The following is a 144,179-nucleotide window of genomic DNA, read 5'->3' on the forward strand; positions in this document are numbered from 1 at the left end:
AATAAAGGCCCAAGGCCCATTGCGCTAGAGCATAAACATAACGTATCGTCTTTCTTCTTCGTTGAGACAACAGAACAGCAGTTGGAGCGCCTCCAATGGCTGAATTCAGGGTACCAATGCTCACACATATACCTGGAGAGGGGGCCCCTTGGCTTGGGGGGCCCAGGGCGGCCGCCCCCCCTGCCCTCCTCAGGGCCGGCCCTGTGGGGTGTGCACGATCCGGGAGGAGGAAGCGTGTGTGCCGCGGGTTCATGTCCAACTTGCTCAGGACCTTCTCCTCGATGTAGCTCAGCGGTAGGTTCCTGCGTAGGTGGTGTATGTTTTGGAGCTCGCCGCTCACCGTGCGCCGCTGCTTGCCCAGGGGAGCAACGGGAGCCCCACGCTAGGCGGCACCTGCTGCAGGGGGAGGTGGCAGAACGCCAGCACGATGGAGTCGGCGCTACCGCCCGGGGCGATCTCCTTGGCCTCGACGTGCTCGTCGTGCAGCATGGACAAAACCCCGACTTCAGTGAACGACGTCCACGCCGGCCGAAACGATCTGCCCGACCTCGATGTGCTTGTCGTGCATCGTGGCCAAAACCATGACGTCGGTGACCATGCCGTCCCCGCCCACTGGGCCCTCATGGATGACAATGGCCCCCATCTCCATGTCCGCCGCAACACTCTCTGTCATGTGGGCGGCACCAGCTTGTCGGCCCCGCCCACCGCCACCTGGCCCTCGTACACGACGAGGGCAAAATTCTCCACCGAGATTGGCCGGCAAAGAGCACGAGGTCGACGTTGAGGTCGAGATCGAACGCGGTCCGCATGGACAGCAGACCGAGGTGCAGCTCGAGGTCAAGCCCCTAGGCCACCGTCCACGCAGATACCTGCCCCTTGGCCATCCTTCCTCGATTGTTATGAAACTACCCTAGCACCGTTACTTGAGGTCGAAGCTAGCTAGTAAGCGTCGTCGCACGGGGAAAATGCTTTTTGGAGGAAATAACCTGGCAATACGACGGTATATGTACTCCCTCCAGTTCTTTTTAGTCTGAAGATAAGTTATCTTCGAAATTAATGTATCTCTACTTTGAGCAAACTTATAGATAAAAGTTTCTATATTCACAATGCCAAATCTATATTGTTTGATTTGTTATGAAATGTAGTTTCATAGTTCATATATTTAATATTATAGGTGTTGATATTTTTAAAAATAAATTTGGTCAAACTTTGCAAAGTTTGATTTGACCCAAATCATTATACGCGGAGTAAAAAGGACCAGAGGGAGTATATACATACGGCGTGTGCAGGACGGACGGTGGAGGACAATGTATCTAGGTCTTCGGTTTCGCAACGTAGTGGGGCACACACGGCTAGGCTACCTTCGGACGAACAGAGCACGAGCGGATCAGGCCAGAATATTTTCATGCCTTGCAAAAATATGTTTTTGGCATTTTATAAAAAATGTTTGTCTAATTTAGCAAAAAAAATCATAGCATTCAAACAAAATGTACATTACATTTATAACTATGTTCATGCATTTCAAAATTATTTTTGTGACATTTTATAAAAAATGTTTATACAATATAAAAAATGTTCACATAGTTTCAAAAATGTTTTGTATCATTTCAAAAGTTAATTTAATGTGTATTCAGAAAGTATTTAACACGTACTCCAAAAAATGTTCAAAAATATGTTAATCATGTCGGAGTATTTGACAAATGTTAATCATGTTAAAAAATGTTTTAGATATATACAAAACATACACAATTGTGTATGAAAAAAGTAGGCAGCACACAAATATTTAAAAAACATGTATTTGAAAAATGTTAAACATGTACAATTATGCACGCCATTCCTTGCTACGAATGTAAAAATGAAGGGTGTCTCACCTACAAGTGTAAGTACAATGTTATAGAAAAGATTGCATTCGTAATCAGAATTGTACGTGCAACATAATTAAGGAGAGCTACCTAGCTGATCACTAAGATACAACAACTTGACCAAAGACCAAGGGACCGCTCTAGGCTATAGCTCACTACGACCGGAGAGTAACCATCTGTCGGACACAGTTGACATGCAATATGAGATCCCAGCGAGAGGATCTACGGGTTTCGGGCGGGACAGACGACGTCCTTGGCGATCAGAAGACACGGACGGATTCCACGCGGCCACCGGAATGCCCACACTTCGACGCCGTCGCCGGCCTCCAGGCTGCAGTCCACCATGAAGCTCTTGTACCCCTTACCGTTGGTGACGATGGTGTCGTTGCGGTTTTTTTTGTTGAGCAAAAGAGAGCCGTTACCCTCTCCGATTTCATATAAAGAAACCAAGGTGTAGCGGTAGCAAGGTTCATGTCTGACCAACATCCAACAGGTGTTCGAATTACATCCCAGCCGAAACGACAATAAGAACGAGAGGTCTACTGACAACCCAGAAGAACACACCCACTAGAATAGCGCATAAGGCAAAAGATACTAAAAACTAGAAAAAAGGGCATCTAGCATGCAGCCGGTGAGTCTTCCATCGTCAGTTAGGTTTCGTCATCATTTCTCCAGTCTTGGAGCCCCTAAACGGGTGGCGTCATTGTGGTGGAATTAGTTCAGCTTCAGATGGTCAGACATGCACTGGCCACGACCCCGGCGCATTGGCCACTGCTGACGGAGTCGACCAGGACATGTCCAGGTATGTCGTCGGCCTGGCCCTCACCCCGGGGATCCTAATCGGCTTGGGATCGGTGGTGTTGAATCCCCACGCTGTGATGTTGGCGGGGTAGAGGAAGGTGCGGAGGCCGGCGCGTGTGCGGGCCGGGAGGAGGAAGCGGGCACGCCAAGCGTTCATGTCGGACTGGCACGGGACCCTCCCCCCGATGTAGCATAGCGGCAGGTCCCTGGGCAGGCGGTGCTTGTTCTGGAGCTGGTCGCGCACGCACGCACGCACCATGTCGGCCATCCGCCTCGACTGGCATGCGCCGATGCCTGCCCATGGGAGCAACTGGACCTCGTCGCCGGGCGGCAGCTGCTATAGGGAGAGGCGGCACATCACCGGTTGGGCCAGCACGGTGCAGTCGGCACTGCCGGCCGGGACAACCTGCCCGGCCTCGACGGGCTCGTCTTCTAGCGTGGCCAAAACCCCGACTTGAGTCACCGTGCCGTCCCCGGCCACGGGGCCCTTGCAGACAACGACGGATCCCATCTTCACGCCGGTGACCGCAACGCCGTCGGTCACCGCGGGCGGCACCGGCATGTCGTCCCCGCCTGCCGCCGCCGGGCCCTCGTACACCTGAGTTTTCCTTTTACCTTTCTCCGATACCCAATAATAGTTCCAAACCATACGTATTCAGGTCATCACAAACACCAAATGGGAACTTGAACAGATTTACAATAAAGGTAGGGATTGACTCAGCAACTCCCTTAATCAAAACTTCTTTGCCAGCCTGTGTAGGATGCCCATCAAAACAAAACAAGCACTTACTCAACTTAACTTGCAAACTTTGAAGCTTACCCTTAGTCGACCATCCGGTGTCGGCAGACCCACGTATTTCTCCTCGAAATCAGAAGATGTGACACCCAATACATTTTTTATCACTTCTATTGCATCCTCCGAGCAGGATCCCCAAATAGAATGTATGATTTGAAGGGTTCGATAGCTGACCCGTGGACATAGAGTGTACGTGACACTTTTCAAAAATGTTATACAATGTAACAAAATGTTCGTGTAATTCAAAATAAAGAAATCATAGCATTCAAAGAAAATGTACATTACATTTAAAGCTATGCTCAAGCGCCTCAAAAATATGTTTGTGACATTTTAGAAAAAATAATTATACAATATAAAAAAGGTTCGCATTATTTAAATATTTTGTATCATTTCAAAAAATAATTCCATGTGTATTCGAAAACTATGTTACACGTAGTCCAAGAATGTTCTAAAACAGGTTAATCGTGTAGACAAATGTTAAAAGTGCCGAGTGCCTCGGCCGCCGTCGTCGCGGATCCACGACGCCCCTCGGCCATTCTCCTCCTCGGACGACACTGTGGTGGCACCGGCCGTTAGTACTCGAGGTGGAAGCTAGATAGGTGGTGAGCGCCGCGGCACGGAGGGAATTGTTTCGGGGTGGAATGACCTGGCAATACGCCGTATGTATATACATACGGCACATGCAGCGCAGGACGGACGATGGCTAGGGTTTCGCGACGGAGCGGCGCGCGGCGCACACGGCGACCTCCACACGAACCTAATGCACGCGGATCAGCCGAGGAGAGCGAACGGACGGAGAAGCTTCCAACATGCCAGCGCTAGCTATCCGGACGCACGGCGCCGCGAGCCAATCAATCGCTCGTTTCACCGTCCCAGAGATCGACCTGCCTGTGCCGGATCCCAGCCGTTCCTCCCCGATCAGATGCTCGAGCCCACCCCTCCATCGCCGCCTCATTTGTTACCCGTACCCGCTCGCTCACCCACCCAACGGATGGATGTGTTGGATTTGGATGGCTTTCTAGCCCGTGGATTGAATGAGTAGACTTTGTTGTTTCTGCAGTATACGTAGTACACTTTGCTATATCTGAATAAGTATGTTGCTGAACATCCGTTCACATGATTCCTAGCTGTGATTGTTTGAAGAGTGCAACCAGAATTGATCTTCTGTATTGACTCAAATTTCGGTCCCTTCTCTTGGGTCAACTCTAACTGTCGACCCCAAACGGACGCTCGTTTTGATCGGATTAATTCTCCTAAGCCAACTCCAACCATCGAACCCAAACATACCTTCTCTTCGCCTGGCGAAAAGGGAGAGGTCGACGTTGAGGTTCAGGTCGAACGCAATCCGCGCGGACGGGAGGCCGTGGTGCATCTCGAGGTCGAGCCCCTCGGCGGCCATCCCAGCGGTTCCACGACACCCCTCGGCCATTCTCCGACTCGATCGACACGAACGAAACTACTTGAGGTCAAAGGTAGCTGGTGAGCGCCGCGGCACTGGTGGCTCACACACGGCAAGGCTACCTTCAGACGAACTGAGCGAGCGAGTCACTTCGCTCCTCTCCCATCTCATGGAGCCCTCATATCCAATCGAACGAAAGCAAACCCAACGGATGTGTCCGCTCAGCATTTAGAAAATTTTAGATAGTATCATTCGAAAAATGAATGTGACATTTAGAAAATGTTTATGATTTTTTCTAAATGTCCGTGACATTTTTTTTGTGAAATAACTATTTATTACTCCGAATTAGGGATTAGAATCTCCTAAGATAATATCTAAGACCTCATTTGGGCCTGAACCAAGCCGAACAATGTTACGACCTTGGCCTCTACCAAAGTTTGCCATAGCATGACTAGCACCATTGCCAATACAACCGATATGTGTAATACTCCCACCATTCCACAATGTAGTGCGCCCGCGCTTCCCGAGATCGAAATTCGACCGTAAATTTAACCCAGCGAGACTGACTACAGCCGGAGCAAAAATTATATCACCGAATTCGTATTTTCGATATGAATTTAGTGATATAATTTTTGCTCCAGCCGCAGTCGGTCTCGTTGGTTTAATTTATGATGAAACTTGAATTTCGGGAAGCGCGGGGGCACTACATTGTGGAATGAAGGGAATAGAACAGTCATGTTCCCCCATACTATATTTTATCTCTCTGTTCAAGAAAGTGTATTTGGATAAATTGCTTCCACCTTTCAACACCATGGAAACCGCCTCCAAGCAGTCGGACTCAACCTCAATGGGTAGAGTACTCCACTGCAATGCCAAGTTAAACCTTTCTCAAATAGCAAGAAATTCAGATTCCAACACATCATCACAAGTTGTCAAGATATATGCAAACACTAAATATTATGCTTCCCAGATGGTCCCGGACGACCATGCCAACTCCGCCTTTCCACACGGGATGGTGCCATCCTTGTTTAGCTTAACTCGCCCTTGACATGGAGGTAGCCAAGGGTTGCTTGAAATTGTACTATTATCACATGGGGCATGCATCATTGGGAAACCATGGTTAACCAGCTTCTTACCCTTGACAATTTCTGCATTAGTATCAAGCTTAAGACAGGCAAGCGAGTCCAGGTTACTAGCCAAAATCGCGAGCTCCCCCACCGCGGGTGGCGTGTCGTCCCCACCCACCTGGCCCTCGTCGACCACGATGGCGGGATCTCTCGCCTTGTCGGCGACGCTCTCGGTCACCGCGGGCGGCACGTCGTCCCCGCGCACCGAGCTATTGTAGACCACGATGGTGAGATCGCTCTCCTTCTCCACCGCCGCGGCCGCGGCGCTCTCCACTGGGCCCACAATGCCGAGATCGCTCGCCCTCTCCGCCTCCACAACGGCGACGCTCTCCACCGGGATCTGGCCGGCGAAGAGCGCGAGATCGATGTCGTACCCAATCGGCGGGGAGGGCGGGCCAAGACGCAGCTCGAGGTCGAGTCCATCTGCCGCCGTCGAGACCGATCCACGCGCATCCGCCATCTTGCTACGACCCACCGCCGTCACTCCTCACTCGCGAGCTATACAAGCGTCGTCGGCTGTCGGCTGGAGAAAATGGAAAAAGGGAAAGAGAAAATGACTTTTTGTATATACGAGGAAATGTGTATGTAGCCCTAGGTTCTATACCCCGTACCTAGGGTTCCGTGATGCTCACACCCATAGGGCTATTACAGATGAACAGCGTGCACGCGAACAACGCCCTACAGGCCTACGAGCTCACACGGGGGCACCCAGCCCAGCCCACGAGCGGGCGGATGGCCGCCATGCCAGCTATCTGGCCTCACCATTTTGTTTCTTTCCTCTAATCTAAAATCGATCTTCTTTGAAATGTCTCTGCCTTACACTTTGCTATCTAAATTTAAAATGTCTCTGCATTACACTTTGCTATCTGAATTATGTTGTTGAACATCTGTTGACATTTTTTTTCCAACCGAGCACTCCCTTTTCATTAATTGCTTAACTGAAATACAAAGTTCATCGAGCCAATATACAAACACCAATTAGGAAAGGAGAAGGAAAAGTCAGGGAGGCGAGTTGGTGCATTGCAAGGAAACCCCACTATGAATGCTCGATTCGAATCCGCTACGGGGCGGAAACCTGACAACACATCTACAGATGATAGTATGAATCCCAAAGACAGATGACAACAGCCTGTCTGTCGACACTACTGACCAGGAGACCCTAACAAAAGACAACCAACCGACCATCACCCTGGAGAACCTACCAAGTGCACAAGCCATCATCAGTTCATATTAGATTAGAGATCAACAACGAAACATCACACTCCCGTAGGCTGCCCCGTGCCCAATGCAGCTATTATGGGCTTCAACCATGCCTTTATATGGATTCTTTCATCAGCACACAGACACCTTCCTAGAACACATCTTTATCAACATTCTTAAGAAGACCTGCTCAATACAACATAAACGAGCACACGGTGAAAACAGCCTCAAAAAGAGAGCGAATAACATGTCCATCAAAGGTTACTTTGTTTCTCAGGGTCCAAATGCTCGAGCACACAACAAGAATGCACATCAAGTAATACTTATGCCTCCGACTCCCCCCCCCCCCCCCCCCGCCTCCCGGTAAGAAGGCATAAAGCCATGCAAAGCTTCAAGGAAATATGCCTTAGAGGCAATAATAAAGTTGTTATTTATATTTTCTTGATACATGTGTGGATACATAGACAAAACACAGTGTCCCTAGTATGCCTCTACTAGATTAGCGCGTTAATCAAAGATAGTTAAGTTTCCTAACCATAGACATGTGTTGTCATTTGATGAACGAGATCACGTCATTAGGAGAATGAAGTGATGGACAAGATCCAGCCGTCAGCTTAGCATAATGATCGTTAAGTTTGATTGCTATAGCTTTCTTCATGACTTATACATATTCCTTTGACTATGAGATTATGCAACTCCCGGATACCGGAGGAATGCCTGCTGAGCTATCAAACGTCACAATGTAACTGGGTGATTATAAAGATGCTCTACAGGTATCTCCGAAGGTGTTTGTTGGGTTGGCATAGATCGAGATTAGCATTTGTCACTCCGAGTATTGGAGAGGTATCTCTGGGCCCTCTCGATAATGCACATCACTATAAGCCTTGCAAGCAATGTGACTAATGAGTTAGTTACGGGATGAAGCATTACGGCAGAAGTAATAAGACTTGCCGGTAACGAGATTGAACTAGGTATGATGATACGGACGATCGAATCTCGGGCAAGTAACATACTGATGACAAAGGGAATGACGTATGTTGTTATGCGATTTGACCGATAAAGATCTTCGTAGATTATGTAGGAGCCAATATGAGCATCCCGGTTCCGCTATTGGTTATTGACCGAAGATATGTCTCGGTCATGTCTACATAGTTCTTGAACCCATAGGGTCCTCACGCTTAGGCTGCGTTTGGCTGCATATTATTTGTGGAGTTTTAGGAGAATACCATGGTTTTGTAGAAACCTCGGTTTTAAATATTTTGACGTGTTTGGCTTCGACAAATACTTTAGTTTGACAGACCGTAATATATCTAAAACCATGTTTTTTGCTGTATCTAGAAAAGAGGTGCCAACCTCTTTTTTATAAACTGAGAAACACTTGCTTGAGTCCATGTTCTTCTTGTCCTCATCACCCATCTTTCCTCCATCTTTTCTGCAGCCATGAAATCAAGATTACCACATGGGAAGCTCGACGATCGGTCTATCAGATAGTGCATGTACACATACGAATGAATTAGCACCGGCTGGGAACACAATCACATGTGCGGAGGCTTAGATTGTGGAGTAGATCGATTGATGCTTGGAGCAGAGTTATACACAACAAGCTAAGTTAGCTAGCCGACCGATTCCACGTGGCCAGAGATACCAGATGAAAGAGTGTTCATTATTAGCACAAGCTGATGTACTCCACAATCGGTTGATACTTGAAAGCAACTACATATCCTAGAATCTAGAGGATGTGCGCGTGCATGACAAGGCTGTAGGCACAAGCTGATTACGTCATAGTACAACTCCTTGATGTAGCTAAATTTGGTTCAGCTAGCCATATCTAGGATAATCAATGCAACAAGTAGTCAAAACGAAAAAACTATGAAAACTGCACTTGCCAAACACCTCATAGTTTTGCTAAAACTGAGAAAAATTATAGTTTTCAGAAATCGGAGTATTCACTGCCCACACATTAGAATACTGAGGTTTTCTATTACTATGGTTTTGGGAAAATGTGTTGCCAAACTAGGCCTTAACGTTTGATGACGATTTTTATTATGAGTTATGTGTTTTGGTGACTGGAGTTTGTTTGGAGTCCCCGATGAGATCACGGACATGACGAGGAGTTTCGGAATGGTCGAGAGGTAAAGATTCATATATTGGAAGGTTGTATTCAGACATCGGAATGGTTCCGAGTGATTCAGGTATTTTTCCGAAGTACCGAGGGGTTACCGGAACCCCCAGGGAGAATATTGGGCCAACATGGCCATAGGGGAGAGGGGAGGCAGCCCACAAGGAATACCCGCGCCCCCTCACTATAGGGAGTCCGAATTGGACTAGGGAGGGTGGCGCACCCCCCTTTCCTTCTGCTCTTCCTCTCCCTTCCCTCTTTCCCCCTCCGGAAAAGGAAAGGGAGTCCAACTAGGATTGGGAATCCTAGTTGGACTCCCCCCTTTGGCGCGCCACTAGGCCGACCGCCGCCTCCCCTCCTCTTTATATACGGGGGCAGGGGGCACCCAAAAACACATCAATTGTTCCTCAGCTGGGTGCGGTGCCCCCCTCCATAGTTTACCACCTCGGTCATATTGTCGTAGTGCTTAGGCGAAGCCCTACGCGGATCACATCACCAACACCGTCGCCGCGCCGTCATGCTAACGGAACTCTCCCTCGACCATCTACTGGATCAAGAGCTTGAGGGACGTCATCGTGCTGAACGTGTGCTGAACATGGAGGTGCCATACGTTCGGTACTTGGATCGGTTGGATCGTGAAGACGTTCAAGTACATCAATCGTGTTACTAAACACTTCCGCTTTCGGTCTACGAGGGTACGTGGATACACTCTCCCGTCTCATTGTTATGCCTCTCCTAGATAGATCTTGTGTGATCGTAGGAATTTTTTTGAATTGCTACGTTCCCCCACAATATTTACACTCTAAATCTCTTGCTCGGGTTACCATGAGACCTAATGACTCGCCATTCTGGAGGGGCTTATGAGGATAAAAGATATCTTCTTTCATAGAGCAAAATTTGTTGTTGGTAGTGATACCACAACACGATTTTGGGAGGACACATGGTTCGGGGAGACGCCTCTAGTCTTACAATATCCTACCTTGTACAATATTGCACAACGTAAGGGTGACTATGTGGCAACAGTATTACAAGTGGCCTTATTAAATATCTAGTTCAGGAGGTCCTTAGTTGGGGAGCGTTGGAACTCCTGGCTACACCTCGTGCGGGGATTGATGGATGTTCAACTCTTTGACCAGCCCGACTCTTTCAAGAGGAAATTATCTGCATGTGTGGTGTTTACGATCAAATCGTTTTACATGGATCTAATCAAATCTGGCCCAATTCCAAAATTGATTCATATTTGAAGATCAAGGTTCCCTTGCGAATTAAAATTTTTATGTGATTTGTCCACAAGCAAGTGATCCTTAGCAAAGACAATTTGCATAGGCGAAGATGGGTAGGAAGTGCACGTTGTTGTTTTTGCGATCGAGATGAAACGAAACAACACCTTTTCATTGAGTGCCCTCTAGCGAAGTTGCTTTGGCGCACCATTCATATAGCCTTCAATATTACTCCTCCAGATAGCATTGAAATGTTATTTGCGATGTGGTTAACTGGAATAGACTCAGCTAGTCCGACATAGATTCGGATAGGAATATGTGCTTTATTGTGGGCTATATGGAACTGTAGGAATGATATGATCTTTAACAGACAAAATATTTTAAATTTCTTGGAGGCATCTTCAGAGCTATGGCATGGATCCGTACGTGGCCGTTACACACTCCTACAGACTCCAAGGAGCCTTTTGTTACTTGGTGCAACCGTTGGGAGATGGTAGCGCGGGGTATCTTCAACCAGTTTGGATGGCGACCCATTAATAGGATAGGTGTTTAGTCACCGTATCCTGTTTTTATGCCAGTTATGGCTTTGTGATTTCAGACATTTTCTTTTATTTTGCTCTGTTCGCGAGCTGAATTTTTTCCAGACTTTTTATTTCTTTGGCACTTTCTAATATTAAGGCCGTATGCATCTGTCCGCGCAGCCGGCGCCAAAACCCCGATCTCCCCCACCCCGGTCACCACGTCGTACCCACCCACCGGGCCCTCGTACACGATGATGGCGAGAACGTTCTCGTTACCCTCCTCCACTGATACGTCCATTTTGCATCATGCTTTTATATCGATAGTTATTGCATTATGGGCTGTTATTACGCATTATGTCACAATACTTATGCCTATTCTCTCTTATTTTAGAAGGTTTACATAAAGAGGGAGAATGCCGGCAGCTGAGATTCTGGGCTGGAAAAGGAGAAAATATAAGAGACATATTCTGCACAGCTCCAAAAGTCCTGAAACTTCACGAAAGACGTTTTCAGAATATATAAAAAATACTCAGTGCAAGGAGTTCACCAGGGGGGGCTCACCCTGCCCACGAGGGTGGGGGCGCCGTACCCCCTGGGCGCGCCCCCCTGCCTCGTGGGCCCCCTGGTGGTCCTCCGATTTCCATCTTCTGCTATATGAAGTCTTTCGATGAGGAAAAAATCATAAGCCATCTTCTCGGACGAAACTCCGCCGCCACGAGGCGAAACCTTGGCGAAACCAATCTAGGGCTCTGGTGGAGCTATTCTGCCGGGGAAACTTCCTTCCGGGAGGGGGAAATCATCGCCATTGTCATCACCAATGCTCCTCTCATCGGGAGAGGGCAATCTCCATCAACATCTTCATCAGCACCATCTCCTCTCAAAACCCTAGTTCATCTCTTGTATCCAATTCTTGTCTCCAAGTCCGGGATTGGTGCTAGTAGGTTGCTAGTAGTGTTAATTACTCCTTGTAGTTGATGTTAGCTGGTTTAATTGGTGGAAGATCATATGTTCAGATCCTATATGCATATTAATACCCCTCTGATTATGAACATGAATATGCTTTGTGAGTAGTTACGTTTGTTCCTGAGGACATGGGAGAAGTCTTTCTATTAGTAGTCATGTGAATTTGGTATTCGTTCGGTATTTTGATGAGATGTATGTTGTCATACCTCTAGTGGTGTCATTTGAACGTCGACTACATGACACTTCACCATTATTTGGGCCCAGAGGAAGGCATTGGGAAGTAATAAGTAGATGATGGGTTGCTAAAGTGACAGAAGCTTAAACTCTAGTTTATGCGTTGCTTCGTAAGGGGCTGATTTGGATCCATATGTTTCATGCCATGGTTAGGTTTACCTTAACACTTTTGTGGTAGTTGAGGATGCTTGCAATAGAGGTTAATCATAAGTGGGATGCTTGTCCAAGTAAGGAGAGGACCCAAGCACCGGTCCACCCACATACCAAATTATCAAAGTACCGAACGCGAATCATACGAACGTGATGAAAACTAGCTTGACGATATTCCCATGTGTCCTCGGGAGCGCTTTTCTCTATATAAGAGTTTGTCCAGGCTTGTCCTTTGCTACAAAAAGGATTGGGCCACCTTGCTACACTTTATTTACTTTTGTTACTTGTTGCTCGTTACAAATTATCCTATCACAAAACTATCTGTTACCACTTATTTCAGTAGTTGCAGAGCATACCTTGCTGGAAACCGCTTATCATTTCCTTCTGCTCCTCGTTGGGTTCGACACTCTTACTTATCGAAAGGACTACGATAGATACCCTATACTTGTGGGTCATCAAGACTCTTTTGTGGCACCGTTGCCGGGGAGTGAAGCGCCTTTGGTAGGTGGAATTTGGTAAGAAAAAATTTATGTAGTGTGCTGAAATTTACTGTCACTTGTTACTATGGAAAGTAATCCTCTGAGGGCCTTGTTCGGGGTATCTTCACCCCGACCAGTAGAGCAAAGAGTTGCTCCTCAACCTACTGAACCTACTGAAAATGAAAATGTGTGCTTTGAAATTCCTTCGGGTATGATAGAAAAACTGCTAGCTAATCCTTTTGTAGGAGATGGAACAAAGCATCCTGATGAGCACTTAATATATGTGGATGAAGTTTGTGGATTATTTAAGCTTACAGGTGTACCCGGAGATGTTGTTAAGAAGAAGGTCTTCCCTTTATCTTTGAAGGGAGATGCATCGACATGGTATAGGCTATGTGATGATACGGGGTCATGGAACTACAAACGATTGAAATTGGAATTTCATCAGAAGTTTTATCCTATGCATCTTGTTCATCGTGATCGCAATTATATATATAATTTTTGGCCTCGCGAAGGAGAAAGCATTGCTCAAGCTTGCGGGAGGCTTAAATCAATGTTATATTCATGCCCCAATCATGAGCTCTCAAGAGAAATGATTATTCAAAAAATTTATGCTCGGCTTTCTGATAGCAATCACACCATGCTTGATACTTCTTGTGCTGGCTCTTTTATGATGAAGACTATTGAAGTCAAATGGGATTTATTGGAAAGAATTAAACACAACTCTGAAGATTGGGACCTCGACAAAGGTAAGGAGTCAGGTATGACACCTAGGTTTGATTGTGTTGAATCTTTTATGGATACCAATGTTTTCCGTAAATTTAGCACTAAATATGGACTTGACTCTGAGATAGTAGCCTCTTTCTGTGAATCTTTTGCTACTTATGTTGATCTCCCCAAGGAGAAGTGGTTTAAATATCATCCTCCCATAGAAGTAAAAGTAGCTGCACCTATTAAAGTTGAAGAAAAGACTATCACTTATAATGATCCTATTGTTCCTACTTCTTATGTTGAGAAACCACCTTTCCCTGTCAGGATAAAGGATCATGCTAAAGCTTCAACTATGGTTCGTAAAAGCAATATCAAACCTTATACACCTTCTGAGCAAATTAAAGTTGAACCTGATATTGCTATTGTTAAAGATCTCTTGGCTGATAATATTGATGGGCATGTTATTTATTTCTGTGATGAAACTGCTAGAATTGCTAAACCTTGTGCTAAAGATAAACTGTACCTAGACCTGTGGTAGGCATGCCTGTTATTTCTGTTAAAATAGGAGATCATTGTTATCATGGCTTATGTGATATGGGTGCCAGTGCTAGTGCAATACCTATTAGCCTATATAGAGAAATTATGCATGATATTGCACCTATTGAGTTAGAATATATTGATGTCACAATTAAACTTGCCAATAGAGATACTATTTCACCAATGGGAATTGTTAGAGATGTTGAAGTCTTTTGTGGGAAAGCTAAATATCCTACTGATTTTCTTGTTCTTGGTTCCCCACAAGATAGCTTTTGTCCCATTATATTTGGTAGACCCTTCTTAAACACTGTTAATGCTAAGATAGATTGCAAAAAGGATGTTGTTACTATCGGTTTAGATGATATGTCTCATGAATTTAATTTCTCTAAATTTAGTAGACAACACCATGAAGAAGAATTACCTAGTAAGGATGAAATTATTGGTCTTGCTTCTATTGTCGTACCTCCTAGTGATCCTTTAGAACAATATTTGCTAGACCATGAAATGATATGTTTATGAATGAAAGAAGGGAAATAGATGAAGTATTCTTTAAACAGGAACCTATTCTGAAACACAATTTGCCTGTTGAAATCCTAGGGGATCCTCCTCCACCCAAGGGTGATCCCGTGTTTGAGCTTAAACTGTTGCCTGATACTCTTAAATATGCTTATCTTGATGAGAAAAAGATATATCCTGTTATTATTAGTGCTAACCTTTCAGAGCATGAGGAAGAGATATTATTGAAAACTTTGAAGAAGCACCGTGCTGCTATTGGGTATACTCTTGATGATCTTAAGGGCATTAGTCCCACTCTATGTCAACATAAAATAAATTTGGAAGAAGATGCTAAACCAGTTCGTGATCATCAACGATGGCTGAATCCTAAAATGAAAGAAGTGGTAAGAAAGGAAATACTAAAGCTCCTTGAGGCAGGTATAATCTATCCTATTGCTGATAGTCAGTGGGTAAGTCCTGTCCATTGTGACCCTAAGAAGGGAGGTATTACTGTCGTTCCTAATGATAAAGATGAATTGATTCCTTAAAGAATTATTACAGGTTATAGGATGGTAATTGATTTCCCCAAATTAAATAAGGCCACTAAAAAGGATCATTACCACTTACGTTTTATCGATCAAATTCTAGAAAGATTATCCAAACATACACATTTTTGCTTTCTAGATGGTTACTCTGGTTTCTCTCAAATACCTGTGTCAGCCAAGGATCAATCAAAGACTACTTTTACTTACCCTTTTGGTACTTTTGCTTATAGACGTATGCCTTTTGGCTTATGTAATGCACCTGCTACCTTTCAAAGATGCATGATGGCTATATTCTCTAATTTTTGTGAAAAGATTTGTGAGGTTTTCATGGATGATTTCTCCATCTATGGATCTTCTTTTGATGATTGCTTGAGCAACATTGATCGAGTTTTGCAGAGATGTGAAGAAACTAATCTTGTCTTGAATTGAGAAAAGTGTCACTTTATGGGTAATGAAGGTATTGTCTTGGGGCATAAAGTGTCTGAAAGAGATATTGAGGTTGATAAAGCCAAGGTTGATGCCATTGAAAAGATGCCATGTCCCAAGGACATCAAAGGTATAAGAAGTTTCCTTGGTCATGCCGGATTTTATAAGAGGTTCATTAAGGACTTCTCAAAAATTTCTTGGCCTCTGACTAATTTATTACAAAAAGATATACCATTTGTCTTTGATGATGATTGTGTAGAAGCATTTGAAATACTTAAGAATGCATTGATCTCTGCACCTATTGTTCAGCCACCTGATTGGAATTTACCCTTTGAAATTATGTGTGATGCTAGTGGTTATGCTGTAGGTGCTGCTCTAGGGCAAAGAGTTGATAAGAAATTAAACGTTATTCAATATGCTAGTAAAACCCTAGACAATGCTCAAAGAAATTATGCTACTACTGAAAAAGAATTCTTAGCAGTTGTATTTGCTTGTGATAAGTTCAGACCTTATATTGTTGATTCTAAAGTAACTATTCACACTGATCATGCTGCTATTAAATATCTTATGGAAAAGAAAGATGCTAAACCTAGACTTATTAGATGGGTTCTCTTGCTACAAGAATTTAACTTACATATTGTTGATAGAAAGGGAGCTGAGAACCCCATTGCAGACAACTTGTCTAGGTTAGAAAATGTGCTTGATGACCCACTACCTATTGATGATAGCTTTCCTGATGAGCAGCTAAATGTCATAAATGATTCTCATACTGCTCCATGGTATGCTGATTATGCTAATTACATTGTTGCCAAGTTTATACCACCTAGTTTCACATACCAGCAAAAGAAAAAGTTCTTCTATGATTTGAGGCATTACTTTTGGGATGACCCACATCTTTATAAAGGAGTAGATGGTGTTATTAGACGTTGTGTACCTGAGCATGAACAGGAATAGATCCTACGCAAGTGTCAATCCGAAGCTTATGGAGGACACCATGCTGGAGATAGAACTGCACATAAGGTATTGCAATCTGGTTTTTATTGGCCTACTCACTTCAAAGATGCATCCATTTTTTGATTTTGGCTTTCGCTTGAGGACAAGTGAGGTCTAAGCTTGGGGGAGTTGATACGTCCATTTTGCATCATGCTTTTATATCGATATTTATTGCATTATGGGTTGTTATTACATGTTATGTCACAATACTTATGCCTATTCTCTCTTATTTTACAAGGTTTACATAAAGAGGGAGAATGTCGGCAGCTAGGATTTTGGGCTGGAAAAGGAGCAAATATTAGAGACCTATTCTGCACAGCTCCAAAAGTCCTGAAACTTCACGGAAGACGTTTTCAGAATATATAAAAAATACTCAGCACAAGAAGTTCACCAGGGGGAGCACACCCTGCCCACGAGGGTGGGGGCGCGCCGTACCCCCTGGGCGCGCCCCACTACCTCATGGCCCCCCTGGTGGCCCTCCGATGTCCATCTTCTTCTATATGAAGTCTTTCGATGAGGAAAAAATCATAAGCCATCTTCTCGGACGAAACTCCGCCGCCACGAGGCGGAACCTTGGCGGAACCAATCTAGGGCTCTCACGGAGCTGTTCTGCCAGGGAAACTTCCCTTCGGGAGGGGGAAATCATCACCATCGTCATCACCAAAGCTCCTCTCATCGGGAGACGGGCAATCTCCATCAACATCTTCATTAGCACCATCTCCTCTCAAAACCCTAGTTCATCTCTTGTATCCAATTCTTGTCTCCAAGTCCGGGATTGGTGCTAGTAGGTTGCTAGTAGTGTTAATTACTCCTTGTAGTTGATGCTAGTTGGTTTAATTGGTGGAAGATCATATGTTCAGATCCTATATGCATATTAATACCCCTCTGATTATGAACATGCATATACTTTGTGAGTAGTTACGTTTGTTCCTGAGGACATGGGAAAAGTCTTGCTATTAGTAGTCATGTGAATTTGGTATTCGTTCAATATTTTGATGAGATGTATGTTGTCATCCCTCTAGTGGTGTCATGTGAACATCGACTACATGACACTTCACCATTATTTGGGCCTAGAGGAAGGCATTGGGAAGTAATAATTAGATGATGGGTTGCTAGAGTGACAGAAGCTTAAACCTTAGTTTATGCGTTGCTTCGTAAGGGGCTGATTTGGATCCATATGTTTCATGCTATGGTTAGGTTTACCTTAATACTTTTTTTGTAGTTGCGGATGCTTGCAATAGAGGTTAATCATAAGTGGGATGCTTGTCCAAGTAAGGACAGTACCCAAGCACCAGTCCACCCACATACCAAATTATCAAAGTACCGAACGCGAATCATACGAACATGATGAAAACTAGCTTGACGATAGTCCCATGTGCCCTCAGAGCGCTTTTCTCTATATAAGAGTTTGTCCAGGCTTGTCCTTTGCTACAAAAAGGATTGGGCCACCTTGCTACACTTTATTTACTTTTGTTACATGTTGCTCGTTACAAATTATCCTATCACAAAACTATCTGTTACCACTTATTTCAGTACTTGCAGAGAATACCTTGCTGGAAACCGCTTATCATTTCCTTCTGCTCCTCGTTGGGTTCGACACTCTTACTTATCAAAAGGACTACGATAGACCCCCTATACTTGTGGGTCATCATCCACCTCCGCGACCGCGAAGTTCTCCACTGGGATCAGGTCGGCAAAGACCGTGATGGCCTCCATCGGGATCGGGTCGGTGAACACTGTGAGGTCGACGTTCTGGTCGAAGTCATAGGCAATCTACGCGGATGGCATGCTGAAATGCAGCTCGAGGTCGAGGCCCCCTGTTACCGTCCCCGCGGATCCACGCGTCCCTCAGCCATCCTTGACATGAAACTGCCCTACCTAAACTAGTGTTGTTGCTCAAGAGAAGCTAAGGGTCGTGGGCTACTTGAGTGAAAAATGACTTTGGGGGAATGCTTTTGGGATGGAAAAAGGAATATGGTTTGTATATACATACGGCGCAGCAGGCACGGATGGTCGAGAGGTGCCGTATGCAGCCCTGCCCTAGGTCTTTATATGTTGCATCTTAGGTTTTCGTGACACGGCTACATGCAAACGGAAAGCAAGCCCACGCGGATCAGGCACCCCTCAACTGGCCCACGGCCCACGTGGCGGCACACGCTACGGATGAAGCAGCTTCCGGGCACCCACTATGGATGAAGCAGCATATGATAAAGAGACCCAGGGGCCGTAGGTTTCACTAGTGGCTTGTCTCGAGCAAAATAGAAAATGGTGGGTGAACAAATTACTGTTGGGCAATTGATAGAAATTCAAATACTCATGACGATATCCAGGCAATGATCATTACATAGGCAATACGTCCAAGATTAGTAGACCGACTCCTGCCTGCATCTACTACTATTACTCCACACATCGACCGCTATCTAGCATGCATCTAGTGTATTAAGTTCATGGAGAAATGGAGTAATGCAATAAGAACAATGACATGATGTAGACAAGATCTATCTATGTAGAGATAGACCCCATCGTTTTATCCTTAGTAGCAACGACACATACGTATCGGTTCCCCTTCTGTCACCGGGATCAAGCACCATAAGATCTAACCCACTACAAAGCACCTCTTCCCATTGAAAGATAAATAGATCAAGTTGGCCAAACAAAACCCAAATATCGAAGAAGAAATACGAGGCTATAAGCAACCATGCATAAAAGAGATCAAAGAAACTCAAATACTTTCATGGATATAAAAAGATAGATCTGATCATAAACTCAAAGTTCATCGGATCCCAACAAACACACCGCAAAAGAGTTATATCATATGGATCTTCAAGATCCCATTGTATTGAGAATCAAGAGAGAGGGGAAGACATCTAGCTACTAACTACAGACCCGAAGGTCTACAAAGAACTACTCATGCATCATCGAAGAGGCACCAATGGAGGTGGTGAACCCCATCCGAGATGGTGTCTAGATTGGATCTGGTGGTTCTGGACTCTGCGGCGGCTGGATCAATATTTCGTCGACTCCCCTAGGGTTTCTGGAATATTGGGGTATTTATAGAGCAAAGATGCGGTCCAGGGGGCACGCACACCTAGGCCTCCTGGCGTGCCCTGGTTGGTTGTGCTCTCCTTGGAGACCCCTGCTACGTCTTGAGCTTGCGTTGGTTTTCCCTTGAAGATTAAAGGGTGATCCAACACAGTAGCGTAAGTATTTCCCTCGGTTTTGAGAACCAAGGTATCAATTAGTAGGAGACTACACGCAAGTCCCTCGTACCTACACAAACAAACAGGAACCTTGCAACCAACGCGATAAAGGGGTTGTCAATCCCTTCTCGGTCACTTACGAAAGTGAGATCTGAAAAAAAAAAGATAAATATTTTTGGTGTTTTTGTTGTATAGATTGGAAAATAAAGATTGAAAAAATTGAAATAGCAAATTGATAGGAAAATAATATGATGGAAGATAGACATGGGGGCCATAGGTTTCACTAGTGGCTTCTCTCAAGATAGCAAATTCTATGGTGGGTGAACAAATTATTGTCGAGCAATTGATAGAAAAGCGCATAGTTATGAGAATATCTAGGCATGATCATGTATATAGGCATCACGTCCGCGACAAGTAGACCGAGAAATTCTGCATCTACTACTATTACTCCACACATCGACTGCTATCCAGCATGCTTCTAGAGTATTAAGTTAATAAGAACATAGTAATGCATTAGGCAAGATGACATGATGTAGAGGGATAAACTCAAGCTATATGATATAAACCCCATCCTTTTATCCTCGATGGCAACAATACAATACGTGCCTTGCTGCCCCTGCTGTCACTGGGAAAGGACACTGCAAGATTGAACCCAAAGCTAAGCACTTCTCCCATTGCAAGAAAGATCAATCTAGTAGGCCAAACCAAACTGATAATTCGAAGAGACTTGCAAATGTATTTAAATCATGCATAAAAGATTTCAGAGAAGAATCAAATAATGTTCATAGATAATCTTGATAATAAACCCACAATTCATCGGATCTCGACAAACACACCGCAAAAAGAATTACATCGAATAGATCTCCAAGAGAATCAAGGAGAACTTTGTATTGAGATCCAAAGAGAGAGAAGAAGCCATCTAGCGAATAACTATGGACCCGAAGGTGTGTGGTAAAGTACTCACACATCATCGGAGAGGCTATGGTGTTGATGTAGAAGCCCTCCATGATCGATTCCCCCTCCGGCAGAGCGCTGGAAAAGGCCCCAAGATGGGATCTCACGGATACAGAAGGTTGCGGCGGTGGAAATAGGGTTTTGTGGTTCTCCTGGATGTTTTTGGGGTATATGGGTATATATAGGAGGAAGAAGTACGGCGGTGGAGCTACGAGGGGGCCACGAGGGTGGGGCACGCACCTACCCACCTGGGCGCGCCCTCCTGCCTCGTGGCCTCCTCGCTTCTTTCTTGGCGTCCACTCCAAGTCTCCTGGATCACGTTTGTTCCAAAAATAACTCTCCCAAAGGTTTCATTCCATTTGGATTCTGTTTGATATTCCTTTTCTACGAAACACTAAATAGGCAAAAAAAACCAGCAATTTGTACTGGGCATTTGGTTAGTAGGTTAGTCCCAAAAATAATATAAAAAGGTGTATTAAAGCCCATTAAACAACCAAAACAGATAATATAATAGCATAGGACAATCAAAAATTATAGATACGTTGGAGACGTATCAAGCATCCCCAAGCTTAATTCCTGCTCGTCCTCGAGTAGGTAAATGACAAAAACATAATTTTTGATGTGGAATGCTACCTAGCATAATTCTTCATGTAATTTTCTTTATTGTGGCATTAATTTTCAGATCCGAAAGATTCAAGACAAAAGTTTAATATTGACATAAAAATAATAATACTTCAAGCATACTAGCAAAGCAATCATGTCTTCTCAAAATAACATGGCCAAAGAGAGTTATCCCTACAAAATCATATAGTCTGGCTATGCTCCATCTTGACCACACAAAATATTTAAAGCATGCACAACCCCGATGACAAGCCAAGCAATTGTTTCATACTTTTGATGTTCTCAAACTTTTTCAATCTTCACGCAATACATGAGCGTGAGCCATGGACATAGCACTATTGGTGGAATAGAATAGTGGTTGTGGAGAAGACAAAAAGGAGAAGATAGTCTCACATCAACTAGGCATATCAACGGGCTATGGAGATGCCCATCAATAGATATCAATGTGAGTGAGTAGGGACTGCCATGCAACGGATGCACTAGAGCTACAAGTGTATGAAAGCTCAACAAAAGAACTAAGTGTGTGTGCATCCAACTTGCTTGCTCACGAAGACCTAGGGCATTTTGAGGAAGCCCATCATTGGAATATACAAGCCAGGTTCTATAGTGTAAAATTCCCACTAGTATATGAAAGTGACAACATAGGAGACTCTCTATTATGAAGATCATGGTGCTACTTTGAAGCACAAGTGTGGTAAAAGGATAGTAACATTGTCCCTTCTCTCTTTTTCTCTCATTTTTTTCTTTGTCTTTTTTTTGTCCGGAGTCTCATTCCGACTTGTGGGAGAATCATAGGCTCCATCATCCTTTCCTCACTTGGGACAATGCTCTAATAATGATGATCATCACACTTTTATTTACTTAGAACTCGAAAAATTTACAACTCGATACTTAGAACAAAATATGACTCTATGTGAATGCCTCCGGCGGTGTACCGGGATGTGCAACGACTCATGCGTGACATGTATGAAAGAATTATAACCATGTCGACATCGGGTGTCCTTGCATCACTCTCCGTGTCGTCATCTCCGAGCTCATCATTTTGGTTCCTCTCCTAGCTGACATAGTGTAACACCCCGGATGTAACTTTCCCAATATGTATTCCAACTCTTGCCGTTTTCGGCATTAAGTTATTTTATTTTTCTCGGGTTCGGGTTTTGTCTCCATGTGTTGTTATCGTTGTCATGCATCTCATATCATGTCATCATGTGCATTGCATTTGCATACGTGTTCATCTCATGCATTCGAGCATTTTCCCCGTTGTTCGTTTTGCATTTCGACGCTTCGTTCTCCTCCGGTGGTCATTTCTAGCTTTCTTTCGTGTGTGGGGATTAAACATTTCCGAATTGGAACGAGACTTGCCAAGCGGCCTTGGTTTACTACCGGTAGACCGCCTGTCAAGTTTCGTATCATTTGGACTTCGTTTGATACTCCAACGGTTAACCGAGGGACCAAAAAGGCCTCGTGTGTGTTGCAGCCCAACACCCCTCAAATTTGGCCCAAAACCCACCTAACCCTTCTCCATCACCTAGAGCGTTCGACCACGATCGCGTGGCTGAAAACCGCACCTCATTTGGACTCTCCTAGCTCCCTCTACCTCTATTTTAAGGCCCTCCCGAAATTTTGCGGATCCCCTCTCTTCCTAACCCTAAAAATCCCCTCCGCACGCCGGACATTGTCCGGACCGCGCCGGACATCGCCGCCGCCCCAACTGCCTGCCGCCACGTGGCGCCGCCGCGCTGCTCCCGCCGCCGGCCCGGGGAGCCCGCTTCAGGCCCCCGCGGCCCGAAGATCTCCGCCGCCCGCGCCCGTCTCCGCCTCCGGCGACTGGACCCCGCCGGCCGCCGCGCGACGCCGCCTCGCCACCCGGCAGCCTCGTCGCCTCTCCTTCGCCAGCGCCGCGCCGCGCCCCACGCCGGCCGGCCGCGCCTTCCCCGCCGCCTCTCCGGCCCCCGCCGGCCGGATCCGGTGAGGTCCGGCCCGAGAGCACCTCGCCGCCGCCTCCCCGTGAAGCTCCGGCCACCACTCCTCCATCTCCGACCATCCTCGAAAAACGTGCATGAGCTGGATCTAGATCTGAAAACTTTGCCTCGGTTGACTTTTCCCCTAACCCTAATCCATGTGCTCATGTTCATAGCATCGTATCTCCGCATCCGTAGCTCCGTTTTTGGCATATAGCATATCAAAATGTTCATCTCAGAGAGTACATCATTTCATCCCATTGCATCATTTTCATTTGAGTTCATCTTGATGCCCGAAATGCTGTTAGAAGAGGGCTACTTGAGTTAATTGTCAGATCTACTACTCCATTTAGACTTTTGTCATTTTTGCCATGGTTATTGTGTGCATGATATGCCCTGATGCTCTACATATGTTTTGTTAATGGTTTTGTCATCTTTCCAGAGGTGCAACCCATGTATTTTTGTGAGGTGTGTGGTGACTAGCACAAGCTTTCCAAGTGAGGCACTTGGTAATTCTGATTTCAGGGACTTAGCAATTCCACTAAGTCCTTAAGCTGTTTATCTCATATTGCCATATGTTCATGTTGTTTCCTAGTGATCCGTGCCTCTTTTGAGGATGATCAGTAAGGATGTTTTTATTAATCTTGCAGTGCTATATCCATCCATGTCTTTGTTTGCAATTATGGAGCACCCTAGCTTGAGTCAATCGAGCTCTACTTTTGCTACTTCGTGAATCTGGGCAGATTGTCAACTTGTTTGCAATTTTGCCGATGATGTTGTAGTTGATACGTGCATGCTATGTTATTGTTCTTGCCATGTCTAGCTTGCATTTTGTGTGTTCTTGATAGATGTATGCTTAGCTTTTCATGACTTGGTCCGTAGTGAGTGCATCGAGCTCGTAAACAAGCCTACTTGAGATATGTTTCAGCATGTGCCAGTTTTCACTAAGTCTGAAAACTGATTATGCTTTTGCTATGTTCACATGCTTGCTAATATGTTTTCTGACCCCTTTTGGCTCAAGGTCACTAAGGGACTTTTGTTAAGCTTTTTGAGTATCTCCATGCCATGTCTTACTTTGTCATGTTCAGATCCTGTAGCAGGTAGTTTTGCTGCTCCAAAGAGTGCTACCTGATCTGAAATTTCAGACAAGTGTTAATTTCACTAAGTCTGAGATCTGTTTACCATATGCATTTGTGTCATGCTTGTTTAAACCTGTTAATGGATGAATTGGCCGTAGCTCAGTGCTAGACTTTTGTTCAGCATCTTGAATGCATCCCTGCCATGTATTTTGATGCCATGTTTTAGTGCTGTAGCATGTTCATCTCATTGCATTTAGATGACTACTTGCTGTAAGTCGCAGATCGTGGTCATATTTGAATCGCTTGCCATTTCCAAACCGTAACTCCGATTACGGCGTTCTTTATATAGTTTTCAAGCGATTTCATCTCATCTTTCCAGTGGCACACTTGGATTCCCATGTTGAGGCCAGGTTCATGCATTCCCTGTCACATCTTGCATATGCATCCCGCGTCGCATCCCGCATAGCATACCATCTTTGCATCATATTGTTTGATCCTTGCACGTGGTTGATTGTGTTCCATTTGTTTGTTTTTCTTATTTGGGTAGAGCCGGGAGACGAGTTCGCTAACGAGGAGCCCGTTGAGTTTGCTTTCGAGGATCCAGTCAACTCTGAAAACTTTGCAGGCAAGATGATCATACCCTCGAAATCACTACTATCTTTGCTATGCTAGTTTGCTCGCTCTTTTGCCATGCCAATGCTACGATGCCTACCATTTGCTTTCAAGCCTCCCAAATTTCCATGTCAAACCTCTAACCCAGCATGTCCTAGCAAACCGTTGATTGGCTACGTTACCGCTTTGCTCAGCCCCTCCTATAGCATTGCTAGTTGCAGGTGAAGATTGGAGACCGTTCCTTGTTGGAACATTATTTACTTGTTGGGATATCATTAAATTGCCATGTTATCTTAATGCATCTATATACTTGGTAAAGGGTGGAAGGCTCGGCCTCTCGCCTAGTGTTTTGTTCCACTCTTGCCACCCTAGTTTCCATCATATCAGTGTTATGTTCCCGGAATTTGCGTTCCTTACGCGGTTGGGTTATAATGGGAACCCCTTGGTAGTTCGCCTTGATTAAAGCTTTTCCAGCAATGCCCAACCTTGGTTTTACCATTTGCCACCTAGCCTCTTTTTCCCTTGGGTTTCCGGAGCCCGAGGGTCATCTTATTTAAACCCCCCCCCCTCCCCGGGCCAGTGCTCCTCTGAGTGTTGGTCCAACTCGTCAGCCGCCGGTGGCTACCAGGGGCAACTCTGGGCTGGCCTACCGGAAGTTTGGACAATCTGAGTGTGCCCTGAGAACGAGATATGTGCAGCTCCTATCGGGATTTGTCGGCACATTCGAGTGGTGTTGTTGGTCTTGTTTTAACCTATCGAAGTGTCTTGAAGAACCAAGATACCGAGTCTGATCGGAACGTCTCAGGAGGAGGTCTATTCCTTCGTTGACCGTGAGAGCTTGTCATGGGCTAAGTTGGGACTCCCCTGCAGGGATTTGAACTTTCGAAAGCCGTGCCCGCGGTTATGGGCAGATGGGAATTTGTTAATGTCCGGCTGTAGATAACTTGAACCTTAACGTAATTAAAATGAATCAACAGTGTGAGTTACCGTGATTGCCTCTTCTCGGCGGAGTCCGGGAAGTGGACACGGTGTTGGAGTAATGCTTGCGTAGGTTGCTCTCTAGTTTCTCGCTCGCGCTTTGCCTCCTCTTCTCGCTCTCTTGTGCGAATAGGTTAGCCACCTTACATGCTAGTCGCTTGCTGCAGCTCCACATATATTTACCTTACCCTACCTATTAAGCTTAAATAGTCTTGATCGCGAGGGTGCGAGATTGCTGAGTCCCTGTGGCTCACAGATTACTATTACACCAGATGCAGGTCCAGATGATTCCGCTCCAGGTGACGCGCTCGAGCTCAAGTGGGAGTTCGACGAGGACTCTCAGCGATACTATGTTTCTTTTCCTGATGATCAGTAGTGGTGCCCAGTTGGGGGTGATCGGGACCATGTCGCATGTTGGGTTATCTTTCATTTTGGTACCGTAGTCGGGCCGTGAGTGTTTGGATGATGTATGTTATTTATGTACTTGATTGACGTGGCGAGTGTAAGCCAACTATGTTATCCCTTTTATTTATCTATATTACATGGGATGTTTGTGATGATTGCCCGACTTGCGACATATGCCTTCAATGCGATTATGCCTCTAAGTCGTGCCTCGACACGTGGGAGATATAGTCGCATCGAGGGTGTTACAAGTTGGTATCAGAGCCTTCACCGACCTTAGGAGCCCCATTGCTTGATCGTTTTTAGCAGCCGAGTTGTGTCTAGAAAAATGTTTTGAGTCATTTAGGAATTATATATCAGAGAGTTTAGGAATTCTTTTTACTTCCCAGTCTCCTCATCGCTCTGGTAAGGCATCCTGACGTAGAGTTTTGACTCTTCTCTTCTCAAATTTCACTAAAAAAATTTAGGATCACGCGGGTATCTTGGAATCGTTCCGATGGTTTTATGATGAGAACATTGTCTTGGTGCCTCCTGTCAGGGGTTTTGTGGAAGTGTCCCGGGGAGTTGAGCTCTGAGGTGTTGTCATCATAATTTTATCGTTGCAATTCTGGAATACCTGAGTTTAGTATGCCGACATCGAAAATCTCCTTTATGCAGTTTGTTGGTGAGATAACCTCGACGCCACCCAGTACTGGGGCGGGAGTTCGGGAGAATCGCCATAACTTGTATAACGGATGTTTTTTTCGAAGGTTGAGGTAGATGGTTTCCGAAGTTTTTCTCGGTTATGTGTTGAAGGATGGATACAGCTGGATGTAGGATTTGCTAGATTTGGGTGAGATATTATGCTTCCCCTGTATCCCCAACACCTGATTGCATAACCGAAAAGGTTCGGGAGTTTCATCGATGGGAATTCTCGTAGCTCTAGTTCTTCTTCCACGGATATTGGTTTGAGATTGGGATTTCTTACCGGTTATTCGTTCTTGATCCGTACCTTGTTGATTTATTTCTCTACCTTAATTCTACGTGGCTTCTCAATTTATGGATATGTGACCATTTCAAGAGGAATGCATTCGTTCATTTTGTTCGGATGTGAAGACTATTTGTTGCAATTTTCATTCTGTTGGATTCATATTCATTTTATCTGTCTATGTGCTAACGGTGGTCAACCTCTTCAAGATGGCTCCTGCTAAGAGCACCAATCAGAATCAGAATCAAGATCCGCCACCACCTCCACCTCCTCCGGAGGCATGGCAAGCTGTGATGGCCACAACCAATGCAAACACACAGTTGATCATGCAAATTCTCCAAGAGCGCAATCAAGGCAACCAAGGGAATCAAGGCAACAATCAGAATCACTTTGCTACACTCAACCAGTTCCTTGCTAATGGGCCAAAGACTTTCAGCAATTGTGTTGAGGCAACCGATGCTGACGATTGGCTCGTGGATCTGTGCAAGCATTTTGAGTGCAGTAACGTCAGGCCTGAGGATTTCATCAAGTTTGCTTCCTTCCAACTCAAAGATCAAGCTGTAGAATGGTTCCAGCAGTACAAGGATTCCAGAGGTGGACGTGTTATCACTTGGGATGAATTCCGTCAAGATATCAGAGCTCACCACATCCCTCAGAGCGTGGTTGAAAGTAAGCGTGAGGAATTCCGCAACCTGAAGCAAGGCTCTTTGTCTGTCTATGACTACAACAAGTTGTTCCAGAAGCTCGCCCGCTTTGCCAAGCAGGACGTACCTGATGAGAAGAGCATGATATACCAGTTCAGGGGTGGTCTCAGAGAAGAAATTCAGCTAGCTCTTGTTCTCTTTGAGCCCTTGAGGTACGATGAGTTCTACAACATGGCACTGAAGCAAGAGGCCGCTCAGTTGAGGTGTGATGCTTCCAAGAAGCGAGTCAGAGATGTTACTCCTTCTTCCTCTACTCAAGTGGCCAAGCAGCAGAAGTATTGGCTTCCTCCTCCTCCGTTCCGTCAGCCGTATCAGCAGAAGAGCAAAGGTGGAAGTGGTTCTTCCCACCCACCCAACCCTGGCTTTCAAAACAAGACTTCGTCTCAAGCTCCAAGATCAAGTGCTCCGTACCACCGTCCGCTTTCAGAGTTTATGTGCAACAAGTTCCAACAGAAGGGTCACTATGCCAACAAGTGTTTCAATCAGAGGCGTCTTCCTCCTCCTCCTATCAGATCGGCAAGTAGAGCTGTGGTCAAGCATAACCCCAAGTACGCCAAGGTCAATATGGTGAATGCAGCTCAGGCAGAGGATTCGTGAGATGTCATCATGGGTAACCTTCCTGTTAACGATGTTCCTGCTAAAGTACTTTTTGATACCGGTGCATCGCATTGTTACATCTCGAAGCCTTTTGCATCTAAGCATGAGTTGACTTCCCAAGTTATGCATAATCCGTTAGTAGTTGTCTCTCTGGGTAAATGTTTGCTTGCTAACCACGAGATTCCGGATATTTCTATCATGATGGGTGATTTCAAGTTTCTGGCTTCTCCAATGGTTCTTGGTAACTCGGATATTGATCTTATTCTCGGGATGGATTGGCTTTCTAAGCACAAGGCTCAGCTTGATTGTGCAGCCAGGCAGATTCAGTTGACTCATTCGTCTGAGGATGTAATTGTCTTTGCCGCTCGGGATAATACCATTCGTCTGTTTTCTCTCAATGAGAAGGGTGAACTCGATGCTATCTCGCAGACTCCAGTCGTTTGCGAATATCAAGACGTCTTTCCAGAAGAGCTTCCAGGAATGCCTCCGCACCGGCCAGTTGAATTTGTTATTGATCTTGAGCCCGGTACGAAACCTGTATGCAAGCGTCCTTACAAGCTCGGACCTGAAGAGTTGAAGGAGCTGAAGAAGCAACTCGATATTCAAGAAAGAATGGGTCTCATCCAGCCTAGTTCTTCTCCGTGGGGTTGTGGTGTTCTTTTTGTGAAGAAGAAGGATGGAACGGACCGACTTTGTGTTGATTACCATCCATTGAACAAGAAGACCATCAAGAACAAACACCCACTTCCCAACATCAACAAGTTGTTTGAACAACTCAAAGGTGCCCAAGTATTCTCCAAGCTTGATCTCCGTATGGGTTATCATCAGATTCGAATCCATGAGCAAGATATCCCCAAGACGGCTTTCAGGACAACCTATGGTTCATATGAATACACTGTCATGTCTTTTGGCCTCGTCAACGCTCCTCTGACGTTCTCTCGCATGATGAATTTCATCTTCAACGCCTACACCAATGACTTCGTTTTGGTCTATCTCGACGACATTCTAGTTTTCTCGAGGAACAAGGAAGATCATGCCAAGCACTTGCGTTTGGTGCTTGATAAGCTCAGAGAACATCAGTTCTACACCAAGTTCTCCAAGTGCGAATTTTGGCTCGATGAGGTTTTTTATCTTGGTCATATCATCTCCGCCAAGGGCATTGCCGTGAATCCTGAGAAGGTGTCTGCAATTGTGAATTGGGAACCTCCTCAGAACGTGAAGCAACTCCGTAGCTTCCTCGGTCTCGCAAGCTACTGTTGAAGATTCGTTGCAAACTTTTCTAAGATCGCGAAGCCTCTCTGTAATCTTCTCCAGAAGCACGTCAAGTACGTTTGGTCTCCGGAGTGTGATATTGCTTTCAACACTTTGAAAGAGAAATTGATCACTGCTCCAGTTCTGACTCCGCCTGATGAATCCAAATCGTATGAGGTCTTTTGTGATGCCTCTCTCCAAGGTCTTGGCGCAATTTTGATGCAAGAGAAGAAAGTTGTTGCTTACACATCTCGCCAGTTGAAGCCTAATGAGAAGAACCACCCCACTCATGATCTTGAGTTGGCGGCAGTTGTGCATGCTCTTTTGACTTGGAGATATCTCTTATTGGGAAGAAAAGTGGACATTTTCACTGATCACAAGAGTCTCAAGTACATCTTCACTCAGCCTAATCTCAACCTCAGGCAAACTCGATGGGTCGAAATGATTCAAGAGTATAATCCGAGTATCGAGTATACTCCAGGCAAGGCCAATATGATTGCTGACGCATTGAGCAGGAAGGCTTATTGCAACAGTCTTATTCTCAAGCCTTATCAACCCGAGCTTTGTGAAGCTTTCCGCAAACTTAATCTGCAAGTTGTTCCTCAAGGTTTCCTCGCCAACCTTCAAGTCTCTCCTACCTTGGAAGACCAGATTCGCCAAGCCCAGCTTCTTGATGCGATGGTGAAAAAGGTGAAGATTGGGATTGCCAAGAGTCAACCCAAGTACAAGTGCTACCGCCTTGATGACAAGGACACTCTCTTCTTCGAGGATCGTATTGTCGTGCCCAAAGGTGAACTTCGTAAAGTGATCATGAAGGAGGCTCACAATTCTCTCCTCTCCATCCACCCTGGGAGTACGAAGATGTATCAGGACCTCAAGCAGGCTTATTGGTGGACTCGAATGAAGCGCGAGATTGCTCAATTCGTGAATGGATGTGATGTCTGCAGAAGAGTGAAGGCAGAACACCAAAGGCCAGCAGGTCTCCTCTAACCTCTTGCCATTCCAGAATGGAAGTTTGACCACATTGAAATGGATTTCGTGACTGGGTTTCCTAAGTCCAAGCGTGGCAATGATGCTATATTCGTTGTCATCGACAAACTCACCAAAGTGGCTCACTTTCTGCCTATCAAAGAGTCGATCACTTCAGCTCAATTGGCGGAACTCTATACCTCTCGTATTGTCTCTCTGCACGGTGTTCCACAAGTGATCTCGTCAGACCATGGCAACATCTTTACCTCCAAGTTTTGGGATTCTTTTCAGAAGGCCATGGGCACCAACATCCGTTTCAGCACAGCTTTCCATCCTCAAACTAGCGGTCAAGTCGAGCGTGTCATCCAGATTCTTGAAGATATGCTCAGGGCTTGTGTGATATCCTTCGGCATGAAGTGGGAGGATTGTCTTCCTTATGCTGAATTCTCCTACAATAACAGTTTTCAAGCAAGTTCGGGCAAGGCCCCATTTGAAATTCTGTATGGCAGGAAGTGTCGTACCCCTCTCAACTGGTCTGAAACCGGTGAACGTCAGCTTCTTGGAAATGACTTAATCACAGAGGCAGAAGAAATGTGCAAAGTCATTCGAGATAACCTCAAAGCAGCCCAATCCCGCCAGAAGAGCTACTATGATAGTAAGCACCGTGATTTGGCTTTCGAGATCGGAGATCATGTTTACCTCCGCATCTCTCCTATGAAAGGTACTCGTCGCTTCGGTATCAAAGGGAAGCTTGCCCCTAGATATGTGGGACCTTCAAGATTGTCAGCAAGAGAGGCGATCTCGCCTATCAACTCGAGCTTCCTTCAAACTTTGAAAATGTTCATGATGTGTTCCATGTCTCTCAGCTCCGAAAGTGCTTCAAGACTCCTGACCGCACCGTCAACTTCAAGGACATTGAGCTCCAAGAAGATCTCTCCTATCGTGAGCACCCAGTTGCTATTCTTGAAGAGACGGAACGCAAGACTCGCAACAAGTCAATCAAATTTCTCAAAGTCAAGTGGTCACACCATTCCGACCGTGAAGCTACCTGGGAACGCGAGGATCACCTCCGTTCTGAGTACCCGGCGTTCTTTCAGTCCTAGATCTCGGGATGAGATCCTTTCGTAGTGGTGGAGTGTTGTAACACCCCGGATGTAACTTTCCCAATATGTATTCCAACTCTTGCCGTTTCCGGCGTTAAGTTATTTTATTTTTCTCGGGTTCGGGTTTTGTCTCCGTGTGTTGTTATCGTTGTCATGCATCTCATATCATGTCATCATGTGCATTGCATTTCCATACGTGTTCATCTCATGCATTCGAGCATTTTCCTCGTTGTCCGTTTTGCATTCCGACGCTTCGTTCTCCTTCGGTGGTCATTTCTAGCTTTGTTTCATGTGTGGGGATTAAACATTTCCGGATTGGACCGAGACTTGCCAAGCGGCCTTGGTTTACTACCGGTAGACCGCCTGTCAAGTTTCGTATCCTTTGGACTTCGTTTGATACTCCAATGGTTAACCGAGGGACCGAAAAGGCCTCGTGTGTGTTGCAGCCCAACACCCCTCCAATTTGGCCCAAAACCCACCTAACCCTTCTCCATCGCCTAGAGCGTTCAATCACGGTCGCGTGGCCGAAAACCGCACCTCATTTGGACTCTCCTAGCTCCCTCTACCTCTATTTCAAGGCCCTCCCAAAATTTCGCGGATCCCCTCTCTTCCTAACCCTAAAAATCCCCTCCGCGCGCCGGACATCGCCGCCGCCCCAACCGCCTGCCGCCATGTGGCGCCGCCGCGCTGCTCCCGCCATCGGCCCGGGGAGCCCGCTTCAGGCCCCTGCGGCCCGAAGATCTCCGCCCCCGCGCCCGTCTCCGCCTCCAGCGATCGGACCCCGCCGGCCGCCGCGCCGCCGCCCGCCGCCGCCTCGCCACCCGGCAGCCTCGCCGCCTCTTCTTCGCTGGTGCCACGTCGCGCCCCGCGCCGGCCGGCTGCGCCTTCCCCGCCGCCTCTCCGGCCCCCCGCCGGCCGGATCCGGTGAGGTCCGGACCGGGAGCACCTCGCCGCCACCTGCACGTGAAGCTCCGCCACCACTCCTCCATCTCCGGCCATCCTCGAAAAACATGCACGAGCTGGATCTGGATCTGAGAACTTTGCCTCGGTTGACTTTTTCCCTAACCCTAATCCATGTGCTCATGTTCATAGCATCGTATCTCCGCATCCGTAATTCTGATTTCAGGGACTTAGCAATTCCACTAAGTCCTTGAGCTGTTTATCTCATGTTGCCATATGTTCATGTTGTTTCCTAGTGATCCATGCCTCTTTTGAGGATGATCAGTAAGGATGTTTTATTAATCTTGTAGTGCTATATCCATCCATGTCTTTGTTTGCAATTATGGATCACCCTATCTTGAGTCAATCGAGCTCTACTTTTGCTACTTCATGAATCTGGGCAGATTGTCAACTTGTTTGCAATTTTGCCGATGATGTTGTAGTTGATACGTGCATGCTATGTTATTGTTCTTGCCATGTCTATCTTGCATTTTGTGTGTTCTTGATAGATGTATGCTTAGATTTTCATGACTTGGTCTGTAGTAAGTGCATCGAGCTCGTAAACATGCCTACTTGAGATATGTTTCAGCATGTGCCAGTTTTCACTAAGTCAGAAAACTGATTATGCTTTTGCTATGTTCACATGCTTGCTAATATGTTTTCTAATCCCTTTTGGCTCAAGGTCACTAAGGGACTTTTGTTAAGCTTTTTGAGTAGCTCCATGCCATGTCTTACTTTGTCATGTTCAGATCCTGTAGCAGGTAGTTTTGCTGCTCCGAAGAGTGCTACCTGATCTGAAATTTCAGACAAGTGTTAATTTCACTAAGTCTGAGATCTGTTTACCATATGCATTTTTGCCATGCTTGTTTGAACATGTTAATGGATGAATTGGCCGTAGCTCAGTGCTAGACTTTTGTTAAGAATCTTGAATGCATCCCTACCATGTATTTTGATGCCATGTTTGCGTGCTGTAGCATGTTCATCTCATTGCATTTAGATGACTACTTGCTGTATATCGCAGATCGTGGTCATATTTGAATCGCTTGCCATTTCCAAACCGTAACTCCGATTCCGGCGTTCTTTATATCGCTTTCAAGCGATTTCATCTCATCTTTCCAGTGGCATACTTGGATTCCCAAGTTGAGGCCAGGTTCATGCATTTCCTGTCACATCTTGCATATGCATCCCGCATCGCATCCCGCATAGCATACCATCTTTGCATCATATTGTTTGATCCTTGCACGTGGTTGATTGTGTTCCGTTTGTTTGTTTGTCTTGTTTGGTAGAGCCAGGAGACGAGTTCGCTAACGAGGAGCCCGTTGAGTTTGCTTTCGAGGATCCAGTCAACTCTGACAACTTTGCAGGCAAGATGATCATACCCTCGAAATCACTACTATCTTTGCTATGCTAGTTTGCTCACTCTTTTGCCATGCCAATGCTACGATGCCTACCATTTGCTTTCAAGCCTCCCAAATTGCCATGTCAAACCTCTAACCCACCATGTCCTAGCAAACCGTTGATTGGCCACATTACCACTTTGCTCAGCCCCTCTTATAGCGTTGCTAGTTGCAGGTGAAGATTGGAGACCGTTCCTTGTTGGAACATTATTTACTTGTTGGGATATTATTAAATTGCCATGTTATCTTAATGCATCTATATACTTGGTAAAGGGTGGAAGGCTCGGCCTCTCGCCTAGTGTTTTGTTCCACTCTTGCCACCCTAGTTTCCGTCATATCGGTGTTATGTTTCCGGATTTTGCGTTCCTTACGCGGTTGGGTTATAATGGGAACCCCTTGGTAGTTCGCCTTGATTAAAGCTTTTCCAGCAATGCCCAACCTTGGTTTTACCATTTTGCCACCTAGCCTCTTTTTCCCTTGGGTTTCCAGAGCCCGAGGGTCATCTTGTTTACCCCCCCCCCCCCGGGCCAGTGCTCCTCTGAGTGTTGGTCCAACTCGTCAGCCGCCGGTGGCTACCAGGGGCAACTCTGGGCTGGCCTACCGGAAGTTTGGAAAATCTGAGTGTGCCCTAAGAACGAGATATGTGCAGCTCCTATCGGGATTTGTCGGCACATTCGGGCGGTGTTGCTGGTCTTGTTTTAACCTGTCGAAGTGTCTTGAAGAACCAAGATACCGAGTCTGATCGGAACGTCTCAGGAGGAGGTCTATTCCTTCGTTGACCGTGAGAGCTTGTCATGGGCTAAGTTGGGACTCCCCTGCAGGGATTTGAACTTTCGAAAGTCGTGCCCGCGGTTATGGGCAGATGGGAATTTGTTAATGTCCGGTTGTAGATAACTTGAACCTTAACGAAATTAAAATGAATCAACAGTGTGAGTTACCGTGATGGCCTCTTCTCGGCGGAGTCCGGGAAGTGGACACGGTGTTGGAGTAATGCTTGCGCAGGTTGCTCTCTAGTTTCTCGCTCGCGCTTTGCCTCCTCTTCTTGCTCTCTTGTGCGAATAGGTTAGCCACCTTACATGCTAGTCGCTTGCTGCAGCTCCACATATATTTACCTTACCCTACCTATTAAGCTTAAATAGTCTTGATCGTGAGGGTGCGAGATTGCTGAGTCCCTGTGGCTCACAGATTACTATTACACCAGATGCAGGTCCAGATGATTCCGCTCCAGGTGACGCGCTCGAGCTCAAGTTGGAGTTCGACGAGGACTCTCAGCGATACTATGTTTCTTTTCCTGATGATCAGTAGTGGTGCCCAGTTGGGGGTGATCGGGACCATGTCGCATGTTGGGTTATCTTTCATTTTGGCGCCGTAGTCGGGCCATGAGTATTTGGATGATGTATGTTATTTATGTACTTGATTGACGTGGCGAGTGTAAGCCAACTATGTTATCCCTTTTATTTATCTATATTACATGGGATGTTTGTGATGATTGCCTGACTTGCGACATATGCCTTCAATGCGATTATGCCTCTAAGTCGTGCCTCGACACATGGGAGATATAGTCGCATCGAGGGTGTTACACATAGGCACCATATGAGTGATCCTCCAGGATGTTTTCTCCCTCATCTAGCTTCTCCTCGGCCTCCTCAAGCTCAAGCTTCAGGTCATCAATCTTCTCCTGTAGTGCGTCTAGCTCTCCCTCTTGCTCGATGTGAGCGTCCTGGAGCTCCTCCTCTAGCTCGGCCTTACGGGTCATGAGGTTCTTGATGACGATCATGTTGTCGGACAGCTCCAGCTCCATCATGCGAATGTGCTCCTCCATGTCCTGGATATGGGATGCTATCGTCTCGTCCTCCAGGGTACACACCACATCTCCATTTGCGTCGCGACGTCCGTACATCACAAAGGATGTCCTCTTGAGTTCTTCGTCATACACCTCTCGAATGCGTCCGAGAGCAATGTGAGCAGTGATACCCCTGCCCAAGCCCCATGTTGCGGTATCCACATGGAAATCAATGGGCTTGGTGCGTTTTCCGAGGATGCGTCCGGGGATATGAGCATCAATTCTCCAATGTGTCTCCTCAGGCAGGGTGGCTGTGAAGGTTCCAGTAAATGTGGAAAGCCCAATCTTCAGGTGCTTCGTGATCTTCACGAGCTGCCGTCCAAAGGTTATGGTCTCATTGGGCTGCTCGAACTCAACAAGGGCGGACGACATCTACCTTTTGAAAGAGAGAAGAAATTAGTATTGAAGCAGAGAAGGTACGAGACCACAGGATATATAGGGAAAATGAAAAATATAGGTTTTATCCTATGGCTTTTTTTTAATTTCTAGGGGTCGCGTCGTACAGTCAACATGTGCTCTGATACCATCTTGTAGCGACCCGACTCGGTAAGAGTCGAAGTCTCTGTGCTTAACGTGCTAGTCCCTGGATAGTCTTGCTAGCACACACAGTACTCGATGAAATAACGGAAATAGCACACATCTCTTTATTACATCGATAGTCCAGGAGCAATACATTTATTACAAAATAGGGCATAGAGCCAATAATCAAATACTGCGGAAGCAAAGTAGTAAATGAGTTCAGGTCGTCCAGAAGTAAATGCCCTATTTTGTAATAAATGTATTGCTCCTGGACTATCGATGTAATAAAGAGATGTGTGTTATTTCTGTTATTTCATCGAGTAATGTGTGTGCTAGCAAGTCGATCCAGGGACTAGCACGGTAAGCACAGAGACTTCGACTCTTACCGAGTCGGGTCGCTACATTATTCTTGTTTCATCTTTTATAATGTCAATATTGATGCCACACCTATAATTGTTCTTTCCGTTTTTAGGAAAAAGCACGTCAAGAGGTTGAAAACAAAGAAACTCAAACTCATGGTCCATTTTCAAGTGAGCAGAGAAACAATACTTTCCATACTACATACAAAGACACTCCGTAATGCAAGTCATCGCAGCCTCGTTGGTATGGATACATGGCCAAACCTTCAACTAGTTCTGAAAGGTTTCGAATCTAGATTGAAGAGCAAGCTAGTGCTACAGCAGCAAAACTCTAGGCTCAACCAGCAGGTCAAACGAATTACAAGATCAAGTACAAGCTGAACGTGAAAACACACAAGAGAGGATTAACTTGGAGCGTGATGAGAGAGAACAACTTGAGGAGCGGCTAAAAGAAGAGTGTGTTGAAAGCGAAAGATTATTGGAAGAGGAGCGAACATCAAGACTGAAATTTGAAAAAAAAAGACATGATGGAAAAGTTTGCAAAATTGAGCCAGTGGATGGGAACCCAAAAGGTGATTACAGTCATATGCTTGTGACCTTGTAAGATTTATGTTGCTTACTTACATTGCTAAAAGTGCACTTCTATTTGAAGGTTCCTACGAAGAGGATTGGCAAAGAAAATAGTAGTCCAAACTTGGAAAAGACTCTTTTACAGAGATCTAGTCCTAATAAGACTCCACATGCAAGGCTAACTATTATTTCTTCAAATGTGCTCATACAAGCTGCAACAAGGAATTCACAAATGTTTAAAGCAATGGAAAGTCACAACCTTGCTTTCTCTTCATCTTCACCTGCATTTTATACGTGCGTCATTGGCCTTCATAATTAGCTAGATGCTTCTTCTCTTTCACCATGTGTTGTTGCTGCATCGAGTCACAACTTAAAAATGAATATGTGCTAGCTAGGGACATGAACTTAACTAAAACTATAGATTGAATCACAACTTAAATCAATAACGGAAACTTTTAGTACATGTACTTGTGGTTATGCTTTAGACATTTACACTTGTAAAACTGTTCTGAACCCTTAGTTACATGCTTGCTGACAAATTATTACTCCAGTTAGTCTGGCGATATGTCACACCCTAGCTAGTTCAAGCATTAGAGTGTGCATCATGTTTAAATTTCTCTTAAATTTGAAATGGGGAAAGCAGAAACCCCCAACACCCCCATGGAAACAACTAGGGTTTACTAAAATTATTTTCAATGAACCTGAAATGCCCTTCTAAAAAGTCCACCCTCTTTGTCTTAGGTTAGAACCTCTGGCAAAATTGGTGCACAATTTTCTAAGTCAACAGAAGGTCATTGAATTAAATCATAAGTATTTGAATTTGGGCATTTAAATGCTATAAAATAATTTAAATGCTCAAATAATTCTGGAAATAAATGTTTAATGTTAGGAATAATCCCAACAGAGCCCACAATTATTTTCAGGATTTTAGTAAGTGCCTAAGTATTTTTAATAAAGCCCTAAAGCTACAGAAAAAATAGAAAAAGAAAACAAAACAGGAAAGAGAGAAAGGGGAAAGGCTTACGTGGCGCCACCCACCAGGCCCACCTGCCGGCCCAGCCCAGCTACCGCTCCAGCGAGCTGCTTGGCTCGGCCAGGCAGGCAGGCATGTGCTCGACGGCGGCACCAGCGCGCGCCACGCAGCTGGCTGCCGCCCTACTTCCTCCCCTCGCCGCCCTGCTGGCCTGGACAGGCTCCACGTCGCCGCCTCGACCCCCTGGACACGCTCATTCGCCCCCTGCCTCACTCCCTCGCTCCCCTTCGCCATGGCCGACGCAGCCGTCGCCGTCCCACCACCGTAGTCACGTCCACCGCCGTCCCCGTGCTGCACCACCGTGTCCACTCGCTCCGCCGTCGTCGACTACTTCAAACAGACCGAGCCCCGAGCGCTCACACGCTCTGCAACACCTCCACCGACCCCACCTTCGTCAGCCACCGCCGGAGATCCCTTTCGAGTCGCCGCCGCATCAGCTCGTCCCTGACCGCGCCGTCTGTCTCTGCGTGACCGCTGTGAGCCCAGCTACCTCCCCATCCTCTCCGTTCTCCTCCTCGTGCACCACAGAGAGCATACGAAGCTCACCCGCACGCACCGCCACGGAGCTCGTCGCCGACGTGTCTCCGGTCAACCACCGGCCAAGCCATCTAGTCTACTAACCTCACCGCATCCCCAGGAGCACAACGCCCCACTCCACGCACCTCGCCGTGCCCCACAGCCCCGGGTTCGTCCTCACCCGACTCCGGTGACCGCCAAGCTCGTCGCCGGCGACGTTTCCGGCTACCCCGAGCCCAACCACCACCACCAAATGTTGCGGCTCGTTCCCAGCTACCCGTAGATGATCTCCGCCGTCGTTTTGGTCGCTTGAGGGCGTTTTCCGAAGCCCTCCGCCGTCTCGGCCTCGCCGGCGACTCAACGCCGGCGGGATTAGCCCTGTTGACTGGTGGATTTGACCACTGACATGGACTGGGTGGGCCTAGTTGACTCCCCTGAGTCAATGACAAGTGGGCCCCTCTGTTAACTAAATCAGATTAGTTTTAATTAAAGATAATTAGCTTAATTAACTACTGACACGCGGGACCCACCAGTCAGGTTTGACCTGGACGTCCCCGTTGACCACTGACATCACCCTGACGCAATGTTGACGCAGTAATGCATTTTCTGGATTTATTTTTATTCAGGAAATTCCAGAAAATGTTTAAAACTTATAAAAATCATAGAAATTCAACCGTAACTCCAAATGAAATAATTTATATATGAAAAATTATCAGAAAAATTCAATCTACCCATCTGTAATGGTTTCATGCATGACAAAACAAGTTTACCTTGCTGTTTAAGCAGAATAAGGAAATGCACTATTAAGGCCATGTTTAATGAGCTAATATTTGAATCTTTGATTCAAATGAGTTCATTCCTTTCTGTTATAGCTTGCATTAGGCCAAGACACATTCATATTTCCATGTCATAGCATGCATCATATTGTTGCATATCGTCATGTGATGATTGTGTTCCGATGTGTTCTTCGTGGTAGGTTCTGCCTCCGAGGATATTCACGAGTATCCAACTGAAGGGCAGTATCCCGCAACCACTCCATCAGGCAAGCAACCCATTGATCATTCCGATACAAACCCATGTTCTCGCTTCTGCTCTTGTTTACTTCATTAAGGCAACGCGATTCAAACTGTTGTGTGCTACAGTAGTTGAACCCTTATCCTCTGCATGACCTGTCATTGCCACAGTAACTAGATGAAACCCACTAGCATGTGTAGGAGTTGATTGAGCCATGTATGTGATTCCTACCTTGCTATGCCTGCTATGCTTAGAGTTGTGTCAGGTCTGGTTCATCTGGGTGATGGGCTAGAGTGGAATGCTTATGTCGGTAATATGAGGGATGTGTTGAACATGTTTGGTAAAGGTATCGATGAGAGGCCATGTAGGAGTACATGGTGGGTTGTTTCATTGAGGCCGTCCCTAAGAACTGAGATCTGTATGCGTGATTTAAGATTCAGCTACTACCACACATTGGGCCCTGAAATATGACCCCGCTCGACTTACTGACCCCTCTCGCCTCTGTCCAGGAGTTGCAACTAGTTTCTGGTGTTTGTAGGACATGTGTTGGCGGCCGTGCGTAGCGCTGACCCTAGGGGTGGGCTATGATGTGGTAGATACACTGTGGCCGGGTATGCCGGGCGCCCGTTTGGCGTCTCGGGACCCTGTACACATCATTTGGGGCCGTTGAGGACACCCCGGCCGGATTTCCTTGCGTATGGAACCTGAATAGGCGATAAACCTGGACTAGAGACTTGTGAGGTTAGTCAGGTCGTGGTCTACACCCACGTCGGTTTTCGCTTGAAGTCTGCCGAGCACATGTCGTGTGCAGACGCTAAGTGGTGGAAACATGTGTGATGAAGTACACCCCTGCAGGGTATAAAACTATTCGAAAAGCTGTGTCCGCGGTAAAGGACTACTTGGTTGCCTATACAGTTCATAGACAAGTTAATGGATACTACTAAAAGACTCAAGATAAGTGTGAGTACCGAGGATGGCCCTCTCGTAGGATGACGAGGGAGGATCCACGGTGGAGTATTGTGTTGGTGAGTAGTGGACTCATGTGCGAAAACTATTTACTAGAGAAGTTCCGTAAGATAGCTTAGCCAAGAGTCAAAGCTGGCTTGCTGCATCAACCCCACCACCTTCTTGAGAATAAGCATGTATAGTAGGTTCTGATGTAAGACTTGCTGAGTACCTTTGTACTCATGTTTGCTTAATTACTGTTTCAGACGACAACACCGCCCCCTCCGATGGGTTCTACGTAGACCTTGAAGTCGACAAGTGACTAGCCACCCAGGTGGTGATCCTGGCCATGGAGGGCCCTATGTAGATAGACAGGCTTCGAGAAGCCTTCTTTCTTTCTAGAGTCTGTACTCAGACTAGTTGCTTCCGCATGTGCTTGTATGATTGTATGATTTGAGTGTCGGGTCATGTGATCCCTATCTGTATGACATGTTATGTATGGCTCTCTGGAGCCTTTAAATAAAGTACTTGAGTTGTAGAGTCTTGTTGTGATGCCATGTTGTATATACTCATATCGGGCATATTGTGTGTATGATTGAAATGCTTGGTATGAGTGGGATCCGACAATCTAGTTGTTTATCCTTGGCAGCCTTACTTATGGGGAAATGTAGTCTAGTGTTCCTCGAGCCATAGTAGTCCGCTACAGCCCGGTTCACCGGAGTCCTGCTAGCCCAGCACTACTGTTCAGGACACTTGACTGGCCGGCATGTGTTTCACTTTGTTCCTATGTCTGTCCCTTCGGGGAAATGTCACGCGGTGACTTCCGGAGTCCTGCCTAGCCTGCTACAGCCCGGGTTCCCCGGAGTCCTGTTAGCCCAGTGGTACAGCCCGGAATCACTCGCTGATGACCGACATGCTCGATGTGATTCATGTATGCCTGTCTCCATAGGTCTGTGCCGCTTTGGGTTCACGACTAGCCATGTCGGCCCGGGTTCTCTGTCATATGGATGCTAGCGACACTATCATATACGTGAGCCAAAAGGCGCAAACGGTCCCGGGCCATGGTAAGGCGACACCCGTGGGATACCATGTGTGAGGCCGCAAAGTGATATGAGGTGTTACCGGCTAGATCGATGTGGCTTGGATTCAGGGTTCTGACATGATAGTTATTTTTAACAATGGGGCTGGAATAATTGTATGGCGTATGTTATGTTGGACTAATTAACTAGAACTAATTTTTGTTTGATTTCTTGATTGCAGGATCCAAAGAACTAACTCAACTGGACTCTAGACATGGAAGTTTAGTCTTGGCAATTAATTAGGATGTCTAAATTACATTTGAGTTTCATTAGATGGATATTTGTTATGAGAATTATGAATTTTATGAATCTACATGTTATATGTATGGTTTTGAATATTGTAATTGAATGTCTGTATTTTTTTTACTGTTGCAATAGGCTATTACCACAACCCACTTTCGGTTGCCACATGTTAGCCCACAAAAAGTTTAAATTGTCGCAATAGTTTCTCGCTACAAACATTTCACCCGTTGTGATACCTATTTATCACCACGAAAACTAGTATGTTGCAATTTCCTGTTACGACGACTAGAATATTTGTTGCCATAAGTTAATGCCACAAGTGTAGTGGTTCGTGGCAAAATGCCTAATGCCGCGAAAACAAGGATTGTTGCCATAGTTTATTGCCACAATTGACTATTGCCACGGAAGAGTATGTGCCACGAAACGAGTGGCGTTGGTATAGGTTGTTGCCACGAATGTCTATCACCACGAGCTATCAGTCACCATGATTCGTTACATTTTGCATTAAAGCTATCTCCACAAAGAAATATCATGGAATCAGATGAGTGTTGCCATGGTAAAAACATGTGGCAATTTCCCACACGGTTGTTGCAATAGCACACTTTATTGCCATGGTTGGTTTTATGTGGCAATAACCTATTACCAGGCGTCCAGTCGCAATGACTGCCAATGAATGTTGTTTTGTGGCAATAGGTACTTATTGCCACAAATCAGCATGTATTGTGAGGAACAATTTTGTTGCAATAGACTCGGATCCTTATAGTGAGAATTCACGGTAGGTCTGTCAGGGCAGACACGGTTCAGTCGGCCCATAGCCCGAGATTGCCTCCGCGGCGTGAAGATCACGGTTACCACCAGGATTAGTATATGGATCAAGGCCGCGATCAGTTTGCTCATCGGCATCACTGTGACGACCGCCAACGAGTGCCCCCCCCCCACCCCACCGAGGGGTGGTTCTTACACGCCCTAGCGGTACGTTGACAGGCGCCCATACGGTGATGAGCAGACGGAGCCAGTCCATCCTCAAGATCCAGGGTTCAATGCAAGGTTAATCCTCACGAAGAATCTAGTCGAGAGAGCAAAGCTCACCGAGAGAGCTTGGACAAAGAACGTCCGAGTGGAAGTGGTGCGTACATCTCGGGGCCCGAGTGTTTGAGCAGAGCCATACGAGCTGTAGAGATACCACCCAAATTCAGGTTAGCCGCGGGAGTAAACAAGTTCACTGGCGAGTCAAAGCCAGAGACATGGTTGGAAGATTACCGAATGGCGGTGCAGATTGGCGGTGGCAATGATTATGTCGCCATGAAACATTTACCCTTGATGTTGGAGGGGTCTGCCCGGGCGTGGTTGAACCAGTTGGCTCATGCTAGGATATACTGGTGGGAAGACCTAGCTCGAGTGTTCATCAAAACATTCGAAGGCACGTGCAAGCGTCCCGCCGGGCTGACTGAATTGCAGCACTGTGTTCAAAAGCCGAATGAAACTCTGAGGGATTATATGCACTCTCACCCTTCCACCATTGCTAGCCTCTCTAGTACCGCGCAACTTTTGCCGGTACCATACACCCAACATATACCTTCCTCAAAACATCCACCCTACCTACATATTATGGCATTTCCATAGCCATTCCGAGATATATTGCCATGCAACTTTCCACCGTTCCATTTATTATGACACGCTTCATCATTGTCATATTGCTTTGCATGATCATGTAGTTGACATTGTATTTGTGGCAAAGCCACCATTCATAATACTTTCATACATGTCACTCTTGATTCATTGCACATCCCGATACACCGCCGGAGGCATTCATATAGAGTCATATTTTGTTCTAAGTATCGAGTTGTAATTCTTGAGTTGTAAGTAAATAAAAGTGTGATGATCTTCATTATTAGAGCATTGTCCCATGTGAGGAAAGGATGATGAAAGCTATGGTTCCCCCACAAGTCGGGAAGAGTCTCCGTACTTTACAAAAAATAAAAGATGCCAAAGAAGCCCACAAAAAAGAGAAAAAGAGAGAAGGGGCAATGTTACTATCCTTTTATCACACTTGTGCTTCAAAGTAGCACCATGATCTTCATGATAGAGAGTCTCATATGTTGTCACTTTCATATACTAGTGGGAACTTTTCATTATAGAACTTGGCTTGTATATTCCAATGATGGGCTTCCTCAAATTGCCCTAGGTTTTCGTCAGCAAGCGAGTTGGATGCACACCCACTTAGTTTTGTTTTGACCTTTCATAAACTTATAGCTCTAGTGCATCCGTTGCATGGCAATCCCTACTCACTCACATTGATATCTATTGATGGGCATCTCCATAGCCCGTTGATATGCCTAGTTGATGTGAGACTATCTCCTTCTCCTTGTCTTCTCCACAACCATCGTATTCTATTCCACCTATAGTGTTATGTCCATGGCTCACACTCATGTATTGCGTGAAAGTTGAAAAAGTTTGAGAACATCAAAAGTATGAAACAATTGCTTGGCTTGTCATCAGGGTTGTGCATGATTTGAATATTTTGTGTGATGAAGATGGAGCATAGCCAGACTATAAGATTTTGTAGGGATAAGCTTTCTTTGGCCATGTTATTTTGAGAAGGCATAATTGCCTTGTTAGTATGCTTGAAGTATTATTGTTTTTATATCAATATTAAACTTTTGTTTTGAATCTTATGGATCTGAACATTCATGCCACAATAAATAAACATTACATGGATAAATATGTTAGGTAGCATTCCACATCAAAAATTCTGTTTTTATCATTTACCTACTCGAGGATGAGCAGGAATTAAGCTTGGAGATGCTTGATACGTCTCCAACGCATCTATAATTTTTTATTGTTCCATGCTATTATATTATCTGTTTTAGATGTTTTATAAGCATTAATATGCTATTTTATATTATTTTGGGACTAACCTATTAACCTAGATCCTAGTGCCAGTTTCTATTTTTCCTTGTTTTTGAGTTTCACAGAAAAGGAATACCAAATAGAGTCCAAATGGAATAAAACCTTCGCGATGATTTATCTCAGACCAGAAGACACCCAGGAGACTTGGAGTGCAAGTCAGAAGAGCCATGAGGTGGCCACAAGGGTGGAGGGCGCGCCCAGGGGTAGGGCGCGCCCCCCTACCTTGTGGGCCCCTCAGTGAGCCCCTGACCTAGATCTTCCTCCTATATATTCACATATATTCCCAACCCACCAGCAGCATCCACGAAAACACTTTTCCAGCGCCGCAACCTTCTATTCTCGTGAGATCCCATCTAGGGGCCTTTTTTGGCATCCTGCCGGAGGGGGATTCCATCACAGAGGGCTTCTACATCAACTCTATTGCCCTTCCGATGAAGCGTGGAGTAGTTTACCTCAGACCTACGGGTCCATAGCTAGTAGCTAGATGGATTCTTCTCTCTCTTTGATTCTCAATACCATGTTCTCTTCCATGTTCTTGGAGATCTACCTGATCTAATCTTCTTTTGCGGTGTGTTTGTCGAGATCCGATGAATTGTGGATTTATGATCAGCTTATCTATGAATATTATTTGAATCTTCTCTGAATTCTTTTATGCATGATTTGATATCTTTGTAATTCTCTTCGAACTATCAGATTAGTTTGGCCAACTAGAGTGGTTTTTCTTACAATGGGAGAAGTGCTTAGCTTTGGGTTCAATCTTGCGGTGTCCTTTCCCAGTGACAATAGGGGCAGCAAGGCATGTATTGTATTTGTTGCCATCGAGGATAAAAGGATGGGGTTAAAATCATATTGTTTGAGTTTATTCCTCTACATCATGTCATCTTACTTAATGTGTTAATCTGTTCTTCATTAACTTAATACTCTAGATGCAGGGAGGAGTCGGTTGATGTGTGGAGTAATAGTAGTAGATGCAGGCAGGAGTCGGTCTACTTGACACGGACGTGATGCCCTGTTGGGGAACGTAGTAATTCAAAAAAATCCTATGATAACGCAAGATCTAACTAGGAGATGCATAGCAACGAGAGGGGAGAGTGTGTCCATGTACCCTCGTAGACCGAAAGCAGAAGTATTTAGTAACGCGGTTGATGTAGTCGAATGTCTTCACGATCCAACTGATTCAAGTACCGAACGTACGGCACCTCCGTGTTCAGCACACGTTCAGCATGATGACGTCCCTCGAGCTCTTGATCCAGTAGAGGGTTGAGGGAGAGTTTCGTCAGCACGATGGTGTGGTGACGGTGTTGATGATGTGATCCGCGCAGGGCTTCTCCTAAGCACTACGACAATATGACCGAGGTGGTAAACTGTGGAGGGGGGCACTGCACACGGCTAAGACAATTGATGTTGTGCCATTGGGGTGCCCTCTGCCCACATATATAAAGGAGGGGGAGGAGGAGGCCGGCCAAGGGGGAGGCGCGCCAAGGGGGGAGTCCTACTAGGACTCCAAACCTAGTAGGATTCCCCCCCCCCTTCCTTCCAACGGAGAGGGGGAATGGGGAAAGGAGGGAGAGGGAGAAGGAAAGAGGGGGCCGCTCCCCCTCCCCTTGTCCAATTCGGATTGGGGAAAAGGGGCGCGCCCCACCTCCTGTGGCCTGCCTCCTTTCCTCCACTATGGCCCATTAGGCCCAATAACTTTCCCAGGTGGGGGGGTCTGGTAACCTCCCGGTACTCTGGAAAATCCTCGATCATCTTCGGAACCATTCCGGTGTCCATATATAACCTTCCAATATATCAATCTTTACCTCTTGACCATTTTGAGACTCCTCGTCATGTTCGTGATCTCATCCGGGACTCTGAACAAACTTCAGTCATCAAAAACACATAACTCAGAATATAAATCGTCATCGAACGTTAAGCGTGCGGACCCGACGGGTTCGAGAACTATGTAAACATGACCGAGACACATCTCCGGTCAATAACCAATAGCGGAACTTGGATGCTCATATTGGCTCCTACATATTCTATGAAGATCTTTATCGGTCAAACCGCATAACAACATACGTCATTCCCTTTGTCATCGGTATGTTACTTGCCCGAGATTCGATCGTCGGTATCATCATACCTAGTTCAATATCGTTACTGGCAAGTCTCTTTACTCGTTCCGTAATGCATCGTCCCGCAACTAACTCATTAGTCACATTGTTTTCAAGGCTTATAGTGATGTGCATTACCGAGAGGGCCCAGAGATACCTCTCCGATACACGAAGTGACAAATCCTAATCTCGATCTATGCCAACTCAACAAACACCTTTGGAGACACCTGTAGAGCATCTTTATAATCACCTAGTTACGTTGTGATGTTTGATAGCACACAAGGTGTTCCTCCGGTATTCGGGAGTTGCATAATCTCATAGTCAAAGAAATATGTATAAGTCATGAAGAAAGCAATAGCAATAAAACTAGAAGATCATAGTGCTAAGCTAACGGATGGGTCTTGTCCATCACATCATTCTCTAATGATGTGATCCCGTTCATCAAATGACAACACATGTCTATGGTTAGGAAACTTAACCATCTTTGATTAACGACCTAGTCAAGTAGAGGCATACTAGGGACACTCTGTTTTGTCTATGTATTCACACATGTACTAAGTTTCCGGTTAATACAATTCTATCATGAATAATAAACATTTATCATGATATAAGGAAATATAAATACCAACTTTATTATTGCCTCTAGGCCATATTTCCTTCAATTTCATAATCATTGCCTTGGATATCGTCATAACTTTGCGCTTTTCTATCAATTGCTCGACGGTAATTTCTTCACCCACTGTATTATTTGCTATCTTGAGAGAAGCCTCCAGTGAAACCTATGTCCCCCGGGTCTATTTTCCATCATATATGTTTCCGATCTACTATTTTCCATCATATTAGTTTCCGATATACTATTTTGCAATCTTTTACTTTCTGATCTATAAACCAAAAAACCCAAAAATATTTACTTTATCTTTTGTTTAGTTTCACCTATCTCTATCAGATCTCATTTTGCAAGTGACCATGAAGGGATTGACAACCCCTTTATCATGTTGGGTGCAAGTTGTTTGATTGTTTGTCCAAGTATTGGTGATTTGTGTGTTGTCTCCTACTGGATTGATACTTTCGCTTTATAACTGAGGGAAATACTTATCTCTACTTTGCTGCATCGCCCTTTCCTCTTAAAGGGAAAAACCAACGCAAGCTCAAGAAGTAGAAGACCGTAAGCGGAAGCGTTTAGCAACGCGGTTGATGTAGTCGAACTACTTCGCAATCCAACCGATCAAGTACCGAATGTACGACACCTCCGCGTTCAGCACACGTTCATCTTGGTGACATCCTCGCCTTCTTGATCTAGCAAGATGGTGATGTAGTAGATGAGTTCCGGCAGCACGACGGCGTGATGGCAGTGGTGGTGATGCTGTCTCCGTAGGGCTTCGCCTAAGCACTCCGAAAATATGACCGAGGGACGAAACTGTGGAGAGGGGCGCCGCACACGGCTAAGAGATTGTCGTGGACTATGTGTGGAACTCCCTCCCACATATATATAGGTGGGGGAGGGTGCTGGAATTTTGTCTATTTTGGGCCAAGCCCAATAGCAGTTTCAGAAATTCCTAATAAATCCTAGAGGCCCACGATGCCCATTCGTGCAAGGCAAGAGATGGAACTAAAGTTTAGTCCCACATTGCTAGTTTAGTGGGAGTTTGACCTTATAAGGGAGGATGTTTCCCCACATGTATGAGCATGAGAACAAGAGGGACATTCACGCGCACTCCTCCTCCGCCGCCCGCCTCGCCACACCACGCCTCGCCTTGCCTCGTCATGACGCACTGCCGGTTGCGGGAATGAGCCGAGCCAATTTCTAAATTTTTGCCACGCACTATGGGTATACGAAAGTGTCGGCGTCCTGGGAACTGGGGTACCCAGACTTGCCTGCCTGCGGCCCGTGGCGTGGCTCCATCAACGGCCCTGTACGTCCCATCTTCAGCAGCAGCAACTCAAGACCCTCGCGACGGGCCGAGCCTCGCGAGGCAGACGACACCAAGACCTCCCTGGGGGCAGCCTCACTAGGCTGGCTCCCGAGGGGCGGAGATATCTATGCAAGGCGTAGTGTACCAGTTTCCTCTTTGGTGCTAAGGAGGCCAGCGCAGGCATGGGGTCCCAAGGAATCAGGCAAAGGTTTCCATATCTGTGCAACAAGACCAAGACCAGCAGGATGGCAAGATGGAGACCACAGCAGCGTCACCACCAGAGCCTTTGGCAGGCGAAGACTGCTTTTGTCAGGATAGCTTGTACTAGTTGTCCCCCTTCAAACTTGGCCGTTGTGGGATCCCTTCCCACCTAAAATTTGGTAAGAGGACCAAGGCCACTATAAATAGGACCTAGCCACCACCATAGAAGGGACGGATCATTGAGATCACCCTCTCAACCACCAGATCATCGAGCTCGAGAACACCTCACCTCCTGAGGCTGCCCATCCACTGTACTAGTTCATCCTCAGCCCCTCGAGGCAATCCACCCACAAACTGGAGTAGGGTATTACACCGCAAGGTGGCCCGAACCAGTATAAACCCCCGTATCTCTTGTTCTTTGGGTTCGTCGAGCTAGGCCGTGGAATCATTGAGCGAGCGAGTCGGGGAGAGAGTGTTCTACGTGCAAACCCTAGAGTTTGAACCTCTCAAGGGTTTGCCGGAACCCGTAATCTGACATTTGGCGCGCCAAGTAGGGGTGTGCCGGAGCTCCGCCTCTCTGCTTGTTTCGCCCCTCCGCCCGCTTCATCTCTCCGTTCAGCCCTCATGGCAGGAATCACCCCACCGGCTGGATCGACGGGCGCGCGTGGAGGCGCCATGGGCCTTTGGGCCTTCACCACCACCTTATGACAGGTGCAGTGGCCGCACAAGTTCAAGCCGAATATGACACCTCACTACGATGGCGCGGCGGATCCAGCAGCCTTCCTGCTGGTGTACGAGGAGGCCGTTCAGGAAGCTGGAGGAGATGACAGGGCCATGACCAACTGGTTTCCAATTGCCCTAGCCGGCGTGACGTGTGCATGGCTGCTCAGCCTGCCAAGATCCTCGGTGGCCTCCTGGGACGAGCTGCGCGGTCTCTTCGTCGCGCGCTTTGCAGCACCAGTGCACCTCGCCGTTGCAGCCATCCTCGGCGGCTCGTAGGCACCGCCCTCAGATCGCCATGTCAAGCAGTTCTTCTGCCAAATGGGTGCCGCCTCTGTGTAGCAGGGACCTTCCCTGGGATGGGCGGCACCCAAGGCCGACCTCACCTTCGACTCAGGGGACCATCCGGTGATCGCCGCCGGCTCGGGCGCGTTCCCAATGCTTTGCACACCCACCATCTACAACGTGGAGGTAACCAAGACCCTCATGAACGGTGGGGCTGGCCTCAACGTGCTGTCTGTGGAAGCTTTCGGCTTGCTCCATGTACCGCACGGCCGGCTCCGTCACACCAAGCCCTTCTCCGGAGTTGGCGGCGGTTCCACCAGCCCCCTAGGGCAGATCCGCCTCCCAGTCACCTTCGATACTTGCGACAACTACCGCGCCGAGCTTATCGACTTCAACATCACTCGCATCGGCCTCCTGTACAACGCCATCCTCAGGTACCCAGCCTTGGCTCAGTTCATGGCAGCAACCCACCCTGCATACAACCTCATGAAGATGCCGGGGAGCAACGGCATCCTCACCGTGGCTGGGGACACCAAGGAGGCCCTGATGGCCCTCAAGCTCGCCTTCAGGGTCGCGGCGGCGGCGCACCCTGCAGGTGAAGCAGCACCTGGGACCCAAGGGGTTGCGCCGGCAAAGAAGAAGCAATTGTTCTCCCAAGATCAGGCCAAGACGAAGCAGGTGCCGGTTGACGGGGCCTTAGGAGCCACCTTCACCATAGGTGCCGACCTTGCCCCGAACCAAGAAGAGGTGTTGGTGAACTTCCTGCACGCGAATAAGGAGGTATTCGCCTGGGAGCCCAAGCAGCTGGTTGGGGTACCGAGGGGGATAATTGAACATCACCTAAGGGTGTGCCCGAATGTGCGCCTGGTGAAGTAGAAGGCGCGCGATAGTCCGTAGAGAAGGAAACCTTTATCGTCCAGGAGACCCGCAAATTGTAAGATGCAAGTGGGAATGATCCGCCCGGGGATCCGGGTTTTTTCCTTCCTACGATGAAGGTGCCTTAAACCAAATGAATATCTCAAGCACTCAAGTAAGCTGTGGACGCACATTGAGGACGAAGGGAACGCGCTTCTGTCCTTCTGTCATTGGACATCTGCGAGGTTCGGTACCTAGAGTGGTTGGCGAACCCGGTGGTCATGCCCAAGAAAGGCGGGAAGGAACGCATGTGTGTTGACTTCACTAACCTCAACAAGGCCTGTCCTCAAGACCTGTTCCCGCTCCCGCGCATTGATCAGATCATTGACTCCTCCACCGAGTGCGACTTGATGTGTTTCCTAGATGCTTTCTCAGGTTACCACCAGATCAAGATGGCGGTGGAGGACATAGAGAAGATGGCATTCTTAAACCCGTGTAGGGTGTACTACTACACATGCATGTAGTTCGGGCTGTGTAACACTGGAGCGGCTGATGCACATCGCTCTAGGCTAGCAGCTCGGGAGGAACGCTGAGGCCTACGTCGACGACATTGTGGTGAAATCTCGGGAGGCAAGGACCCTCATTCAGGATCTGGAGGAGACTTTCGCCAGCCTGCGCAAGGTAGACCTGCGGCTCAACCCAGAGAAATGCGTGTTTGGCATCCCCTCCGGCAAGCTGTTGGGTTTCCTCGTGTCGCACAAGAGGATCGAGGCGAACCCGGAGAAGGTCAAAGCAATAGAAGACCTGAGCCCGCCGCAGACTCTTAAGGAAATGCAAAAACTCGCGGGTTGCGTAACCTCACTGGGTCGATTCATCTCCAAGCTGGGGGAGCGCGCCCTCCCGTTCTTCAAGCTGATGAAGAAGAAGGGCCTGTTCGAGTGGACTCCGGAGGCCGACATGGTGTTTCAAGACCTCGGGAGATACCTAACCAACCCACCGGTGATGGTGGCGCCTCGTCCTCTCGAGCCCCTGGCGCTTTACCTGGCTGTCACACCTCATTCCGCTAGCGCAGCTCTGGTCGCCCTCCTGGAGGAGCGCCAGGCCAAGAGCCTGCCACCCGAAACCACGCATTCGGTCAGGATGGTGCAGCACCAAGTCGGCACCCCTGAAGCCACAGCAGAGCCAGCAGATGACCGGGCACCACAAGACGGCGCGGTAGCCCCGATAGGCGACCAAACTCCAGAGGTCCCGCAGCCTCAGGGAGCGCCCCAGCCTCAGGAGATCCCGGACTCCACCAACACTTCTCCCTCGTCGAACACCCAGTGTACTTCGTAAGCACAGTGTTGTGAGACACGCGGGCACGCTACCCCATGCCATAGAAGCTTCTGTTCGTGCTCCTCGTGGCCTCGCGCAAGTTACGCCACTACTTCCAAGGCCACCCCATCAAGGTCATCTCAGCCTACCCACTGGAGAGGGTACTCCGGAGCCCCAATGCAGCGGGAAGGGTCGCTGAGTGGAACATCGAGCTGCAGGCGTTCCGGCTGGAGTTTAGCACCACCAGGGTCATCAAGGGAGTCGTGCTTGCCGACTTCGTGGCGGAGTGGACTGACGCCCTGGGGGCCGAAGTGGGGAGGTCTAGTCTCTCTTGCCAGGGAGCGAAGCACCAGACGGCTGGGTCATGTACTTTGACGGCGCCTTCACACACTAGGGCGCGGGGGCTGGGGTTGTGCTCATTCCGCCCACCCAGGACAAGCTCTACTATGTTGTGCAACTCTGCTTCCAGTGGGGCGAGAAGGTCTCCAACAACATCACGAAATACGAAGGGTTGATCGCCGGCCTTAAGGCTGCGGCGGCCCTGGGGTGAAGCACCTCACCATCATGAAGGAAATAAGCCCTAGAGGCAATAATAAAGTTGTTATTTATATTTCCTTATATCATGATGAATGTTTATTATTCAAGAATTATATTAACCAAAAAGTTGGTACATGTGTGAATACATAGACAAACAGAGTGTCACTAGTATGCCTCTACTTGACTAGCTCGTTAATCAAAGATGGTTAAGTTTCCTAGCCATAGACATGAGTTGTCATTTGATGAACGGGATCACATCATTAGAGAATCATGTGATTGACTTGACCCATCCATTAGCTTAGCACTATGATCATTTAGTTTATTGCTACTGCTTTCTCCATAACTTATACATGTTCCTATGACTATGAGATTATGCAACTCCCGAATACCGGAGGAACACTTAGTGTGCTATCAAATGTCACAACATAACTGGGTGATTATAAAGATGCTCTACAGGTGTCTCCGATTGTGTTTGTTGAGTTGGCATAGATCAAGATTAGGATTTGTCACTCCGATTGTCGGAGAGGTATCTCTGGGCCCTCTCGGTAATGCACATCACTATAAGCCTTGCAAGCAATGTGAATAATGATTTAGTTGCGGGATGTTGCATTATGGAATGAGTAAAGAGAATTGCCGGTAACAAGATCGAACTAGGTATGATGATACCGACGATCGAATCTTGGGCAAGTAACATACCGATGACAAAGGGAACAACGTATGTTGTTATGCGGTTTGACCGATAAAGATCTTCGTAGAATATGTATGAACCAATATGAGCATCCAGGTTCCGCTATTGGTTATTTACCGATGAGTCTCGGTCATGTCTACATAGTTCTCGAACCCTTTGGGTCCGCACGCTTAACGTTCGATGATGATCTGTATTATGAGTTTATGGATTTTGATGTACCGAATGTAGTTCGGAGTCTCGGATGTGATCACAGACATGACAAGGAGTCTCTAAATGGTCGATACATGAAGATTGATATATTGGAAGTTTATGTTTGGACACCGGAATGGTTTCGGATGAGTTCGGGCATATACCGGAGTACTGGGGGGTTACCGGAACCCCCCCGAGGGCTTAATGGGCCTACATGGGCTTTAGTGGAAGAGAGAGGAGGCGGCCAAGAGGTGGGGGCGTCCCCCAAGCCCAATCTTCTCCTCTTCCCCTTCCTTCCCCCTCCTATTAGGACTAGGAAAGGGGGGAAACCTACACCTAGTAGGAGTAGGAATCCCCCTTGGGGGCAAACCATGAGGCCGGCTGGCCCCCGCCTCCCCTCCTTTATATACGGGGGAAGGGGGCATCCCATAGACAGCCCTGCGTTGGTAACTTCATCATCATCATCAATACGCCGTCGTGCTGACGAAACTCTCCCTCGGCCTCAGCTGGATCTAGTGTTCGAGGGACGTCACCGAGCTGAACGTATGTATATCGTGGAGGTGCCGTGCATTCGGTACTTGATCGGTTGGATCGCGAAGACGTTCGACTACATCAACCGCGTTACTTAAACGCTTTCGCTTTCGGTCTACGAGGGTACGTAGACACACTCTCCCCTCTCGTTGCTATGCATCCCTAGATAGATCTTGCGTGATCATAGGAATTTTTTTGAAATAGTGCGTTCCCGAATAGTGGTATCCGAGCCAGGTCTATGCGTAGATGTTATATGCACGAGTAGAACACAAAGGATTTGTGGGCGTGGGTATATACATATTGCTTGCCATCACTAGTTGTTTCTTGATTCGGTGGTATTGTTGGATGAAGCGGCCCAGACCGACATTACATGACCGCGTTCATGAGACTGGTTCTACCGACGTGCTTTGCACACAGATGGCTGGCAGGTGTCAGTTTCTCCAACTTTAGTTGAATAGGATTCAATGAACAACGTTCTTTCTGAAAAACAAAAAGCAATCGCTATACCGCGTTGTAGTTTTTGATGCGTAGGTAAGAATGGTTCTTGCAACAACAAAGTAGAGGACATCTAATTTGTTTTTGCAGGGCATGTTGTGATGTGATATGGTCAAGACATAATTATATAAATTGTTGTATGAGATGATCATGTTTTGTAACACAGTTATCGGCAACTAGCAGGAGCCATATGATTGTCGCTTTATTGTATGAAATGCAATCGCCATGTAATTGCTTTACTTTATCACTAAGCGGTAGCGATAGTCATAGAAGCAATAGTTGGCGAGACAACAACGATGCTACGATGGAGATCAGGGTGTCAAGCCAGTGACGATGGTGATCATGACGGTGCTTTGGAGATGGAGATCAAAGGCACAAGATGATGATGGCCATATCATATCACTTATATTGATTGCATTTGATGTTTATCCTTTATGAATCTTATTTTGTTCAGTACGGCGGTAGCATTATAAGATGATCTCTCACTAAATTTCAAGGTATAAGTGTTCTCCCTGAGTATGCACCGTTGCTACAGTTCGTCGTGCTAAGACACCATGTGATGATCGGGTGTGATAAGCTCTACGTTCACATACAATGGGTGCAAGCCAGTTTTGCACAAGAAGAATACTCGGGTTAAACTTGATGAGCCTAGCATATGCAAATATGGCCTCAGAACACCGAGACCGAAAGGTCGAGCATGAATCATATAGTAGATATGATCAACATAGCGATGTTCACCATTGAAAACTACTCCATCTCACATGATGATCGGACATGGTTTGGTTGATATGGATCACGTGATCACTTAGATGATTAGGGGGATGTCTATCTAAGTGGGAGTTCTTCAGTAATATGATTAAATTCAACTTTAATTTATCATGACCTTAGTACCTGATAGTATTTTGCATGTCTATGTTATCGTAGATAAATGGCCCGTGTTGTTGTTCCGTTGAATTTTAATGCGTTCCTAGAGAAAGCTAAGTTGAAAAATGATGGTAGCAACTACACGGACAGGGTCCGTAACTTGAGGATTATCCTCATTGCTGCACAGAAGAATTACGTCCTAGAAGCACCGCTAGGTGCCAAACGCGCTGCAGGAGCAACGTCAGATGTTATGAACACCTGGCAGAGCAAAGTTGATGACTACTCGATAGTTCAGGGTGCCATTGCTACCTCTTGAGAATGCGTTGGTTTTCCCTTGAAGAGGAAAGGGTGATGCAACAAAGTAGCATAAGTTTTTGAGAACCAAGGTATCAATCCAGTAGGAGACTACATGCAAGTCGCCTAGTACCTACACAAACAATCAAGAACCTTGCAACCAACGCGATAAAGGGGTTGTCAATCCCTTCCCGGCCACTTGCAAAAGTGAGATCTGATAAAGATAATAAGATCAATATTTTTGGTATTTTTATGTAGATTGGAAAATAAAGATTGCAAAATAAATAGTAAACTAGAATTATAGATCGGAAACTTATACGATGTAAAGTAGACCCGGGGGCCATAGGTTTCACTAGTGGCTTCTCTCATGATACATATATTACGGTGGGTGAACAAATTACTGCCGAGCAATTTATAGAAAAGCGCGTAGTTATGATGATATCTAAGGCAATGATCATGAATATAGGCATCGCGTCTGTGTCAAGTAGACCGAAACGATTCTGCATCTACTACTATTACTCCACACATCGACCGCTATCCAGCATGCATCTAGAGTATTAAGTTCATAAGAACAGAGTAACGCATTAGGCAAGATGACATGATGTAGAGGGATAAACTCAAGCAATATGATATAAATCCCATATTTTTATCCTCGATGGCAACAATACAATATGTGCCTTGCTGCCCCTGCTGTCACTGGGAAAGGACACCGCAAGATTGAACCCAAAGCTAAGCATGTCTCCCATTGCAAGAAAGATCAATCTAGTGGGCCAAACTAAACTGATAATTCGAAGAGACTTGCAACGATATCAAATCATGCATATAAGAATTCAGAGAAGAACCAAATAATATTCATAGATAATCAAATTCATAAACCCACAATTCATTAGATCTCGGCAAACACACCGCAAAAGAGTATTACATCGAATAGATCTCCAAGAACATCGAAGAGAACTTTGTATTGAGAACCAAAGAGAGAGAAGAAGCCATCTAGCTAATAACTATGGACCCGAAGGTCTGTGGTAAACTACACACACATCATCGAAGAGGCTATGGTGTTGATGTAGAAGCCCTCCGTGATTGAATACCCCTCCAGCAGATCGCCAAAAAAGGCCCCAAGATGGGATCTCACGGGTACAGAAGATTGCGGAGGTGGAAAAGTGGTTTCGTGGCTCTCCTGGATGTTTTCAGGGTATAAGAGTATATATAGGCGAAAGAAGTAGGTCGGTGGAGCTCCGTGGGGCCAATGAGGGTGGGGGCGCGCCTACCCCCCCCCCCCCCCGGGCGCGCCCTCCTGCCTCGTGGAAGCTTTGCGGAGTTCCATACTTCAACTCCAAGCCTCTTGGTTTGTGTTTGTTCCAAGAAAGATCCTCGCGAAGATTTAGTTCTGTTTGGATTCCGTTTGATATTCCTTTTCTGCGAAACACTAAAATAGGCAAAAAAACAAAAACTGGCACTCGGCCTCCGGTTAATAGGTTAGTCCCAAAAATAATATAAAAGTGCATATTAAAGCCCATTAAACATCCAAAACAGATAATATAATAGCATGGAACAATCAAAAATTATAGATACATTGGAGACGTATCAGCCATGCTTTACGGCTTAGAACCGGGACTTCAACGATCTTTTTAACGTCATGGAACATATGAGATGTTCCAGGAGTTGAAGTTAATATTTCAAGCAAATGCCCGGATTGAGAGATATGAAGTCTCCAATAAGTTCTACAACTGCAAAATTTAGGAGAATAGTTCTGTCAGTGAATATATACTCAGAATGTCTGGGTACCACAATCACTTGACTCGGTTGGGAGTTAATCTTCCAGTTGATAGTGTCATTGACAGAGTTCTTCAATCACTGCCACCAAGCTACAAAATCTTCATGATGAACTATAATATGAAAGGGATGGATAAGACAATTCCCAAGCTCTTCGCGATGCTAAAGGCTGCGGAGGTAGAAATCAAGAAGGAGCATCAAGTGTTGATGGTCAACAAGACCACTAGTTTCAAGAAGAAGGGCAAAGTGAAGAAGGGGAACTTCAAGAAGAACAGCAAACAAGTTGCTGCTCAAGTGAAGAAGCCCAAGTCTGGACCTAAGCCTGAGACTGGGTGCTTCTACTGCAAAGGGACTGGTCACTGGAAGCGGAACTACCCCAAGTATTTGGTGGATAAGAAGGATGGCAAAGTGAAAGGTATATTTGATATACATGTTATTGATGTCTACCTTACTAATGCTCGCAGTAGTGCCTGGGTATTTGATACTGGTTTTGTTGCTAATATTTGCAACTCGAAACAAGGGCTACGGATTAAGCGAAGATTGGCTAAGGACGAGGTGACGATTCGCGTGGGAAATGGTTCCAAAGTCGATGTGATCATCGTCGGCATGCTACCTCTACATCTACCTTTGGGGTTAGTTTTAGACCTGAATAATTGTTATTTGGTGCTAGCGTTAAGCATGAACATTATATCTGGATCTTGTTTGATGTGAGACGGTTATTCATTTAAATCAGAGAATAATGGTTGTTCTATTTATATGAGTAATATCTTTTATGGTCATGCACCCTTGATGAGTGGTCTATTTTTACTAAATCTTAATAGTAGTGATACACATATTCATAGTATTGAAGCCAAAAGATATAAGTTTAATAATGATAGTGCAACTTATTTGTGGCACTGCCGTTTAGGTCATATTGGGGTAAAGCGCATGAAGAAACTCCATGATGATGGGCTTTTGGAATCACTTGATTATGAATCACTTGATGCTTGCGAACCATGCCTCATGGGCAAGATGACTAAGACTCCTTTCTTCGGAACAATGGAACGACCAACAGACTTATTGGAAATAATACATATTGATGTATCCGGTCCAATGAGTGTTGATGCTTGTGCCGGATATCGTTATTTTCTGACCTTCACAGATGATTTGAGCAGATATGGGTATATCTAATTGGTGAAACATAAGTCTGAAACATTTGAAAAGTTCAAAGAATTTCGGAGTGAAGTGTAAAAACATCGTAACAAGAAAATAAAGTTTCTACGATCTGATCATGGAGGAGAATATTTGAGTTATGAGTTTGGCCTTCATTTGAAACAATGCGAAATAGTTTCGAAACTCACGCCACCTGGAACACCACAGCGTAATGGTGTGTCTGAACATCGTAACTGCACTTTATTAGATATGGTGTGATCTATGATGTCTCTTACTGATTTACCGCTATTGTTTTCGGGTTATGCTTTAGAGACGGTTGCATTCACGTTAAATAGGGCACCATCGAAATCCGTTGAGACGACACCATATGAACTGTGGTTTGGCAAGAAACCCAAGTTGTCGTTTCTTAAAGTTTGGGGTTGCGATGCTTATGTGGAAAAGCTTCAACCTGATAAGCTCGAACCCAAATTGGAGAAATGTGTCTTCATAGGATACCCAAAGGAGACTGTTGGGTACACCTTCTATCACAGATCCGAAGGCAAGATATTCGTTGCTAAGAATGGATCCTTTCTAGAGAAGGAGTTTCTCTCGAAAGAAGAGAGTGGGAGGAAAGTAGAACTTGATGAGGTAATTGTACCTGCTCCCTTATTGGAAAGTAGTCCATCAAAGAAATCAATTCCGGTGATTCCTACACCAATTAGTGAGGAAGCTAATGATGATGATCTTGAAACTTCTGATCAAGCTACTACCGAACCTCGTAGGTCAACCAGAGTAAGATCCGCACCAGAGTGGTACGGTAATCCTATTCTGGAGGTCATGTTACTTGACCATGACGAACCTATGAACTATGAGGAAGCGATGATGAGCCTAGATTCCGCAAAATGGCTTGAGGCCATGAAATCTGAGATGGGATCCATGTATGAGAACAAAGTGTGGACTTTGGTTGACTTGCCTGATGATCGGCAAGCCATAGAGAATAAATGGATCTTCAAGAAGAAGACTGACGCTAACGGTAATGTTACTGTCTACAAAGCTTGACTTGTTGTGAAAGGTTTTTGACAAGTTCAAGGAGTTGACTACGATGGGACCTTCTCACCCGTAGCAATGCTTAAGTCCGTCTGAATCATGTTAGCAATTTTTGCATTTTATGATTATGAAATTTGTCAAATGGATGTGAAAACTGCATTCCTTAGTGGATATCTTAAAGAAGAGTTGTATATCATACAACCTGAAGGTTTTTTCAATCCAAAAGGTGCTAACAAAGTGTGTAAGCTCCAGCGATCCATTTATGGACTGGTGCAAGCATCTCGGAGTTGGAATATACACTTTGATAGTGTGATCAAAGCATATGGTTTTATACAAACTTTTGGAGAAGCCTGTATTTACAAGAAAGTGAGTGGGAGCTCTGTAGCATTTCTAATATTATATGCGGATGACATATTGTTGATTGGAAAAGATACTGAATTTCTAAATAGCATAAAAGGATACTTGAGTAAGAATTTTTCAATGAAATACCTCGGTGAAGCTGCTTATATATTGGGCATAAAGATCTATAGAGATAGATCACGACACTTAATTGGACTTTCACAAAGCACATACCTTGATAAAGTTTTGAAGAAGTTCAAAATGGATCAAGCAAAGAAAGGGTGCTTGCCTGTAACATCCCAAAATTCTAAATTTTGGAATGTTATGTTAAATAATTAATTATGATTGTTTGTTTGTTTGTTGTGTGAAATTGAGTGCAAATTGAAACTTTTGAAAGTTGAATGAGAGGGAATAAAAGGACTTCCCCAAAACTTTTCATCTTGCATGTTGATCTCCATGAATTCAAATTCATTTCATCACAAAACCCAAGAGTGAAGATAATATGACTTCTTCCATTTAAAGAAATGAAAATGGGTTTGAAAATGATTTGAATTACATTTTGAAATATTTCAAACTTAGAAACTTTATGCAACTCAATGAGTTCACAAGGGAAGATAAAATAACTTCTTCAAATTTGAAGAAAGAGAGTTGGGAGTTATTTGGGTTTCTATTCAAATTATTTTCTCCTAAAAATAAATAAATGTGAAATAAGGGTAAAATGATTCCCTTCAATAGAAAATTAGGAGAAAATAAATTTGAAATCATTTTGCTACTTTAAAATGGTTTTTATTTATTTTAAATGCAACAGTAGCACTGTTTGACTTTTATGATTTATTTTGGATTTTATTTAAACTTGAAAAATAGTTCACCTTATTCTTCGTATTTTCTTGATCATTTTGGTATATGATATTCCTATGTATAATTTTTATTCAATTTACTTCTGCTGCAGTTTTCCTTTGTGTTTTTTTAACAAAACACACGCACGCGCGCGCACGCCAGCCGGCCTGCTCGGCCGAAAACGGCCCAAGGCTAGACCGCGCGACCGACTCCCTAGCCACCGGTCGCCCGCCCCCGTTGTCGTGGATCTAAGACTAACAGTAGAATGGGGGGTAGGTATGAGGAGGCAAGATCCTAGCTATGGAGTAGTTGTACACACGAGTTTACGAGTTCAGGCCCTTCACGGAGGAAGTAACAGCCCTATGTCTCGGTGCCCGGAGGCGGTCGACTGGATTGTATGTGTGTCTGAGTTTACAAAAGATGCGAACCCCTGTCCCGGAGGAGGGGGTGGCTTATATAGAGTGCGCCAGGACCCCAGCTCCCCTCCGTTACTCAAGATTCAATGTACATAAAGAAAGAGCGTTATAGGTAACATCTGTATTAAAGTGCTATAAATGATAGTTAAGTCTATGAGTAAACGCCTGACCGTTGTTGTGTAGAGTTACTTCGGATCTTCTGTTTGTCGAGTGATTTCTGTGACGGTCGAGTGACGTTGACTCTTCCGAGTGGAATGTCTCTGGTCGAGTGGATGATGTTACCCATTGAATGCTTTTGGCTTTAGGGTGATGTCCTTGGGGAGGGCATCTAGGTCAGGCCTATGACCCTACCCTAGGTACATAGCTTCATCATTAGCCCCCGAATGGTTCGGGGCTTGAGTGGAGAAGGAGTTGAGAATTCCTCCGATTCAATTTTGTGCTCCAAGAGTGACTTATTGCGACCAAGCACCATGATGATCTCAAATCCTTTCCTGTCGCCTTGATCCATTCTTGAATCTGCCGAGTGAACTTTACTGTGATGTCTTGAGTACTGATATGGAGAATATATTCCGTCTGACAGATTGCCTTGCTGCACGCGGATATCATGGGATTCGGATTTGGGGAAGCGCGCGGGACGGGGGAGGCCACAGTAATCGGAAGGGATTAGGTGAGGCCGCCTTGATCACCGCGCCACCTTTTTCGCCACATACCTCGCGCGCGACTGTTGCGGGATTTTATTGGGTTGTCTGGACCCACAGGTCAGCCACTCGGAAGCGGCCCCATATAAGGCGTCGAGTCGGGGTTTTCTTTGAACAGTGCGAATTTGTTCTTCTCTTTTCCTATCAGTTTTTTCCGCTGCATCTGCTCCTACTCTAGCGCCGCCGCCCCATTCGAGCTCTGCTCGCGACCATGGGGAAGGAGAAGACGGTGGCATTGGAGCGCGCGAAGAAGGCGACGGTGAAGGCGAAGGGGAAGAAGTATGACCGGGGCGGACCTTCCTTGAGGTCCGGCCTGCCGCCGGGCTGGATCCAGGGCGACTGGATTCGCTCGATGATCCGTCAGGACGACATCGACGACCTGGGCGAGGGGGAGACTGATCCCCCACGAATCGGCGCGACTCCCGGGGAACGAAACCGAGCCACGGCCACAGGAGGGTGAGTGCGTTCTCCTCGCTGCTCATGTCGACCGCGGATTTTCCTTGCCTCCCCACCCTTTCTTCCGAGGTTTCTTGAACTTCTTTGGGGCGCAACTCCACCATTTTACCCCAAACACCATCGTGTATCTTGCCGCTTTCGTGTCCATGTGTGAGAACTTCCTGGGCAGTCGGCCACACTGGGGCCTCTTCAAACACATATTCATGTTCCATTCTTAGTCGGTCAAGAAGGCCAACCCGAGTGACGAGAGGATGCATGTGATCCAGATGTCCGGGGGCCTTGGAATTCAGATGAGGGGTAAAGGCATTTTCCTAGCCATGATCCTTCCTGAGTCGGTCTGAGGGTGGCAGTCGACCTGGTTCTACTACAAGGACAAGCCGACTCCGGGTCAGTCGACTGGACTTCCCCCCTTTTCCATGGCCCGAGTGGAGAAGCCCTCTGGTTTGAAAGTGACCCCAGAGGAGAAGGCGCAAATGAAAGTGCTGGTTGAGCGAGTAGTTCAGCTTGTCCGTGATGGGGTAACCGGTATGGATCTGTTGGAGGTCTTCCTCAGGCGTTGCATCCAACCACTTCAAGCTCGTGACCATCCGATGTGGATGTATTCGGGCACTAACGACACCACTCGGATCCATCCAGAAGAAGTCGATGAAGCTATGTCGGAAGGGTGGCTGAAGGGTATTACTGGCAACAAAGACAACCCCAGGGGATCCCGGAGAATTCCTCCACTCAACAACTCGTACGAAAACAACAAGGTATGACTCCAAATGGTCGAGTGCCTTCTTGATTTATCAAGTAGTTGTTTGCTGTCATCTGACTGACTCCTATCTTGGTTGTTGTCTTCCAGGCCTTGACTGAGATGTACTCGATGCCCAACGGGGAGCGGGAGCAGGACCCAGAGGGAGAAGCGAGTGGAGGTGAAAGCGGCGAGTGGCACTCTGATGATGAAGAGGGTGAGGATAGTGACGATCCGAGTGATGAAGAAGAGGTCGACTCTCCTCCTCGTAGGGAAAGACGATCCAAGCTTTCTCACGATCCAGCAAGCGCCCGTGGTAAAGCGACCGCGCAAACTAGGCAGTCATCAAAGCGCCCTCGGATGTCTTCTCGAGCGCCGACTAAAAAGGTGTCGAAGCAACCGAGAGCCACGCCGTCCAAACCGCCAAAAGCCTTGCCAAAGGTCAAAGTGGCCATCCCCGTTGCTTCCGAGTATTAGTTGGACTTGATTTCTTGTTTTAGTATGAATTTGGATTTGAGTCGATTCACTTCTTCAGACATGACCGACTGAATTTTGAAATTTGTAGTGCAGCTACCTCTGGGACTTCCACCCGCCAGTATGAAGACGAGGACATGGAAGATGCGGTCACCTCCAACCCGGGTACAATTCTCGTGATCTTATTCTCGATTGTATGGTCGATTAAATTCTGGTGACTCATCTAGAGTCGGCTGATTTCTTTGCAGCCCCTCCCAACGTCATTGAGCTTCCGGATGATGATGAGGACGTGCCGCCGAGGCCCAGGAAAAAGAAGGCAATAGCTAGCAAGACATCCCAGTCGGGGCCGGTGGCGGAGCGGGTAGTTCAACATCTCGAAGATGCGAGTAAGGTTTCTGTAACCTTTGCTGACCCAGTGTCGAGTGTGCGTCCTGCATTGTCGACTGCTCCAGAGCTTGTTTCAACCATCCAACTTCATGCCTCGGATCTCCAAGACGCTGTGTATGGACCGTCCGTCCCCTTCTTTGCCACTCATCATGTTCCAGAAAGCCAGTCAGATGCCGCTGCGGAGGCCATTCGCCAGGCTGGCATAATGATGGAGTGGGTGAAGGCGGTGCACGAAAGCAGCCAGGCTGCTTATGACGCCAGCATGGCTCTTTGAGCCAATGTCTAGGTAAGTTAACTTCTAACTGAACTTGTTCTTTTAGGATATGCTACCCGAATATCTTCCTTCGCGCAATCGTTCACTATCTTGCACTTCGAGATTGTACACCCACTGGGTGCTTTGTCATCCTCTCTTTTTTGTACTCGGTCTAGGCAGACCAGCCGAGTGGGATCCAAACCAGTGGGGGCACGCCAAGTGCACCCACTGGGTGTAGTCCCCGAGACCGCAGCCGACTGCTGGCACTCGGTTGGGGTCTGAGCACTTCTTTCTTTCCCCTTTTTTTATACTCGGTCTGGGCGGACCAGCTGAGTGGGATCCGAATCAGTGGGGGCACGCTAAGTGCACCCACTGGGTGTAGTCCCCGAGACCGCAGTCGACTGCTGGCAGTCAGTTGGGGTCTGAGTAGTATTGAAGTCTTATTCACTCGGAAGTAAATAACCTTTGATCTTGTCGATTGATATGTCTTTTACTCACTGTAGAAATCTTGTACGCTTATCTCCAAGTTTGCCGAATTTGAGGAAAAGCAGAGGCAAGTTCACTGTAGAGATAACTTGAAGGATGGACAAGTCTGCCCGATGCGGTGTCGATGTGGCTTTGTCACTGGTCAGGGTCCACTACAAAGAGGCTCGAGAAGAGAAGCTGGCGGTGATCAAGGTCGCCAACACAAAAAGGCACGACTTCTAGTCCTTCATGGAGACTTTCATTGCTGCTGCCACTCAGATCACTGACGGGATTGATTTGGACGAGTTCGTCGAGCATGCGAGTCCTCCTCCTGTCGAGTGAACAAACTTGATAATTGAACTTGCTTTAAATTTGCCTCGGAATGCCAAGTGGTTTTTGTAACCGTTAAACTCCTTTGGGCCTGACGCCCGAGTACTTTTATCTTCGTCCTGAAACTTTTGAGATTTTATCCGATCTTGGTTTATCTTCTACATGTGCTTGCATTCGCCTTCGAGCGGAACTTATTCTTCACTCGTCATATTCTTTGAGATGCAACTCTGAGGGAGATATCCCAGTCGATCTGCACCTCGTCATCCTTGCGGATAGGGATGGAGCGCTCATTGTACTTGTGGCGCAGCTCTGAGGAGAGATTTGCAATCGACCTGCACCTCATCGTCCTTGCGGATAGGGATGATGCGCACATTGTACTTGTGGCACAGCTCCGAGGAGAGGTTTGCAATCGACCTGCACCTCGTCGTCCTTGCGGATAGGGATGGAGCGCACATTGTACTTGTGGTGCAGCTCTGAGGAAAGGTTTGCAATCGACCTGCACCTCGTCGTCCTTGCGGATAGGGATGGAGCGCACATTGTACTTGTGGTGCAGCTCCGCGGGAAGGATTGCAGTCGACATGCACCTCGTCGTCCTTGCGGATAGGGATGGAGCGCACATTGTACTTGTGGTGCAGCTCCACGGGGAGGATTGTAGATGACCTGCACCTCATCATCCTTGCGGATAGGGATGGTTTTTCAACTTAGGCGAGTACTAGACTGTAGCTAAGCCCCCAAGTATGAGGTTTGCTCATCACTCGGTAGGATTTTTGAAACTTAGGCGAGCACTGGACTGCAGCTAAGCCCTCGAGTGTGAGGTTTGATCATCATTCGGTAGGATTTTTGAAACTTAGGCGAGCGCTAGACTGCAGCTAAGCCCCCGAGTGTGAGGTTTGCTCATCACTCTGTAGGATTTTTGAAACTTAGGCGAGCACTGGACTGCAGCTAAGCCCTCGAGTGAGAGGTTTGCTCATCACTCGGTAGGATTTCTGAAACTTAGGCGAGCACTGGACTGCAGCTAAACCCCCGAGTGAGAGGTTTGCTCATCACTCGATAGGATTTTTGAAACTTAGGCGAGTACTGGTCTGCAGCTAAGCCCCCGAGTGTGAGGTTTGCTCATCACTCGGTAGGACTTTTGAAACTTAGGTGAGCACTGGGCTGTAGCTAAGCCCCCGAGTGTGAGGTTTGCTCATCACTCGGTAGGATTTTTGAAACTTAAGCGAGTACTGGACTGCAGCTAAGCCCCCGAGTGAGAGGCTTGCTCATCACTCGGTAGGATTTTTTCAACTTAGGCAAGTACTGGACTGCAGCTAAGCCCCCGAGTGAGAGGCTTGCTCATCACTCAGTAGGATTTTTTCAACTTAGGCGAGTACTGGACTGTAGGTAAGCCCCCGAGTGAGAGGCTTGCTCATCACTCGGTAGGATTGTTTCAACTTAGGCGAGTACTGGACTGCATCAAAGCCCCCGAGTGAGAGGCTTGCTCATCACTCAGTAGGAGTTTTTCAACTTAGGCGAGTACTGGACTGCAGCTAAGCCCCCAAGTGAGAGGCTTGCTCATCACTCGGTAGGATTTTTTCAACTTAGGCGAGTACTGGACTGCGGCTAAGCCCCTAAGTGACAGTATTGCTCATCACTCAGTAGGATTTTTTTCAACTTAGGTGAGTACTGGACTGTAGCTAAGCCCCCGACTGAGAGGCTTGCTCATCACTTGGTAGGATTTTTTAGCACTGGGCTACAGCTAAGCCCCTGAGTGAGAGGCTTGCTCATCACTCGGTAGGATATTTTCAACTTAGGCGAAACGGATTCGCAGCTAAGCCACCCACTGGGGGATTTCAGAAACAAGTGTAAGCAATCGACAATCTTTTTAGAAGACTGTAAAAACTCTTGTCTTTGATAAACAAATTACAAAGGTGCTTCTTATTACATCCTAATAGACTGAGTGCTTAAGTATAAAAGGGGCGGAGCAGCTCCGCATTCCAAGCTCGCGGCTCGTCTTTCTTGTGCTCAACGTTGCAGAGGTGGTACGCTCCATTGTGGAGCACTCTGGTGACAACGAAGGGGCCTTCCCAGGCAGGAGCAAGCTTGTGATGTTTCTGCCGATCCACTCGGAGAACCAAGTCTCCCTCTTGAAATGCTCGACCCCTCATGTTTCTGGCATGGAATCGACGCATGTCTTGCTGATATATGGTTGATCGGATCAAGGCCATCTCTCTTTCTTCTTCCAGGAGATCGACTGCATCTTTTTGTGCCTGTTCTGCTCCTTCTTCTGAGAAAAGCTCGACTTGGGCGCATTGTGGAGCAAGTCACTCGGAAGTACAGCTTCGCCTCCATAAACCAAGAAAAAAGGGGTTCTATCAGTCGACTGATTGGGAGTTGTCCTCAATCCCCACAATACTGATGGAAGTTCATTGACCCAGGCTCCTACTACGTGTTTGAGGTCACGCATCAGTCGTGGTTTCAGTCCTTTGAGAATCAATCCATTTGCTCTTTCAGCTTGCCCATTCGACTGGGGGTGGGCGACTGAGGCATAGTCGACTCGAGTACCTTGGGAAGCACAGAAAGTTCTGAACTCATCGGAATCGAAGTTTGACCCTTTGTCAGTGATGATGCTATGTGGGACACCATATCTGAATGTTAACTCTCTGATGAAGCTGACAGCAGTACTGGCTTCAAGGTTCTTGATAGCCTTGGCTTCAATCCACTTGGTGAACTTGTCGACTGCTACAAGTACATGAGTGAATCCACTCCTGCCAGTCCTTAGAGGTCCAACCATGTCTAATCCCCAAACAGCAAAGGGCCAGACGAGTGGAATGGTCTTCAGGGCCAACGCAGGCTTGTGAGACATGTTGGAGTAAAACTGGCAACCTTCACGTTTGTCGACTATTTCTTGTGCCATCTCATTTGCCCATGGCCAGTAAAATCCCGCTCCACATGCTTTGGCCACAATGGTTCGAGAGGATGCATGGTGACCACAGGTCCCCGAGTGGATGTCATTGAGGATCACTCGACCTTCTTCAGGTGTTATGCATTTCTGGAAAACTCCAATCACACTTTCTCTGAACAACTGTCCTCTTATCACAATAAAGGCTTTAGATCGACGGACGATCTGTCAAGCCTCTTCTTCATCCTCTGGGAGTTCCCTTCTAAGAATGTACGCGATATATGGTACTATCCAATCGGGGGTGATGACCAAAACCTCCATAATCAAATCGACCATGGCCGGAACCTCGATTTCAGTCGGATCGGTGGCACTCTTTGGCTGCGGGGGCTCTTCGGTGAAGGGATCTTCTTGAACTGAAGGTGTATGAATATGCTCTAGGAACACATTACTGGGAATGGCTTCCCTCTTGGAGCCTATCTTTGCCAGATCATCGGTTGCTTGATTTTTCAGTCGAGGGATGTGATGGAGCTCTAACCCCTCAAACCTCTTTTCTAACTTTCTCACTGCATTGTAATAACCAGTCATAGCTTGGCTTCTGACATCCCACCCCTTCATCACCTGATTGACCACTAAATCCGAGTCGCCATAGACCATGAGGCGACGGACGCTGAGTGAAATGGCCATACGCAACCCATACAGAAGTGCTTCATATTCAGCTTCATTGTTGGAGGAATCAAAGTGAATCTGGACAACATAGTTGAGTTTGTCACCACAGGGGGATACCAACACCACCCCAGCACCAGAACCATTCAGCATCTTGGACCCATCGAAGAACATGGTCCAATGCTCCGAGTGAATTTGGGCCGGAAGTTGCTGTTCGATCCACTCGGCGAGGAAATCAGCTATTGCTTGGGACTTGATAGCTTTCTTTGGCTCAAATTTGATGTCCGGGGGAAGGAGTTCAATCGCCCACTTTGCCACTCGACTAGTTGCATCTCTGTTGTTCAGAATCTCTGATAATGGAGCGTCGCTGACGACTGTAATGGAATGATCAGAGAAATAGTGTGCAACCTTCTTTGTGGTCAGTAAATCCCATAAACAAGATTCTGATAATGTGGATCTCTTTGCTTCGACGGAGTCAGAACTTCAGAAACATAATATACCAGGCGCTGAACTTTATAGGCTTTTTCTTCTTCCTCCCGCTCGACCGTGAGTACTGTACTGACAACTTATCCAGTGGCTGCAATATAAGCTGATTGGTGCTTTGACCTCTACAAACGCTCCATCAGCTTCGGGAGTCCACTCGAACTTATCAGACTTCTTCATCAGTCGGTAAAGAGGCAATGCCTTTTCACCGAGGCGAGAAATGAATCGACTCAAGGCGGCCAAACAACCAGTAAGCTTCTGGACATCGTGCACACGGGCAGGGCGTTTCATACGAAGTATAGCACCAACTTTCTCTGGGTTAGCGTCGATCCCTCCTTCAGAAACGAGGAAACCGAGTAACTTTCCGCCAGGAACTCTGAATGTGCACTTTGATGGATTAATCTTGATATCATATCTTCTGAGATTGCCAAAGGTTTCGGCAAGGTCATCCAGCAGGTCGGAACCTTTACGTGCCTTGACCATAATGTCGTCCATGTATGCTTCCACATTCCGACTGATTTGGGTGAGCAAACTCTTCCGGATCATCCTCATGAGTGTGGCTCCGGCGTTCTTCAAGCCGAATGGCATGGTGACATAACATAAGCATCCGAATGGAGTGATGAAAGCCGTTTTTATCTCATCGGGTCCATACAGTCGGATCTGATGGTACTTGAAATAGGCATCCAAAAAGGACAAACGCTCACACCCCGCAGTCGAGTCGATAATTTGGTTGATGTGGGGGAGAGGAAAATGATCTTTCGGGTAGGCCCGATTGATATGCTTGAAGTCAATGCACATGCGAAGTGAATCATCCTTCTTGGGGACAATGACAACATTGGCGAGCCACTCGGGGTGGTAAATCTCTTGGGTGAACTCAGCTGCCAAGAGCCGAGCCACTTCCTCGCCAATTGCTTTTCTCTTCTGGATGGCGGACCATCGAAGATGTTCCTTGACTGGTTTTACTTTTGGGTCGACTCGCAAATGATGCTCAGCCAGTCCCCTGGGTACACCTGGCATGTCAAAAGGTTTCCATGCAAAGATGTCGCAGTTCTCACAGAGGAACTGGATGAGCGCTTCTTCCTATTTGCTGTCGAGTGTTGTTGAGATATGGGTAGGGGCAGCATTGGGATCGGTCGGGTGAATATGAATCCACTCCGTTTCACCGGACGACTGAAATACAGAATCTGTGGCAGGCTTCTTGGCTCGCAGCAAATCACTCGGATCTACATTTTTCTTATATTCTTGCAGTTCTACTACTGCCATTTGTGCATCGGCAATTTTTGAGCCCTTTTGAAAGCACTCTTCTACCTTCTGTCGATTGCCAGTGACAGTGATTACTCCTCTATGACCAGGCATCTTCAATTTGAGATACACATAACATGGTTGAGCCATAAAACGTGCATAAGTGGGCCTACCTAGAATAGCATGGTAAGCACTCTTGAAATCCATTACCTCAAATGTCAACTTTCCTTGCGGTAATTCTTGGAATCACCGAAAACCACATCAAGGGCGATCTGGCCGAGTGACTGAGCCTTCTTGCCAGGTATAACGCCATGGAAACTCATGTTGCTTTCACTAAGCTTGGACATCGGAATGCCCATTTCGTTCAAAGTTTTAGCATAAAGGATATTCAGGCCACTGCAGCCATCCATCAGCACTTTAGTCAGTCGAGTGCCTTCAACAACTGGGTCGACCACCAGTGCTTGCCTCCCCGGGGTGGCTATATGTGATGGATGGTCCGACTAGTCGAATGTGATGGCAGTCTAGGACCACTTCAGATAACTGGGTGTTGCTGGAGCAACCATGTTTACTTCTCTGTTAATAACTTTCAACCGACTTATGCTTTCAACATCAGCAAAAATCATCAGCGTGGAATTGACATTGGGAAAACCATCATCATCTTCTTCCCTATCCCCACCTCCGTCCGACTCATTTTCCTTCTCCTTGGGTTGTTTCTCTCGGAACTGCTGGATCAGGAAACGACACTGTCAAGTGGTGTGTTTAGGGTAAATGATGTTCCCCTCTTCATCTTTTTTGGTATGAATATGGCACGGTAAATCCAACACATCATTACCATCTTTATCCTTAACTTTTTTGGGAGTCCCGGGCCCTTTGGGCTTTCCTTTGAACTTTCCTTGGGCAACAACCAAAGCTTCACCAGGAGCAGCTGGTTCGGCCTTTCGCTCCTGTTTCCGACTGGAATTCCCTCCTCCGGTTTCCTGGGCGACTGTTTTGTGCTTGCCACTCCGAAGTCGGTCTTCCTCTTCGTCGTTAGCGTATTTGGTGGAAATCTCCATCATCCGAGTCAGAGTCATATCTCCTGTCTGACTGAATTTCGGATTCAACTCTCGATACTTAACGCCTTCCTTGAAGGCACAGATTGCTTGGTGATCTGACACATTCTCCATTGTATGGTGTAACGTGATCCATCTCTGGATATAGTCTCTCAAGGTTTCATTCGGTTTCTGAACACAACACTGCAATTCTGTCAACCCTGCCGGTCTTTTGCATGTACCTTCAAAGGTTCTAACAAACACTCGAGCGAGTTCCTCCCAACTATATATGCTGCCAGGAGCCAACTGATTCAACCACGCTCTTGTTGAGCCCTCCAACATCAAGGGAAGGTGCTTCATAGCCACATCATCATTGCCGCCACCAATCTGCATAGCCACTTGGTAGTCCTCAAGCCAAGTGTCTGGCTTGGACTCGCCGGTGAACTTGCTGACTCTAGTCGCCAACCTGAAGTTGGGAGGAATCACTACTGCTCTGATGGCTCTGCTGAAACACTCAGGTCCTGAAACATGCACCCTGCTTCCAGTCGGATGATCTCTATCGTGGCCTTCTCTATGAGCCCTATTCCTATCAACCAGACCTTGAACGAGGATAGATCTTGCATCAAAGCCTGGATCTTTGGGGTCGACCAGAATTCCCTGTTCGCCGTTGTGGGGGCGCCTGTCATCTTGCCGCCGAGGCACGTATGACCCACTCCTCGAAGGAGGCATGGGCACTCGACGACGGTCATCGTGGTCGAGTCAATGATCATACTGCTCACGGTTCCTGTACTGATCTTGCCGGTGCCCACGTCCCTCACGCCGCGGAGGCGGTCTTGGGCTGTGAGCGGATTGGACAGTATCTGCCACCACAGATCTGCTATGAATTCTATTCCGCGACTGAGATACTGCTGTATTCTGCTCTCCTGCTGCCTGGAGTAAAGCCCGGATCTGCATCAAACCTCGGTCACCTTCTGACTAGGAAGGTTGAATTGACTCTGCTATTCGAGCTGTAGCTGTGAGATTCTGAATCGGAGTTCGGTATACCTGAGTCAGAGGCAGAAAAAGTTGCCGTCGACTGGACTCAGGAATCCGCTGCCGAGCATGCTCGTCGAGTGCGCGCTGGAGGTTCTCCAGTCGAGTGCGCTCAGCCAAGTTGGCCAGGCGCACCTCCTCCAAGGCCTGGGCCTCGAGGGTTTCTCCAATGATAGGAGTGTGAAGTGCATCCATATTACGGCGGCGAAGATCTTCCCTCCGCTCCGAAGAGAGGGGTTCGGGGCGGTACTCCTCGTGGACATGCGATGGGTCGCCGACGCCACCGCCACCATCTTCACGGGGGAAGCCAGGAGGATTGCGTGGTCCATTGACCATCAAGAATTCCGCCGCGGGTGTGACAGCCTGGTTTTTGCCCTCTCTTATTTGCTTGATCATCATTTGAAATCTTTCTAAAACTTGGAGTTTTTGAATCTTTTCATATGGACTTAAACACTTGGGCATCCTTGGCTTTCACCCAAGTGCTTCACTTCCCTCCTAAATCATCATTTCTTTTCTGATCCATCCCAAAAATAATCTTTGGAATAGTTTTCTTAAATGAAAAATATTCATTTCATCTCGAAAACCCTAGCCAGATCAGTATGCTCCAAAGCAACCCTAATTTTTATGGCTAAGAAAAATCTGAGATAATTCACAAATATTCTGTGAACCCTAGGGCACCTTCCTGAGAAAAAATATTTCATCACTTTTTGGAATATTTTTGCTACAGAAAATATTTCCTGTTCTGGACAAAAATGGTGGTTTCTACAGCAACTACCATTTTACTTGCTCCATTTGACCTGAACTTTCTTGTGCATCTTTACCTTAGTAACTCATGACTAGCCTCCAAAGCATAGCCTCTAACTCCCAGCCGTTTGATCACAGTAACTGTTCAAAGTTACTAATCAGAAACTTATCTGGCTTGTAAAAACCTCTCTACTGCACCTGGATCCAAACCAAATCGTGGTAACACTCAAAACTACTGAGGGGGTCCTGGATTAGGGGGTGTTCGGGTAGCCGGACTCCTGGTGAAGATACAAGATTGAAGACTTCGTCCCGTGTCCGGAGGGGACTTTCCTTGGCGTGAAAGGCAAGCTTGGTGATGCGGATATTCGAGATATCCTACCATTGTAACCGACTCTTTGTAACCCTAACCCTATCCGGTGTCTATATAAACCGGAGGGTTGTAGTCCGTAGGACAGAATCAACTCCATACACAATCATACCATAGGCTAGCTTCTAGGGTTTAGCCTCCTTGATCTCGTGGTAGATCTTCTCTTGTACTACCCATATCATCAATATTAATCAAGCAAGAGTAGGGTTTTACCTCCATCAAGAGGGCCCGAACCTGGGTAAAACAAAGTGTCCCCTGTCTCCTGTTACCATCCGGCCTAGACGCACAGTTCGGTACCCCCTAGCCGAGATCCGCCGGTTTTGACACCGACATTGGTGCTTTCATTGAGAGTTCCTCTGTGCTGTCACAATCAGGAAGGATGCCTTCTCCCGTCTTGAAAGACGACGCCGTTGCTAAGGGAGCCTTGGCTGTTGGCCAAACCCTCCGGCTAGGTGGTTTCCTCATGACCGCCTGTTCGGCTGTTGCGCCGATGGTGACCTCTCGGGTCATCAAAAGCAATCTACATGTCAGCTCGGAGCTCGTCGAGCAGTTAGATCCAATAGAGCTCTCTTCTGTAAATGAGCTCTTGGATCGCATCGCCTCCTTGGGGGTCGCTACGGATTACAACTAGGTTGGGCTTAAGCCCGATCTAAGAGAAATTAACTCTCCTCAAGTCACCCACCACGTTGTTGTGGTAGAGGCGCAGTGCGGCGACCCTTCATCTATTTAAGGACTAGTTACGTCTGAATTCCCGATCCCTCCAAGACGGATACCCGCGGAGGGGAGGATGTAACTCAAGACCTGAGCTTAGAATCAGGCAACGGGCCGGATTCGTTGGATAACGTCCAGGAATCCGAACTTCAGAATTCGGAAACTCTTCGGCCTCCGAATCTTTGATTGGGTGAGGTTTCAGATTCAACGACACCCACCCACCCGAACATAAGTGATCTCTCCCAAGTCAGGCAGAGGCCCGACGAAACAGTACATCATTTCTGGGCCAGATTCCTCCTGGTTATGAACAGGATAAAGGATTACCATGAGGGAGACGCAATATCAATCTTCTGCTGTAATTGCACGGACGAGGGAATCCTTGAGGCCATAAGTCGTCGTGATATTACACGCTTCGCTGACTTGGCGTCCATAGTACAAAAGTACTGTGCGATGGAAAGTGCTTGGAAAATCAAAATAAAATTTTGGGATAATCCGGCCTTGAATAATAACCCCGTCCGAACTAAGAGGGTGCATCACCATAAGACACCCGGGATAAAAAGTAAAAAACCGAAACCCTCTATAGGGCATGGAACCGTACTGGAAAAGTGGCTTGATGGACCCTATAAAATCCACAGTACAGAGGATGCCACACCAACTCACAGCCTTAGAGCATGTTGGATACTCCGGCAGGTAGCCAAAATTGGCGAGGACCTCTTAAATCGGGAGGCCGCAGAAAGCCAGCCCGAGGACACCAGTACCATTTCTCACAGTCTTCGAGACTTTCGCATCAAACAATATGCGAAAAATAACACTCCGCAACCTCGCCGAAGTCTATCAAGTTGCAACAATAAATCCATGGAGCGACACTGCTATCACCTTCAACGCAAGTGATGAACCTAGATTCCGAACAGCCCGAGCACCAGCCGCATGGGTCCTCAGTCCCATAGTGGACGGCTTTCGCCTTACCAAGGTGCTCATGGATGGAGGCAGCGGACTGAACCTCATTTATGAGGAAACCCTTCAAAAAATGGGAATAGACTGGAACCGCGTCGAGCAAAGCAGCACAACCTTTAGAGGAATAATCCCCAATCAGGAAGCGCGCTGCACAGGAAAAGTCACACTAGATGTGGTGTTCGGCACGCCGGATAATTACAAGTCCGAAGAAGTCACATTTCAGGTGGCCCCGTTTAAAAGCGGACATCACGCCTTACTAGGGCGGGAAGCATTCACAATCTTCCAAGCGATACCCCATTACGGGTACATGAAGCTTAACATGCCCGGGCCAAATGGAATTATCACTCTAGCTAGTGATTCGGACATAGCACTCCGCGCCGAAAACAAGACGGTCGCATTAGCCCTTGAGGCACTATCTGAAGCCTTAGCGGCCGAAGAACTGACCGCGCTGCGCTCCACGGTTAACAGGGATGACGTGATACTCGACAAAAGATCCAAATCCACATCCTTCAAGCCAGCTGATGAAATAGTCAAATTCCAGGTCCATCCAACGGACCCGAATAAAACAGCTTCCATCGGGGCACGACTGAACCCCGATGTTGACGCCGCACTGCGAGAGTTCCTACGAGAGAATTGGGACATTTTTGCCTGGCACCCTTCAGACATGCCAGGGATCCCACGCAGGCTGGCCGAACACAGCTTAAATATCCTAAAAGGATTCAAGCCTGTCAAACAAGCCCTTCGGCGTTTCTCCGAACCCAAGAGACAGGCTATGGGAGAAGAGCTAGCCAAGCTATTGGAGGCCGGATTCATTAGAGACATAAAACATCCGGACTGGCTAGAAAACTTGGTGATGGTACCAAAGAAGGACAAATCCTGGCGCCTGTGTGTCGACTTTAAAGACCTTAACAAGGCTTGCCCAAAGGATCCCTTCCCCCCCCCCCCCCGTATCGATCAAATTATCGATGCCACCGCAGGACACGACTCGTTGTGTTTCCTCGACGCATACTCCAGTTACCATCAAATCAAGATGGTGGAATCAGACCAAGCTGCAACAGCATTCATCACACCATACGGCCCATTCTGCTTCAACACAATGCCCTTCGGGCTAAAAAACGCCGGCGCAACATATCAGCGCATGATCCAGAAATGTCTGGCAAATCAGATCGGCAAAACAGTCGAGGCATATGTGGATGATGTGGTCATCAAATAAAGACATGTCGAATCTCTAGTAGACGACTTGAGGCTCACATTTGATAACCTCCGAAAATACGACATCAAGCTCAACCCGGAAAAATGCGTCTTCGGCGTTCCAGCCGGAAAGCTCTTGGGCTTCATCGTATCCGGTAGAGGAATTGAAGCAAATCCGGCCAAGATCCGAGCTTTCTCACAATTGGATATCCCAAAGGACCTCAAACAAATACAAAAGCTAACCGGATGTGTGGCGGCTCTAAGTCGCTTCATCTCCCGCTTGGGAGAAAAGGCACTGCCCCTTTATCGCCTACTCCGGCGCACCGAACACTTCGAGTGGACGGACGCCGCCACGGCTGGACTCGAGGAAATAAAAGCCATACTGGCAACAAACCAGTCTTGGTCGCGCCTAACACTGGCGAACCAATGTTATTGTACATTGCGGCAACACATCAAGTTGTCAGCGCAGTGCTCGTTGTCGAGCGGGAAACGGACGGACACAAACTCCCCCTTCAAAGGCCGGTCTACTATGTGTCCATTGTCCTCACTCCATGCAAACCACGGTACCCACATTATCAAAAAATTGCATATGCAGTATTCATGGCATCCCGAAAGCTACGACACTACTTTCAAGAGTGTTCCATAACAGTAGCCTCAGAAGTACCACTTAACGATATTCTCAACAACCGTGATGCAACGGGCCGGATCGCAAAATGGGCCATCGAGCTCCTCCCGTTCGATATAACCTATAAGCCACGGCGAGCTATCAAATCGCAAGTTTTGGCCGACTTCATCACAAAATGGACGGAGGCCGAACTCCCTAAAGAATACGGCACATACTCAAACTGGATCATGCATTTGGACAGCTCCAAAATGTTGGCCGGACTGGGGGCTGGCGTCGTTTTAACATCCCCCACAGGAGACACAGTCCAGTATGTACTCCAAATTATGTACACGGACTCCAACAATGCAGCCGAATACGAGGCCCTTCTACATGGCCTCCGGATGGCAGTATCCATGGGCATTCAACGCCTAGAGGTACGTGGGGATTCAAACCTTGCAATATCCCAAATAAATGGTGACTTCGACGCCAAGGACCCAAAAATGGCAACTTATCGCAACGTCGTCCTAAAAATGTCAGCTCGGTTCGAAGGGCTGGAATTCCATCATATAGCCCGAGAAAACAATCAAGCAGCGGACGTCCTGGCACGCATCAGAACTAAACGCGATGCGGTCCCCCCCAACATCTTTTTGGAAAGATTGTTCAAGCCATCTGTAACATGGGAGGGGGAACCCGAAAATAACAGCCCGGACCCAGCCGCACTACTCGACGCCAAACAATCTGACACAATTGGAGGCTCTGCCAATGAAATTACACCTTCAGCCCACGTAATAATGGCGGTCATCGCCCCGTGGACAGAACCATTCCTAGCCTACCTTACTAGGCAGGAACTCCCGGAGGATCAAAACGAGGCCTGCTGCATAGTGCGGCGATCTAAAGCCTACAAAGTCCATGAGGGAGAGCTTTATAAGAAAAGCACTACCGGAGTCCTTCAAAGGTGCATCTCCGAAGAGGAAGGGCGGAACCTTCTGGCTGAAATTCATGCCGGACTTGGTGGTCACCACGCCGCTGCTCAATCCCTTGTTAGCAAGGCTTTCCGTACAGGCTTTTATTGGCCGACGGCCCGGGCAGACGCTCAGGACTTAGTCCAACGATGCGCTGGTTGCCAACTTTTTGCCAACCAAAGCCATATGCCACCCACCGCACTCCAAACTATACCAATTACCTGGCCTTTCGCGGTCTGGGGGCTTGACATGGTTGGACCCCTTAAAGGTGGGACCGACAGGAAAAAATACTTACTGGTCATGGTGGATAAATTCACCAAATGGATAGAAGCCAAGCCTGTTAAAACAGCCGAATCCAGACCTGTGATAGACTTCATATCCGGGGTTGTACACCGTTATGGCGTCCCCCGCAGCATCATAACCGATAAGGGTACAAACTTTACCGCATACGAGGTAAAACTATGGTGCAAAAACATGGGCATCAAGCTCGATTATGCTTCCGTCTATCACCCACAAACCAACGGCCAGGTCGAACGTGCAAACGGTCTCATTATGAGCGGCATCAAACCCAGATTAGTGTGATCCCTTAAGGAATCTAATACGCACTGGGTAGAGGAGCTCGACTCCGTACTCTGGGGGCTGCGGACCACGCCAAATCGCACCACCGGATACACACCATTTTTCATGGTATACGGCGTAGAGGCAGTTCTGCCCTGCAACATAATTCATGACTCACCTAGAGTGCGCATGTACGAAGAAAGAGAAGCCGAGCTCGATCGACAGGACAACTTGGACGCCTTGGAGGAGGAGCGTGATGTGGCAAAAGCCTGTTCCGCATTTTATCAACAGCAGGCCCGAAGATATCAAAGCAGAGAAGTACGGGCCAAAAATTACAATGTTGGCGAACTAGTTCTACGCCTGCCGGATAAGAAAAAGGACAAACTCAAGCCCAAGTGGGAGGGTCCATTCATAATCGACCAAGTCCTGACTGGCGGGGCGTACCGCCTGCGAGATGCCTCGGATAACCGACTCGAGCTGAACCCGTGGAACGCCACCCGTCTCAGAAGATTCTATGCCTAGCGCCGGACTCTGTGTTCGTCTCCTTCCTCTGTCCATTTTTTGCATTTTTTCTGTCTTACATTTCTCTCCTTCCCCTCTTTTCTTTTATAGCCCTTAAAGGCTTATCTCGTGACGCGCCACTCGCGCTCATTAAACCTGGGGGCTTCTTTAACAGAAGCTTATTTATACGGGCTTCATGCCCAACACATGCGTCGAACTTCCGCATATACCTTTTTCTTCGCCATTATATGCATCGATATGACTTAAGTTTTGGCCAAGCTGGGTTGCCTGGCTCCTGTGCTTACCCCTACGTTCCCGATTGTTCGGCTAGGCGGTAAAGGGAGCTCCTCTGCGATTGTTACTGCCGGGTCAGCCGGATGTGTACCTCAGACTGGGTGAAGCCGAAAGCTAGCGTTCTTAAGGGAATATTCGGCCGGTGAGATAAAAGATGATCTTTTTACCAATTTTATGCGCCCCAAGATGCTTTTTGTTTCTGCGTCCTTCTACGCAGTCCGGACATGCACTTTAGGGCATGCCTCCCAGCGAAAGGAACCCCTAACGGAAATATTCTCTCTGGAAGATGTTTCTTACTAACCATGTAATATAACATAACTAGTTGGGCACTTGTCTGATAAAGCACTAATGACCCCTACGCCTGGTCTCCACGCATACCACGGTTCTTATATAACCGCTATGGTATTCGGACACACTCCAGACCATCAGGTCCCAAGGTTGAAGCGAAAAGGTCGGCAACGACAAACGATCTACAATCCGGCTAGAAGGCATTACACATGTCAATTCAATATTACATAGTCATTCTGACTAATTGTATTCCTCTTCTATACCATCTAACAGGCTGTCTAGTTTATAGTCCTGCTGGGAATACTTTGCGGCCAACTCTACTTGGCCGTATACTAAGCTCACAGGGATCTCCTTCCCGTCAGGCCCCACTGGTCCGACCTCGGCCATGTGGTTTGGGTCAGACTTCGTCAAACGGGTCTTCACCGTGGCCCAGGCTTCCCGAGCGCCTTGTCGACAGGCCGATATCTTCCACAAACGGAAGCACCGCCGAGCTCCCTTCAGCTTCTCCACAAGCTCTCCAAGGCCCTTGGGCACGGAGTGGGCAGGCCATAAGGCTTGGGCAACGCCTCGCATCGCCTGCCGAACTCGCTCGTACAGTTGCATGAGTTCGGGAAGAAGATCACCCGTAGAATCGGGCATCTCCTCTGCAGGACGACCTGTGAGCATACCTATAGACATTACTCTGTTAGTCGACTTCCTCACCAAACTCTTTTTTTAAGGTTCGTTCAAGCACTTACTAAAAATGCCGCGTCGAAGCCGCCGATTCTCCTTCGTGGAGTCCAAAAGCTGGCCGCGAACATCTTTAAGCTCGATGTCCAGCTTGGTGTTGGCATCCTGAAGATCATTCTTCTCTCGCCTCACCCTCGTCAACATACTCTCACCGGCCTTTAGCTGACGTAAGAGTTGTTGCTTGTCCGGATCGAGTCCGGCGCCATCTGCAATTTGATTTGTCAGATTTGCACCCACACCGCACAATACTAGTCTCTCAAAGTGTATTTTACCTGAGGGGGTCTCTTGGGGCTCCCGTGCTGTGGCTAGTGCGGCCTCTAGTTGGGCCTTGCACTTTTCCAGCTCCTGGGACAGTACAGTACTCTTCTCTGTAAGAACCTGCATATTCAATGATCCTTAAATCAGTTGGTCTAACTGTTTCAAGTCTCGGGGGCTACTGGCATGTGTACATATTTAGCCAAAATTTTCTTACCCGTATGTCTTTCACATACTGCTCTGTGGCTCTGGTTAAACCATTTTGAGCAGCACGGAGGTACGCATCTCCCAAATTAAAGGCATCTAAAGCCTCTCAGGAGAAACAAGCGTCGCGTAGAGTTGTCCGGTGAGGCCTGTGGTTCATGGCACTCTCCACTTCTGAATTTGTGGCGGACAGCCTGTCCGCATCCTCTGTCGGAGGAACGTCCGGTGCGCGCCTTGTACTCGTCTCCGCTTCCTGGCCAGACGTTGGAGCCTGGCTGGTGGAGGCGCGATTGGCAACCTCTTCGGATGCAGTCCGGCGAGGTCTTTTCGTCCTGAAGATAGCACGAGCGTTAATATACCCTGACAGAGTAACTCCAGGGAAACAAAGGATGCACTATACCTTTGCACCGGCATTTTAGTCCAGACTTTGTTTCTTTTTGCCCTACGCGGCTCTGCGGGCCCTCTTTGGCTGACCGCCGTAGATTCGGCCTCCTGCCTCGGAAATCTCCCCTGCAAAACACGGTTGACATCAGAAACACCGAAATACGCAAGAGTGGAATCCCTCTCAAGGGAATGAGACTCCGGTTTCCGTCACCTGGGAGGCCGGAATTAACCCTGGCTAATCCGCCGTGATGGCTACCAAGGTATTGTCCTTGCTTAGTTGATAAAACACCCCGTCGATAAGCTCCACCGATATATCCGGATCCTCTTCGGAGTCCGGATCGAGGAACCGTTCTGGGTCCTCGGGTTGTGGAGGGCGGCTGCTTATGTTCTTTACCTCCTGTCGTAGTCCCTGCATTGAAGTCGTTAGACTACCTATCTAACCACGGGGGTATAAAACAAACGGGCAAGCGCAGTTGTTCACTGACCCAACTTGGAGGATCGTTCATACTGAATCCGGCCTGCGGATTGACGCGGAGGAATTCCTCCTTTTCTCCCTTGTACAGAGAGGATAAGGTCTTTTCTAGAACGGCGACCGAGTCCGGCCCTTTACGACCGTAACGGGTGGCGTCATCCTCCCCGTTGAATTCCCACATTCGGTGGCCTCTATATTGAAGCGGCTGTACCCCCCGCATAATGCATGCGGCCATGACTCCAATCATGGTTAGTCCAGAATGAGCTAACAGCCTTATCCGGCCCATCAGGTAAAGGACGTCTCTGTCATTTTCTCTCTGAGAGCTCCGCGCACGCCAGCTCAAGCGTTTCTTCAATGGAGCGCTGTTGAACTCAGGGAGACCGGCCCGGATAGGGTCCGGTAGCGGGATGTCCTCTATATAAAACCATTCTGAAGGCCAGCCCTCGGACGCTTCCTTTGGGGTTCCGGATAGGCATCCGGTCCCGGCGATGCGCCATACTTCGGCTCCGCCCACTTGGTATATGGACCCCTTCTGAGAACGGGGCACCAGGCAGAATAACCTCTTCCATAGTGTGAAATGGGCTTCAACGCCTAAAACTAGCTCGCAGAGAGCGACGAAACCCGCAATATGCAATACGGAGCCGAGCGTGGGATTGTGCAGCTGGAGGCCGTAAAACTCCAGAAGCCCGCGGAGGAATGGGTGAATCGGAAATCCCAGTCCCCTTAGCAGATGGGGGACAAGGCACACCCGCTCTCCTTTAGAAGGATTGGGGGTGCTCTCCGCTTGTTTTCTGCCATTATAGGTGGCGGGACCGGCTCGGACCGGGACCATGCATGCCTGAGGGAGAAATCCCTTGGCCTGAAGCGACGCTAACTCACTATGCGGGATGGTGCAACTCTCCCAGTCCCCGGGTTTGGGACCGAAGGGGCGAGGGGAGGAGCTGCGACGGCTGGTCATGTTGGAATAGACCTTTGCTGGAGGCGCTCTGATGATTACTCGCGGAAGGGAGAAGGTGTGGCTTGGATCTAAATCCCCATCCCATTAAATAGACGGCCGGTTTATACGGCTAGGGGTGTGAATATAAAAATGCCCCGACTTTTCGCATTTGTTTTACACGTGGAAGACGGCCATTATTGGGCAGGGAAGCCGAGGAGCGCTACATTACAAGAATCGGACATTATTCCTACAGGTACACAAGATTTGGAGAAGAACCCGCCTTGCAATGCCAAAGACAATTTGTGCGCCGGACTCGTCGTCATTGAAGCCTGGTTCAGGGGCTACTGAGGGAGTCCTGGATTAGGGGCTGTTCGGGTAGCCGGACTATACCTTCAGTCGGACTCCTGGATTATGAAGATACAAGATTGAAGACTTCGTCGCGTGTCCGGAGGGGACTTTCCTTGGCGTGAAAGGCAAGCTTGGCAATGCGTATATTCGAGATCTCCTACCATTGTAACCGACTCTATGTAACCCTAACCCTATCCGGTGTCTATATAAACCGGAGGGTTGTAGTCTGTAGGACAGAATCAACTCCATACACAATCATACCATAGGCTAGCTTCTAGGGTTTAGCCTCCTTGATCTCGTGGTAGATCTTCTCTTGTACTACCTATATCATCAATATTAATCAAGCAGGAGTAGGGTTTTACCTCCATCGAGAGGGCCCGAACCTGGGTAAAACAAAGTGTCCCCTGTCTCCTGTTACCATCCGGCCTAGACGCACAGTTCGGGACCCCCTACACGAGATCCGCCGGTTTTGACACCGACAACCACCATGAACAACATGCCAGACATGAAGTTTATGCTTAGATCGGCCTGATGTCATAGTTCACGCGGTGACGACGTTCGTCCAGGGGTGTTGGCATGCGTGTCAACGCGCTTTGAGTGCCGCCGAGCGCTCTGTTCGCGTGTGCTCGCTTCCCTCGCCTGCCCAAGCATGCCAAACCGCGCCACCATCTTCGTCTCAATGCCATTAACCTCCCTCTGGCGCTCGCCAACACCGGAGCTCGCCGCAGCGAGCACGGGCAAGGTCTAGCTAGCCCAACAGTGTCGAGCGCACTATACTCGTCGCCTTCCTCTCGATCTTGTGCTCGTCTCCGTCCGCCCACAGTTTCCGCGTGACCTGTGTCGCCTTCTCCCCCTCTCACTGACGCCGCTTGTCACCGGGCGCCGTGGACAGGTGTCCACCGGCGGAGCCCGAACCCCCCTCGCCGCTCGCCTATAAATGGAGCCACCCCCAGCCTCCTCGAGCAACATCCAGCACTCCCACACATCCCACAATCTCGTAGGAAGTCGTAGCCCGGCCGGGCAAGCCTTGGGCCGCCGTCCCCAAGCTCGAGCTCAGCGATCCCCTCTGGTCACCACGGTAGCTCTAGCCCCTCCTAGGCCAGGGCAACCCCTCCAAGGCTTCCGCCTCTCTCCGGTGAGGCTGCCTCGCCCGCTTGGAGCCCCTCGAGTGGCCTCCGTTCGCCGTCGTCCTCAACTCGGGCAACCACCGTGTTCTGCCTCCGCTTGTGAGCTTGATTCCGACGCTGTCCGACCACCCCTAGCCACGCTACGGGTACGGGCAGGTGCGCCATCGTCCCCTCTCTAAATCCCTCCCTCTTGTTTTGGCCAAGAAGCCCTCACCGCCGGCGAGAGCTCCGCCGAAGCCGCGGCCTTCTCTGTTTCCTTCTCCCCCTTCCCCCACCTGACTAGCGGGGCCCGCCAGCCAGCCACTCTATACGCGCGTGAAGTGGTACGAGTGGTGGCGCCCTAAGGTTTTACGCCTTCGACACCACCCCCCCAGTTGTTTATTTAAATTCAAAATCACTTAAATGCCAGAGAGCTTCAAATAGTTATAACTTTTCAACCATAAGTCCAAATGAATTGATTCTTTTTGCATTGTGTTCTTTGAAAAGAAATCTAGCAGCTCACCAAAGATGAGATTTTTCTGAGCAGTTTAGAATTTCTGGTGATTTTCAGAAGTGTTCTTGATATTTGCTTTTTGTATTTAAATTTATTTTCAGAGGGTGAGGCTTGTCTTGAGGTTCACCAAGAGGCTTGTGAACCTCATCTGCACTAAGGCAAGCCACAGCAACATTTTCATGGTGTCCTTTCAATATTGATGATTTTCTTACTTGGATGAAATGATTTATCCATGCATTTAAAATTATTGTGTTATTTATATTCTGTTAAGTGTTTGCTAGTTAATATGCTTGATTTACAGAATGTGGAAACTAGCTTAGTTGGTGAAGCAAAACTAGGATTTATTCATGGTGATGATAGAAATAATTTTTGCTATGCATGTTAGTAATTATTTAAAGTTATGTTCTTGCATAAATTAAATTCATAAAAATTTGCTAGAAATTATTCTGTTAAGTACTTGTTTAGTCATTTTACTTGCCTTACAGAATGTTTGAACCTCACTTAGTTGGTAAAGAAATTAAGATATGGTTGTGGTGAAATCTTTTGTTATTCATATGAGAAATTTACCGGAGTTACGTTCTTGCGTGAGAAATTAATAAAACTTGTTGCAAAATATTTTGGTTAATATGTGATTTATATTGAGCAGCAAAGTAATATCAGTTGTTGATGTTTATGCTTGGTGTGTATATGGATGACATCGGTCATTTTTATTATTAAGTGATGCATGTGTAGTTTTGCATTTCATGGCATGCTATGACACCGGTCATTTTCATTTTAAGTTGAACCTGAATATAACTCAACTTAAATATATCGTTGACTAGGTCATGGTGCCGCTGAATCGAGTTTCTTTCCCAGTGCAACCACATTTGCCTTTTTGGGAAGGCCTTGATTCGATCCATTGACATTGCCTCTGGTCGGTGCCTCCAACTAGGGAAGGTTACGTTGTGCATACCATGGCCCGGTAAGCAGGCATAACCTTGTGTGCCTGTTGTTGAGATTATGGTACCGGGTCCCCGAGTGGGATTGTTTTGGCCACGACGGTGGTCGGTGTGTCTTTGGTAGACACGGGGCCACCCAGGACTAGCCCATAGGGGATTGGGTCGGAGTGGCAGGGAGAGTGTCATGGCAATGGAAGGGTTTTGTTGGAATGCCGTTGGTCCACCCGAATGGGAGTGCGAGGCCATGGGTTCCGTTGTGTGGGTACAGTGTGCTACCTCTGTAGAGTGTATAATCTATCGGTAGCCGAGTCCATTGTCGCGGACACCTCGTAGTAGGTCCCACCATGAGTCAACGTTTAATAAAAATTGCACACTAATCTACGAACTTTGCATTGTTGAGGATGGCAGAAAGGTCATCGAGGCATTCGGGACCAGATATTGGTCGTGGTTGTGATCGCCGTAAGGATCACGAGTTATTCTTGTTAAAGACCACGTCGGTGGTTTGTTTGTGATCCGAGGATGATCATGGTTGGTAAGTTGTCCCGGGGGACGTTCGAGCATGATCACGGCGTGTTTAACATATAGTGTTGCACTATTAATAATTGGTTAAATATCATGATATTGTTTGCCATTATAATTATGCCTGTTGTGAGCTTGCAAGTACATTCAATGTACTGACCTGGCGTGTCATGCCAGATTTCAGGAAAGTACCATTGGAGAGGAGCGTTGTTCGAGTCTAGATCGTGTCCACATCGGTCTCCCTGTGATATGGAGCTTCTGCCATGACGTTATTCCGCTACCACGTAGTTGTCCTGATCGAGGCCCCTTTATGTTCACTAAATAATGTACATATTGTTCAGCCGCACCGGGCGTGCCGCTTGGCCTCGATAACTGTTGTAATATAAACTCTGTTCCACTAGCATCAATAAAGCGGTTGTTTTCTATACCAAGATGTTGTGTGTTGCCAGAAGACATGGTCTCTGGGCTGGCAATGCATGGTAAACCGGTTGCTCTGAGCCGGGGTGCCATAATGCTTGGTATCAGAGTCGCGCTGACTGTAGGCCACGCTAGACTGCGACGTGTTAACTGGATGTTAGATACGAGTTTAAGTTGAGTGCCGGTAGTAATTTGTGTTGATTGTTGCGTTTCATGCATTCGGTTTATATATTTATGCTAACCTGCTAATGGTTGTGGATGTAGATGGCTCCAGTGTCGTATCTATGCCAGTTGCAGCTGATGCCGTACACGTCACCGCACCTCCTTCTCAACGTGTGGCGTCGGTTGTACCCTCTCGGAGACGACCCAGTCTACCGTGTGTACCGGGAGCATCTAGCTAATTCAGTGTATGAGTATCACGCAGTGGTCACTTTGCGCACTAGTTCTGATTCCAGCTCTTACACTCATACTTCTCGGAGCGGTTATGCCTCCACCGCTTCTCAGGCTGTCCAGTTTGCTGCATTCGAGGTCCTTATCGAGCTCCGCTACAACGAGGTATGAATGCAGAACCACCCAGGTTTCTATTACTACCCATCTCTGCATGACAACGCTCGTGTTTGTTTCCCTCTCATTGATCCGGAGTCTGATAGTGTTGCTAGCCACCTTGCTCGTTATGTCATTGCTAGCTATCTCATGATCCATGAGCTGGCTCGAGAGCTGACTCGTGCCCGTACTACTTTAGTCGCTACTTTAGTCACCTCTAGATCCGCCACTACCTAATCTTCCCTGGGATTTACCCCTTATGTTCCAGTCAGCTCTAGCTCCCCTATTTCGTCGGTTACTCCTCCGAGTAGCACGAGCGTCTCGACCGTGAACCCTCTCAGTACTCCTGTCGAGTGGGTCTCACTTCTCACTACTCCTGTAGCCCCGATGCTTCATCCTACCCCTGCCCCTAAGGGAGAGCCCTTGAGGCAGTGCTATCGTGTTACCTTTAACCCAGAGGTTTCCGTTAACCACGTCAGTTTTGGATCTGAGACCGCTTCAAGGGAGGACGTCGCAGCACCAGCAGAGCAGTAGTATCTTTGAGTATTCGCAGTTGTCTGGATGATGTACGGATGTAGTTGTACGAGTCATGATGTTTCGTTGCATGTATGAGAGTAGCTGAACCAGTCCTGTTGTTTATCTTTCATGTATGAGTCTATGTATAATTATGTTGAGACTTTATTCGCCGTATTTTCTTCGCTCTTCTGTTTTCTTTCGGGATTTGTCGCTGGCTTTCCCCCCAATTTTATTCTTGGGTGTTTCTCATCTCGATTGCATTGTCTTGGGAAAAATCCACAATAGGATGACGCTTGGAGGCAGCAGTAGCAACGTTCATGAGGGAACTCCTGCTCGTCGTTCCGCATGACAGGCGGGACATTCTCCCAAGCCGTACGTTCCGCCACCACCTCCACCGCCCAATCCTCCCTCCACCGAGCAAATTCTGCGTATGTTTGAAGAAAAAATTAACAATGATTTGATTGAAATATTGAGAAGTGGGCAAGCTATGGTTGGACGGAATGGAAATCAGAACGGTCATCACTCAAAGCTATCAGATTTTCAGAGGACCAATCCACCCAGCTTCAGTCAGATTGTTGACCTATTGGATGCAGACGATTGGTTGCGCACAATGGAGAAAAAGCTTGAGATTGCTCATACTGAAGGAAATGATAAAGTTCCCTTTTGCAACTCATTATCTTGAGGGCGCAGCTGCCATATGGTGGGAAAATACAAAGGCCATGTGGCCGGTTGATGAGGAAATCACCTGGGAAAAGTTTAAGGATCAGTTCTGAAAATATCATATCCCTACTAGAGTTATGAAGACTAAGCAGCGTGAATTTCTCGCGCTCGCCCAAGGAAATCAGTCTGTGACCGAATATCTGCAAAAATTCAATCATCTAGCCCGTTACTCTCTTTATGATGTGGCCATCGAAGAAAGGAAGATTGACAGATTTCTTGGAGGTCTAAATCCACAACTCCGGTGTACTCTCAGTATGCTTGATTTCCCAGATTTCCAAATTCTGGTGAACAAGGCCTTCATTGCTGAACGGGAGCACAAGCTTATAGCAGATAATAGGCATGTTAACAACGACAACAAGCGTAAGTTTGAGCCAAAGAAGGATGGGCAACCAGTGCAAAAGGCTCGTACCTGGCAACAGACTCAGGTGGAATACGGGCCAAATTGGCAGCAGAATGTTAACAAGACCACCACTCAAGTCAAGAATATTGTGACCAACCCAGCACATGAGGAGCGTTAGAGCAATAATTCTTGCTTCAATTGCGGGCAGAACGGATATTATGCCAGGCAGTGCCCCAAGAACAACAAGACGAATGCCCTAAGCAGACCACAAGTCAACTTTATGGAGTCATGGCCAACCCAGCAAAACTTCACTGGGCATGTGCATCATATCTCCGCCGATGAAGCCCAAGAGAAGCCAGAAGTCGTCATTTGTATGTTTTCTGTTAATGACATACCTGCCGTAATTTTATTTGACTCTAGGGTTCCCACTTTTATTTCTCGGAGTTTTGCTGCCCAAAACAATTTTCCTTGCACGATTTTGGGCAAAAATATGCTGGTACAAACCCCAGGATCTATAATCAAGAGCAATCTGGCCTGCCGTGACCTAGAGATCAATATCAACGGAGTCTACTTTCCAACATCTCTGATAATCATTGAGTCTGAAAAGTTGGATATTATATTGGGTATGAATTAGTTGACCCGATATCAAGTTTGCATAAACTGCGCAACCCGAGAAGTCACTTTGACCAGTCTAAATGGGAAGCTTACCAAATTCTACGCTCACAAGAATATACCCATGCCAGGATTAGTTTGCACCGTTGTGGCTGAATTGGAATTTATTCTTGTGGTCAGTGAGTACCCTGATGTATTTTCGGAAGAACTGCCAGGCATGCCACCAGATCGGGAACTGGAGTTTGCAATAGATCTTGTGCCCGGAACCGCACCGCTATACAAGAAGTATTACCGAATGCCCTCATCAGAATTAGTGGAGCTAAAGAAACAACTTGACGAATTACTCCAAAAAGGTTATATTCGTCCCAGCTCTTCACCATGGGGATCACCTGCTATTTTCGTGGATAAAAAGGATGGTAGTCTCCGTATGTGCGTAGATTATCGCCAGCTGAATGAGGTAACTATCAAGAATAAATATCCGCTGCCAAGGATTGATGATCTATTTGATCAGCTCAGTGGGGCTAAAGTATTCTCTAAAATCGATTTACGGACCGGATATCATCAGCTCAAGATTAAAAAGCAGGATATTCCTAAGACAGCGCGCATTCACCACTCGGTACGGTCTTTACGAATATACCGTGATGTCCTTTGGTCTCACCAATGCCCCTTCTTTCTTCATGCATATGATGAACAAAGTATTCATGGAATTCCTCGACAAATTTGTGGTAGTCTTCATCGACGACATCCTAATTTACTCCAAGGGTGAAGAAGAGCACAAGGATCACCTCCGAGGAGTGCTACAGCGGCTCCGCGACCATCAGCTATACGCCAAGTTCAGTAAATGCGAATTTTGGCTCAAGAAAGTTGGGTTTCTCGGACATGTACTATCCGCCAAAGGTATAGTCGTGGAACCGAGCAAATTAAAGGATGTGCTCAATTGGGTACCGCCCACGACTGTGACGCAGATCCGGAGTTTCCTCAGATTAGCTGGATATTATCGTCGTTTTATTGAAGGGTTTTCCAAAATTGCTAAACCCATGACGGAGCTGCTCAAAAAGGATAAGAAGTTTAAGTGGACGGAGGATTGTGAGAAGAGTTTTAATGAGCTGAAGATACGTCTGACAACCGCACCTATATTAACTCTTCCAGACATTTATCGCAGCTTTGATGTGTATTGTGATGCCTCCAGGCAAGGTATTGGTTGCGTGCTTATGCAAGACAGCAAGGTAGTAGCATATGCATCGTGACAGCTATGACCCCATGAGGGAAATTATCCTACTCATGATTTGGAATTGGATGCGGTGGTTCATGCATTAAAATTTTGGAGACACTACCTCATTGGAAAAAGGTGCCAAATTTTTACCGACCACAAAAGTCTCAAGTACATCTTCACTCAGCCAGATTTAAATCTCCGTTAGCGAAGATGGCTAGAGTTGGTCAAGGATTATGACCTTGGAATAAATTACCATCCAAGCAAGGCCAACATTGTTGCCGATGCGCTCAGTCGAAAGCCCGTCAGCTTATATGCCATATTGAAATCATTGCCTCCCGAACTTCAAGAGGAGATCGCTCAGCTCAACTTGGTCATCGTGGATGTTGGCCTCGCTAATATTTTGGAAGTTACCCCCACACTTGAGGTGGAGGTCCGCAAGGCCCAGCCAGCTGACGCCAAGTTACAAAGACATGCCAAGGACCAGATGGCAAAGCAGGCCCCTGATTTCTCCAAGGACAAATTCGGTACCCTCCGATTCCATGGACGAATTTTTGTACCCAATCAACCGGACTTGAAGAAGAAAATCCTGTCAGAAGCACACGAATCATCATATTCCATTCACCCGGGAGGTACGAAAATGTACGAGGACCTTACACAAATATTCTGGTGGGATGGGATGAAGAAAGACATTGCCTATTTTGTGGCCTGTTGCGACATATGCAACAAGGTGAAGGCAGAGCATCAGAAGCTAGCCGGACTCCTCTAACTGCTATCAGTTTCACAATGGAAATGGGATGACGTTTGTATGGATTTCATTACAAGATTTCCTAAGACTCAGCGAGGCAAAGATGCAAGCTGGGTTATAGTAGACACCCTAACCAAGGTTGCTCACTTCATCCCGATCAGCACCAGATACAGAGCAAATCAACTTGCACAGCTATATGTATCCTGAATAATCAGTCTGCATGGAGTACCCCAAACTATCACTTCCAACCGAGGTTACTTGCTTACCTCCGCCTTTTGGACCCGTCTCCATCAAGCCTTGGGGACAGCGCTGAAATATAGTACTGCCTATCATCCTCAGACAGATGGACAGACAGAGCGGGTAAATCAAATACTCAAAGATATGTTGCGGGCCTGTGTGCTAGCCAAGGGAGCTAAATGCGAAGATTGCTTGCCTTATGCCGAGTTTTGTTATAACAACAGTTTCCAGACCAGTCTAAAGATGTCACCATATGAAGCTCTGTATGGTCGTAAGTGCCGCACTCCTTTAAATTGGTCTCAAACTAGAGATAGCCATATCTTCGGAACAGATCTCATGATGGAAGCTGAGAAACAAGGTAAGGAAATCAGAGACAGACTGCAATTGGCCAAATCTCGATAGAAGAGTTATTATGATGCAAAGCACCGGCAGGTCAGTTTTGAGCCCAGAGAACACGTATACCTCCGAGTCACTCCTATGAAAGGATTCAGGAGATTTCAGACTCGTGGAAAGATGGCCCCCAGATTTATTGGTCCATTCCCGATTATGTCCCGAGTGGGTACTGTTGCATATCAACTGGAACTACCCCCTGAATTGGCAGACGTGCACGACGTGTTTCATGTTTCGCAATTGAGACGATGCATATCCCCGCCTGAGAAAAGGACTGCTATGGCTGAGATAGAGTTGGCAAAAGATTTGACTTATGAAGAGAGACCGTTTAAAATTTGGATCAAATGGAAAGGGTCATTCACAGTAAAGTCAGAAAATTTTACAAGGTTCAGTGGGAGCATCACACAGAATCAGAAGCAACTTGGGAGCGGGAAGAATTCCTAAAGGATCAGTATCCATAGTGGTTTTCCCAAGCAACCGAATCTCGAGGACGAGATTCATTCTAAGTGGGGGAGGTTTGTGACAGCCTACTTTTTTCCCTCTCTTATTTGCTTGATCTTCATTTGAAATCTTTCTAAAACTTGGAGTTTTTGAATCTTTTCATATGGACTTAAACACTTGGGCATCCTTGGATTTCACCCAAGTGCTTCACTTCCCTCCTAAATCATCATTTCTTTTTTGATCCATCCCAAAAATAATCTTTGGGATAGTTTTCTTAAATGAAAAATATTCATTTCCTCTCAAAAACCCTAGCCAGATCAGTATGCTCCAAAGCAACCCTAATTTTTATGGCTCAGAAAAATCTGAGATAATTCACAAATATTATGTAAACCCTAGGGCACCTTCCTGAGCAAAAATATTTCATCACTTTTTGGAATATTTTTGCTACAGAAAATATTTCCTGTTCTGGACAGAAATGGTGGTTTCCACAGCAACTACCATTTTACTTGCTCCATTTGACCTGAACTTTCTTGTGCATCTTTTCCTTAGTAACTCATGACTAGCCTCCAAAGCACAACCTCTAACTCCCAGCCGTTTGACCACAGTAACTATTCAAAGTTACTAATCAGAAACTTACCTCGCTTGTAAAAACCTCTCTACTGCACCTGGATCCAAACCAAATCGTGGTAACACTCAAAACTACCATGAACAACATGCCAGACATGAAGTTCATGCTTACATCATCCTGATGTCATAGTTCATGCGGTGACCACATTTGTCCAGGGGTGTTGGCATGCGTGTCGACACGCTCTGAGTGCCTCCGAGCGCTCTGTTCGCGCATGCTCGCTTCCCTCGCTTGCCCGAGCGTGCCAAACCGCGCCACCATCTTCATCCCAATGCCATTAACCTCCCTCTTGCGCTCTCCGTAGCAAGCACGAGCAAGGTCTGGCCAGCCCAACAGTGCGGAGCTTACTGTGCTCGTCGCCTTCCCCTCGATCATGTGCTCGTCTCTGTCCGCCCACAGTTGCCACATGACCTGCGTCGCCTTCTCCCCCTCTCACTGACGTCGCTCGTCGCCGGGCGCCGTGTACAGGTGTCCACCGGCGGAGCCCGAACCCCCCTCGCCGCTCGCCTATAAATGGAGCCACCCCCAGCCTCCTCAAGCACCATCCAGCACTCCCACACATCCCACAATCATGTAGGAAGTCGTAGCCCGGCCGGGCAGGCCTCGGGCCTCCGTCCCCGAGCTCGAGCTTGCTGGCGATCCCCTCTGGTCGCCGCGGTAGCTCTAGCCCCTCCCAGGCCAGGGCAACCCCTTCGGGGCTTCCGCCTCTCTCCGGTGAGGCCATCTCGCCCGCTTGGAGCCCCTAGAGTGGCCTCAGTTCGCCGTCGTCCTCAACTCCGGCAACCACCATGTTCTGCCTCCGCTTGCGAGCTTGATTCCGACACCGTCCGGCCACCCCTAGCCACGCTATGGGTACGGGCAGGTGCGCCATCGTCCCCTCTCTAAATCCCTCCCTCTCATTTTGGCCAAGAAGCCCTCGCCACCGGCGAGAGCTCTGGCGAAGCTGCGGCCTTCTCTGTTTCCTCTCCCCCTTCCCCCACCTGACTAGTGGGGCCCGCTAGTTAGCCACTCTATACGCGCGTGAAGCGGTACGAGTGGTGGCTCCTTGAGGTTTTACGCCTTCGACGCACCCCCCCCTCAGCTGTTTATTTAAATTCAAAAGCACTTAAATTCCAGAGAGCTTCAAACAGTTATAACTTTTCAACCATAAGTCCAAATGAATTGATTCTTTTTGCATCGTGTTCTTTGAAAAGAAATCTAGCAGCTCACCAAAGATGAGATTTTTCTAAGATATTTAGAATTTCTGGTGATTTTCAGAAGTGTTCTTGATATTTGCTTTTTGTTTTTAATTTTATTTTTAGAGGGTGAGGCTTGTCTTGAGGATCACCAGGAGGCTTGTGAACCTCATCTGCACTAAGGCAAGCCACAGCAACATTTTCATGGTGTCCTTTCAATATTGATGATTTTCTTACTTGAATGAAATGATTTATCCATGCATTTAAAATTATTGTGTTATTTATATTTTGTTAAGTGTTTGCTAGTTAATATGCCTGATTTAAACAATGTGGAAACTAGCTTAGTTGGTGAAGCAAAACTAGGATTTATTCATGGTGATGATAGAAATAATTTTTGCTATGCATGTTAGTAATTATTTAAAGTTATGTTCTTGCATAAATTAAATTCATACAAATTTGCTAGAAATTATTCTGTTAAGTACTTGTTTAGTCATTTTACTTGCCTTACAGAATGTTTGAACCTCACTTAGTTGGTAAAGAAATTAAGATTTGGTTGTGGTGAAATCTTCTGTTATTCATATGAGAAATTTATCGGAGTTACGTTCTTGCGTGAGAAATTAATAAAAACTTGTTGCAAAATATTTTGTTTAATATGTGAGTTATATTGAGCGTCAAAGTAATATGAGTTGTTGATGTTTATGCTTGGTGTGTATATGGATGACATCGGTCATTTTTATTATTAAGTGATGCATGTGTAGTGTTGCATTTCATGGCATGCTATGACACCGGTCATTTTCATTTTTAGTTGAACCTGAATATAACTCAACTTGAATATACCGTTGAATGGGTCATGGTGCCGCTGAATCGAGTTTCTTTACCAGTGCAACCACATTAGACTTTTTGGGAAGGCCTTGATTTGGTCCATTGACATTGCCTCTGGTCGGTGCCTCCAATAAGGGAAGGTTACGTCGTGCTTACCCTGGCCCAGTAAGTAGGCATAACCTTGTCTGCCCATTGTTGAGATTATGGTACCGGGTCCCCGAGTGGGATTGTTTTGGCCACGACGGTGGTTGGTGTGTCTTTGGTAGACACGGGGCCACCCAGGACTAGCCCGTAGGGGATTGGGTCGGAGTGGCCGGGAGGGTGTCGTGGCAATGGAAGGGTTTTGTCGGAATGTCATTGGTCCACCCGATTGGGAGTGTGAGGCCATGGGTTCCGTGGTGTGGGTACAGTGTGCTACCTCTGCAGAGTGTATAATCTATCGATAGCCGAGTCCACAGTCACGGACACCTCATAGTAGGTCCCACCATGAGGCAACGTTTAATAAAAATTGCACACTAAGCTATGAACTTTGCATTGTTGAGGACGGAAGAAAGGCCATCGAGGCATTCGGGACCAGATATTGGTCGTGGTTGTGATCGCCGTAAGGATCACGAGTTATTCTGGTTAAAGACCATGTTGGTGGTTTGTTTGTGATTCGAGGATGATCACGGTTGGTAAGTTGTCCCGAGGGATGTTCGAGCATGATCACAGCATGTTTGACATATAGTGTTGCATTATTAATAATTGCTTAAATATCATGATATTGTTTGCCATTATGATTATGCCTGTTGTGAGCTTTCGAGTACATTCAATGTACTGACCTGGCGTGTCATGCCAGATTTCAGGAAAGTACCGTTGGAGAGGAGCGCTGTTCGAGTCTAGATCGTGTCCACATCGGTGTCCCTGTGATATGGATCTTCCGCCACGACGTTATTCCGCTGCCACGTAGTTGTCCTGATCGAGGCACCTTTATGTTCACAAAATAATGTACATATTGTTCAGCCGCACCGGGTGTGCCGCTTGGCCTTGACAACTGTTGTAATATAAACTTTGTTCCGCTAGCATCAATAAAGCGGTTGTTTTCTGTACCAAGATGTTCTGTGTTGCCAAAAGACATGGTCTCTGGGTGGCAATGCATGGTAAATCGGTCGCTCTGAGCCGCGATGCCATAGCAGGGTCGCTGCTGTCGCACTCGGATGCAGTCTCGACGGAGCCACTCGACAGATCGAACAGGCCGTAGAGAGTTTCATCGGGCTCGATCGCCACGATTTGTGGGGTGGCCGATTGGCGGGCCACCGCATGCCTCACCCACCGCTGAAGTCGCGACCGACCAGATTGATGGCACCGGCGAACCACGGGAAGCGAGGATGCCGTAGGAGCCGACTGATACTGTCTCGACAGCTGTCGAAGAAGGACGCCGCAGACGCATGCGTGGAAATGCATCACCCCGCGGACGGGGAGCGCCTCGACGTCGAGTGGAGCCTCGTGGAGCCTAGCGGAGTCGTCGGCGATGAAGACGAGCGCAGCGAGACGGATCTCACGGCCTTCAGCCAATCCTCCGCCAGAAACCATGATGATGGGAATCTGAAGAATCGCAACTTCTCGAACAAACTGCTAAGACACCTGCCCCACGGTGGGCGCCAACTATCGTGGATCTAAGACTGACAGTAGAAAGGGGGTAGGTATGAGGACGCAAGATCCTAGCTATGGAGTAGTTGTACACACGAGTTTACGAGTTCAGGCCCTTCATGGAGGAAGTAACAGCCCTACGTCTCGGTGCCCGGAGGCGGTTGACTGGATTGTATGTGTGTGTGAGTTTACAAAAGATGCGAACCCCTGACCCAGAGGAGGGAGTGGCTTATATAGAGTGCGCCAGGACCCCAGCTTCCCTCCGTAATGCGGGATTCAATGTACATAAAGAAAGAGCATTACAGGTAACGTCTGTATTAAAGTGCTATAAATGATAGTTAAGTCTATGAGTAAACGCCCGACCGTTGCTGTGTAGAGTGACTTCGGATCTTCTGTTTGTCGAGTGATTTTTGTGATGGTCGAGTGACGTTGATTCTTCTGAGTGGAATGTCTCTGGTCGAGTGGATGATGGTACCCTTTGAATGCTTCTAGCTTTAGGGTGATGTCCTTGGGGAGAGCGTCTAGGTCAGGCCTATGAGCCTACCCTAGGTACATAGCTTCATCACCCGTCTCTCACCTGCTCGCTCACCCGCACCCATGGACAGATGGGGCACAGCCCGACCCGTCATCTCTAACCTCCCGCTTGGATAAGCACGCAGTGTCGTGCGTGCATGCCGCAACCGTCGGGCGGAGCTCTCGCATAGAGCTTATCCGGAGCTCCCGAGCTCCCTTCTCGCGCCTATAAAACCCCTAGGAGCCCCTCTCTCCATTCTGCCTCACCGCCACTCCCACTGCCGCTCCTAGCCATTGCAATCGCCGATTGGATCTCGCCCTAGCCGAGCCGCCTCGTCGTCGATTCCGTTGCCGGTGGTGCACCCCGGCCCCCGTTCTCCTCGTCACTCGAATGCCCACATCTACGCACTCCGTTTTGACATGGTCATTTTGCCTCTAGGTCACTGGAGCCGCCGCCTGGACGACCCGCGCTGTCGCCGGAGCGCCGGAGCTCCACTGCCTCCCTCCCCCCCGCCCGGTGCATGCCGATGCTAGCCGTCACCACCATCGGGTCACCCGCGCCATGCCGCACCCCTCCGTGCACTTCGCCGCCGCCGGAATCCGCCGGAGGCCGCCGCCCCATCACCGCCTGACGCTAGCGTCGCCGTCTTCCGTCATCGTCGTCGCTCGCTGTGGGCCGCCCGCTCCCCCCCCATTCGTTCAGTTTTCTTTTATTATTTTATTGGTTTAGTATCAGACCGGTTAACCGGGGTTTCCTTGAACCACAGGTTTTACTAAAAAAATGATCGGTTTTTGTTTTAGTTAGCCGCCGTTGTTTTACTTAGATAGCGATTGTTTGTCGTATAAGCTTCCACAACGAATGTTGCTCAGCCACCCGCAAGCCGCCACGTGGCCAGGGCCTGTTCGCAGTTATTTTTTCATGGTTAGGTCCCTGTAATTAGCATATTAGTCCCTGATATTAGATTAGCCACAACTTTTAAACCGTAGGTCCAAATTCGATGAAACCAGCGGCAAATTCTTCATATTTTTTAGATCTATCCAGTGGTATCATTTTTCTAAACTTTTGCCAGTTTCAAATTTGAATTTATTCAGATTTGAATTCAAATTTCAACTGACCATAACTCCTAAACTGTAGCTCAGATTGAGTTGATTCTTTTTGCGTTTTGTCACCGTAGCCAAACCTTATCACTTGGACCAATCTCATGGCACTTTTCACACACATAGGATCCGTCCATAGTAGTTTTACTCGTATGCCTTGTATGCACCATACTTCACATCACCAATTTTGAACCGTATGTCACATCTTGTTTTGCACTTAGTGTTTTTTTATAGTTAAGTGTGTGGTGTTTTCATTTGGATTTTTCGAGTCCTTTCATGTTGCATGTTATTTGGTTCTCCAAAATGATTGCTTATGTGAATGCAATGTTTGACTTTATAGATTTTCATCAGAGAGTGACGAATAGTTCTATTAAGTAAATTTCTGAGAGCGATATAATCTTCATCAACTATTACCAGGCAAGTTCACATTTTACCATTCTTCCAATTACCTATGTTTATATTATGCACTTAGTCATTTTGTGGTAGGATTGCATGGTAGGATTTATTGTTGCCAGATGGCTATGCCGTTACCTAGTAGTTCATTTGAGGTAGGTCTGATCTATACATCCTTGTCACCATCGTGTAAGTTTATTTCTGCCTCGCAAATTTAGACGTGGATTGGGAAGTGTTCATGGCGAGACTTGAGTGACAAAGTAGTAAGCAGGACCAAGACTTGTAAATGAACTACCTGGGCGGTATTTGGTTTGAATGGTGGCGAAGTACAGTGGGAGCATGCATGGTTAATCCATGGTGGTGCACCACTAGTGGTCGGCCGCCCAGGCTCAAAGAGATCAATCGTATTCTCATGTCTAGAAGCTTATGTGTGCAGACACAAGCCAACATGGGCTCTGGCTTAGTTGAGTAGTTAGTGTGACCTTTTCCGGGATAGGCTAGCAGATGTAGAATGAGTAGGTGTACCGGCCTATCCGTGGGTTAAGGGGGATTACTTTCGAAAGACTATTCTCGGTCATCTTGTTCTCAAACACCAGGCAGTGCGAGAATTTCAAGGGAGGCGATCGAGTATTGTGGGGAAAAGTGTGCAAACCTCTGCAGAGTGTTAAAACCTAATCGATTAGCCGTGTCCCCGGTTACGGACAACTTGAGCATCTAGTAGTGGAAATGCTGGGAGATCTCATCACTCTTAATTAAACAGTTGGGTTTAAAATGAAACTTTGGGAATGGATTGAGTTAGGTTTGCCAACTCATCCTATGCTATACTGTAGTGGTAGAATAATATCTTTCATTCTAGGGAAAGACTAGCTTTATGCAAAAACTAAACTTAGAGCTTTCCACCAGCCAAATTGCATGTACAAATAGGTTCATTATTCTTATGATGTGACTTGCCAGTACATTCAATGTACTGACCTACAGGGCTGCAACGTCTTATGTTGCAGGAATTTTCTACGATGAGTAAGAGTTACGTTGTAGGGTTACGGTCTACACTCAACTTGTCGTTGGCGTTGATGGGACTCCACACCCTTATGTTTGTTTCCGCTGAGACTTATGAGGTATATATCAGTTTTACGTTATTTATACATGTGTTTGCACTTTGATATATACATTGATGTATTGTGTGTGCCAGCATACCGATCGAGGGATGGCATAGATACACAGAGGCTTGACCGTTTGAGGTCGGGTCGCTACAGAGATGATATCAGAACACATGTTGACTGTGGGACGTGACCCTAGAAACTGGAAGGCCCTTAGGAAAGGATTTCTCTAAAACTTAATTTTCAAAAAGATCCTTTACCCCTCTTCTTTTATGAGCTTTACCAAATATTCCCTTTTTAGTTAGACAATACCCTGTTCCCTTTGGACCACACGGAGGATGAACTGAAGCCACTCCGAGAACGACAAGATATCAGACTTCACCATACACTAGAAGAATTGAAGCTACAAGCCTCTGACGAATTGAAGAATTTGAAGACACTGACATATTCCAAGATTTATATGACATTTAGAAGACCAAACCCTTGTTGTATACTCATGTTAGATGCGATGATTTGTGAGCTGTCATATTTTGTGTGTGTTTTCTGATAGCAACAAATAAAACTTATTTTCAAAACTATATTGTTTGTATTCTGTGTATCTCTCTTTATCCCTCTTATCTCATCCCAAAACCCTTGGACCCAATAGATGATGAATGAAGATGGACTTGTATTCTATGGACCGATCACTCAGTTGGAGGCAGAGCTATGGATTCAAAACATGGAGAATCACTTCGGGAGCAATTTGGTTGCAAGGAAGTATGAGGTTCAATACGCTCTTCAGTACTTTACAAAAAGTGTTGCAACCTGGTGGAAAATGCATCAAGCCATACAAGGATGTAATGGAGCACAAACTTGGGAGGAATTGAAGAAGACTCTGTTGGGATCCCGTCTTATCCGGAAGCACGGTGATAACCCGATGAAGAAACCTTGTGCCTGAAAGATATGTGGAGAAATAGGACATACTCATGAGGGACACAAGGATGGATGCCCTCATTGTGAAGGAAATCACCGAGCGGAAGAATGCCCAACAAGGCAGGTTACTTGTTTCTTGTGTGAAGGAACTATGCACTACCCTGCCCAGTGTCATATGTATCCCAAGCTACAAGAAATTACCAAGCAGCAGAAGGAAGCAGTGAAAGAAGTCCTTAGGGAAAGTTTAAGAAAACTTATGATGAAGGAAGATGTTGGCGACCCGGATGGAGAAGGCCTAAATAGATTTTACTCCAATGTCTGCTATTCATGTGGAGAAGAAGGACATTTTTCATAGTATTGCACGAAGCAAAGCCAAGAGTATCTGGGAGACTTCCCGACAGAAGAAGTGGAGTTTGATCCACAGGAGATAGAAGAATTGATCGGAACGAAGAAGTCCAGGAAGAGAAAGAGCATGTATTCCCTTAACAACCCAGTTTCTGCAGAAAAGGACCTGAGTCATATCATTTGTTACAGGTGCAAGGATTTAGGTCATTATGCTAGCAAATGCCCAGCAAGGAACACAAGAACCCAAGAAGCCAAGATAACCACCAGGAAGCCCCTAGATTTGCCTGACGTCATTTGTTTATGCTGCAAAGGAGTAGGACATTTTGCCAGAGAATGTTCAGACCCGAGGAAAGCTTGAGCAGAGTAGTTGAGATCTTGGTATTGGAATAAAGCATGTAATAAAGTTGGAACACACTTTTATTTTTGTTAGGGATGTGGAGTTGAGTTATGAAATGGAAATTGTAATAGTTTGTGAAGAAATAAAAGTTGATATGTTTGAAATCTCATATGAGGTGTCATGAGTTCTTTGTTGATTGTGAGTGCCTCCCTCACTATGTCACCCAAACTTAAATGTTGAGCGCATGGACAAGCTAACCCAAACATTTCCCCAAAAATAACCACATTTCACCCAAGGAGATAGATACATTATCCTGAGTACCCTTCTATCTTATACCTGCAGATGACAACCCTTTATGAGTCTTTTCTGAAGGGCCCGGAAACGATCATGACCCTAAACAATGATCAGGATTACCTGAAGATCCTGAAGGACATGATGAAGCATATTCATCTTGAAGGAGATGTAGTTTACAAGGGTTAACCTTTCATGGAGAATGGAGTTGAACTTTGGTACGTGGAGGTACACCTCCACCATGTGAAGGGAGTTTGCCCAAAGACTATGGGTCAATACTTTTTCATCTCTCGAGTACCACGAGCAACATTCTTTGACTCTGTTCGTGAAGCTGCTATGGAGGCCATACGTCAAATTGGAGAAATACTTGAAGCAAGACTTCGTCATACTCAGGAATACCTGAGGGAGGTGCATGCAGAGATGATGGAGATGAAGCTCATGGCCACCACCATGAAGCAAAACATCAATGATTTGAAGTATCACATCGCACAATTCCAGTGGGATTAAAACATCTTCAAGAAGGGCAAATAAATAAAGATGGAAGTAATGCTTGACCATACCAAACTATGTGGATGGAAACATTTGTAATAAAGTACTTTTGAAATTCGAGTTTTGAGTAGTGGTTAAGGATGTAATAAAGGATTTGATATGAAGAGAATATGAATTATGGATGAACTAGTGCATTTTTTTGGCGATACTTGTCTGTGTGAACACCTGACCAATGGAAAAGAAAATGTATTCCATAGAGTGGAGTTTGGACAAATGAGTTGGAGTTTTGTTTTAGTTATGATGGTTACCCCAAGAGTATGAAGGAATGGAGTGTTGTTGGATTTAAAGGAGATGTAATGTTGGAATACGGAACAATAGTAACTCCAAGGATGAGTTAAAGATATACAAGTTTGAAGTGGGACCATAACCCACAGGACCCAGGATTTAGAAAGGAACAAGCACAACCTTGTTGCAGGAAGAATTATGGAAGAAGATGTGATTCCATCAGCAGACGTTCCATACGAGGTTAGGTAAACCCAAGAGTAGTCAAGAAACGATAGAGGTTTTGTTTGGCTTGCAGAACCAATGGATTTAACCGAACCCTGTTTGTGGAGATGAGAAGTTCTGCAATGCTTGTGAGGATGCCCAAGTGTTAGAATACGTGATTCACCATCTGTGTATGTGGTAATGATTCAAGTACGGGATGGATTGGCCCCCATACCGGAGACTTCTATCATGAACTATCATATGTTGATGGAAAATCAGAGAGCCTTAAAACCCTAGAAGAGTGTCGACTCGAAAAGCCAAAAACCTTAGAATGGCAGAACGATGGAAACCCTGTATAGGCACTCGTTGCCGATCGTAGGTTATACGGTGAGATTCAACCCAGACCCATTTCCTGCAGGCGGAACCAGAAATTGTTGACCACCATGAGATTTTCGATAGTTGTCTAGCATTGGCGATAGGCCTGTCAGCTAAGAAGACCCAGCCTCGGAAGAATCTTATTTTGATGCAAGGATACAAGATTTGAGGAAAAGGTTATGCCCTACCGGAAGAGCCTCAAAGAAAGAGTTACTCCGAGGAATATGAGAGGACCGACACCGTCAACCGAAAGGGCGGAGTACATGAGTTTTATTGGAACCATAACCATGCTTCTAAGGGTGGTAGAACCCCATACCTTGTGTTGATGAATGGATTTTCAAGGAGACCCCCCAAACCTAACCTTCTTTCTAGCCTCTCCGAATCTCGAGGACGAGATTCATTTTAAGGGTGGTAGTTTGTAACATGCCAAAATTCTAAATTTTGTAATGTTATGTTAAATAATTAATTGTGATTGTTTGTTTGTTTGTTGTGTGATTGATTGTGTGTAATTGAGTGCAAATTGAAATTTTTGAAAGTTGAATGAGAGGGAATAAAAGGACTTTCCCAAAACTTTTCATCTTGCATGTTGATCTTCATGAATTCAAATTCATTTCATCATAAAACCCTAGAGTGAAGATAATATGACTTCCTCCATTTAAAGAAATGAAAATGGGTTTGAAAATGATTTGAATTCCATTTTGAAATATTTCAAACTTAGAAACTTTAAGGAACTCAATGATTTCATGAGGGAAGATAAAATGACTTCTTCAAATTTGAAGAAAGAGAGTTGGGAGTTATTTGGGTTTCTATTGAAATTACTTTCTCCTAAAAATAAATAAATTCGAAATAAGGGTAAAATGATTCCCTTCAATAGAAAATTAGGAGAAAATAAATTTAAAATCATTTTGCTATTTTAAAAATGATTTTTATTTATTTTAAATGCAATAGTAGCACTGTTTGACTTTTATGATTTATTTTGGATTTTATTTAAACTTGAAAAATAGTTCACCTTATTCTTCGTATTTTTTTGATCATTTTGGTATATGATATGCCTATGTATACTAGATTTAAAATGAGAAGTGTGAGACTGGATGATGAAAATACTAATTTCTTTCATGCCATGCCCACCCAAAGCTATAGGAAAAATTATATCACATCCATTGTTGGAGAGGATGGAAACACTTATCAAAACCATGATCATAAGGCTGCTATTATTTGGAAATCTTACAAAGACAGACTGGGCACATCCATTGATCCTCCCATGCTCTTTAATCTTGAGGAACTTGTCCATCCACAAGATCTGTCAAATCTGGAAGCCCAATTTACAATGGAGGAAATTGACCATGTTATCAAAGAATTCCCAACTGACAGAGCTCCTGGACCTGATGGTTTTAATGGTTTCTTTCTAAAAAATGTTGGGACCTTATTAAACGAGATATCTATACCATGATCTGGGATTTCTTTGAAGGAAACTGTGATATACACAGTATCAATACTGCTTTCATTACCCTCATCCCAAAGATTACTAATCCAGAGAATATGAATGATTTTAGGCCAATCTCATTGGTCAGTCTGCCACTCAAAATTGTTACTAAATTATTGCCCAATAGAGTCCAAAAGATTATCACTTCTATTATTCATCAGAACCAATAAGGATTTATTAAAGGCAGAAATATTCAAGATTGCCTGGGTTATGCTTTTGAGTATTTACATCTATGCCATCAATCAAAAAAGCCAATCATCATACTAAAACTGGACTTTGAAAAGGCATTTGACAAGATTGAGTACAAAACTATTATTGCAATGTTAAAAGCTAAGGGATTCGGTCCCAGGTGGATTAATTGGGTAACAAACATTCTTCAATCTGCATCAACCTCTGTTCTGCTGAATGGAGTCGCTGGTAAAAAAATTATTTGCAAGAGAGGAGTCAGACAAGGTGATCCGCATTCCCCATTGCTCTATATCATAACTGCTGATCTCTTTCAATCTGTGGTTAATGCTGCCTGGGCAAATGGAGAATTCTCCCTACCTATCAACCATGCATATGGACAGGAATACCCTATTATTCAGTATGCAGATGACACTCTAATGATTATGCCAGCTGATGAAGATCAGATATTGCACCTCAAATACTTATTAAACATATTCAGTCTCTCCACTGGCCTGTATGTCAACTATAGCAAATCTTCAATGATCCCCATCAACATCGATCAACAAACAGTCACTTCACTTGCAAACTCATTTGGGTGTAAGGTGGAAAGTTTACCTTTTACATATTTGGGATTACCAATGGGCATCACCAAGCCCACTGTTATGGACCTCATACCTGTAATAACCAAAATTGACAAAAGACTGTCTGGAGTGACCAGATTCATGAATCACACTGGCAGGCTCACCTATGTTAACTCAGCTGTTACCTCCATGCCCATTTTCTCAATGTGTTCACTAAAAGTTCATTACACCATATTGGACCATGTGGACAAATCCTGCAGAAACTTTCTTTGGTATGGAAATGAGATAAATAGAAAAGGTAAATGCCTTGCCAGTTGGGATATGATATGTAAACCAAAAAATCAAGGAGGTCTTGGAGTTTTGAACTTGAGGATGCAGAACAAAGCCCTACTTATCAAACATCTCTTTAAATTTTACAATAAGATGGATATCCCTTGGGTTAAGTTAATTTGGGAGGCACACTATCAAAATAATGAAGCTCCACACACAAACCCTAGTAAAGGGTCCTTTTGGTGGAAAGATTGCATGAAATTGTTTGATCTGTTTAAAGAGATGACAACATGTGAGATCAAAGCTGGAGATTCTTGCAAACTTTGGGAGGATAACTGGAATGGAGAGATGATGAAATTTAAATATCCTGAACTTCATTCTTTCTGCCTTCAGGAAAATATCTCTATCTGTAGAGCCAAAGATACTGGAAATCTTTACAGCTTATTCCAACTTCCTTTATCCATGGTTGCACACCAACAGTTCCATTTGCTAGCTGGGCAATTACACAATATCAGATTCAACAATGAGCATGATATATGGAGTTTCCAATGGGGCAGCAGTATAAATATGACCAAGAAAATGTATAACTTCCTACTGAGGGATGAGGATGCTGAAGTAACTTTCAAATGGATATGGAAATCATGCTGCATGCCAAAGCATAAATTCTTTTGTTGGCTTCTACTTCATGATAGAATAAACACATGTGATCTTCTGACCAGGAAAAATATGCATCTTGACTCTACCCAATGTGTTTTATGTGATGATCAGAATAATGAGGACAGAATGCATCTACTCTTCTCTTGTCCATTCAGCCAAAGTTTTTGGTGGAACATTGGAATTGAATGGAACACAGACTTGGATATTCATGATATGATTATGGAAGCTCATCAAAGATATCAACAACACCACTTCATGGAAATTATGATAGTGGGATGCTGGAGTATATGGAATCAAAGAAATGGACTGATATTTGAAGGGATCCCATGCTCTATCAATGATTGCAGATATGATTTTATCAAACATTTCAAGTTAACTATGTTAAGGGCCAAACCTAGTCTAAAGGAGGGGGTGTCATCTTGGATAGACAACATTTAGTTATTTTATATTTTCTTTAAGTTACTTTTTATTTATTCAATAATCTTCCCTGGTTGCTTCCCCATCAACCATTGTAAAGACTATATTTATGCTTTATTATATGAAAAAGATCTACAGTAAGGCTTTTGCCTTACTGTTTTATGGTCAAAAAAATATGCCTATGTATATTTTTTATTTAATTTACTTCGGCTGCAGTTTTCCTTTGTGTTTTAAAAAAACACGCACACGCCAGCCGACCTGCTCGGCCGAAAACGGCCCAAGGCCAGACCCCGCGACCGACTCCCTAGCCACTGGTCGCCCGCCCCTGTCTCTCACCCGCTCGCTCACCCGCACCCACGGACAGATGGGGTCCGGCCTGACTCGGCGTCCCTAACCTCCTGCTTGGATAAGCACGCAGTGTCGTGCGTGCACGCCGCAACCGTCGGGCGGAGCTCTCGCATAGAGCTTATCCGCAGCTCCTGAGCTCCCTTCTCGCGCCTATAAAACCACCAGGAGCCCCTCTCTCCATTCTGCCTCACCGCTACTCCCCATGCCGCACCTAGCCGTCGCAATCGCCGAGTGGATCTCGCCGGAGCCGAGCCGCCTCACCATCGATTCCGTTGCCGGTGGTGCACCCCGGCCCCCGTTCTCCTCGTCACTCGAATGCCCACATCCGCGCACTCCGTTTTGACATGGTGATTTTGCCTCTAGGTCACTAGAGCCGCTGCCTAGACGACTCGCGCTGTCGCCGGAGCGCCGGAGCTCCACCGCCTCCCTCCGCCCCGTCCGGTGCACGCCGACGCCAGCCGTCACCACCATTCGGTCGCCCGTGCCATGCCGCACCCCTCCGTCCACTTCGCCGCCACGGACAGATGGTTACCACTTAAGTAGAACAAGTACTTAAAGCTCAGAATGATTTGCTCAATGAATTAAATAATAAGAAAACTGATAATGATGTTAGAGTTATGACTAGAGGGGGTAAAATGACTCAGGAACCTTTGTATCCTGAGGGCCACCCTAAGAGAATTGAGCAAGATTCTCAGAGAACTAATGTTGATGCACCTAGTTCTTCTAAGAAGAAGAAGAAGAAAAATGATAGGACTTTGCATGCTTCTAGTGAACCTGTTGTTCACACCTGAAAATCCCAATGATATTTCTATTTCTGATGCTGAAACACAATCTGGTAATGAACATTAACCTAGTGATAATGTTAATGATGATGTTCATGTTGATGCTCAACCTAGCAATGATAATGATGTGGAGATTGAACCTAATGTTCATCTTGATAACCCACAATCAAAGAATCAACATTATGATAAGAGAGACTTTGTTGTTAGGAAGCACGGTAAGGAAAGAGAACCATGGGTTCAGAAACCCATGCATTTTCCTCCTAAACCATCCAAGAAAAAGGATAAGGAGGATTTTGAGCGCTTTGCTGAAATGATTAGACCTATCTTTTTGCATATGTGTTTGACTGATATGCTTAAAATGAATCCTTATGCTAAATATATGAAGGATATTGTTACTAATAAAAGGAAGATACCGGAAGCTGAAATTTCCACCATGCTTGCTAATTATACTTTTAAGGGTGGAATACCAAAGAAACTTGGAGATCCGGGAGTACCAACTATATCATGCTCCATTAAAAGAAACTATGTTAAAACTGCTTTATGTGATCTTGGAGTCGGTGTTAGTGTTATGCCTCTCTCTTTATATCGTAGACTTGATTTGAATAAGTTGACACCTGCTGAAATATCTTTGCAAATGGCTGATAAATCAACTGCTATACCTGTCGGTATTTGTGAGGATGTGCCTGTTGTGGTTGCAAACGTTACTATTTTAACGGACTTTGTTATTCTTGATATTCCCGAGGACGATGGTATGTCTATTATTCTTGGAAGACCCTTTTTGAATACTGTAGGGGCTGTTATTGATTGCACCAAAGGTAATGTCACTTTTCATGTTAATGGCAATGAGCATACGGTACACTTTCCGAGGAAACAACCTCAAGTTCACAGTATAAACTCTATTGGAAATATTCCATCGATTATTTTTGAGGTTTTGAATTTCCTCTTCCTACTGTCAAGAAGAAATATGATATTCTTATTGTTGGGGATGTGCATATCCCCGTTGAGGTAACCTAGTGTTATTCGAAAATTCTTCGGTCCCATGTTACTCGGAATGAGTTTGTTAACAAGACCTGATCAACCTTGTTAGTGGATTCCTTTTGATGAGCATGAGATGGATGAATTTAGAAAACACAACTCTCTGTACCATCTTTTTACTTTTTGTTATTTATATTAAATAAAGCAAAAATAGTAATTTATGTCTGTTTTCTGAATTATCCATGCAATAAAAAATACCTCGAAAATAAAAGTTCTCCAAATGCCCTAAAATTTAAATATGATTTTTTCTGGAATATTTGAGAATATTTGGCACTCATAACACATCAGGGGGAGCAAGCACCTAGCCACAAGGGTCCAGGGCGCGCGCCCCTACCTCGTGGGCCCACGGTGGCTCCCCTCCACTTATTCCAGCTACCACACACTCCTTCTTCCTCCCAAAAACATCACTAGCCAATTCAAACCCGAGTCCAAGCTCATCTTGCTGCCATTTTTTATCTCCTTGCTCAAAGCTCCATTCACAAAACTGCTTTGGGGGATTGTTCTTTGGTATGTGACTCCTCCAATGGTCCAATTAGTTTTTCTTCTAGTGCGTTATTCATTGCATATTTTTGCTGCTTAGGTGACCCTGTTCTTCAGCTTGCATGTCAAATTCATGTGGTCAAAAGTAATTTTGATGCATGATATTGTCTCTAGGCACTTGTAGGAGTAGTTGCTATCAATTTTGTTGAGTTTGGTTTACTTTTATTTTGAAGTTACTAAAAATTTCAGAAATTTTTCAGAGGAAGAAATATGTTTAGGAAAATGTACCAAGGTGGTCCTTCAAGGAAGCAAAGACCCAGGCTCGCAATACGCGATGCCGATGATGAACCACCGAGGGAAGCTCAGGTGCAGGCTTGTGAATGGCCATTAGAGGAATTTATGGATCGAGCAGGAATCAAGGTAGAATTTAACATGTATGTGCGTAATGCCGATCTTGAGAGCTTCGAGGCAGATAAGTGCCGCCAATACCACTATCTCACTGATTCCTTTGTGAGAAGGTTTGAATTTTCATCATCACACAATTCTCAAACTGTCCTATTTGATCTTTATGAAAATTCTTATACTATGGACTTCGAGGATTTTAATACTACTTGCAAACTTCCACAATGGGGCAGCACTAGTGAGCCTCACAAATCTGAGTTCAGAGATTTTCTTGCTAGTATAACTATGGGGGGATCTAGAGATATAACACAACCTACCATAGGGAGCATTCATTTTCCTCCTATACATTATTTTGCTCTCTTCATAGGTAGGTGCATAAATGGTAAGGATGAAGCATGTCACATGTGTGTCCCTGACCTCAGTGTTCTCAGGAGTGTTGTATTATGAGATAAACATTATAATTTGGGAGCCATTATTGCACATAGGTTGTATAATAATAGATTTAATAGAGATTTCTTTGGTGGAATTTATGCAACCCATCTAGCTAATTTTCTTGATATACCCATACGTGGGTATGATATTGAGTTGCCTCGTGTTTATTTAGATTATGAAGCTATGGTTCGTCATCAGTTTGTTGAGAGGAACGATCAGTTTCTCCAGTACCGACTAATCTTTGACAGACGACACACCTATCACGTCGCTCTCCCTACTCCTACTTTCTTTGACTTTCAGGCAAAAGGGAGATATGTCATAACCAGGGAAGAGGCGAATGAGTATGAGAGGAGGACCGAGACAGCTCGCCCCCACGCTGCAGCCCACGATGCAATAGCCGCTGCATCTCAGTAGGACCCCAACTACAACTTTGGATATCCTCTAGGCCAGCCGTGGCCGTAGACCAACTTAGGCCAAAAGCCTAAGCTTGGGGGAGTATATATTTCTCACCGACATTACATTCATGTTCACACACTCATGCTAGTTGTCGGTGCTCATACTTTTTCATTGTATCATCCATGCTAGTTTATTTTCCTTTTTATGCTTTCTTCTTGTTTGTTTAATAAACCTTAAGAAAAAAAAGTTGTAGCTTTCAGCTAGTTTACTTTCCATGCCTGTAGTAGTATAAACTAAAAGAAAACCCAAAAAGATTTCTCGTTCTTCTTCTGCTTGTTGGGAGCTTTCCCGTGTAAATAGTTTTATTTCTTTTCTTGTTCTTTGGGGTCGAGAGGAGAAGACCATGATTAAAATGATTGAGTGGCTCCCATATGCATTATTGTTGATCTAACAAAGAGCCCATATTACCTTGTCTTCTCTTTTGAATTGAATGCTTGCAGATTCCAGCTTAGTCCAATGCACGTGCACCATTATTATTATCCACACTATTCGGTCATGCAAGTGGAAGTCAATAATGATGATTATATGATGAACTTATTGAGATGAGAAAAGCTGGTTTGAACTCTACCTCTCTTGTTTTTGTAAATATGATTAGTTCATCATTCCTGATTCAGCCTATTATGAATAAACATGTTTGCAATGACAATTACATGTTATAGTGCTCATGCCATGCTTAATTAGCTAGGAGTTTATAATGGTTTACCTTGCGTGCCAACATGCTATTAAAATGGTTGTGATGTGGTATGATAGGGCGGTATCCACTTTTGAATGATTCGAGTGGCTTGACTTGGCACATGTTCACGCATGTAGTTGAAACAAAATCAACATAGCCTCTACGATATTTGTGTTCATGGTGCATTATATCCTAATCATGCTTGCATTCGGTGTTGATTAATTTTAATGCATGTTCATGACTATTGTCGCTCTCTAGATGGTCGCTTCCCAACCTTTTTCTAGCCTTCACCTGTACTAAGCGGGAATACTGCTTGTGCATCCAATTCCATGAACCCCAAAGTTGTTCCATATGAGTCCACCATACCTACCTATATACGGTATCTACCTGCCATTCCAAGTAAATTTGTATGTGCCAAACTCTAAACCTTCAAATAAACATTATGTTTTGTATGCTCGAATAGCTCATGTATCAACTAGGGTTGTTCGTATCTTCCATGTTAGGCGGGTTATTCTCAAGAGGAGTGGACTCCTCTCCTCACTCACGAGAAAATGGCCGGTCACCGGGATGCTCAGTCACATGCTTTATGCAAATCAAATCAAAATAATTGCAAACAAAACTCCCCCGGGACTGTTGTTAGTTGGAGGCACTCGTTGTTTCAAGCAAGCCATGGATTGATGCTTGTTGGTGGAGGGGGAGTATAAACTTTACCATTCTGTTTGGGAACCGCCTATAATGTGTGTAGCATGGAAGATATCGCCATCTCTCGGTTGTTATGTTGATAACGAAAGTATACCGCTTCAAAATATTATTCATATCTATTTCAAAACCGAGCTCTGGCACCTCTACAAATCCCTGCTTTCCTCTGTGAAGGGACTATCCATTTACTTTTACGTTGAGTCATCATCCTCTTATTAAAAAGCACCAGTTGGAGAGCACCGCTATCATTTGCATCATTACTGTTAGTTTACATTGAGTATGACTTGACTGGATCTCTTTTACCATGAATTACAATGTCTAGTCAGTCCTTGATCTTTAAAGGTGCTCTGCATTTATGTTTTATGGTCTCAGAAAGGGCTAGCGAGATACCATCTTGTTACATCATATCATGATTGTTTTGAGAAAGTGTTGTCATCCGAGATTTATTATTATTGCTCGCTAGTTGATTGTGTCATTGATATGAGTAAACATGAGACCTAAATGTTATTGTGAATATGGTTAGTTCATAATCTTTGCTGAAAACTTGAATGCTGGCTTTACATATTTACAACAACAAGAGCAAACAGAGTTTGTAAAAGTTTTTCTTTATCACTTTCAGTTTATCAACTGAATTGCTTGAGGACAAGCAAAGGTTTAAGCTTGGGGGAGTTGATACGTCTCTGTCGTATCTACTTTTCCAAACACTTTTTCCCTTGTTTTGGACTCTAACTTGCATGATTTGAAAGGAGCTAACCCGGACTGACGTTGTTTTCAGCAGAATTGCCATGGTGTTATTTTTGTGCAGAAATAAAAGTTCTTGGAATGACCTGAAAATCAACGGAGAATTATTTTGGAATATATAAAAAATACTAGAAGAAGAATCCATGTCAGGGGGGCCTCCACCTGTCCATGAGGGTGGGGGGCGCGCCTGCCACCCTGGGCGCGCCCCCTGCCTCGTGGGCCCCCTGACGCTCCATCGACCTCAACCCTGACTCCATATATTCACTTTCGGGGAGAAAAAAACCAGAGAGAAGGATTCATCAGGTTTCTGTTCGGGGCTGATCTGGAGTCCGTTCGGGGCTCCGGAGAGGGGAATCCGTCGCCATCATCATCATCAACCATCCTCCATCACCAATTTCATGATGCTCACCGCCGTGTGTGAGTAATTCCATTGTAGGCTTGCTGGACGGTGATGGGTTGGATGAGATTTATCATGTAATCAAGTTAGTTTTGTTAGGGTTTGATCCCTAGTATCCACTATGTTCTGAGATTGATGTTGCTATGACTTTGATATGCTTAATGCTTGTCACTAGGGCCCGAGTGCCATGATTTCAGATCTGAACCTATTATGTTTTCATCAATATATGAGAGTTCTTGATCCTATCTTGCAAGTCTATAGTCACCTACTATGTGTTATGATCCGGCAACCCCGAAGTGACAATAGTCGGGACCACTCCCGGTGATGACCGTAGTTTGAGGAGTTCATGTATTCACTATGTGTTAATGCTTTCGTCCGGTACTCTATTAAAAGGAGGCCTTAATATCCCTTAGTTTCCGCTAGGACCCCGCTGCCACGGGAGGGTAGGACAAAAGATGCCATGCAAGTTCTTTTCCATAAGCACGTATGACTATATTCGGAATACATGCCTACATTACATTGATAAATTGGAGCTAGTTCTGTGTCACCCTAGGTTATGACTATTACATGATCAATCACATCCGGCATAATTCTCCATCACCGATACAATGCCTATGAGCTTTCCATATATTGTTCTTCTCTTATTTACTTTTCCGTTGCTATTGTTACAATCACTACAAAACACCAAAAATACTACTTTTGCTACCGTTACTTTTGCTATCGTTACCACTACTATCATATTACTTTGCTACTAAATACCTTGCTGCAGATATTAAGTTTCCAAGTGTGGTTGAATTGACAACTCAGCTGCTAATACTTGAGAATATTCTTTGGCTCCCCTTGTCGAATCAATAAATTTGCGTTGAATACTCTACCCTCGAAAACTGTTGCGATCCCCTATACTTGTGGGTTATCAGGGCCCGTTTAGGATTGCCTGCGTCTCCAGGCCTGGCACTATGCACATCGAGACGTGGGACGGGGTCCCCATCCAGAACGCCTGGAACATCCAGCACCTACGGAAGTTCTACCCATGAAGCAAGGCCCAGTGCCTATGAAGGTCTCCGCTCGTGATACTCTCACATAATAATCAGTGGGGTTGTACACGCCCCGGAGTCTTCAGAGTGCCGCCCTCGGGCCTCGGGGCTCCCTCCCACGTCCTAGTGGCAGCACTTAGCTCCGCGCTGGTGAGAATAGTAGACTAGGTGCCAGACGCGGCTGTTCATTTGCTTTCTGTAGCTGGTTGCAACCTTTTTGTGAAATTTGGAGTTCTGGCGTTTCTCGATAGCTTGGTTGATCCCCCTTTCCTCTACTTCTTCGCTCGCTTCTTTGTTTTGTGTGAGGGAGGACGGCAGTTGCCCGACGCTCTCCCTCGTGCACCCCGCGCGGGGGGCTAGGCAGGTGTGTGTGTGCGCTGGGCTAGCCTAAACCATGGACACACCTCGCCAAAGCCATGTAGCCCCAGAGCTTCGGCTCCCTTGATCTCCACGAGGCGCCCTCGATTGAGCTCGTGATTGGCACACCCTCCTAAGTCCGTGCCCCACGGGTACAGCGACGAGGTGCGCTAAGCCATGATTAGCCCATGCCTGAGGGCTCGCATAAGGAGGAGTAAGGCACCCAATAGATGAAATAACAAACTCTGCAGCTTTGCGATGCCTCCCGAGGTCAGCGGCTCCCGAGTCGGCAACAAGGAGGCCTCACTAGATGCCAGGAGGCGCGCCCTCCCGAGACAAGAAACTACCATGAGCGTATTAAGCTAAGTCACCCCCTTCTATTGCATCTATGTGGAACACGAACAACGTCGGAGCAATGCTACCTCTTGAGCATTGTGTTGGTTTTCCCATGAAGAGGAAAGGGTGATGCAGCAAAGTAGCGTAAGTATTTCCCTTGGTTTTTGAGAACCAAGGTATCAATCCAGTAGGAGATCACGCTCAAGTCCCACGCACCTACACAAACAAATAAGAACCTTGCAACCAACGCGACAAAGGGGTTGTCAAGCCCTTCACGGTCATTATCGGTGTCAAAACCGGCGGATCTCGGGTAGGGGTCCCGAATTGTGCGTCTAGGCCGGATGGTAACAGGAGGCAGGGGACACGAAGTTTTACCCAGGTTCGGGCCCTCTCGATGGAGGTAAAACCCTACGTCCTGCTTGATTAATATTGATGGTATGGGTATTACAAGAGTTGATCTACCACGAGATCAGAGAGGCTAAACCCTAGAAGCTAGCCTATGGTATGATTGTTGATGTGTATGTTATCCTACGGACTAAAACCCTCCAGTTTATATAGACACCGGAGAGGGTTAGGGTTACATAGAGTCGGTTACAATGGTAGGAGATCTGATCATCCGTATCTTCAAGCTTGCCTTCCACGCCAAGGAAAGTCCCTTCCGGATGCGGGACGGAGTCTTCAATCTTGTATCTTCGTAGCCCGGGAGTCCGGCGGAAGGTATAGTTCGGCTATCTGAACACCCCCTAATCCAGGACTCCCTCAGTAGCCCCTGAACCAGGCTTCAATGATGACGGGTCCGGCGCGCAAATTGTCTTCGGCATTGCAAGGCGGGTTCCTCCTCCAAGTACTTCATAGAAGATTTTGAACACAAAGATAGTGTCCGGCTCTGTAAAATAAGTTTCCACATATTGCCATAGAGAGAATAATAATATTACCACAAATCTAATCTGCTGACGTATTCCGTGGCGCGACACGCCACGACCAAGCCTTTATCCGAGTCGTTCAATTACCCACCTCAGCGTGTCATGCGAGGTGGTTTCCTTGGCACGTCTTGTTAAAGCAGAGATCGTGTCCCCTTATCACGGGATTCTCATCAACACGGGCGTGGGTAACCCAACCGCTTCTAGGACTCCTAGATCATAGGCAAGTCCAAACGGACATGGGGAGGACGCTTGATATCCACCCTTCTTTATAAAGGGGCAAAGCTTCTACTTTTCCCTCCTGTGCTCAATCGAATCCTTCCCCCACCTCAAGCTCAAACGCCCGAAGCTCGGGTCAGGTGCTCCGAACCTTCAGTCATGTCCGGATGCAGCCTTCAAGGCCGATGGATGCCCTCCTCCGTCTCGGAAGAGGACATCAGAAATCTGAGAGAGGCCAGGTATCTGACCGTCGAAATATCGCATCGGCTGCCTCCCCGGGGGCAGGTCGTCCCCTCTCCCAAACCCAACGAGTGCGTCGTGTTCGTCCCCCACTTCCTCCGAGGTCTAGGTTTTGCACTCGATCCTTTCGTCAGGGGCTTGATGTTTTATTACGGGCTAGACTTCCATGATCTAGCTCCGGACTCCTTCCTGCATATCACGACCTTTGTTGTCGTATGCGAGGCCTTCCTCCGGGTTACCCCCCACTTTGGTTTATGTCTCAAGACCTTTGAAGTAAAGCCGAAGATGATCGAGGGGCAACATGCAGAGTGTGGAGGCGCCTCAATACGCAATATGGCAGGAGCTTCATGGCCCAAAGGTTCCATCCCAGAGGTGTCTGCATTGTGGCAACAGGAGTGGTTCTACATCACGACTCCTAGAAGCTCCAAGTGGGCGGCTGCCCCCGTTTTTCGCTCGGGCCCTCCGCCACGACTAATGTCATGGATCAGCAGAGGACTGAGCTGGGGTCCAGCCAAGGACGTGCCCTTATTACAAAGCCGCATTCGAGATCTCTTTGACGAAGATCTCAGTTTGGTCGCGGTAATACAAGTTATGCTGGTCCGTCAAGTCCAGCCTTGCAAACGTCAGCCCCTTCTCTTGTGGGAGTTCAATCCCGAGGGTCTGCGTGCCATTCAAAATTTTCTCGGCCTGACGCACGAGGATATGTATAAGTTATTCTTCGGACCTCAAGTAGAGTGTCCGGAATGCACTGAGGACGTGGGCCTGAATAGTAACCGCGTCGCCGAACAGGTAAGGAATCTTTCGGCCGAACATATTATCTCTCCTTCGTTACGAAGTTATTTCTGAGAGTTTGCTTTTTCGACCAGGACTGGCTAGCAAAGGCGAAGTTGATTCGGTGTTCGGCCCCCCTCCCTGAGGGTTTGGAGAATCCGGTATTAGAAAAGATGCTCCAGGACGCACCTTGCCCAGATCCCTTGAAGGAAGACACTGTGGAGGATAATACGGGCGGATGCGGGCCCCCAACGCTGCCTATTCTAACCGAGGGAGCGAGCGTCTCCGTGAAGGAAGACGACTGGAAGAGGAAAAGGACCGCGCCCGAGAATTCGGAAGCCGAAGCTTCCAAACGGGAGAAGAAATCTTCCGCTGGGGGCCCTACCTTGGGGGGTGCTGCTGCCGCACAAAGTCCGCGGGGGGATCAATTCTCTCGGGAGTCGTAAGTGACCCGAAAACTTTAATAGTACAGATATGTCATCCCTTTCTTTTGAGAAAATAACCACCGCATATATATGTGCAGTTCGGGCCTTAGCCCCTCTCAAATGAGCTCGTCTTCAGGGGATCTTCTTCCAGTGATGATGGAGAGCGAGACGCCTCCTACGGACTCCTCCGCTCCGGAAGCGGGCAACCCTGAAGTGTCGTCACGGAGGGCCTCTCCGAGTTCGGAGAGGCCAGAAGGTGATCCTATTGATCCCCGAGGCTCCCCGTGTCCGGCTCCCGAAGAGAGTGGACAAAAGAGTCTGGCATGGTCTAGTGTGCGATCGGACGTTCTGAGGGAGTTGGTGGGGCGAGCGGCCATCTCAGAGGATCACCGTGTGCTGATGAATATGGTGATGGAGAGGATATCGTCCGCCGAAAGCGGATTGCATGAATTTATGAGTCTACTGACAGGCTTTGAGGTACGTAAAAAAGGAATGTGTAATAGTCCTGCACATGCTAGGTGTGCCCTGTGTATATGTCACATCCCTAGCTTCTGGCATTGCTCTAGCCTAGCCTCATGTGTGCATCATGTTTAACTTTTGAATGAACTTGAAATGGGGATTGCTCAAACCCTAGCATTAAAGGAATTCACTAGGTTCACCTAAAATACTTTCAAGTAAGTCCAAATGGCTTTCAAAAATGTTCATGATTTTTGACAAAGGTGAAAAACCTCTACCAAAAATGATGCCAATATTTTTGGGCCATTATGGATTTTTGAATAATCCTTATTGTATTTGAATTGGGGCATTTAAATACTATTAATATTTTTTTAAATGCTCCAACAATTCTGAAAATAGTTAAGGGCCTCTGTAATAATTCATTTAATGGCCACAATTATTTGCAGGATTTATTAAAATGATTTGGGCTATAAACTAAATCAGAAACAAAACTACAGAAATAGAAAAGAGAAACAAAATAGAAAAAAAGGGGAGAGAGGCCACCTGGGCCACTTACCTGCTTACCAGAGCCGGCCCAGTTCCCCCAGCCGGCCCAGCCCACCTCCTCCTCCTTTGTCCTCTTCCTCCTCTGCCAGGAGGACGAGCAGAGGTGAGGCGTGGCGCTCGCCGACGCTGCCCCGGCCACCTCCTGCTTCCCCCCCCCCCCTAGCCACCTCCTGCTTCCTCCCTGGCCTCCCCATCGACGCCCCGGACAACGCCACGCACCCCCTGCACCGCTCCCCTCTCCCCGTGTCCCTCTTCCCCCCCTGTTCGCCTCTCCCTCTCGCTCACCGAATGCGCCCGCCGCCACCGACGAGCACCACCGCAGCCACCGTCTCCCCCTCGACCCCTCGCTGTGCTTGCGAGCTCCGCCTCGACCCCCTCCTTCCTCCCCATCGACCCACGGCCCTCCGGAAGCCCCGCAACGCCGCCACCATCGCCGTTCCGTCGCCGGCCACCGAAGCTCGTCGCCGTTCGATTCGCCGCCGACAGGACATCCCCGAGCCCACCGACCAACCCTGCGGAACCGCGGTGAGCTCCTCTGCCGTTCGCCCCTTTTTCCCGTCGCTCCGCACGCTCCCTAGCGCTAGCGCTGCCGTGCCCGAAGCTCGCCGCCGCCGCGCCTCATCGCCGGCGTGGCTAGAGCCACCACAGCTCGAATCCGAGCACACCGCTGTGCTCAGAGAACTCCCAGGAGCCCGTAGCGCCCACCAGCCCCTCCTCCCATGCACCATAGCGCCATCTCCGCTGTTGCCCGAGCTCCGGCCGCCGCCGCGAGCTCGACTCCGGCGAGTACAGCGCACCCCGTCCGCTCCTTCCTGCTCCGTTGGATGCGGAAGAGCACGGGCTACGCCCCGGTGGTCTCCGCGAGTCCAGCCGCCGCCTGTAGCTCAAGTCCGGCGAGCTCCCGCCGCAGTTTTGGTCGTCGCCGGCCGAACTCCGGCGAAGTCGACGTGGCACGCCTAATTAGCACTAATGACGCCCTAAACACCCCCCACAGCCACTGACAGTGGGCCCCGTAGTGGGTCAAAGCCCGGGTCAACGCGGGATTAGTCCCTGTGTCACTGACGTGTGGACCCCACATGTCAGGTTTGACCCGGGGCAGCCCTGTTGACTTGCTGATGCAAGCATGACGCAGTGCTGATGTCATAACTCATTTTCTGGATTTAACTTAATTCTGAAATTTCAGAAAATGCCTAAAAACTTCCAAAATTCATAGAAAATTAACCGTAACTCCAAATTAAATAATTTATATATGAAAAATTATCAGAACAATTCAAGGAATCCATCTGTACCATTTTCATGCATGTTAGAACAACTTATCACTACTGTTTAGAGCAAATGAAGTGAATGACATTTAAATAATCACATATGGAGTTTGAATTTGAATCTTGTATTCAAACCAACTTCATTTAATCTGTTGCTAGTTGCATTAGCTCAAAACACATTCATTTTGCCATGTCATGATCATGCATCATATTGTGCATTGCATTGATTGTGTTCCTTCTGTGTTGCCGGTATTTGTCCCCTCTCGATAGACGTGATACCGATGATGTGATCGTTGACACTGATGAAGACTCAATGTTATCTTCAGAAGTGCCAGGCAAGCAAAACCCCCTTGTTCATTCCGATACAATCCCACTCTCTCGCTCCTGCTCTCTTTTACTGCATTAGGACAACAACGATTCATCTGTTACTTGCTGCGGTAGCTGAACCCCTTTATCCTTTGCATGACCTGTCATTGCCACAGTAAATAGATGAAACCCACTAGCATGAGTAGGAGTTGTTTGAGCCCTGTTGTGCCTACTCATTCATGTTTGTTTGTCATGCCTGCTACTGCTTAGAGTTGAGTCAGGTCTGATTCATCGGGGATGAATCAGAGGTGTGTGAACATGTCCTACTGTGTGTGAGCTAAGTGTGTGAACACGATTTGGTAAAGGTAGCGGTGAGAGGCCATGTAGGAGTACATGGTGGGTTGTCTCATTGCAGCCGTCCTCAGGAACTGAGTTCTGTGTTTGTGATCCATGATTCAGCTACTACCACGCATTGGGCCCGAAACCAATGGACCCTCTCGGCTTCTTGATCACCCTTGTCCTCTGTCCAGGAGTTGCAAGTAGTTTCTGGTGTTTGTAGTATGCTGGAGGCCGTGCGCAGCGCTGACCGTAGGGGTGGGCTGTGATGCGGTAGGCACGTGGCACGGTGTATCGGGCGCCCGTTTGGTGTCTCGGGAACCCTGTTCACATCGTTTGGGGCTGTGAGCGAAACTCCGGCCGGATCTCCTCATGGATGGAACCCGAATAGGCGATAAACCTGGACTAGAGACTTAGGTGATTAGGTAGGTCGTGGCCGACACCCACGTTGGGCTTCCGCTTGAAGGTTGCCGAGTACATGTCGTGTAAACGGCGGTAAGTGGTGAGAGCGTGTGTGAAGAAGTACACCCCTGCAGGGTTAACCTAATCTATTCGAATAGCCGTGTCCGCGGAAAAGGACTTCTGGGTTGCTTATATCAGTTCATAGACAAGTGAAAGTGGATACTCTAAAATACGCAAGATAAGCGTGAGTGCTATGGATGGCGTTCTCGTAGGGAGACGGGAGCGGATCCATAGTGGTGTATTGATATGGTGAATATGTGGACTCGTGTGCGCCACCTCAAAAAAGTTACTCGCAGTCGTAGTTCAGGATAGCCACCGAGTCAAAGCTGGCTTGCTGCAGTTAAACCCCACCATCCCTTTGTTGATAATGATGCATATGTAGATAGTTCTGATGTAAGTCTTGCTGGGTACATTTGTACTCACGTTTGCCTATTTTATGTTTTTGCAGAGAGACTTCAGTCTCACTAGTATTTCCGCGTGGTCTTCGACGTTTAGCTTGTTACCTCAGCTACGATCTTGTGCCCTCGGCAGGATCTGGTAGATAGTCAGGCTTCTCAGCCTTTTTCATTTATAGATGTCTGTACTCAGACATGATAGCTTCCGCTTGTGCTTTGACTTGTATGCTCTGAATGTTGGGTCATGAGACCCATGTTTGTAATATCTCGCTCCTCGGAGCCTATTGAATAAACTACTTGAGTCGTAGAGTCATTTTGTGATGCCATGTTGTATTGCACATATCGAGCATATTGTGTGTATGTTATTGAAATGCTTGGTATGTGTGGGATCTGACCATCTAGTTGTTTATCTTTAGTAGCCTCTCTTACCGGGAAATGTCTCCTAGTGTTTCCACTGAGCCATGGTAGCTTGCTACTGCTCCGGAACACTTAGGCTGGCCGGCATGTGTCCTTCTTCGTTCCTGTGTCTGTCCCTTCGGGGAAATGTCACGCGATGAATACCGGAGTCCTGTTAGCCCGCTACAGCCCGGTTCACCGGAGTCCTGCTAGCCCAGTGCTACAGCCTGGATTCACTCGCTGATGACCGACACGTTCGATGCTGGGTCATGGATGCCTGTCCCTGTAAGTCTGTGCCACTTTGGGTTTACGACTAGCCATGTCAGCCCGGGCTCCTTATCATATGGATGCTAGCGACACTGTCATATACGTGTGCCAAAAGGCGCAAACGGTCCCGGGCTAAGGTAAGGCGACACCCGTGGAATACCGTGCGTGAGGCCGCAAAGTGATATGAGGTGTTACATGCTAGATCGATGTGGCATTGAGTCGGGGTCCTGACAGCGTTGGTATCAGAGCTTGACTGCCTGTAGGATTACCAAGCCAAACTGGTCGAAGTTGAGTTTAGAAATTCTTTAGTTATATAAGGGAATTGATTGTGGGATGGAACGTAAGGCTCTTTTTACTCCTTATACCTCATGCCCTTCTGATCTGACTCATCTTATCTTTCCTGCGGGGATTAAGAACTAGGCTATCTCTTCTTTCTATTAGGATCACGTGTTACTAATCAGTAGACTTATAAGATTGTTGGATTTAAGTCTCAGTTCAGTTCCTACTACTTCCGTATGTTAATTGTTGATCTCGGAACCTTGATATTGTGCTTCTGAGTGGTTATGCCACCATTTTTCTGATTGTCTCAAATCTTTTTGAGCAATTATAGCCGTTATGCTGTCCGAGTCATCCCAGGTTTCTAAATAGTCCGATGCATTTGCAAATCCCTTCCTTCTGTTTCCGATGTTCCCATGGGCCAGATTAACCACACTAATCGGTGTGTTGAGGTAATTATTGCCTCGACATATATGTTGGGATTATTATTATGACCCTAAGTGCTTAGGGGATCATCTAGTGGTCTAGCCATGATTTGTGTCCTAGTGTGAAGATTCTGGCCTTTATTCTCGGAAGCATCCCGTGATGCTACTTAGTAGTAGGTATTCTATTCCTGGGTTCTTGAACCCGAGATTCACTTTACCTACTTCATGTTGATAGTAATTGCTAGTGCCTTTAGGATATTAGTAACACTTGCGATAGTCCTTGAAGTCCGTGGTATCTTCTTCTTCCAAATACCATGAACTACTTATGGCAGAAGTTCCTCGTTGAACTGAAATATCACAACAGGATTATTCCTGATGAGTTCTCCATTCATAAATCGTGACTCTGCCAGTTCTACCTTTCTGCATGGGTTATCCGGAAGAAATATGTTGAACTTGGTTCGACATACTAATCTATGCATCCACAACTCAGAAAGTTATATGTTCCTTTGAGTTGCTCTCTTTAGTTGCATTCTGACCCTCGTCTATCAATTGATAGTCAAGAGTATGCGTGCATTCGTTCGTCGATGCCTATTACCCTTGTGGTCCGCCAAGCCATTCTATTTCAGAACGAATAGGAGAAACAAAACTCCAGTACCTCATCCATATCTAGGATTGGGTCAACGTAGTTGTATTCCGCAGATCAAATGCCAATCCAGCTTTTGGTTCTGTTCTACCTTGGAGTATTACCCCCTTTATGTCAGAATTGTCATGAGAACTGCACCAACTTTCATGAATTTTGACGTAGTAATACTTCTCACCATCATTAGTCATTCCTCGGCCCTCGTGTTGATGCAACCGGAATACCGACAAATGAATTGTGATGTGTGAAATCAATACTGCTAGCAACTCTGTTGCTTGGTAGTTAAAGGATAATAATTTCATTCTTAGTATGTTGGTTTTCGAATCATCCTTCTAAGACTGATCGTGCTACCTAGTCCTTATTTCGGTGCACCCTTCGATTGATGAGTTAGGATCTTGCCAAGTCCTCACTCATTTGATCATATCGTCTTGCCCTCAAAAGCGAGATTGTTCTCGAGCTTAGTAACATACCGGTGGTTCGTGACTTTCCAAATATCTTCTTGGAGGTGTTACCGGGTTGTCACCTGACCGCTATGTTGAGTTCGTGATCAAGTTGGTTTCTTGTGAACCACCTTCTCTCCAAGAATCGGTGTTAGATATCCCTGAGCTAGTTGGTTAAGCTAGACAACAACTTGGAGAGTTGGAAGATAAAAGCTTGCCTGACTTAGTTCGTTTCAAAGGGATATTCTTGTGTAGTGTGTGTTGAAGAAAGATGATATCTTCATCGATTGGTCCTGTGATCAGTTGCTGGATCTATTGTCTTATCAATCCTTTGATTTGAGTGTGGGCTATCGTCAAATCAAATCAGAACCAACGATATTCGTAATGTTGTCTTACTCGTGGTTGATCCCTCGAGCATACACCATTATATCTTTGGTCTGACCAATGCTATCACCGTGTTCACATTAACTATGGAATTCCTTTTAAAAGGAAACCTAGATGAATTGTTGTTGAGCCCATTGACAACATCCTTATCTCCTCCCATAATTTGTTGAACATTAAGCTAGTGTTGGAAACTTTTGAAAGCATTTGTTCATGCTAGCTCATGAAGCATATGTTTGGATGAAGGTAGTGACTTCCTTTAATTCATGTGCATCTGATGCAAGTTGCCGCCGTGGATTCGAGAAAGTCAATGTTGTTATCTTGGAATCATTCCAAATCAGTCATGCACACGTGCGAAGAATTTTGTGGTTTGAAGAGTTGCAACCTTCAATCTATATGTGTCCCTAGCACACCAAGCCACTGATTGAATTGTTCAAGGAGAAGAAGTTCCTTCTTAAGAGTATACCTTATGCAAGGACTTCGATATCCTCGATGATGGTTCCCCTCCTGAACTCGGTAGTGTTTTATTATAAGACTACTTCGTGGTCATGCTTGTCTGGGACAACGTGTTCACATGTTTGTAGCAGAACCAGCTCATGTTTTGGAGCTTGCTATCGTAGTTCATCTCCCGAGAATCCCGCAACGTCATCTCGTCGATTTGTGTTGCAAACTTTCATTTTTCTTCCTAAGACTCGATGAGCCTGGAATATCCTAACACCAACCAGAGCTGAATCTCAGGCAGATATGATGGTTGGAACATTTCCCTAAGAACTATAATATTGGTCTCTCGATAACCGGTAAGGTGGATGTCGTGGCCAACACACCCATCCGGTAGACCTATTATTATAGTATCTTGTTTGAGGAAGTTGGCCACCCCCCCCCCCTAGGGATTTCGTAGGATTTACTCCCTAGTTGCCCCTATGGATTTTTGTGTTCCCAAAGTCCGACCTTTTACTTGATGTTTTAGATATCAAACCATATCTATGAATGGGTTATACTAGCACATCAAGGAGAACATTAGAAGCGGAGTGCTAAATATCTCTCGGTCGATCATCCAGATTTTTATTTCCTTGGTCTCGCTAAGGTGAAATCTGAGAAAGTGTTATCTTCCTTTGCATCTGCATCATCCATCATCATTCATCATGGCAGCAAGTTGTGTTACCGGACCCTTGACACGGATGTTGGTAAAACCTTGATGGATATGGAATTGCTCAAGTTCTTGAGAGCACGCATAAGCGCTATGTGTTATCATCGGCACTAACTGGGTTTGCTCTCAGTTCCCTCGACAATGCTATGACCTATTCAAGTGAATTAACTCTCTAGTGTTGGGTTCTTTCCCAGTTACTAGAATCATTCCCGGCATTTGCATTTTGTTCCCAGCTTGCACCGCCATTGTGCCATTCTACCATGGGTCTCTTCCATTTCCGGTGATAAGCAAATTCATCCACTATGTTGTCTTCAACAAGGTAATCCACATCATCCAAGTCCGAGTATGCCATTCTACCGACCCCCTCCAAACGATTGCTGTGATTTGCCTTAGGCTGATATAGAGAGTCTCAATGATCTCTACATCAAAAGTAATTCTTTTTGCCACTTAAGATAATAATCTACGAATCACCCTCCTCCAGGATGTTTCGTCGTGGTATCATGGCAACTCAACTCCTCGCTACGTTGACAATCGTTTGCCACCCTCTTAAGCGTGAAATTGTTGTCTACCTAGTGAACCCTCGTCATCTGTTCCACTCCATCCCTCTAGAGGTGTGCTTCGTCTCTCGGCTCGAGAGATATTGTTATGTCTCATTCCGTGAGTTGTTCGATCTTCGAGAAGATCGACCCTTCTAGAGTCTCCTTCTTTCCTCCATGTCATGTTGACAGGAATTCTCAGAGCAAGACTTCAAGAAAATGATGGTGAATGAATCAACGTTCAACTGAAGTGCACCCCGGATCGTGAAGATTATATTAGCTACGTTTACCCCTCACTTTACCCTACGCCTGAATCTCGAGACGAGATTCTTGTTTAGTGGGGGTGAATTGTCACATCCCTAGCTTCTGGCATTGCTCTAGCCTAGCCTCATGTGTGCATCATGTTTAACTTTTGAATGAACTTGAAATGGGGATTGCTCAAACCCTAGCATTAAAGGAATTCACTAGGTTCACCTAAAATAATTTCAAGTAAGTCCAAATGGCTTTCAAAAATGTTCATGATTTTTGACAAAGGTGAAAAACCTCTACCAAAAATGATGCCAATATTTTTGGGCCATTATGGATTTTTGAATAATCCTTATTGTATTTGAATTGGGGCATTTAAATACTATTAATATTTTTTAAATGCTCCAACAATTCTGAAAATAGTTAAGGGCCTCTGTAATAATTCATTTAATGGCCACAATTATTTGCAGGATTTATTAAAATGATTTGGGCTATAAACTAAATCAGAAACAAAACTACAGAAATAGAAAAGAGAAACAAAATAGAAAAAAAGGGGAGAGAGGCCACCTGGGCCACTTACCTGCTTACCAGAGCCGGCCCAGTTCCCCCAGCCGGCCCAGCCCACCTCCTCCTCCTTTGCCCTCTTCCTCCTCTGCCAGGAGGACGAGCAGAGGCGAGGCGTGGCGCTCGCCGACGCTGCCCCGGCCACCTCCTGCTTCCCCCCCCCCCTAGCCACCTCCTGCTTCCTCCCTGGCCTCCCCAGCGACGCCCCGGACGACGCCACGCACCCCCTGCACCGCTCCCCTCTCCCCGTGTCCCTCTTCCCCCCCTGTTCGCCTCTCCCTCTCGCTCACCGAATGCGCCCGCCGCCACCGACGAGCACCACCGCAGCCACCGTCTCCCCCTCGACCCCTCGCTGTGCTTGCGAGCTCCGCCTCGACCCCCTCCTTCCTCCCCACCGACCCACGGCCCTCCGGAAGCCCCGCAACGCCGCCACCATCACCGTTCCGTCGCCGGCCACCGAAGCTCGCCGCCGTTCGATTCGCCGCCGACAGGACATCCCCGAGCCCACTGACCAACCCTGCGGAACCGCGGTGAGCTCCTCTGCCGTTCGCCCCTTTTTCCCGTCGCTCCGCACGCTCCCTAGCGCTAGCGCTGCCGTGCCCGAAGCTCACCGCCGCCGCGCCTCATCGCCGGCATGGCTAGAGCCACCACAGCTCGAATCCGAGCACACCGCTGTGCTCAGAGAACTCCCAGGAGCCCGTAGCGCCCACCAGCCCCTCCTCCCATGCACCATAGCGCCATCTCCGCTGTTGCCCGAGCTCCGGCCGCCGCCGCGAGCTCGACTCCGGCGAGTACAGCGCACCCCGTCCGCTCCTTCCTGCTCCGTTGGATGCGGAAGAGCACGGGCTACGCCCCGGTGGTCTCCGCGAGTCCAGCCGCCGCCTGTAGCTCAAGTCCGGCGAGCTCCCGCCGCAGTTTTGGTCGTCGCCGGCCGAACACCGGCGAAGTCGACGTGGCACGCCTAATTAGCACTAATGACGCCCTAAACACCCCCCCACAGCCACTGACAGTGGGCCCCGTAGTGGGTCAAAGCCCGGGTCAACGCGGGATTAGTCCCTGTGTCACTGACGTGTGGACCCCACACGTCAGGTTTGACCCGGGGCAGCCCTGTTGACTTGCTGATGCAAGCATGACGCAGTGCTGATGTCATAACTCATTTTCTGGATTTAACTTAATTCTGAAATTTCAGAAAATGCCTAAAAACTTCCAAAATTCATAGAAAATTAACCGTAACTCCAAATTAAATAATTTATATATGAAAAATTATCAGAACAATTCAAGGAATCCATCTGTACCATTTTCATGCATGTTAGAACAACTTATCACTACTGTTTAGAGCAAATGAAGTGAATGACATTTAAATTATCACATATGGAGTTTGAATTTGAATCTTGTATTCAAACCAACTTCATTTAATCTGTTGCCAGTTGCATTAGCTCAAAACACATTCATATTGCCATGTCATGAGCATGCATCATATTGTGCATTGCATTGATTGTATTTCTTCTTGTTGCCGGTATTTGTCCCCTCTTGATAGACGTGATACCGATGATGTGATCGTTGACACTGATGAAGACTCAATGTTATCTTCAGAAGTGCCAGGCAAGCAAAACCCCCTTGTTCATTCCGATACAATCCTACTCTCTCGCTCCTGCTCTCTTTTATTGCATTAGGACAACACCGATTCATCTGTTACCTGCTGCGGTAGCTGAACCCCTTTATCCTTTGCATGACCTGTCATCACCACAGTAAATAGATGAAACCCACTAGCATGAGTAGGAGTTGTTTGAGCCCTGTTGTGCCTACTCATTCATGTTTGTTTGTCATGCCTGCTACTGCTTAGAGTTGAATCAGGTCTGATTCATCGGGGATGAATCAGAGGTGTGTGAACATGTCCTACTGTGTGTGAGCTAAGTGTGTGAACACGATTTGGTAAAGGTAGCGGTGAGAGGCCATGTAGGAGTACATGGTGGGTTGTCTCATTGCAGCCGTCCTCAGGAACTGAGTTCTGTGTTTGTGATCCATGATTCAGCTACTACCACGCATTGGGCCCGAAACCAATGGACCCTCTCGGCTTCTTGATCACCCTTGTCCTCTGTCCAGGAGTTGCAAGTAGTTTCTGGTGTTTGTAGTATGCTGGAGGCCGTGCGCAGCGCTGACCGTAGGGGTGGGCTGTGATGCGGTAGGCACGTGGCACGGTGTATCGGGCGCCCGTTTGGTGTCTCGGGAACCCTGTTCACATCGTTTGGGGCTGTGAGCGAAACTCCGGCCGGATCTCCTCATGGATGGAACCCGAATAGGCGATAAACCTGGACTAGAGACTTAGGTGATTAGGTAGGTCGTGGCCGACACCCACGTTGGGCTTCCGCTTGAAGGTTGCCGAGTACATGTCGTGTAAACGGCGGTAAGTGGTGAGAGCGTGTGTGAAGAAGTACACCCCTGCAGGGTTAACCTAATCTATTCGAATAGCCGTGTCCGCGGAAAAGGACTTCTGGGTTGCTTATATCAGTTCATAGACAAGTGAAAGTGGATACTCTAAAATACGCAAGATAAGCGTGAGTGCTATGGATGGCGTTCTCGTAGGGAGACGGGAGCGGATCCATAGTGGTGTATTGATATGGTGAATATGTGGACTCGTGTGCGCCACCTCAAAAATGTTACTCGCAGTCATAGTTCAGGATAGCCACCGAGTCAAAGCTGGCTTGCTGCAGTTAAACCCCACCATCCCTTTGTTGATAATGATGCATATGTAGATAGTTCCGATGTAAGTCTTGCTGGGTACATTTGTACTCACGTTTGCCTATTTTATGTTTTTGCAGAGAGACTTCAGTCTCACTAGTATTTCCGCGTGGTCTTCGACGTTTAGCTTGTTACCTCAGCTACGATCTTGTGCCTCGGCAGGATTTGGTAGATAGTCAGGCTTCTCAGCCTTTTTCATTTATAGATGTCTGTACTCAGACATGATAGCTTCCGCTTGTGCTTTGACTTGTATGCTCTGAGTGTTGGGTCATGAGACCCATGTTTGTGATATCTCGCTCCTCGGAGCCTATTGAATAAACTACTTGAGTCGTAGAGTCATTTTGTGATGCCATGTTGTACTGCACATATCGAGCATATTGTGTGTATATTATTGAAATGCTTGGTATGTGTGGGATCTGACCATCTAGTTGTTTATCTTTAGTAGCCTCTCTTACGGGGAAATGTCTCCTAGTGTTTCCACCGAGCCATGGTAGCTTGCTACTGCTCCGGAACACTTAGGCTGGCCGGCATGTGTCCTTCTTCGTTCCTGTGTCTGTCCCTTCGGGGAAATGTCACGCGATGAATACCGGAGTCCTGTTAGCCCGCTACAGCCCGGTTCACCGGAGTCCTGCTAGCCCAGTGCTACAGCCTGGTTTCACTCGCTGATGACCGACACGTTCGATGTTGGGTCATGGATGCCTGTCCCTGTAAGTCTGTGCCACTTTGGGTTTACGACTAGCCATGTCAGCCCGGGCTCTTTATCATATGGATGCTAGCGACATTGTCATATACGTGTGCCAAAAGGCGCAAACGGTCCCGGGCTAAGGTAAGGCGACACCCGTGGAATACCGTGCGTGAGGCCGCAAAGTGATATGAGGTGTTACATGCTAGATCGATGTGGCATTGAGTCGGGGTCCTGACAGTATATAGTAGCCCCTGGGACTCTGGTTGTCGTCGGAAATGATGACGAACGGAGGACCATATTCCCAGGTAATAACCATACTGCCTTTATGTGCAGGAGATGGAAGCTCCGGTGGCCAGCCGGACGAGCCAGTTTGCCCGTTTAGAATGGCGGTTGGATGCGGCAGATGCCGACATCGAGCTTGTTAACAGAAGGCTTGACGAGGCGCAGGGTAAGTATCCTTGTCTGGTAAACGCCAAATAGGAAGAGTATGATGCCAGTGTTTTTAACATGTTATGACTGCAGATGGAGCTGCCACTGTTGAACCCTTGCGGGCGGAACTTGCCCGAGCCAAGGAACAAGCAAGATTGGGTAATGCGGCTGCTTTGAAGGCGGCCGAAGAGTTGCGAGCTGAGAAGGCCACACATGGCGAGAGCCAGAAGAAGATAGCCAATATGGCCGTAGAGTTAAAAGCCGCCGTAGACCGTTGCCGGGCTCTTGAAAAGAAAAACCAGGCGAAGGCATCGGACCTTGAGAAGGCTGCTATAACGGGAAAAGACCTCCGCTCTGCTATGAGGGCGAAGAGGGAGGAGCTGCGGGAAGCCGGGGATATTGTAGCCGGGAAGTCCTTTATGCTGCAGAGGAAGTACGGAGATCCACGGTATGCCCCTCTGGATCGGCTGTGGAGTTCGGAGGATGCGTATATGGATTTGGCGGCGAGCGCTGCCGATGCGGCCAAGTACTTCCAGAGTCATACGGACCGCAAAGTAGACCAGTTGTTTTGGAAGAAATTCCTTTCTCCCGAGCGTCCGCTTTCGTTGACGGACCAATTAGCCGAATGGGCCGAACTGAATAGGTTGTCCGGACTCTCCATGAGGTCTGTTGTGGATCAGCTATGGCCTGGAACGTCAAAACCGAGCAGCTATTTCAGCTTGGTGCAGCAGGTCCTCGATGTGGTGCCGCGCATAAATGCGATGAAGAGGTCGGCGTACATAGAAGGCGCACGGATGGCCTTTGCCCGTGCTAAAGCGTACTGGGCAGAGATGGATGCAACCACTGTTCCAGCGCAGGATTCGGCCATAGGTCAAAGGGCTGTTGAGCACTACTTTGAGGAAGTACTTGAGGATGCTCGTTTGATAGAGACCCAGTGCTCAGAAAATATTATGTTTGAGTGACATGTAATCTCATTGTAAGCGAAATGCTTTTATAAATTTTTATGAGGCTACTTTTATACTTTTGCATGAAAGTAATGTGATGCCTCCTGGGCGGCCGTTTATGTATACATGAGTATAACCTGAAAGATTGCAGTCGTCGGCTTCAACCCCCATGCATATAATGCGGAGGTGTTCGCAGAAACACGCGTTCACACTTAACCCAATGTCTTGGTCCTATTAAGGAGGTGATAGCGGAGCGAGCGAGGCTACCGGACTATAATGCTTTAACACTTTCACTTAGCCATAGGAGTTTGACAGTGGGGCTACTAGATAGCCCCTGGTGGCTCCGCACTCTCCCGATCCCGGGGTGCGTATATGCCTGGCCGGAAAGCGGCCCTTCGTTAAAGCAGAGGAATTCTAACATTCCCATGAGTCATCGAGTGGTTGACCAGTCTCACGCTAGATCATGACAGTCAGTTTTCGGCTTTCTCTACTGAGGTGCTCGTCCGGATAAACCAGGGCACAATCGCAGTAGTTCTCCTGGTGCTACCTTAGCCGGTAAAGCGGAACGTAAGGCACCAAAATGCAGGAGCCGGGCAAACCCAACATTTGACCAAAGACAATGATTCGGAGCTAATGCATATAGAGCCAAACTCGCGACGCCGAACACTCCCTAAGGTATTCGATCTTTGTGGTATAAACCGGGCCTGAAGAATGGCCTTTGTAAGAAGCCCCTTGTGTCCAAGTACGTGCATTGTTCTGGCGTGGCCACATGCCAAGACGTCAGCATCCTACTCAACAGTGGATATGTATCAACAAGAGACAGTAAAAAAAGGTTTACGTAGGGTCTTAATCTAAAAAGAATCCTTGGGTCGGGTCCCTGCTGCACGTCTGCGCCTGTGTCTCCGTTGTGCCGTATCCTGGACGGGTGTAGCATGATGATCATCTGTAAAAGAGAGGAATTTAGGTGAAAAGGTTGTCGTGCAAAAGGATAGTTTTCTAAAGAAACCATGTATAATTCAAGATAAGAAGAAATTGCCACTCATCTGCGTGCGTTGAGCCCCTTGTACTTTTGAAAGATAGGGGTGTGACCGTTTATTCTATATGAGTAGAGGCGCCGGACTTGATTAGTTGTGACTGAGGTCTTGACGACCTATTGGATGCTTTTGCTGGTCCGGGCGCCTTTATTGTGCGGCTGCCAAGGCAGCCTCACTCTCTTTGGCGCGCAGAGATCGCTTGATACTTCCGTGAACTGAAATGATGCCACGAGGACCGGGCATCTTGAGTGTTAGGGAGGCGTAGTGTGGTATTGCATTAAAGCGAGCGAAAGCTTCGCATCCAAGTAGTGCTTGATAGCCACTTTTAAACAGAGCGACGTGGAAAGTTAAATGCTCGCGACGGAAGTTATCGGGGGAGCCGAATATAACTTGTAGTAGGAGGGAGCCCGTACAACAAGCCCCTAGGCCTGGCGTTACTCCTTTAAAGGTAGTATTGCTATGGCGAATTTGTGTTGGGTCTAACCCCATCCCGCGGATTGTATCTTGATATATTAGGTTTAGGCTACTGCCGCCATCCATCAAGACTCGTGTGAAGTGGTATCCGCCAATTACTGGGTCTAATACCAGGGCAGCCCATCCTGCATGCCGGGTACTTGATGCGTAATGGCGATGGTCGAAGGTGATCGTTTGGGACGACCAGTGGCGGGACTTCGCGGTGACAGGCACTTGGGTATATTTTTCAGGGAGTGCCGCATTGTTTTTTCTCTTGATCATGTGTAACACGTTTACTGTTTTGACTTCGGGTGGAAATTTCTTTTGTCCCCCCTTGTCTTGCTTGGGAGGGTCGTCCTCGTCTTCACTTGGTGTATCCTCCCCCTTGTGTATGGCGTTAAGCTTGCCGGATTGCTTGAAGACCCAACATTCTCAGTGGGTATGATTAGCAGGTTTGCTAGGGGTACTATGGATCTGACATACTTGATCCAGGATTTTGTTGAGGCTGGACAGTTCATCCCTGGTGCCTTTGGAGGGTGGCTTTTGGTTTGCCCAAGGGACTTTGAATCCGGCATTTACTGCCGTGCCCTTAGTGTTGTCTTCTTTATTCCGGCATTTTTTATTGCTGTTGCGCCGTGATTTCCCATTTCCATCTCTAACTTCAGATGTACTGGGGTCGCTGGTGCTGCATCTGGCTAGCCAGCTGTCCTCACCCGCGCAAAAGCGGGTCATGAGGTTTGTTAATGCGGCCATCGTTCTCGGCTTGTTTTGGCCGAGGTGTCTAGCGAGCCATTCGTCGCGGACGCTGTTCTTGAAAGCCGCTAAGGCTTCGGCGTCCAGACAGTCGACAATCTGGTTCTTTTTAGTAAGAAACCTATTCCAAAGCTTTTGGGCTGACTCTCCGGGCTGTTGAGTTATGTGACTCAGGTCGTCCGCATCCGGAGGTCGGACATACGTCCCTTGAAAGTTTGCCCGAAAGGCGTCTTCGAGCTCTTCCCAACTTCCAATGGAGCTTTCGAGGAGGCCTTTGAGCTAGTGACGAGCTGGCCCTTTGAGTTTGAGAGGTAAGTACTTGATGGCATGGAGATTATCCCCTCGAGCCATATGTATATGGAGGATATAGTCCTCAATCCAGACCCCAGGGTCTGTTGTTCCGTTGTATGCCTCTATGTTTACGGGCTTGAATCCCTCTGGGAATTCGTGGTCCAGCACCTCATCGGTGAAACATAGGGGGTGTGCAGCACCCCTGTAGCTGGGTATGCCACGTTGTTTGGATGTTTGTTGTGTTGCATTGTATGCTGGGGCGCGCTTGCGTGGTCCATAGATGGATCTTGTTGCACCGTCCTTTGGGTGGGAGCCCTCGCATGGGTCGCGTGTTGTATTGTGAGCGGTGTTGCATGCCGTTCTGCGGTGGTAGAGGGGTCGTTTATCTGACCGGGTGGCTGCTTTGATATTTGGTTGTGGGGGTCTGAGGCCTCCTCATCGAATTCGGGTAGCAGCTTCCGCTTTGGGTAGCTCCTGGAGGGGCGATTGTCGTCGTACCTTGCTACGGTGTTGAGTATCTTGCTCCATCTGAATTGGAGTGTGTCTTGCGCGGCCTTGAGCCTTCGCTTCTGCTTTTTAAGGCTCCTCACGGTGGCAACGAGCCTTTTACGGGCATTCTGCTGCTCCGGGTGCCTGTCCGGCGTTATGTCGTCCGGACCATTATCCTGATAGGATTTGTTTGTTCAGTTTGATTATCCGGATTGCCGTTGTTCGGCAGCGGTTCGCCTTGCTCCAACGTTGGGTCTGTGTGATCGCTATTTCTGTCGAGGCGGGTTTTGGGGCGGCGCTTGCGTCGCCGCTTTGACTGCTTTTCGAGGAAACAATCCTTCGGTGCGTCCCTCCGCTCCTCGTCGTCATCTTTTGGTGCGTCCACCATGTATACGTCGTATGACGAGGTGGCGCTCCAGGGCTCAATAGCGCTGGTTCTTTATCGTCTCCTTCATCGGTGTCCATACCGTCAATGTCGTCAGAGTCGAAGTTGAGCATGTAGGTTAAATCGTCGACAGTGGCTACCAAGTGGGTGGTGGGTGGGCTTTGAACTTCTCCATCGTCCGAATCCCAACCTTGCTGACCGTAGTCCGGCCAGGGCTCTCCTGATAGAGAGAGAGACCCCAGTGTCTTCGAAATATCACCAAAGGGCGAGTGCTGAAAGATGTCCGCGGTAGTAAACTCCATGACCGGCGCCCAATCGGATCCGATTGGCAGGGGCGCGGGGGGTTCAGAGTCCAGAGAGGAGTCTGGCTCCTCGGAGTCACGAGTCTCGTGGAGTGCGGGGCTGGTGTTCGGCTCGATCGCCGTTGGGATCTCAGCCCCCGAGGCGGCGTTCAACCGCCCGTCCTCGATCGGCGCGGCCGGCTCCGAACTAGGGGTCGGAGCCGACGTGGGTGCGGCCTCCAGGGCACTGTTCGGCGGCAGAGCTAGATCATGCTCGTCGTGATAGTGCGGCGCGCTCGGCAGTGGTTCAAATCCGTCGAAGATCAAGTCCCCGCGGATGTCGGCCGTGTAGTTTAAACTTCCGAATCTGACCTGACGGCCAGGGGCGTAGCTTTCGATCTGCTCTAGATGGCCAAGTGAATCGGCCGGCAGTGTGAAGCCGCCAAAGACGAAGATCTGTCCGGGGAGGAAGGTCTCACCCTGGACTGCATCGTCATTGATGATCGTAGGAGCCATCGGGCCTGAGGGCGACGGCACAGAGGAACTCTCAATGAAAGCACCAATGTCGGTGTCAAAACCGGCGGATCTCGGGTAGGGGGTCTCGAACTGTGCGTCTAGGCCGGATGGTTACAGGAGGCAGGGGACACGAAGTTTTACCCAGGTTCGGGCCCTCTCGATGGAGGTAAAACCCTACGTCCTGCTTGATTAATATTGATGGTATGGGTATTACAAGAGTTGATCTACCACGAGATCAGAGAGGCTAAACCCTAGAAGCTAGCCTATGGTATGATTGTTGATGTGTATGTTGTCCTACGGACTAAAACCCTCCGGTTTATATAGACACCGGAGAGGGTTAGGGTTACATAGAGTCGGTTATAATGGTAGTAGATCTAATCAGCCGTATCTTCAAGCTTGCCTTCCACGCCAAGGAAAGTCCCTTCCGGATGCGGGACGGAGTCTTCAATCTTGTATCTTCATAGCCCGGGAGTCCGGCGGAAGGTATAGTTCGGCTATCCGAACACCCCCTAATCCAGGACTCCCTCAGTCACTTACAACAGTGAGATCTGATAGATATGATAAGATAATATTTTTGGTATTTTTATGATAAAGAGAAATAAAGATGGAAAGTAAAATAAACGGCAATGGAAATAACTAAGTACTGGAAGATTAATATGATGGAAGATAGACCCAGGGGCCATAGGTTTCACTAGTGGCTTCTCTCAAGAGCATAAGTATTACGGTGGGTAAACGAATTACTGTCGAGCAATTGATAGAATTGAGCATAGTTATGAGAATATCTAGGTATGATCATGTATATAGGCATCACGTCCGTGAAAAAGTAGACCGAAACAATTCTGCATCTACTACTATTACTCCACACATCGACCGCTATCTAGCATGCATCTAGAGTATTAAGTTCATAAGAACAGAGTAATGCTTTAAGGAAGATGACATGATGTAGAGGTATAAAATCATGCAATATGATATAAACCCCATATTTTTATCCTCGATGGCAACAATACAATACGTGTCGATTCCCTTTCTGTCACTAGGATCGAGCACCGCAAGATTGAACCCAAAGCTAAGCACTTATCCCATTGCAAGAAAGATCAATCTAGTAGGCCAAACCAAATTGATAACTCTAAGAGACTTGCAAAGATAAACCAATCATACATAAAAATTCAGAGGAGAATCAAATATTGTTCATAGATAATCTGGATCATAAACCCACAATTCATCGGATCTCGACAAACACACCGCAAAAGAAGATTACATCGAATAGATCTCCAAGAAGATCGAGGAGAACTTTGTATTGAGATCCAAAGAGAGAGAAGAAGCCATCTAGCTAATAACTATGGACCCATAGGTCTGAAGTAAACTACTCACACATCACCGGAGAGGCCATGGAGTTGATGTAGAGGCCCTCCGTGATCAATGCCCCCTCCGGCGGAGCTCCAGAAAAGGCCCCAAGATGGGATCTCTCGGGTACAGAAGGTTGCGGCGGTGGAATTAAGTTTTCATGGTGCTCCCGGATGTTTGGGGTACGTGGATATATATAGGAGGAAGAAGTACGTTAGTGGAGCAACAGAGGGCCCATGAGGGTGGAGGACGCGCCCCCCTGCCTCGTGCCTTCCTCCCTTGTTTCTTGATGCCCACTCCAAGTCTCCTGGATCACGTTTGTTGAGAAAATCACGTTCCCGAAGGTTTCATTCCGTTTGGACTCCGTTTGATATTCCTTTTCTTCAAAACCCTAAAATAGGCAAAAACAGCAATTTGGGTTGGGCCTCCGGTTAGTAGGTTAGTCCCAAAAATGATATAAAAGTGTAAAATAAAGCCCATTGACATCCAAAATATATAATATAATAGCATGGAGCAATCAAAAATTATAGATATATTGGAGACGTATCAAGCATCCCCAAGCTTAATTCCTGCTCGTCCTCGAGTAGGTAAATGATAAAAGAAGAATTTTCAATGTGGAATGCTTTCTAACATATTTCTCAATGTAATTTTTCTTTATTGTGGCATGAATGTTCAGATCCGAAAGATTCAAGATAAAACTTTAATATTGACATAAAAATAATAATACTTCAAGCATACTAACTAAGCAATCATGTCTTCTCAAAATGACATGGCCAAAGAAAGTTATCCCTACAAAATCATATAGTCTAGCTATGCTCTATCTTCACCACACAAATTATTTAAATCATGCACAACCCCGATGACAAGCCAAGCAATTGTTTCATACTTTTGATATTCTCAAACTTTTTCAATCTTCACGCAATATATTAGCATGAGCCATGGTTATAGCACTATGGTGGAATAGAATGGTGCTTGTGGAGAAGACAAAAAGGAGAAGATAGTCTCACATCAACTAGGCGTATCAATGGGCTATGGAGATGCCCATTAGTAGATATCAATGTGAGTGAGTAGGGATTGCCATGCAACGGCTGCACTAGAGCTATAAGTATATGAAAGCTCAACAAAAGAAACTAAGTGGGTGTGCATCCAGCTTGCTTGCTCACGAAGACCTAGGGCATTTTGAGGAAGCCCATCATTGAAATATACAAGCCAAGTTCTATAATAAAAAATTCCCACTAGTATATGAAAGTGATATCATAGGAGACTCTCTATATGAAGAACATCGTGCTACTTTGACGCACAAGTGTGGAAAAAGGATAGTAGCATTGTCCCTTCTCTCTTTTTCTCTCATTTTTTTTATTTGGGCCTTCTTTTTTTGGCCTCTTTTCTCTTTTTTTAATTTTTCGTCCGGAGTCTCATCCCGACTTGTGGGGGAATCATAGTCTCCATCATCCGTTCCTCACTTGGGACAATGCTCTAATAATGATGATCATCACACTTTATTTACTTACAACTCAAGAATTACAACTCAATACTTAGAACAAAATATGACTCTATGTGAATGCCTTCGGTGGTGTATCGGGATGTGCAATGATGCATGAGTGACATGTATGAAGAATTATGAACGGTGGCTTTGCCACAAATACGATGTCAACTACATGATCATGCAAGCAATATGACAATGATGAAGCGTGTCATAATAACGGAACGGTGGAAAGTTGCATGGCAATATATCTCGGAATGGCTATGGAAATGCCATAATAGGTAGGTATGGTGGCTGTTTTGAGGAAGTTATATGGTGGGTTTATGGTACCGGCGAAAGTTGCGCGATACTAGAGAGGCTAGCAATGGTGGAAGGGTGAGAGTGTGTATAATCCATGGACTCAACATTAGTCATAAAGAACTCACATACTTATAGCAAAAATCTATAAGTTATCAAAGCAAAGTATTACGCGCATGCTCCTAGGGGGATAGATTGGTAGGAAAAGACCATCGCTCGTCCCCGACCGCCACTCATAAGGAAGACAATCAATAAATAAATCATGCTCCGACTTCATCACATAACGGTTCACCATACGTGCATGCTACAGGAATCACAAACTTCAACACAAGTATTTCTCAAATTCACAACTACTCAACTAGCATGACTCTAATATCACCATCTCCATATCTCAAAACAATTATCAAGTATCAAACTTCTCATAGTATTCAATGCACTTGTATGAAAGTTTTTATATTATAGCAAATTTCCATGTTGTTCTAAAGGAATCTCAAAATAATATAAGTGAAGCATGAGAGAACAATAGTTTCTATAAAACAAATCCACCACCGTGCTCTAAAAGATATAAGTGAAGCACTAGAGCAAAAAACTATATAGCTCAAAAGATATAAGTGAAGCACATAGAGTATTCTAATAGATTTCAAATCATGTGAGTCTCTCTCAAAAGGTGTGTACAGCAAGGATGATTGTGGTAAACTAAAAGTCAAAGACACAAATCATACAAGACGCTCCAAGCAAAACACATATCATGTGGTGAATAAAAATAGAGCTCCAAGTAAAGTTACCGATAGACGAAGATGAAAGAGGGGATGCCTTCCGGGGCATCCCCAAGCTTAGGCTTTTTGGTGTCCTTTAATTTTACCTTGTGGTGACATGGGCATCCCCAAGCTTAGGCTCTTGCCACTCTTTGTTCCATAATCCATCAAATCTTTACCCAAAACTTGAAAACTTCACAACACAAAACTCAAAATAGAAAATCTCATGAGCTCCCTTAGCGAAACACCACTTCAAGGTACTGTAATGAACTCATTCTTTATTTATATTGGTATTAAACCTACTGTATTACAACTTCTCTATGGTTTATAAACTCTTTTACTAGCCATAGATTCATCAAAATAGGCAAACAACACAAGAAAAACAGAATCTGTCAAAAACAGAACTGTCTATAGTAATCTGTAGCTAACGCAAGTTCTGGAACCCCAACAATTCTAAAATAAATTTATGGACGTGAGGAATTTATCTATTAATCATCTGAAAAAATAATTAACTAAATACCACTTTCCAAATAAAAATGGCAGCGATTCTCGTGAGCGCTAAAGTTTATGTTTTTTACAGCAAGATCAAAAAGACTTTTCCCAAGTCTTCCCAACGGTTCTACTTGGCACAAACACTAATTAAACACAAAAAACACAACCAAAACAGAGTCTAGATAAATTATTTATTGAATAGCAGCAAGTAAAAATATTGGGTTGTCTCCCAACAAGCGCTTTTCTTTAAAGCCTTATAGCTAGGCATAAGATTTCAACGATGCTCACATGAAAGACAAGAATTGAAGCACAAAGAGAACATCATAAAACACGTGGCAAACACATCTAAGTATAACATACTTCCTATGCATAGGAATCTTATAGGTAAAAAAATTATCAAGGCAAGCAAAAACTAGCATATACAAGGAAGCGGAAAGAAACAATAGCAATCTCAACATAATGAGAGGTAATTTAGTAACATGAAAATTTCTACCACCATATTTTCCTCTCTCATAATAATTACATGTGGGATCATAAGCGAATTCAACAAAATAGCTATCACATAAAATATTTTCAACACGATCCACATGCATGCAAAGTTGATGCTCTTCCAAAATAGTGGGATTAACATTAACTAAAGTCATGACATCTTCAAACCCACTTTTATCAAAAACTTCATAAGATTGAAAATTATCCAAATATGTGGGATCTAAAGTTGACACTTTTCCAAACCCACTTTCAGTATTATTGCAAACACTATTATCAATCTCATATTCATCATGGGGAGTAAATAAATTTTCAAGATCAAAAGAAGAATCGCCCCAATCATGATCATTGCAACAAGTAGTAGACATAGCAAACTAGCATCCCCAAGCTTAGGGTTTTGCATATTATAAGCACAATTGACATTAATAGAATTTATACTATCATCATTGCAATCATGCTTTCTATTCAAAGATCCATCGGGAATCACTCCATGAAGTACTTCATCACAATTTTTAGATTCACGAATTTCAAGCAAAACTTCATAAAGATAATCTAGTGCACAAAACTCACTAGCAATTGGTTCATCATAATTGGACCTCTTAAAAAGATTAGCAAGCGGATGAGGATCCATAAATCTTAGGTTCTCTGTTTAGCAATGAATAAACAACTAATCCAACCAAATGAGCAAACGAGCCAAGTAAGACATCAAATCAAATGGAAAGACGAACAGAAGAAGGGCGAATAAAAACGGCAAGGGTGAAGTGGGGGAGAGGAAAACAAGAGGCAAATGGCAAATAATGTAATGCGAGGGATAAGAGTTTGTGATGGGTACTTTGTATGTCTTGACTTAGCAATGGCGCCTGAAATGACTCGTTGTTGGGAGTCAAATCTTGACTTGACTTGGAGCGAATCTCCCTGGCAACGGCGCCAGAAATCCTTCTTGCTACCTCTTGAGCACTGCGTTGGTTTCCCTTGAAGAGGAAAGGGTGATGCAGCAAAGTAGTGTAAGTATTTCCCTCAGTTTTTGAGAACCAAGGTATCAATCCAGTAGGAGATCACGCTCAAGTCCCACGCACCTACACAAACAAATAAGAACCTCGCAACCAACGGGATAAAGGGGTTGTCAAGCCCTTCACGGTCACTTATGAGAGTGAGCTCTGATAGATATGATAAGATGATATTTTTGGTATTTTTATGATAAAGATAAATAAAGATGCAAAGTAAAATAAACGGCAAAGGAAATAACTAAGTACTGGAAGATTAATATGATGTAAGTAGACCCGGGGGCCATAGGTTTCACTAGTGGCTTCTCTCAAGAGCATAAGTATTACGGTGGATAAACGAATTACTATCGAGCAATTGATAGAATTGAGCATAGTTATGAGAATATCTAGGTATGATCATGTATATAGGCATCACGTCCGTGACAAGTAGAGCGAAACGATTCTGCGTCTACTACTATTACTCCACACACCGACCGCTATCCAGCATGCATCTAGAGTATTAAGCTCATGAGAACAGAGTAATGCTTTAAGGAAGATGACATGATGTAGAGGGATAAACTCATGCAATATGATATAAACCCCATCTTTTTATCCTCGATAGCAACAATACAATACGTGTCAGTTCCCTTTCTGTCACTGGGATCGAGCACCGCAAGATTGAACCCAAAGCTAAGCACTTCTCCCATTGAAACAAAGATCAATCTAGTAGGCCAAACCAAACTGATAATTCGAAGAGACTTGCATAGATAAACCAATCATACATAAAAGAATTCAGAGGAGAATCAAATATTGTTCATAGATAATCTGGATCATAAACCCACAATTCATCAGATCTCGACATACACACTGCAAAAGAAGATTACATTGAATAGATCTCCAAGAAGATCGAGGAGAACTTTGTATTGAGATCCAAAGAGAGAGAAGAAGCCATCTAGCTAATAATTGTGGACCCGTAGGTTTGAAGTAAACTACTCACACATCACCGGAGAGGCCATGGAGTTGATGTAGAGGCCCTTCGTGATCAATGCACCCCTCCGGTGGAGCTCCGAAAAAGGCCCCAATATGGGATCTCTCGGGTACAGAAGGTTGCGGCGGTGGAATTAGGTTTTCGTGGTGCTCTCGGATGTTTGGGGGGTACGTGGATATATATAGGAGGAAGAAGTACGTCGGTGGAGCAACGGAGGGCCCACGAGGGTGGAGGGCGCGTCCAGGGGGTAGGCGCGCCCCCCTGCCTCGTGCCTTCCTCTCATGTTTCTTGACGCCCACTCCAAGTCTCCTGGATCACGTTTGTTGAGAAAATCACATTCCCAAAGGTTTCATTCCGTTTGGACTCCGTTTGATATTCCTTTTCTTCGAAACCCTAAAATAGGCAAAAAAACAACAATTTGGGTTGGGCCTCCCGTTAGTAGGTTAGTCCCAAAAATGATATAGAAGTGTAAAATAAAGCCCATTGACATCCAAAATAGATAATATAATAGCATGGAGCAATCAAAAATTATAGATACATTGGAGACGTATCAAGCAATAAGCATAACATAGCAGCATAGAGATCACAGTTCATTACACGCCCCAGCAGTTCATTAAATTCCCCAGCAGGGCCATCTACCTTTTTCAAAATGCAGGAAGAAAGGAAAGGTCAAACAAAAGCGGCCCGCACGACCGCGGCACCTGACGAGGCACGGCTCCGAGGGCCTCCAAACTCATCTCAATCTAAGTCCCTCTCGCGCTTCACCACCACGCGATGGCAGGACGACCCGCCACCATCCTCGAAGCGGGCCCGGCGGCGAGGCGGCTGGTCGTAGCCGCCGCTGCTGGTGCTCTCGCTGGTGGAGAAGCTGCCGCCGTTGGGCGAACCGCGGTCATCACCAAGGGCGAGCTCGTCCTCAGCCTCGTCACGGCCGTCGCCCAGACCGTGATCACCGTCGCCGCCATTGTCTTCGGGGCAACACCCTACGCGGCAGCCACCTTCCCCAAACGCCCTCACAAAGAGAGTCGCGGCACCATCATACTTGAAGTGGAGGGTACACCGCCCGCTCAGGCCACGCGCGCGGGCAAATGTCTGTCAGCCGCGGGCCAGGGCCATGTTGCCCACGACGGAGACCTCCACCTCGACCCATGAGGCCTTGCTACAGCAACCTTCGGCCTGCAGCCAGAGGCCGTCAAGACACCGGGCCAGCAGCTCGCCAGCAAAGGAGCGCGGAAGCTGGAGCCAAGTGCCAGCCAGACTCTCTGACCACACGACGAACTCCGGGAGAACCTTCGATGAATGGAAGCGTGGCCGAGGAGGCCGGCGACCACGGCACGCCTTCCCTCGACGCAAGGGCCGCTCTGCCTAGAGCAGCCCTCACCGTGGGAGGAGACGCCGCTGCGGCCGCCGAGGATGACGCCAGTCCTCGAAGGAGTGCGACCGCGCCCCCAAGGAGCCACGGCAGGGGTCACGGCGTGCTTACGGGGACGGCCCCGCCCCCTCTTGGGCGGTGGCAAACCGGGCCCCTCCTGGCGAGCCTTCCCCTTCTCCGCGGCTGAAAACCTCTTCGTGGGCGCCATGGGACTGCAGCAAGGCGTCGGGGCGAAGAGAAAGAAG

Source organism: Triticum aestivum, chromosome 5A (assembly GCF_018294505.1).
Source record: "Triticum aestivum cultivar Chinese Spring chromosome 5A, IWGSC CS RefSeq v2.1, whole genome shotgun sequence".
NCBI classification, from domain to species: Eukaryota; Viridiplantae; Streptophyta; class Magnoliopsida; order Poales; family Poaceae; genus Triticum; species Triticum aestivum.